Source organism: Cyprinus carpio, chromosome A8 (genome assembly GCF_018340385.1).
Source record: "Cyprinus carpio isolate SPL01 chromosome A8, ASM1834038v1, whole genome shotgun sequence".
In the NCBI taxonomy this organism is placed as follows: domain Eukaryota; kingdom Metazoa; phylum Chordata; class Actinopteri; order Cypriniformes; family Cyprinidae; genus Cyprinus; species Cyprinus carpio.
Genome location: NC_056579.1, coordinates 5,963,635 through 6,072,165, shown reverse-complemented (window position 1 = coordinate 6,072,165; position 108,531 = coordinate 5,963,635). Strand labels below are relative to the sequence as shown.

The 108,531-nt window shown below is 35.6% G+C and overlaps 6 protein-coding genes across 9 annotated transcripts; 5 read left to right on the top strand and 1 right to left on the bottom strand.

Moving 5' to 3' along the window:
- Window positions 1-11,826: 11,826 nt before the first annotated feature.
- On the bottom strand, window positions 11,827-16,743 carry LOC122134126 (frataxin, mitochondrial-like). The gene is made up of 6 exons (XM_042761782.1): window positions 16,562-16,743; window positions 16,030-16,110; window positions 15,838-15,914; window positions 15,317-15,437; window positions 13,227-13,324; window positions 11,827-12,984 (listed from the first exon to the last, which is right to left on the bottom strand). Exons 1-6 carry the CDS (start codon window positions 16,664-16,666, stop codon window positions 12,846-12,848), a joined length of 621 nt encoding a protein of 206 aa, XP_042617716.1. The 5' UTR covers window positions 16,667-16,743; the 3' UTR covers window positions 11,827-12,845.
- A 443-nt stretch (window positions 16,744-17,186) lies between these two features.
- LOC109069646 (phosphatidylinositol 4-phosphate 5-kinase type-1 beta-like) lies at window positions 17,187-52,965 on the top strand. Of its 2 annotated transcripts, XM_042761781.1 has the most exons (16): window positions 17,195-17,329; window positions 25,204-25,261; window positions 27,319-27,428; window positions 27,653-27,721; window positions 29,566-29,696; window positions 32,203-32,320; window positions 35,123-35,275; window positions 35,972-36,268; window positions 43,591-43,784; window positions 44,631-44,714; window positions 44,856-44,904; window positions 45,014-45,098; window positions 46,135-46,281; window positions 47,701-47,836; window positions 50,461-50,569; window positions 51,958-52,965. In XM_042761781.1, the coding sequence occupies exons 4-16, from the start codon at window positions 27,653-27,655 to the stop codon at window positions 51,958-51,960; spliced, it is 1,575 nt and encodes a 524-aa protein (XP_042617715.1). In that variant the 5' UTR covers window positions 17,195-17,329; window positions 25,204-25,261; window positions 27,319-27,428; the 3' UTR covers window positions 51,961-52,965. The 2 variants fall into 2 exon arrangements, with proteins under 2 accessions (XP_042617714.1, XP_042617715.1); XM_042761780.1 differs by lacking the exon at window positions 25,204-25,261 and having other exon boundaries at window positions 17,187-17,329.
- Window positions 52,966-56,022: 3,057 nt separating this feature from the next.
- LOC109069638 (protein unc-45 homolog B-like) lies at window positions 56,023-65,602 on the top strand. The gene is made up of 20 exons (XM_042761779.1): window positions 56,023-56,140; window positions 57,020-57,190; window positions 57,273-57,309; window positions 57,469-57,644; window positions 57,730-57,819; window positions 57,941-58,108; window positions 59,108-59,273; window positions 59,409-59,579; window positions 60,236-60,407; window positions 60,488-60,788; window positions 60,893-60,987; window positions 61,537-61,678; window positions 61,813-61,953; window positions 62,627-62,754; window positions 63,090-63,156; window positions 63,237-63,350; window positions 64,138-64,253; window positions 64,529-64,646; window positions 64,745-64,900; window positions 65,070-65,602. The coding sequence occupies exons 1-20, from the start codon at window positions 56,135-56,137 to the stop codon at window positions 65,331-65,333; spliced, it is 2,799 nt and encodes a 932-aa protein (XP_042617713.1). The 5' UTR covers window positions 56,023-56,134; the 3' UTR covers window positions 65,334-65,602.
- Window positions 65,603-66,479: 877 nt separating this feature from the next.
- On the top strand, window positions 66,480-87,292 carry LOC109102327. 3 transcript variants are annotated; one of them, XM_042761775.1, is made up of 22 exons: window positions 66,480-67,026; window positions 68,484-68,632; window positions 68,727-68,822; window positions 68,926-68,998; window positions 71,162-71,253; window positions 71,365-71,502; window positions 71,605-71,732; window positions 71,845-71,858; window positions 72,076-72,175; window positions 72,323-72,417; window positions 72,531-72,631; window positions 72,729-72,801; window positions 73,054-73,125; window positions 73,242-75,461; window positions 75,834-76,617; window positions 77,502-77,934; window positions 79,669-83,322; window positions 83,409-83,530; window positions 84,377-84,531; window positions 84,625-84,730; window positions 84,877-85,058; window positions 86,916-87,292. In XM_042761775.1, the coding sequence occupies exons 1-22, from the start codon at window positions 66,996-66,998 to the stop codon at window positions 87,011-87,013; spliced, it is 8,916 nt and encodes a 2,971-aa protein (XP_042617709.1). In that variant the 5' UTR covers window positions 66,480-66,995; the 3' UTR covers window positions 87,014-87,292. The 3 variants fall into 3 exon arrangements, with proteins under 3 accessions (XP_042617709.1, XP_042617710.1, XP_042617708.1); XM_042761776.1 differs by having other exon boundaries at window positions 66,480-67,035; window positions 76,269-76,617; XM_042761774.1 differs by having other exon boundaries at window positions 66,480-67,035.
- Window positions 87,293-88,510: 1,218 nt separating this feature from the next.
- On the top strand, window positions 88,511-95,347 carry LOC109102332 (pleckstrin homology domain-containing family A member 2-like). Its single transcript, XM_042761777.1, is given in 13 exon segments — window positions 88,511-88,930; window positions 90,480-90,629; window positions 90,802-90,858; window positions 90,959-91,007; window positions 91,098-91,195; window positions 91,451-91,582; window positions 91,663-91,779; window positions 92,401-92,469; window positions 92,566-92,636; window positions 93,046-93,109; window positions 93,544-93,621; window positions 94,502-94,615; window positions 94,617-95,347. Coding segments are annotated over 12 exon segments (1,173 nt in total). The 5' UTR covers window positions 88,511-88,930; window positions 90,480-90,488; the 3' UTR covers window positions 94,800-95,347.
- An 871-nt stretch (window positions 95,348-96,218) lies between these two features.
- Window positions 96,219-99,007, top strand: LOC109102328 (ankyrin repeat and SOCS box protein 13-like). Its single transcript, XM_042761771.1, has 4 exons — window positions 96,219-96,388; window positions 97,518-97,717; window positions 97,796-97,946; window positions 98,878-99,007. Exons 1-4 carry the CDS (start codon window positions 96,361-96,363, stop codon window positions 98,910-98,912), a joined length of 414 nt encoding a protein of 137 aa, XP_042617705.1. The 5' UTR covers window positions 96,219-96,360; the 3' UTR covers window positions 98,913-99,007.
- The last annotated feature ends 9,524 nt before the right edge of the window (window positions 99,008-108,531 follow it).

Sequence of the window (108,531 nt, the reverse complement as noted above, 5' to 3'; positions counted from 1 at the left end):
GCACCACTCATATTTTCTTCATATATGCAAATATCTTTTGTTTTTGCCTGCTGCTTGTCCTCCAGTCAGTGTCAGAGTGACAGGACTGAACTGCTCTGAGAGGGCTTTCCATTTGTCTCACGGGACTCTGCGTGGGTAAACTGACCCCCATGTGACATTTCCACTCAGAAAAACTTAAACAAACCCTACATTCATGTCAAATGTCACATCGCTTAAGCCTCAAGTTACATTTGCTTAACTTTTACATCTACTGAATATAGTATGGAGAAAAACAATCAGATTTGGTTAAAAATATATGAAGCCTGAAAGCAGGATCCTGAGTTGAAACCATTCACTATATGAGATGCTTTGTAAAGTAGCTGTCACGACACTCTCTGGGTGTCCTTTTCTATCTGTTGGCTTTTGTAGATGGATAAACAGATGCAGGAAAAAATATACAGATTACAATTTATTATGCAAAAAAAAAAAAAAAAAAAAAAAAAACGTTGCAATTCAGTATGTAAATATTTTTATGCTAAAGTAAAAAGTCACTAAAAAATCTACAAATAAAAATCTGTTTTCTCCAGAATTCTGAACGTCAGATAATTAAAGCTTTTTACCCTAAAATGCAGGTGGAGATGCTTGTACAGTTTCACTGTGTTATGTTGATTTTAAATACATAAGAAGGTCCATTAGGCCAGTCTGAAGTTTTTCAACTTTAATCTAAAAAATGACTTAAAAAAAATTAAAAATCACACTTATGAAAAACGAATAGCAGAATAGCAAAAAAAAACAAAAAAACAACTGAATTTGAATCCATATGTAAAGCGATGTCGAGCATCTGAATTAACTGACTATAAATAATAAATCCAATTAAAAAATGTATCTGTAGGCCTATACTGTATTTCCTTACATCTTCACGTCTTAATGAACTGCTGAATGAAGCCTTTTCAGAGACTGTGATGATGCATTTCCACAGTTGCAGTTGTAAATCTAGATAGGTTTTTTATATTTTCATTTTTCTTAATTTAATGTGCATTTTTACCATTATACTTTCGCGTTGTATGACCTTGGTTAAACTAGTAAATGCTGCTATGTGAGTGTTTCGGCTGAGGGAGTGATAGCAAATTTGACAGCTTTCTCTCTTCTGACCGACAAAATCTATTTTCTTTTGGAAAATCGTAAAAAAGTAATTTTTCTTTTGCTACTGGGGCAAATGGAAACACAAAAATGTGTAGATTCAATTCACCACTAATGAAGTTTACCCAGCTATAATGACTTCTGCTTCTGAAAACCCTGGAAATGTGAAAAAGGGTCCACGGACTTCATTCAGTAATAAATAGGCTTTGCATTTTGCATAAAACTGAATATTTTAAACATCAAAAGAAATGGAAGGCAAGAAATTCAATGAATGCTAACCAAAAATAAAATCAGCCTATAGAGTCTTATATTTTCATGACTTCATTGTTCATTTCAAATAAACTACAGCAGCCCATTAAGAAACAGAATTCCATCTTATATTAAACCAACCGCAATCTGGCGGGAAAAGAGCATTTGTCTTTCTACTCCATGGAGACTCATTTGAGCATATTATCATAAATCAGGATCGATGCTATAAATAGAGACCAAAAATAACCACATCAGCATTTCTGTGAGGTGCGACTCTCGGCAACAAGCCATCTTTTATTTTCCCTTTCTCTCACCTGCCCACTAAACACACACACAGACTAACACAAACATACACTTACTCATGAGATTTCCAGAGTCTTCGAGGGGGAGGAAGGAATTCTCGTTTGTTGAGCGGCACGATGCCAACAGCCGCTTGCATGACGGTAAAAAACTTCTTGCACTTCATCTTTGAACGGTCGTTCATGTGGTCACGAGAAACAACAACCGCGACACACTCGTCTACAACTGGGGCTCTGTGGACCTTGTCCAAACTTGTCTTTTGTCTTAAAAAAAGGAAAAAGGACATTAATTTAGAGATCTGTGTGTGGCTGTTATCCTTACATAATTCAGGAAAGACCTTTATAACATTAGACAAATGAAAACGGACTAGAGGGATAATTGTGTTACTAAGCCCATGGAGATAATGCAGACTTTCCATTCTCTTTAATCCGTAACTGCGGCTCAAAATGTCCTTACGCGCATTTAACACTGACCCTGCAAGAAAACACAATGCCTGCCTTGTTGTTCTCACTCTAATGGCATTCAAACGAACAGCTACGGACAGTACGGATAGTGATGGGCAGGATTACAAGCACATTATGAGCTCTACCAGGCCTAGTTAAACCCAAATGAGTCTAAACCACAAACACGTGTAACATGAAGTGAAAAAAGCGTAGGATGAGTAATCACTTGTCAGGGTTGTAGGCACTGAGCCAACATGAGCTTTGGAAATGAAATTACTCGATGGCGGTCTGTGTGGACGGATTATGATCGTGTTGGTTATGAGCACAAAGTGGGATTTCGCTGTCAAGAGCTCGAGGTGAGATGGGGAGAAAATTCCATGAATTAAATCTATGAATAGGTCTGTTTTGGCTGCACAGATGTATCGCAATGAGCCGTTGGCATTGAAAGGATTTGAAAGCATTTTCTCACGGCACATAAAAACCCGTAAAAGCTTATGATGTTACGGGAGTAATAGGCTATATGATTTAATAACCATAAGACATCATCCTTCATGCATGGATGACTGCATTAGGTGCTAGATGCTGTGCAGCTCTGACCAGGCAGACAACATCATTGTATTTGCTCAATATTATGAGTGATACTTGCTAAGGCAAAGCTTTACTCATATACAGTTTAATACCTATATGTATGTACTGATACTGGATTATAATTTTTTTTTTTTTCAGGAAGACTGAATTATATTTAGTTGCTTGTTCTTGTTCTGGACAGTTGGTGCAAAGGATGAATGATAGCCTAACTAGTGATCGTTCAGCCAAAAATAGGAATTCTGTAATTCTGTCATCATTTACTTACCCTGATGTCCTTCAAATCTGTATGACTGTATGTCTTTCGGGAATCAGAAAAGAAGATATTTTTGATATTTTATTTATTTATTTTTTTTAGTTGTTTAATTTACAGTGTTCTATCACAGATACTTGGTTTCTTTTGAATTGGGAGAGTAAGCACACTTGGCAACACCCTAGCAACCACCCAGATTAACCCCCTAGTGACTCTGTGGTCTAGCAATGAGAGTGTATAATTAAGAATAAAGTCAAATAAAAAAGGCCAAAAGTTATTTTTGGACCTCACTGACTTTCATTGTATACTGACAAATGCACACTGAACAACACTACATGATGATGAGAAAATGATTACAGATGTTTTTTTTTAGGTGAACTATCCTTTAACTTGAAGTTTGATGTACATATGAGCAACGCCAATAGCAGACACCACTAATGACCAAAAACACACAATGAAAACATCCATAAAAACCAACAATTCTACTGAAAAGACAGTGATGGGATGACTTCAATAGCCCAAAAAGTGTTTCCAGCTTCATTCAGATCGATAACTAAATTGCATGATATGGATATGGACAAGGTCAATCTCATACACAACACAGACAACACCAAGGAGACAATAGCAGAGATGGAAGGGGTTAGGAAGGGACAGAGAGAAGGAAAGAGAGAGAGCGTGTGTGTTTTTGTGAGTGTGTTGGTGTGGGGATCATCCTCATTTGATTACAAGTCATGATCCTCTTGCTGGGAGTCAGCTGGTCTGGAGTCAGCAGTATTATGAGAGCATGGCTGTGCATTTGGCTCAGGTCTGCTCGCACATGTGCAACTCTGCTTCTGCTAAATCAATCAATGCTGAGACACTTGGAAATATTAAGCACTTGCATTTACATGCAAATACAAAGCTTAAGCATTATGCCCTTAAGCAGATGCCCTGCTGTGTAACATTGGAGACCTTCATGCATCAGAGTCATTTCTCCACATGCACAAACTTTGATTAATGTGAACTGAAATATACAGCATGAACTCACATTAAGATTAAGAATTTGCAGGCAATTTGAATGTTTCATCTTGGTAATAAAATCTTGGTAATAAAATCCCTTTTAACATCCAGGCGTTGACCTACTGTATGCATAGCATTTCATCATATTTAAAAAAAAAAGGTATTCATAGACCTTAATCAGGGTAGACACCATACTGAATTTTACACGGATGAAAATAAGGCTGTGAAAGATTGAATTACTGTCAGTGTCATGCATTGTATAAAGGTAGATAATTCTGTAACTCAACTTTCAAAATTGTCAAAAAGTTTTCCTGGTATTCAGCTGGTCATGTGATCTTAACATGGCCGCTAACAAGAGGGGTTTTTCTTCATGTTATGGGAGTTATTTTTTAATATATTTGTCAATAGTACTATGTATTTCTTTAGGTGTAATATTTATATATTATATATAAATACACACACATACATGTATATATTTAAGAAATATTTATGATATTATATGATGAGAGCGACTGTGTGTTTCATGACAACAGTCACAGGAGTGAACTGTATCTGTTTTGGTTCAGTGCCAGTAACAGAGGTGACCCTGTCACAACACTTTGCCTCTTTAATTAGTGTGAGCACCCTGAGGACGTGCTGATTACTCCTTTCGTTACAACCGCTAAGAGCTGAATAGCAAATGGGTGACAATTATCCGCTTGCGCTGGTGTCAGGCTGTGAACTAATCACTGCTAAAATCAACTGATATAGCACCGAATGGCCAAAAATATGCAAAATATGCAAGTATCTGTCTGCAAAATGCTGAGTGTGATTTATTCAAGTGAATCATGTTCTTGAATCAACATCTCAGCTAGTCTCATAATGACATTACTATCAGCCAATCAGATTTTTAGGTTAAGTGTTAGGTTCAGAAAGTCAATTTTAGCTGGTTAGCATGGGCTAATTAGTTTCTACTGGTAAATGCAGCCAAAAACAGAACTTTTCTCCATTGACAGCAATTCAGAAATCACATTGATAATAATAAGAAATGTTTTTGAGCATCAAATCATGATTTCTGAAGGATCATGTAACACTTAAGAGTGAGTGAGTGACGTGACATACAGCCAAGTATGGTGACCCATACTCAGAATTCGTGCTCTGCATTTGACCCATCCAAAGTGCACACACACAGCAGTGAACACACATACACACACACACACACACACACCCAGAGCAGTGGGCAGCCATTTATGCTGCGGCACCCAGGGAGCAGTTGGGGGTTCAGTGCCTTGCTCAAGGGCACCTCAGTCGTGGTATTGCCAGCCCGAGACTCGAACCCACAACCTTAGGGTTAGGAGTCAAACTCTCTAACCATTAGGCCACAACTTCCCCCTTACTTAAGTAAAGTAAGACTTAAGTAAAGGCCCATTCACACCAAAACAGATAACTATAAAGATAACGATAATGATATAGTTCTAAAAATCGTTCTCAGTATTAAAGAATAGCAGAGTCCTCACCACAGCTATAACGATAAAGGCACAGAGAAACGATATCGTTGATATCATTTTTAGAACTATTTTTTTCCAGCTGATTAACAATACAAACATTGACAGCTTTAGAATTTAAAATGGCAGATGAGAGCGCAGTTGATATTGTCCGCTGGTGTGGACGCTAATATCGTTATCTTTATAGTTATAGTTATTAATGGCTTAATGGTGCTTAAAAAATTCAATGTTGCATCACAGAAGTAAATTATATTTTAAAATATATTAAAATAGAAAACAGTTATATTAAAATTGTAATAATATTTCATAATATTATGGTTTTTACTAGTGTTGTCAAAAGTAACAATCTCGGTACTAGTTGCTTCTGAAATTTTTAAAATGTGACGATTCCAGCATTTTGAGCGCTGTTGAAGAATCCGCTCAAAATGCTCGAAGGAAATGCTGCCATCATCACATTTTAAAAATTTCAGAACCGACTAGTACTGACATCATTACTTTTGACAACACTATAGTTTTTAATGTACATTTGCCTTGAAAAGCATTAAAAGACTTCTATCAAAATATTTTAAATTCTTTTTATTTTAAACGTTTAAATGGGAATGTAAATCACAAATATTTCATGATATTATAACAAATGTTAACTAGTGACTGATGTTCGAAAGTTCTTGCATCATTGCTGCTCTTGCATTATAAAAACTTGCATGAAGCCCAACAAACAATAAGTGAGCAGAGGCATCACAACAGCCAATAATGCAAAAGATGTTATTCCAGGGCCAATAAAAGCTGTTGATCCAAGTACATTGGCTACACGATCTACAGGAGCAAGGCACAAGAGTTCAGGTGGTGTAAGGCACAAACTTCAGATATGTGAACAAGACTAATACATCAGCTGGCTCCTCAGCGAGGGGGAGGAGTGTCAAGGACAAAATCTCCTGGAGGAAAATAAATAAAACTATCGCCGCAACCTTGATCTGCTGTTTTTGGTCAATTAAAGCAGTGCTTTGGCTTTACTCCACCGGCTTACTGTACACTGCTGCTGTGAGCATGAGAGCGTGGAAAGTGCATAGGGGTCATTTTGATGATGAAATATGGAATTCTTGGATTTAGGGGAATGGTTGACCTCTTATAAGTGTTATACTAGCCGGACAGCATCTCACTAGGAAGGGCACCGATCATATAAAATCAGCGTAATACAAGCTGCTTCACATGCACTTTCAGCAGAACACATATGTATGCACAGTCATGACTTTAAACAAGGGGTATGTGCTTACTAGCCAGCTGCAGAGAAGACCAGGGCTAGGTGTCACAAGGGCAAAACTTCCTTTTCAGTCAGTTGTTTTAGTAAATTACACAGTGTTCTTCTTCTAGCAGTGGTTTTGTATGTTAGATTCCTACACAGAGTTCAAAGCCCCTTTAAACCAAAATGTTGAAATATACTGAGAAAAGTTGTCACAAAATTAGTATGAAAGTATGAAAGTATGAAATAACTTATAATTATGTTTAAATACAGACATGGTGTGAAAGGTCTTTTGGTCTTTTATGATACATTATCTTGTAGACTAAAAAAATTTTTTGGAGGTAAATCAAACTAATTTAATTAAATGTGTCACTAGCCAATTCTTTGTACTTATTTGTAAAATTTACTAACAACTTCTGAGTGAAAATTGTTCCTGCACCAGATTTTCTTTGGTGCAGTTATTCTTCTCAAATCAGTGTTAATAAATTCCAGTCGTGACAACTTACCCCATATAGTGAGGCAACATGCCCCATCCATTGGGCTTTATTCATGAAACATGAGTCGAATGAATCCGTGTTAATTGTTTGTAAAACTATTCTTACATAAACTGTCACTTTCAATTCAATGCAACATTTTTTTTGTGATTGCTGCAATTTTATAATCTTATCAATTATTGTCTAAATTAATTAATTAAAAAATATATATCTTTTTAAATACAAGTGAATTTAGGCATCAAAAAATGTATGTACAGTATGAAAATTGGTTTCCATTTTAAGAGTTAATAAACATTCCATTTGTCAGTGTTATAAAAAATAGTGCCTTAAAAAACTAACTAATTTAAGAAATCTAAATGTTAAAAAAGGGGGAATTAAATATCACATATCGACTGATACTGGTACACAAAAACATCTCTCTCTAATATCCACCAATAACTGATATAGTATTGAGACATTGTAAATTTAATGAAATATTTGCAATTTATATATTGTGTAAAAAAAAAAAATAATAATAAAAAAGATAAATAAAAAATCCCAAAGCACAAGCGCTGGATAGTTTGTCTTGTCCAGTGCACCGGTCAGAGTCACCATTCACATGTGTATTAAGATAACTGAACTCTGTAGTGCGCTTTGCTCTTGTAAGATGTGACAACTCTTCCTCACCTGACTTCAGTGGAGTTGGTTCTTGTACTCAACATTATCTCACCTTTGACCTCCTGCTGCTGATAATGTCCTTCTTCGACGCACTCCACATTCTGATCATAGAGAAACACTGAACAGAAGATCATCTGTTATACAAGCACACAATAATATATTCACACATGTGATGAGTGTGTCTGGAGGAGCTGCAATATACAAATACAAGATACAACATGATAAAATATAAAGTACAGACATTAAACATATATCATTTGATTATCATTTTACTCTCTCTTTATGTCATGAAGGTGCATAATGTATTATTTTCACTAAAACATTTACACATGATTTTCCTGCAACTACAGACTAATTTCACACACTGAATTTGCGGCTCAGAAAAAGCCTTCATCTAGAACTAAGTGGAATATCTGTAGTATAGAAGTATTGCTTTATCATCACAATGAATTGACCCATTTTTAATAGGACTACAGTTTCACATATTTCAACCTCTTACATGTCTCAGCAGGTCCAGATCAATCAATGGAAATATAAAAAAGCAGGAAATGTCAGTCAACAAAGCTCAGGAAATCATGCCAGACCATGTTCTCTTGGTCATGTGTCAAATTAACAGCTTCAGGTCTAGGAAGCTCGTTCTTATTCCAGGATCCATATTGCCTTGTGGCCCTAAATAGCATCTAAAGCTAATACAGGAGTTTTTATTATTGAGAGCTGCTCCTTAAGCTTTCATAAACCACGGTCACTGCAATGCAACCTTTGATATGCTTTATGTCCTGGGGCAAAAAAGGCTGAAACTACAGAGCAGCAGTTAACATGACATATCATTTTAGAGCAATCTCTTGGGGATCCTTGAATAAAATTGCAAATCTGGACCCCAACAGGGACATTTTTTAGGCATTTAGTTAAAAAGGGGGAATGTTTTATCTCCTACTATTAACTGTATTAATCTATGTTTATGCAGAACTAATTGCATGCTCAATTGTGGTGTGACCAGAGTCCAAAATTAACAATTGCCAAAAGCCAAATGCGAGTAGAAATCTAAGTAAGCAGATAAACTCAGCTTTTGGTTCCAAAAATGGAGGTAACTCTCAGGGTATGTAAGTAGCCATAGCAACTTATTCCCTGAACATAACCTGCTCCAGAGTAGGTTATGTTTCATGGTTCGTTTACTTCAGTGCTATCAGCATGTGTGACCTTATAATAGTATTTATGATTACAATATAGTTACCAAATATACTATATATATATATATATATATATAGAGAGAGAGAGAGAGAGAGAGAGAGAGAGAGAGAGAGTTGTATGATATGTTAATTATAAAGCACTACTATAAGTAATATATAAGGTAATATTATATTATTCTAATATGATATTATATTTATCGTCATATAAAATAGTTATCAAAATATATGTAACCCTGGACCACAAAACCAGTCATAAGTGTCAATTTTTTGAAAGTGAGCTTTAGAAATCATCTGAAAGCTGAATAAATAAGCTTGGCATTGATGTATGGTTTGTTAGGATATGACAACATTTGGCTGAGATAACTATTTTAAATATATTATTAATATAATTTATTCAAAATATTAATAAGTTGTCCAAATTCTTAGCAATACATATTACTAATCAAAAATTACGTTTTGATATATTTAGCATAGGAATTTTACAAAATATCCTCATGGAAAATGATCTTTACTTAATATCCTAATGATTTCTGGCATAAAAGAAAAATTTATAATTTTGACCCATACAATGTATTTTTGGATATTGCGACAAATATACCCCAGAAACTTAAGACTGGTTTTGTGGTCCAGGGTCACATATTAATAATAAAACACTATTATAACAAGGTAATATTTATTATATTTTATCACACATCGTGGATCTGCATTTTCTATAATGTATTTCTATCATAAAAATACATGTGATATATTTCTTATTATATAATTACCACCAAACAAACAAAATAACTCTTATTCTCAGTGATTAAAAAATTAAACAAAAAAAAAAAATACTTGCACAACCATCAATTATGTGGCGATATGCACTTAGTATGTAAATGACCACCGAACATGGTTTATCCCAAGGTTTTTTGCCCCTCCATTTCTGTAACCAGTGGAGGTTTGGTTCCTTGCCACTGACACCTTTGGCTTGCTTAGCTTGGGATGCTTAATTTCGGGCAATATTGTCGATTTGATTGCACAGACACTATTGGAAGAGAGCGGAACTGAATGATGACATCACTGAATCATCAATGAACTGACTATAACTATATATATATATATATATAAAGATTTGTTATTGTCCTCTTTCATTATTGACTAATTATTTTCTTGTTAGACACTGTGAAGCTGCTTTCACAATCTGTATTGTTTATAGCGCTATATAAATAAAAGTGACTTGACTTGGCTATTTCTTATAATTTTGACAATATCTTAACTGATACTCTCAAATGCAAACTACACTACAGTTTCTATTTCGGATATTGTAGAAATCCCTTTGATAACTATGCATAATCATGGGTTGGAACAACAAAGAAATTAGCAGTCAACAAATTTTAATTAAGCAGTTTCTTTTGATGAGGAATTAATTCCAAACAGCCCACATGATCTCTATACAGTACAGTTGAGTCATCTGAAGTGCATCAGGCCTTTGGTTGAATCATGGCATTGTTGTTAACGGAGTGAAATAACATGTAAGGACAAGACTCACCTGATTTGAAGAATAGTTCCTTTTTCTTCTTTACAACACTGAATCCTCAATACAAAAAAAAAAATCATTGCATTATCAGACAAGTGTTTTGGGGCTGTTATGTTGCCTGACATAACCGGTCATACGGGTTCATTTTCCCAGGTTGCTTTGTATTTTTAGCTCAATGATTTCATGATATTCCTGAATGGTTACATTAGACGACATTCTTCTGAGAAATGCTCTGCCGAGGGTGATGTTTGATGTCCAGCAGCGGCGGCGAGATGACAGCAAAACATGCGTGAGCTCAGGGATCTTTCAGACTTCCTTTGCTTGTTTGGAGCAAAACCACTCAATTGACATCAGAGTTCAGTAATAAATCCATGTTCCCATGGAAACTTCATTCTATTTTTGGGCCTGCCAGTCGAGCTCTATAATAGGCATTTGCATATTCATGTCTGGACAAAGAGAGACAAGATGCTCGAAGCGTTTATCATCGGCCATGAGCATTGATTGAATAGCTGCTTGTATCATAATTAGGTGCCATTAGTACTGGGATTTATCTGGCATCTTTAAAGGACCCTTTAGCTCAAAGACACAGTGTGTTACAGCTTTCACAAAAATTTAAAAGCAGCTGGTGCAATTAATATGAGAAACTTATCTCAGAGTAATTGGACTTGAATCTTCATATCAAAGATTGCATTTACAACACATGCACAGATATGGAGTCAGAGAACTAGCCCTTAAAAAAAAAAAACTAAAAAAAAAAAAAAACTAAAAATCCACTTAGAGATACTAGCCTAAAACATTTTCTTGCAAAAAAAAAAAAAATATTAAAAAAAAAAAAAAATTAAAAATAAAATTGTGTGTGTGTGTGTGTGTATATATATGTATATATATATATATATATATATATATATATATATATAAAATAAATTAATATATAAAATAAATGAAAATCAAAAATAGTATAAATAAAAAATATGAAACAAATATTTATCAATAGTAGGCTACTATTAATAATAATGTAATGTTTTAATTAATATTAACAATATTATTTACCATACTAGATAAAAAGATTAACTATATTAGCATTAAATATTATTTGTAGTACTATTAATAACTATTAAGATGTATTATTTATGAATTAAGTTAGGATTTTTTATTAAGAATTATATTGTTGTTTTATGTATTATGTTGTTTTTATTAAGGATTTATAATGTTATATTATTTAATTAATTTATAATAATTTATGATTATTATTACTACTAACTGATAAAATGAACCATAAACCACAATGTGTATACAATGGAAATAAAACAACATTTTAATTTATTTCATATTATATTTACTTATGCATCAGTGGACAAATACATCAGACATCAGAACGGTGGCAGATGTGCCATTGTTTCATCATGCAACCCCAATGAATACATCAAACGTATCAGTGCAATACATCTCATATTTCAACATTCGCATGGACAGCGTGTCAAGTTAGCGTTGCGATATATGGGCTATTATGTTGAGAGGCGTCTGGGAAGTAATGATCAACTATGTTGTATCTCCAGAGTTAATGACAGCTTCGACTGGCGGATTAATGCTAAATTGGGCTGGTATCTTTAAATCATCTGAGGCTGCTGGTAAAGTTCTGAGGAATATGATCAGATGTGATGCCGTTATTCACAGATAACTCTTGAATAAAGGCTCTGGCTGGGGGCTTTTAAAGCAAAAACTTCTCCATCTGTCTGTCATAATCCCCTTCTTTTCCCACATCTAGCCAGCAGCCTCTAGTTCAAGCAGGGCCAGACGTGCAGATAAGTACAGCCTCCAAAAAACAATCTGTGTCCATTTGTCTTATTCAACTGTTTTAAGAGCCATTAAATGTGATCTCTTTAATCTGGTTTTAATCTAACCAGGTACAGGTTTACAGGGATTTGATTATGAGAGCACTTTCTGCTGTTCGGAGTGCATTTAAAGCTTAAAATTACATACAGGTTTGATGTAGACAAATAAATCATCTCTACGGTTTATTCGAGGTCTATACTTGTTTGGGGACTTGTACTTGTTTCATATAATACTTGTACTTGTTTCATAATCAAATCTGCACTTCTGGCCCTGCTTTTTGGATTTTTTTTTTTTTTTGGGTTGATTTGTAGGTCTTCATGCAAAAAGAGGCAAAAACCATTCAAATATTCATGTCTAGAAGGTCTTTTTGAATATGAGCTAGAGTTTTAAATTCTTACCCTCATTGTTTAACCCAAAAGATCACGAGAGTCACAAGAAAACTGCTTTGGAAAGGATCTATAACAGTGTCTGTTCTTCACATTGGTCTCATCATGAATGGATGAGATGTGACAAGTCTATATTTGATTTGAAGATGACGGACAACTCTTTGGAGAGCAGATTATGCAATGCCATGCCATCGTGAGCGTACACCCATCGCTCCCCTGTCCAACCGTAGCGTTTGGGCCCGCTGAGAAAGGAAACATTCAGAAATGTCTGATACAGCTGAAAACTGAATATACTTGCTCTAATTATGTTACACTGTAAATATATAACGCAAGAAATACCATTTCTAAAGTCAAATAAAAATATTGTCACTTTAAGTAAATAAAGTATATTAGTAAGAAATCTGCTGATTCAGTTCTAACTCTTTTACATAAATTTGATTAAACAGTTAAGCATAACATGAAAATTCACAAATGAGTGTCTAACCTTGTCGGCGAGGAGAGCCAAATCTGTCGGTTGGGTGTCTGTTTGTTGATAACATATGTACCGTGTTCAGAACCCACTTTCATTGTCAGCACTCCATTCTGTTAAGATAATTAACATACATGTAATCACACGATGGCTTCAGTCTGTGGCTTGAACACTAAAATGGTGCACTGACAGGAAGAACAACCTTGAATGGATAAAAGAGAATTTTAAATAATACTTATATATTTATAACTAAATATATTTATAAATCATAATTATAACTGTTAAAATTGCAATATTTTAAAATGAATAGGTCCAATTAATATTCCCCCAATTTTCTGTAAATATTTTTAGATTATATTTATAATACACTCTCTCTCTCTCTCTCACACACACACACACACACAGAGGAGATCAAAATTAGAGAACAATCTACAAATACTTGATTTTTTTCTGAAATATTGTAAGTCTTCATTGCTCAAAATTTGAAGGAAAATTAGCATTTTTTCAGCATTTCATATCTGTATGTTAAAAAAGTAAAACATTAATCTTAAAACATTATTTATGCATTTTCAATTTTACTGTGTAAATGCATTTATGGGACCTCTTATCTTCATTAAACAGTCCGAGTAAGTACATCTAAATGGCACTTTTGATGCAGTTCTGTGTTTCCTCTGCAGTGGAAAGATGGAGTTTCTTGATACTGATTTCATTTGAATGGTAACAACCATACAGTGTCTTATCATTCTAACTGAATGCATTGATGAAATTTAAAAATTTGACGTAAATGATGACGCATACATTTAACAAGGTTATAAAAATATTGCCCTTCATAAAGTTAAAAAGAATACTAGAAATCAACTTAAGGCAAATATAACAAATAAGCTGATTAAAGACCTGAAAGAGCACTGATGAGACTATTCCTATGAGACTATTTTTTTTTACTGGGAACACTGCTCAATCTGTCAACCACGCCTTGGCTCACAGTGGTCCGAATGTTTGATCTAAAGCGTCGCAGTATCATTATATCATCCTAACTGTAGCAACAGAGTCAGTGTGCAAAAAGAGAGTTTTCTGAATCCCATTTAACGGGATGGCTGCAGCTGTCTGTGTTTGCTAGTTGCTCGTGAGGCTATAGAGAGGTGTAAAAACTGGCTGCTAAGAGTAAGCAGCTGACAGGAAAATCACCACCTGACATTTATCCAGCCAGAGGAGAGCGAGGAGCGTGAATGACCAATCAATCTGTCACCAGGGCCTGCTGGCCACCCACCAGATGCTTAAATTTAACTGAAATGAGTGCATGGACTTAATCATCCACTGGGTTTGAGAAAGTTTTTTTTTTTTAAATAAATAAACAAAAATCTGTGTGTGTGTGTGTGTGTGTGAGAGAAAAGATTGAAAGTGGCATTAGTCCAGTCTTACAATAACATGTTAAAAGCTGTTTACAGCCTTCATAAATCCTGCAGGAGATGTGCATTTTCTCTGCAACAAAGGCTGCTGCACAAATAGCTTTTTTTTTTTGCTGTGAACTCTTAACAGAAGTCGTGCAGGAGCACTCAACAACAATAACACTCAAACAAACATCTCTTCCTATAAAAGAAGAAGAGAAAAGATAACATCATAAAAGTTTTAGGACTTCTTTTTCACCCTAGAGAGCAACAACTTAATTGCAATGTTTCACAAAAAGGCTGGGGATATAAATCTCGGACAAATGGGTTGCATGACAGGTGAAGTGTACAACTTTAAGCAAAGATGAGAAATGGCAACTCCAAATCATGCCAAAAATATTTTTTCAATTAAAAGAATAATTATTGCAATTTTTTTCATTTTCAAACATTTTAACTTTAGTGACGATAATAGTATATATCAACTGATCGAAGCATAATAACTATAATATCATAAATTTGAAATCAATTTACACCTCCAAATGGCTCTACTCTTCATTTGTAATTACTGAAGATCCTGGTTCATCCAAAGACATGGTTTGCAAACAGCCTAATGTAGACCAACATTGACCCCTACTGGACATCTAGGCACAACAAACTTAAGTAAAAGCACCACAGGGACATATTCTGTAGGAGTGTGAGAATATGGGCATGTGTACTTACAGAGAAGACAACGTCATAGTCCATTCCAGTGAAGCTCTCATCTGTGAGGTCTTCAAAATAGTCTGCCAATGCATCCAGTGTCTCTTCTGCTAGTCTCTCATATTCTGCCTCTGTTAGTTCTCTATTCAAAACAATCACTGTGTATGTTAAGTTTCCAATCATTGCAAAAATCAAAGTGAAAATGATGCTAATGTGTCAATAATAAATGAGAAAAATAATTGGTTTATTAATAGTTGTCTGTATTAAAAATATTTGTTTGGCTTGTATGGCATGTTTTCTGTGCTAAGAACTTTGCATCGATTATTATTTGAATGTGAGCAATAAAAAAAAAAATTATGAGGCTGACATTGCTGGGACTTTTGGTATATAAACAAATAACTTTTTTTTAACACCCTAACAAAACACAACCAAGAAAATTATAATTATTTGAACAATAATCTTACAATGAACGAACCCTGACCAACGCAATGATAAATCTTAAGACTAAACTTGACCCTGAGAATTCAGTAAACACTTTATACCTGAACTGAAGTGCTTCTTTTTCTCCAAGCGGTGTGCTTAAATGCAATTCTCTTTTCTTCAGAATCCAATCAAACCACTTGAAAATATTTAAATATCAGATAAGATGGGAAAAAGAGGTTATTTTAAACTTTGACGCATTCTGAGACTTGATTTAGAAATGTAAAAAGGCACCAAAGGTCTGTGTTTGTTACCTGTGAACGTCCTCCACATGCACTGGTCCTTGTAACTGTCTGTGGTGAAGAAATACTCCTAAACCTGCCACCACATATCAACTAAAACAAATGGGTCACAAATAAAACAGACTTTCAAATCAAGACCTAAAGATGAGATACTCTGACAACTAAAACACAAGCAGTTACACTAATTAAGGTAATCAAAATTGGACTACAACTCAGCATAAAAGATCAGAATCAAGTAATTATACTGCAAGGACTGAAACACAACCTAGGGTTTATTTAACAGGCAAAGTTTTATGTTTAATTTGCACCTAAATAGAATATATCGAGCCAGTAAAGTTGCTGTGTCATGTCTGTCCAGATCTCATATAATCATATCCAGTTCTTATATAATAGATTTATCTCCCTAGAACAAAATTTAGAGGTTTACGACAAATAAGATTCTATAATAAGAGATATGCATACATCTCATCATAACCTGCCACGGCGCAGATTAATAATTCAGTCATGCTAACCAGCCACAAACATTTGTTTACAACTCACTCACTTCAAGTCCACTTCTCACTGTTGAAAGTCTGGAGGCTTGTTGGTGACATTTCCACGTGGAGCTCAAGCTAAGCAGACGAAAATAACATTTAGTTAACCTTGACATAGCTTCTAAAAGGATGCAAGTCACCGTCTAATCAGACTGATCGCATGTGCCGCTCTGACAGACCTCGCGACATTTCAAAATACAGGTCCCGACAAAATAAAAGTCTGGTTTATTCTGAATTTCGTTCCTGTGTTGTTGTTGTTGTTGCTGTTGTTTTTATGTTATCTTAAAAGTGAAATGATTTTCTGACTTGGAAAAATGTATTAAAAACTAAATCTAGTTTTTATATTTTCTTTTTAAAAGTTAAATAAATAGAACGTTTTTTTTTTTATTTTTCATTCAGAAAAGTTTTTAAGACAGACAGACAGACAGACAGACAGACAGACAGACAGACAGACAGACAGATAGACAGACAGATAGATAGATAGATAGATAGATAGATAGATAGATAGATAGATAGATAGATAGATAGATAGATAGATAGATAGATACCACCTCGAACCACTAGGTGGCATCAAAGAGAGCGTGTTGACATTATTGGAATGAAAAGTATTTCTCTGAAGTGCAGGAGGAGGCGGAGACTCGCTGCTGTATGACTTCAGTCGCCTTCATTAACGATTAGTGAACGGAACACTACAAGTCTCGGAATATCAGTGTGTACTCAAGTTTCTCTCTCTCTCTGAAGGCAAGACAGACACCCCGCGCTGAAAGACATATATGCAGGTAAGATATTATTTAAAATGATGTTTATTGCGATGTAACCTGTCTATGGATATACACCTGTACTAGTTCAGCGGTGTGTTCTTCCGCTCTCATATTGGCCAGACGTCATATTTGACACATTCATGTGTATAATTATGGAAATTTTTATGCATACTTCTATAAGTACGCATGTATATATATATATAAAAAAAACCTTTAAAAAACATAGTAGCCAATTAAATAATAATAATAATAATAATGTAACTCAAATTTTATCATTATATTTGTTCGTTGCAAAATCATAACATAGACTGTTTTTACGTTTTAAGAGTTTAACTTTTATGCTAAGAGTGGCAAAATTACGTAATATTGCAGGGAAGTGTTTTCTCAGAAATATTACGAGGTCTTGTAGATGTGTTGACTGCTTCTGGAAATCTAGTTTGCAGTCTATACATAAAACATTTGCCGTTTTAAAACACATTTGCATGTTTTACTCTCTTTTAAACGCCCCGATTTAAAAATCCTCAACAAGCACATTAAAGTAGGGGAGAAAGGGTCTAGCTGTCACATGGTAAGCTGGCAGAAGGGTCATATCTCAGTAACTGTATTGGCACAAAAGGTTAATCTGAGTTCAGTGGATTGTATCATGTGTCTCTGAGCAACAACAGTGAAAATTTGAAATAGCTGTTTTTTCTAGAAATGCTCACTAAAAAGTGTGACATTTAGCCCAGGTCTCCCCTTCATTTGGGCATTTTTTATTTTTGCAGTATATTGTATGTATACTGTCCATATTATCTGTATGCATTTTTTTTTTTTGGGGGGGGGGGGTAATATTTCATTGTATTTTAGCAGATGTATCTGTAATGTCTCTGACTGACTAAGGATTTCTTTAAAGAAAATTGAATTTAAAATTAAAAAGTTATAATTGCATGGCACTCAGATGCGACCTGATGAGGTTGTGTTGTGGATTAATGCAAAAAGTGCTTCATGTTGTTTTTACAGACCCCTTTTCATCTGTATCCCAGTCCGTTGTCAGAATCAGATCAATAAGCAACATCATTTCATTTCATTTTTAATCTTTCTGGAGCTTTTCAAAGCTCCAGCTGAATGATGAACAGCAGTCGTGACCAGCGGTCTCACTCCCATGCACATTTTTTTTTTATTATTGCTCCCACAGTGGCATGCTACATTCCTTCCTAGTATTCAGACTGCAGACAGCCAATATACAGTGGCTGACCCAAACCCGATTTACCACCTCTTATATCAGCATAAGAAAAAAGACCATAGTTTATGTTAACTAAGCTGCTCTTAGATCAGTACAGAAGAGCTGGGATGGGATGTGACATACTCTTTTCAGCTTCATGTGTAATATATCATCTCTCTGGCTGGATTATGCCACCATAATCATTATTATATTTATACTGGGGGATTTGATGGTGACCTTTTCACTAATAGAACTACTTTTGGGACAGAAAATATTAAATAGAACACACTGATTCTTATGTGTTATTTAAGGCCCCTTTACAGAGCATGGTTAAGACTGGTATGGTCAGACTCTGTGCCTATACAAGATTCTGCACAATTATGCATCCCAGAATAAAAATCATACTAAAACATGCAGCTTTGACCTACTTCAGCTCCCCTAGTATAAGTTGCAGCTCTGATGCTGCATTGGTTCTGTGTAAAAGAAATGCAGCATCAGTGCAGCTTTAAAATTTGTTATTTTTATGAGTTTTTTTTCTTTTCTTTTTTTCATTTAGATAAATATATATATTTTTTAATTTACATTTTTATTATTTTAATGCTCATAATTTCATATTTAAAAATATCTAAAATATTTTCATTGTAATTTATTTTTAATTATTTTACAAATTATATTTAACATTATTTCTGCACTTATAATTTTTATGTAAATGTATTTATACTGCCTCTGTGCAACATACACACATTACAAATAGTGTAAATGCACTTTATTGTGGTAAATATGCCACTTCAGATGCAGCTTTTGTGCTAAGTTGGCATTAGTGGATCATTTTGCAGCAAAGCAAGTTGTGTTACTTTATTCAACAGTGAAGGTTATATTATTTAATATTGAGAGAGCTGAAAGATCATGTTTATAGGATTTCACGTTCCCTGGTCTTTCATGCAACTCTCAATGCTGAAGGTTATCAAGCCAGTGCTTTTGAATGGGAAATCAGCAGATGCAAATGAGAAATGTCTGCAAAAACACATCCACTGCATCACCGTCATCTTTCCCTCCAAGCCTGTGTAAAAGTCTCACTTAAAAAATTACATAACGAACCTGTGACGATGGCATGTCTGAGCCAAAGGTTGACGAGACAAGAACCTCTTTAGTTTGAACGACTACAGGTCAATCAGTGTCACAGTGTTCCTGAATATAAACTAAGATGATTCAGTTAATTCTGATTCTAATACTAGCTTGCATCAGTAAAAGGCAAAGGACATTTTTCCACTGACCCATAGAAAAATGTGCACTTTTCATTTGACACATTACATAACCATGTTCCCTGAGGTTGTTTCAGCCTGTAGGCTATTTAGCAGGCGGTCACGATCACTTGTGTCTTGTGACATTTGTAAAAGCATAATGAAATGCATTCTTGAATGTTGCCGACCCTGAAAATGTCTTCTTTTATTTAGAATGTGAAGAGAATAGCTTGTTTGGAAATTGTTTTATGTTTTGTTACCGCTGTTAACACTATATGTTGATACTTCCCTTACTGTAAATAATAAAATAGGTGTGCCAAATAGTTCTTGATCCACTAGTGGCAAGATCAGAGAAAAGTACTGCCTAAATCAGATAACTGTCTCTCCATTGAAAGCCATACGGTATATTTAAAACTTGCAGTCAGAATAGAATGCATTAGTGCCTGACCACTTTTCAGCTGCGTTGGTTTTCAAAAAATCGGACAAGAAGGCAAAGGCCTTTGCACTTAACAGCTTTATTGAGGGAAAGAACTACAGTTCCATGAAGCATTGCAAATGACAATCAAATGAAAAACAATGGTGGAATATAAAACAATTTTCATCATTTCCTTAAAGTTGTTGATTATATTTATAGAAACAATATGTTTTAAGTATGTAGAATCATGGGTATTGTAGTTTTTCATCTTGAATTCCACTGTCTAGCAAGATAAAAATATGGTTTGGCTTGCTGTTTGGCTATAAATCTGACATGACTTCTCGGTGGCAGCATTTTTTATTTGAACCTAAACATGGATGATATTTGGGAGTAGAAAAAATTATTAGTGAAAAACTTCAAATTTAAAGGTTTTACCTATTACATTTTTGCAATTCTGTTGAGTCATGCTAATTGCTAATTTGATGTTAATTTAGTGATGCTACATTTCCATTGTTTTTCTATGTCAACACACGTTTTGAACATTGCATTTGCGTCTTTTTGTGTCAGCATCTCATCCATGACACATTGTTCTAAAAAAGTGGTGCTCAAGTTAAAATAAGTTTGACTTTTAAAAAAATGTGAGACCATTGCCAGGGTCTTGTGTGTGTGTGTGTGTGTGTGTGTGTGAGCAATCCCTAATTCCATTTGCAAGCACCACTATGTCTCAGTTAAAAATGCAAAGCGATTACTCAGACTAGAGTGGGAGAGCAGGCCCACCCTGCCCTTGAAGGCCTGTCAATGAGCTTGTTGTAGTGATTGGCTGCTTTATGTGTAGGACTGAACCAACATTCTTACATTTAGTCTTAAATGTCAGAGAGCAGTGCATGTTAACTGTTCGGACGCATTGAGGGGGAGAGATAAACGGAACTTCAGGCAATGTTGTTGATCTCACTGGTTTCAGAACAACAATGGAATCTAGACATGCATATCCTGTTCTTTTGATTTTTCAAAAAAAAAAAAAAAAAGCATCAATCGCTTCCAATGGCAACGTGTCCCCAGCAGGCAACAACAGGCTCCTGGAAAGGCTCTTATTGTCAAATACAGTCTGAGGGAGTTATATGTCCCCTGGACAGGGCTTGGTCACGGGGCCTTTTGTTTTAGTTACCATGCTATGAGTCTTATGATCAGGTTCAAACATTTCATATGACATATGCCTTTCTATAATCAAATGTCCCCACAACAACCTGAGAGAACTTGGAAAATGTTTTCCATATGTCATATGCAATGGAAATTTTGTTTAATGTTGCTCTACATCACCAGCTGGACTATGTCTATGACCAACATTATTTACTTGAAATCCCTCCTGAGAATTTACATCATGTTGACCTTTCAGGAAATATAATGAATTTCACTACATCTTGACATTGTTTTAACAAAATACAAAACAACAATAAATGTAATCAGTTTTATTCATTATTATTTTATTATTATCAAAGTAAGTGTTCCATTTTGATTGACTGAAACGTTTATTATTGTTGTGAATATGAAAAAAAAAAAGTTCTGCTGCTTAAATTTTTTGTGGAAACCATTATTCATTTTTTTGAAGACTTTTAATTAATGGAAAATTAAGAAAAACAGTATTTATTTGAAACAGAATATTTTGTAACATTGTAATGCATTTACTGTCACTTCTCATCAGTATGTCCTTGCTGAATAAAAGTATTAATTTCTCTCAAAAGTAAAATGCTGACCCCAAAATTTTGAAAGGTGGTATACTGACTACTCCTGAAGATTTCTTTGAATAGTAATGGCTATGTGCTGATTCAACCCAAAGTATTATAGAGGTCATTTAATTCCTTGGCTACTTCACAACTTCCTGTCTGCAACATGCATTGACTTAACAGGCACAGTAAAGGGAAGTGCATAATGGTTTTCTTATCACAGGGCTGGAGCTCAGCCAAAGTGAGAGCGGAACAGCGGGTCCAACTCAATCCTGGGTACACCATTATCATAAAGCAGTGTGATAAAAGTCCATAAAGAGGCTTATTATGTGCCTGTGGTAGACATGTACCTTTCATATGTTTCAGTTACGGCTCATTGGTTTTCAAAAGTTTTTTTCAAAAATGAGGATCATTGTTATGTTTGTATTTCTGTAGAGGAATTTGATCTTTTTCTTATATATTAGTCAGAAACGGCCTACTGTATGCAAGCACATATAACACACAAGCTAATGCTTCTATATTCAAGGAGTGCCTTCAAAAATGTTAGATAAACTCAGAACACACAAGAATGCGTTGCCGCAAGTGGCGCTTTATATTTGCATAATTGTCTTTAATGGAAAGTTGTAAGCTGTGTGTATTTAATTCACCAAAAAGAATGGAATCATAAGAATCATTTGTTCTGGAATCAAAGTACACCAGATGTGATGAATGTACTGTATTTGATTCACTTAAAAGAACCAGTTCATATGATTAACTCATTCATGAGTCAGTGATGCACAGTGTTTGATTCACTAAAAACTGAAAACTAAATAGAACCGCTTGATAAGAGTTATTAGTTTTAGAATCAGACTACACTGAATACGCTGCGTGTGACTGAATCACTTAAAAGAACAGACTCATAAGATACATTTGCCCTGTGTCGGACTACACACAATGCGATTTATGTGTTTAATTCACTAAAAAGAGCCGACTCATAAGAGTAATTTGTTTTAGAAACAGACTACACCGAATACATTGCACGTGATTTATTCACTAAAAAGGACAAGGTCATAAGATTCATTCGTTGGAGAATCTGACTATACTGGTTGTGCTGTCTGTTTTTGATTCATTAGAAACAACTAGCTTTATCGGTTACTTCTCTTTATTTCCTACACTTGATACCAAGGATTTGATTAGCCCAATGGTTGGGCTGTGCCTTCTCACCGCCTGTGTCTGTACAGCAGTAATTAGTATTTACAGTTTCATTGTATTCATGTGAAGTTGTGCATATTGTCCAACAGTTCAGCTAATTCTTCTAAAATGCCTTTAATAACATCACATCCAATTACAGCTTTTAGCGGGAAACCTTCACACAGCACACTAAGCCAGTTATGTAATGACTTTCACCCTATCCAATTAGTGAACTGAAGAGAGAACCTCCAGTCAGAACAAAGCGTGCATCTGTGAGGCCTGTGCCGCGTTGGATACACTTCTAATCCTGTTCTCTAGCTTCAACCCCTCAATTAAAACGAACGAACATGGAATTTTGACCCTCTCACTCATAAATAGTTCTTTTAAAAAGTTTTCACTTCAAAATAAAATTTTAACAAAATTGGCATAACTGTCCATTGTACAACATTTGGGAGGGAAATTGAGAATAAACATACATTTAGGCTTAATTATTAGAAGTAATGTTGTAGAAATGTAGTTGTTTTCTTTTTTTCGTAATGAGTACATAGTAACTGTTTGTGAACTATTATTATTTTTCGTTTGGGTAGCATTGTTTATATATAATGTGTCAGATCTAAAAATCTGAAATAATATAGTAATTATAGTTTGAAAAGCCATTTCACTCAGATATTAATCACAATAGGGAAGAAAAAAACAAAAAACATTGTAACATCCATTTTATGCTGACTTTAAAGGAATAATTCACCCAAAAATTTATATTTACTCACCCTCAGTGCATCCAAGATGTAGATGAGTTAGATTCTTCATGGGAACAAATTTGGGGAAAATTTGCATCACTTGCTCACCAATGGATCCTCTGCAGTGAATGGGTGCCGTCAGAATGAGAGTCCAAACAGCTGATAAAAACTTTACAGTAATCCACGTGGCTGCATGTTTGTAATGAATGAATCCATCATTAAGATGTTTATAACTTCAGTGTGTTGCTTCTGGCTAAAATACAAGTCCATAATCCATAATATTGGTTTCACCATTGAAAAGTCGTCTTGTCTGAATCAGGAGAGAAATATGCACAGACAAGTTCCATTTACAACTGGAAACAAAATATATGTTGGTGGATTTTGATGTGAGAGGACAACAGGGGATGAACTTTTTCACCGGCGGAAGCATTAAAAATGCCTTGATGGATTTGTTTCTTCCAAACATGCAGCTTTTCACTTCACAAGATGTTAGCTGATTGTGTCGATTAGTTGTGGATTATTGTAATTTTTTTTCAGCTGTTTGAAATCTCATTCTGATGGCACCCATTCACTACAGAGGATCCATTGCTAAGCAAGTCATGTAATGCAAAATTTCTCCAAATCTGTTTCCATGAAGAAACAAACACATCTACATCATGGATGGCCTGAGGGTGAGTACATTTTAGGTGAACTATTGCTTTAAAGCTGATCTGGCCCAATTTTGATGGCGATTGATGGAGTGGCATCCTTGCTGTCATTTCGTTGATTGCATGAAAGCGATTTAGGTAAATGGCTCTTATGAGTATCGCCTGAATATTATTTTACCCAATAAAAAAGACTCAAGAATAAAGGGGGGAAAATTATAAGAGTATATTATAAAAGTCTCATGTTTTTTTTATGCATCATGTTTGCCATTCAGTTAAAAATCTATAAGCTAAAATATACTTGGAAATTTGAACGGGTGATGTTGAGATCCTCCCCAATTAGTATGCCAAACTAATTGGGTTTATTAATTGTACTGGTCAAACCAATTGGAATAATCAGGGGTATGTGTGCCCCTCATTGGATGCGGACACTGTTTACAAGCACTGAACCTGGGCTCATAGCAACCACAAAGTGAAGAAAGTGCGAGGAGAAGAGATAGATAGAGAGAGAGAAAGTGAAGACAGGTTTTTAAAGTGTTATGGTGATAGAAACATAAGTGTTTTTCTTTTCTCTGTTCTGGCACATGGTCACATATCTTTAATAGCTTCAAAGGGCACTTGCCTCTTCTGTGAGATCCATGTCTTTTCCACTGTCAGTGCAACATAATTTGTTGGTGCTTTTTACAGTGTGGCTATTGTTCTTAACTGGATTATAGAAGAATGTCACATGCATTATGTTAAACTTTAGGTTTTATGTTACAAGGGAATATGATGATCGGGGCCTACAGTTCTGGCAGACAACAGGCAGACAACAGTAACTTGTTTTACTATCTAAAACTGAAACTGTTTGTTTAGCCATTTCTCAGAGCATTAAATATTGACTCATGTATCAATAAATCATCTTGTATATTGACACTACTTATATAATGATTTGGATTTATGATAAAAGCAGTTATTCACGTATATTTGTAACAACGCACTACCGTTGAAAAGTTTGGGGTCAGTAGGATTCTTTTTTAAAATATTGAAATTAATACTTTTATTTAGCAAGGGCGCATTAAATAGATCAAAAATTATAGTAAAGACATTTATAATGTTACAAAAGATTTATGTTTCATATAAATGTTTATCACGCAGCATATCAGCATATTAGAAAGATTTCTGAAGGATCATGTGACACTGAAGATTTAAATAATGGCTGCTTAAAAATTCAGCTTTGCATCACAGGAATAAATGACAAGATATATTTAGATAAAAATTTGTAATTTTCAATTGCAATAATATTTCATAGTATTAATGTTTTTACCAAATTGCTTGCTTAGCAATTGTAAATAATTAAATTATTTAACTTTTTATTAAATATTGGTGACTTAGCATTTGCAACAGTTTTATAAAGTCAGAAAACCACAAGAGGCATCAAAAAGTATTTTTCCACCCCTAACTATGGTAAAATTACTCTAATGCATGGCCTCTTATGTTATATTGTGTTATTTGATCTTAATCTTCCATGATGTACTTGGCTAGCGATCAAACATATATTTTTTACACTGATCCTTGAGTGAATTTTGTGCCGTGTGATGTGCCTTTTTTCTCAGTGTAAATGTTTTATAATCTTTGTTTTGATTGTTCTTCAGTGCTTATGTATAATTAATGACAGTATTGTGGTTAATGACTTAAGAAGAAAGTTGCTAGTGGCTTGTTTTGCTCACAGTGAATTGTGTAATAGATCTGGATAGCAGGCAAACTGGCAGGTGTGAGACGCTCCTCAGACAGCAGCTGGTTATCAAGAGCAAACATCCACACTTTCTCTGTGTTATACCTCTCTGCAGGCCCACCGATATCAGTTTGCTGGCACAGAGCGAATGGCACAAACGCTTTAGTGTCACAGGCTGCTACTGACTCTGAATAAGGGCTCCGTCTTGCAGTTTGTTTATGCAGTCAGTCTGATAGGCCATTATTCCTCATTTACACAGACTGTGAGGCCCTGCACACTGTTTGCTGACTTTACAAAGCACCGTTTTTTTCAGTGCTGTGCATCTAAAATACACTTAGGTGGTCACAAGTCTCAATGAGAACACCTGAAATCAATCGTTCATTAAAGGTAAAGTTTAGTTTCTGCGCCACTAGCTTTACTAACAACATTGCAAAAAGTTTGATCTCTCTCTTGTGTCATTTGAGCTTAGTCAAAAAATATAAATAAATAAAAAATTTCCCAATAAATTAAAAAACAGTTATTGTATTCAAAAACATTTTCAATATTTGAAGATTATTTAAAATAATCTTAATATTTAAAAAAAAATATTGTATAATAAAAAGCTTGAAAATACACTACTGTTCAAAAGGCTGGAGTCTGTAAGATTCTAACATTTTTTTGTAAGAAGTCTCTTTTGCTCACCAAGGATACATTTATTTAAACAAAAAAATATAGCAAAAACAGTAATAATATACAATATTACTACAATGACTGTTACAATACAATAACACAATAACAAAAATACAATAACATAGCACAATAACAAAATAACTGTTTGAAATAATTTAAAAAAATTTCATTTTAAAATGTCATTTATTTCTTTAATAATATTAAGAAAAGTATGCATTTATATTACTTAATAAAATAACTAAAAACAAATTGAACAATCAATACAAATTAATAAAATAACTAAAAAAGTATTCAATAGTACAAAATTGTAAAAAAAAATTGTCAAAATAAAATGTATTTTTTCAGATTTTGGGCTGAAATATGACCATGACATTTTCTTGACAGGTTTTCGTGAAATTCACCCCATACATCTTGCTGTTTGCCATTAAACTGATTGGTTTTTCAGCCACTGCCACACTAACTAGGACATACTCCTTCCTATGCTCTGGTTGACAGGAAGAACATCCATTCTGACCCAGACCTCTGCTTTCCATCCAGTCCACATGACTGAGCCACGCAGCAGCGCTGAACAGCAGACCAACACCTGTGTTCTCAGTTAAAACAAGGTAAACCCTAATGACATCATATTTTATTAGCAGAGCCACACATTTTCTGCATTTACAAGCCACTCAATTACTCTGGCAGGAAATCCTGTGGTCCGTGTCGGGCTCCTTTGCAAACCTGATGGTTTACAGCTTGACAGGGCCTGAGGATGTTATTTACATATGCTCAGCTTATGGTTGTGAACTAGACTTAAACTAAACTTTTAATTCTTTATTGCTTCATGTAGATGTCATCATCCAATGAAAATGGAGTCAGCGGGTCTAGCAATAACAGTAGAGAGAAAACATACAAAAAGGTAAATTGTTTTTCATTAATATTTTCTTTATATCTACCATAGCATCATTATAAAATATGACCTTTTTGTTGTTTAAAACAGTTTTTGAGTCATCTACTGTTTCATTTGCATATTTAACATTTGATTTATATATGTAACCACATTTGCTTTTTATAATAGTATATCTAGATCTAATCCATTGCCATTAAAATGAGCAAGAACTATATATATATATACAGTACAGACCAAAAGTTTGGAAACATTACTATTTGTAATGTTTTTGAAAGAAGTTTCTTCTGCTCATCAAGCCTGCATTTATTTGATCAAAAATACAGAAAAAAATGTAATATTGTGATATATTATTACAATTTAAAATAATTGTTTTTAAATTTATTATACTTTAAATTATCATTTATTTCTGTAATGCAAAGCTGAATTTTTAGGATCATTATCACATGATCCTTTAGAAATCATTCTAATATGATGATTCATTATCAAAGTTGGAAACAGTTCTGCTGCTTAATATTTTTTCAGAACATGTGATACTTTTTTAGGATACTTTGATGAATAAAAAGTAAAAAAAAAAAAAAAAAAAAGAAGAAACTATGTTTTAAAATATAAATATTTTGTAATAACAATATACACTACTGGTCAGTAATTTGGGGTCAGTAATTTTTTTTTCTTTCTTTCTTTTTTTTAAATAAAATCAATACTTTTATTCAGCAAGGATGTGTTAAATTGATAAAAAGTGATAGTAAAGAAAATATATTATTAGAATATATATTATTAGAATTTTTTTTTTTTTTTGAATAAATGCAGTTCTTTTTAACCTTTTATTCATCAAATATATTAGGCTGGAGTAATGATGCTGAAAATTCAGCTTTGCATCACAGGAATAAATTATTTTTTTAAAGTATATTCAAATAGAAAACTATTATTTTAAGTTGTAATAATATTTCACAATATTACTGTTTTTTCTGTATTTTTTATCAAATAAATGCAGGCTTGATGAGCAGAAGAAACTTCTTTCAAAAACATTAAAAATAGTAATGTTTCCTTTTGGTCTGTACTGTATATATGTATATATATATATATATATATATATATATATATATATATATATATATATATATATATATATATATATATATATATATATATATATATATATATATATATTTTATTTATTTATTTATTTATTTTTTTTGGCTTGATATAATACAGACATGGAAATCTAGACAGTAAATAAATTAAATATACAAAAATACAAAAAAATACTAGTACAACGATAAACAAAGTATATACATGGACATACAAAAAAAAACAAAAATAAAAATACCGTGCTCACTTGTCAGTGAATTTTTCAAGGTAGGACCTCTGATACCATGACTATGTACAGCAGTTATTACATCAGTGTGTTGCTGCATGTTGATAAAACACAAAAAAACATCAGCAAATCATCTGCCAACACTTCTGTTCAGTGAAGAATGAGCTACTTTCTTCCAGTCACCTTATTTTCAGTGTCTCCTATGACGAGTGCAGTATGTTGATAATGTCCACCCTCCTAAATGTTGGTATCAACAGAGGCCTATCAATGAACTTTTCAAAATTCTAGGATTTTACTGTGTTGGAAGACATTGCACTTGTAACCTTTTCATGCTGTGACTGATCTAGTATTTCCAGTGAACCTTGCTCAAGAGTTTTGACCCACAAATGTCATTTGTTTAATCAAAGGAGATTTAGGAAGCGAGTTTATTCTTGCGCATCTAACATCTAATGACCTCAATAAACCCACATAAAAGTAAGTTTCAAAATTACTCAAGTATACTAAATTGTATTGCTTTTTATTACCGATATTGTTACAGACTACTTCATCTGCCCTAAAAGGAGCTATCCAGCTTGGCATTGGTTACACCGTGGGGAATCTGACCTCAAAACCCGACCGAGATGTGCTCATGCAGGACTTCTATGTGGTGGAGAGTGTGTTTTTACCCAGGTATGAACAGAGACAATGATGCAAACATTAGCTGCCTACGCATGTTGTTGTCAAAGTGGTCTGGAATGAGGAAATTCTTTCACAATTTATCACCCATTGCATTTAGTTTGGGTCATCTGCTCTTCATTTCTTCTCAAACAAGGAAATCTTAACATCAGGGCGTCTTGCAGTGTTTGATCACACACAAAAGACTGTATCATAAAAGCTAGAAACTTGAGCTCATTCTACATCCTGCACAGTTGGTTCTCGCACAGATGATTCCCAAAAGCTCTTTAGAGTGAGCAGAGTGTTGATACAAGATTCAAAGAGATGACACTGATCCACTAGCCTGACTTCCTTATTTATAGAGTCTGGTTCTCTCACTAGGGATTGCACTCCGGTTGCATTTGTTCGCCCTCAGTTTGAACCAATATGACAGTCTATGGTTGTGTTCGAGATGGAATACTAGTGTACTAGTTACTGTATTTTGTGTATACTTTGTGATGCTTGCTATTTAATTTTCAAAAAATCGTGCAGCAAAGCCATTATCTGTATTTACATTGGGAGTGATTATGGGAAATTATTTGTATTCGTATTTGCATTTGGCCAGAAGTGAAAGTAGGCATGACTTACTGTAAGCTGGTTAAAACTAATCAAAGAAATACATGAACTGTTTCCTTAAAGCGCATACTTCTTACCCAGTTCATACACTACCGTTCAAAAGTTTGGGGTTGGTAAGATGTTTTTTTTAATGTTTTTGAAAATCACAATTACAGTAAAACAGTACAACTGTGAATTTTCAGTACAAAACTGAATTTTCAGCATCATTACTCCAGTCTTCAGTGTCACACTATCCTTCAAAAATCATCCTGTTATGCTGATTTGATGCTTATGAAACATTTATTATTATTGTCAATGATGAAAACAGTTGTGCTGCTTTATATTTTTGTGGAAACCACAATACAGTTTTTAGGATTCTTTTTATTAATAGAAAGTTCGAAAGAACATGTAACATTATAAATGTCTTTATTGTCACTTAATGCAGTTTAATTTAATGCATTCCCTTGCTGAATAAAAGTATTAATTTCTTTAAAAAAATTTGTACTGACCCCAAATTATCAAATGGTAGTGTAACTTTAGTATAGTAAATAGTAGTAGTGATTATGCATAACAGATTCTTACATGCTTTATATGCACTTGGAATGAAAGTATAATAAAATTAAATTACAAGTGCGTGATTCACATTATACAGCAGTTATATGCCAAAAAACAACAATTTCTAGACTATTTGGCTTTTATGTATAAAACTAATTCAATTTTTCATAGAGAGTAGATAATTATTAAACAGAGGACACTCAGACTTTGACATTACTGGCTTTATAGGCATAGCATCAAATTGTCATTTTAAATATCGGTCTACACTTACTTTGAATATAAAATATCAGTCTAATTAATATTTTTTAATATTACCTCTGTTATTCGGTTTATGGTCATATTATATTTCTTTTCTAATGTGCTATTGTTTTTTCTAAAAGGTAATCAGGCATATCCTATACTACAGAAATATGCTATGCTAACATATTTACATTTATGCATTTGGTGGAATGCTTTAATCCAAAGCCACTTACATTGCTTTCAAGCTACACATTTTATCAGTTCTTGCTTTTCCCGCGAATCAAACCCATGACTTTGGAGTTGCTAGAATTGTGCTCTGTTTGAGCTTCATAAACTGCATTACCAAAAATAAGGCCATGAAAATTACGCATTCGTCTGTGAGACAGATTTGCACATGCAAAAGCCCAATTTTTCAGAGTTAGGTCTTTCGTCTGCCCCTCATCAGTCTGCTTTTGTTTTAGTTCATAAAAAAAAAAATGGATTGAGGTTTAATAGTGAGACGTAGTCTGAAACAGCTAATGGTCAGAACTAATTCAAGTGCCCTGAAAAAACAGCAACCCTCTAACCCACTTGTGAGGGATCACAGGCACTTGTTGTTGATTATGACATCATCTGGCCCTTTCAAATCACACTTTTAGGAATTATTCAAATGGGGTTAATCCAAATACTAATGCCCTGCCTCATAATAGCAAAAGGCGAAATGTGGGTTACCTGATTTTTTTTTTTTCCCAGGGCTTGCTTACATTTCATCATGTATAACTGATGTGGTCTTTAGTTTGTGTAACCGTTAATAGAGAAAGACTAGGACCTCCTTGTCCTCAGGCATTGGTTGCTGTTGTGTGTCTCTGGAAAAGATTACCTCTGGTGTTTACTGCTGGTGGGTCACATTGCAACAAGGACGCACTCAATGGGACTCAGAAAGATCAAATGTGTCTCTGCCTTAGGCATAAAGGAGCATTTAGGTTAGGTAACACATTCTTCTCACAGGATTATGTTTACAGACAGACCCCAGATTCTTCCCAGAAGCCTCTTGTGTTGGGGAATGTGATGATCATTAATGCAACACACAGTTGATTCCCTTATTTTCTTAGTTTTTTTGTGATACATTAAGCAAATACTTTCACTTTTGCAGTGAGGGGAGCAACCTGACTCCAGCGCACCATTATCCAGACTTCCGTTTCAAGACGTACGCACCACTTGCTTTTCGCTACTTCCGGGAGCTGTTCGGGATCAAGCCAGATGATTACTTGGTAAAACACACTTTTCAATTTCTATTGGTTTTAGCCACATTAAAGGACACATTAAAATGACCAAAAGTGACAATAAAGACATTTATAACGTTACAAAATAACTCTATTTCACATAAATGCTGTTCTTGATTTTTATATTCCTCAAAGAATCCTGAAAAAATGTATCACAGTTTCCAAAACAATATTAAGCAGCACAGTTGTTTTTAACTTCAGTAATAATAATAATAATAATTAATGTTTCTTAAGCACCAGACCTTTTCATTTGCATCACAGAAATAAATGACATTTTAAAATATATTAAACTAGAAAACAGTTATTTCAAATTGTAATAATATTTCACAATATTAATTGTTTTTACTGTATTTTTGATCAAATAAATGCAGCCTCGTTGAGCATAAGAGACTTCTTTCAAAACATTTAGGCCTACATGTCTTATTCTGCATGATATTTCATCAAGATATTATAACTTGTTTCGCCCTCTACACAACTTTAATTTTTGTGTGACATCATAAATCCGTTTTGCACATTGAGGTGTTGGAGGAGTATGTTTCCCAGCCATTGCAGTGCCTCTGCAGCATCTCTGCAGCTCTCGTACAGTTTGATATGCATGTTTGCGTGTGTGTGTGTGTCAGGGTGGATGATGCTGATTAAGTGTATAATCACAGTTGAGCTGTAATTGCCTTCTCTGCTCTTTGACATCTAATGGCCTTGTAATTAGCCCAGCAGTGCGGTATCACTCCCAGGTGCCTGATAGTCTGGTCTGCCTGTGTTATTTATGAACCTGCATTATATCATCCCCTGTTATGAATCTATTGTGCACCACCTTTAGCTTGCATTAGACAAAAATGTTAATTGTAGGATGTGCAATGCAACGCAGATGCTGGGTTTTGTGATTTCTCTAATGACAAGGGAATACCTGTTTACATAATACCATTCAGAAGCTAACTTTTTGCATTCTACATTTTGCATAGGTGAATGGGAGTTCCTTTTTATTTGCATTTACTAGAGACACACTTAAGTACTCCAGAAAAAATTGCATGAAGTGACTCAAGTGCACAGTAGCAGTAAATCTATTTAAGTTCAGAGTTCAAAGCAACGCTGTTAAACCGCGTAAAAAGAGATCTAAATTTAATACTGCAATCAACATTTTTTATTTAATTTTCACTTTATTTGCGACATCAGTAATAGATTTAGTTTAAATGTTCAGGGGTGTATTTCTCCAATTTGGTTAATTACCCACACATGGCCATGGAAAGTCTAAGCCTTGCCCAGTCTTACACATGCTCTGCCTATGTATGTGATACCCATAGTCTTTATACACTAGCAGTGCAAACAACATTGTGTTTTTTAAAGGAATAGTTCACCCAAAAATACTCACCCTCAGGCCACCCAAGCTGTAGATGAGTTTGTTTCTTCATGGGAACAGATTTGGAGAAATTTAATATTACCCTCTGCAGTGAATGGGTGCCGTCAAAATGAGAGTCCAAACAGATGATAAAAACATCACAATAATCCACATGACTCCAGTCTTTCAATTAAAATCTTGTGAAGTGAAAAAAGCTGTGTGTGTTTGTAATAAACAAATGCATCAAGGTGATTTTAACTTTTTAACTGATAAAGTCATCTAGTCTGAATCAGGGGAGAAATACGCGTAGATCATATAAAAAAATTTAAAACAAAAGTTCTAAACATACTGTGTTGTGGATTTTGATGTGAGAGGGCAACAGGGGATGGACTTTTTGGGGGGATGGCCTGAGGGTGAGTATATTTTCATTTTTTATTTTTTTGGTGAACTATTCCTTTAAGTCCTTTTGTACAAGGAAATGTTTTGTACTGTAACTGGACACTAAACATTCAAATGAATGTATAAAGTAGGAATGAGGTCTAAAATGCAGTAGGAAATGGTCAAGCTAAGATGAAAGAAAGTGATGTTTCATGCTCTTCTGAGTTTGTTGTGTACATTTTTATAATTATGTAGATAGGGCAGAGGAAGTGCAAGCTAATTAAAAAGCCTCACATTTGCTGGATGACACACAGTCCAAATGCAAATGTCCATGTGTTTGAGCTGGAAAGTACAACGTGACTGTTGACTTTCATTAGGCAGGCTTTGAATATGAGTGTCTGGCCTCGGTTCAACACTGTCCTTCTGCTGCCTCCTCAGGGAACCCTGCCAGAAAGGTCTGGTTGACTGCAGCCAGTCAGTTTGGTGATGTTTCATAAGTCATGTGTTATGAGTAACTCCTTTCTTTAGGGTTTACTCTTTGTTGTCAGTTTAACGTAAATATGAATAGGTGTTTAGGTGTTTTGAAGCATATATTTAAAACACACGTAAAAATAGATGACCTTTTGTAAAGGTCCCAAAGCACCTCATTATAAATTGCATACATACACTGTTTTTTTGAAGTCTTGTGCAATTCAAATGCCCTTGGCTCCCATTCATTTTCTTCATAGGGACTGGCATAATTAAACATTGACATAATTATTAATAATAAATAATAATATATAAATAGATAGATAATAGATAAATAAATAGAATCTAATAAAAAAACTGTACAATTGAATAAAAAACTACATATATATAAAAATGTAAAAAAGTAAATAAAAATAGTATATATATATATATATATATATTATTTAAAATTATTTATATACTATTCTTATTTTTTTTTTTTACATTTTTTAATTTTTAATTTTTGATTGTAATTTAATTTAATTTAACTTCATGGCCAGTACTGTTCTGCTCTATTTAAACACTCATACAATTTCATGTTCTAATGGATTGTTTTTGTTGTGATCCTGCAGTATTCCATTTGTAAAGAGCCCCTGATTGAGTTGTCTAATCCCGGCGCCAGTGGCTCCCTCTTCTACCTGACCAGCGATGATGAATTCATCATCAAAACCGTCCAGCACAAGGAGGCAGAATTCCTGCAAAAACTGCTTCCAGGATACTACATGGTAGGTCTCAGTAGAGTACAGACTCATTCATCTCTTCATTGAAGAAAGCTGAATAAAACACTGTGACTCAGTAGTTATAGACTGTTCTGTCTCATCTGTCTATTTTAGAAGGTTTTACTGGTGCAGTTAAAGCAGCATATACAGGTTTACTTTTTGTGGATGAAATGAGCTATGAATATTTCTAACAAGCCAAAAGTGTATTTTATATAATTTTCTTAAAAAAACGTGTGTGTGTGTAAGTATCTTACTGACATAAAGGACTATTCTTCATAGTCAGGTCATATATACAGTATGTCCTCTGTGTCTCTTTTTCCAACCTTTCGTGTTCAGTATTATGTGTAAACATTATTGCTAATAGTCACGAATAACTGACTACCAAACCTGATTTTTATGTTGCATAACGTATCCCTTTTGAAAAGATTGTTTACGAACAAACTCAGCAGTCTGACTTGCTGTTATAGATCAAAATTAAAGGGGAAGTACGAAACCAGAAAGGTTCCCTTGAAATGTATGTCTTTATTTGAACATTTTGGTTGCGTTATTGCATTCGGCTGGTCGGGATGTTCACACAAACAACAGTGTTTTTGATAGCGTCAAAGAGCCACAGTATGTCTACTGTAAACATTAACACTGAAGAAAGTATTTAAAGATCAAAAAATGGCATTTCCTTTAATTCAAGCTATTTCTTTTCCTCAGAACCTCAACCAGAACCCTAGGACTCTACTTCCCAAGTTCTATGGCCTGTACTGTATTCAGTCTGGAGGAATCAACATTCGTCTCGTGGTTATGAACAATGTCCTGCCTCGGTCTTTAAAGATGCACTACAAATATGACCTGAAGGGCTCCACGTACAAGAGACGGGCGTCACGAAAAGAGCGGGAAAAGGCCTGTCCCACATATAAGGACCTAGACTTTGTGGACATGCATGATGGCTTGTACTTTGACACGGAGACATATAATGCCCTGATGAAGACGCTACAGCGGGACTGCCGGGTGAGTGCTATCCTAAATTTTCAAACAAAAAATGAGTGGTGTCTGCATGTGTAAAAGTTGTGGGTGGTTTCAGAGCACTGCTGGGGTTGTTAGTGTGTTTGGAGTTTTGTGTAACATGTGTCCAATAGAATAAAAAGCAACTTGGAAGTAAAACAACAACAGAAGGCTTCTGATATTAATCACAGTGAATCATGAGCTGGATAAAACAAATGTATTTTACACATTTGACTGTTTTGGTTTCTGTGACAGCCAACCTTGATTTGATCAAACCTGATCTGGCCTGAGTGTCACCGAAGTGTTTTATTACAAGGTGTCACAAATCATGCACTTAAGTGTATCATATGGCTCATGTCTCACTAGAATAAGTTATGTTAAAAAAACAGGGCAATCAAAAATTATGCATTATCGCACACTTCTATTTTATACTTTGCATTGCCGAAAAATGACAGATTCTGCCAAGTTGCTATTACTTAAAATCTGCTATCATTTTAACAATTCTCTAAAAAGATTTACATGCAATTTTTCTCTTATTTCACAATGATTTAAAATATTATGTGCTCTATCTCATTAACATTTCAATAACTTATGTACACCACTGTCCAAAAGTTTCATTTTATATATTTATTCATTTAAAAAAATTAACACTTTGCAACAAGGGCACATTAAATTGATCAAAAGTGACAGTAAAGGCATTTGTTATGTTATAAAAAAATAAATTTAATTTAATTTAATTTAATTTAATTTAATTTAATTTAATTTAATTTAATTTAATTTAATTTAATTTAATTTAATTTTAAAAAAGAAATGTTCTTATGAACTTTCTATTCATAAAAAATCCTGATGAATAGAAAATGTATCACTGTATATTACAATGATTTCTGAAGGATCACGTGACACTGAAGACTGGAGTAATGATGCTGAAAATTCAGCTTCACATCACAGAAATAAATTACATTTTCAGTTTTATTAAAATAGAAAACAGTTCTTTTAAATTGTATTGATGAGCATATGAGCCTTCTTTCTAAAACTTATTAAATCTTACCAACCCTAGACTTTTGAACAGTAGTGTACATGGACAGCTAATTGCCCGTTGTCTTAAACTGTTGACAACATCACAAAAACACTCATTATATGAACTCATGAGATAAAAGCATGCATTAAACTCCTTAAAACGCCACAGATAGACATCAAGACTCAGTACCTGAATCACAACAAGGGTAACAATCAGCTAACTAATCTATTTGAGGATCATTCTTACATTACAAGACATTGCGTTACTAAACATGAGAAGAAAATTAACAGTATGAGTGTACTGTAAAAAGAACTGGAGAAGGTTAAGTGATACAATTATATGAAGTATGAAAGAGAATTGAACAGAACCACAAAACAACCAATGCTATTTTGAGTATAGCATGATAGAAAGGCAGCATTGTAATGTTTTTTTTTTTTTATGCATCTGTTGTCATGTTTTGTGTTTTAAAACATAAAAGTGGCTTACTAAAATGGCACTTAGATTCCCTAAGATTTAATATAAATCTCATGATAGAGTTCCAGCTCCACAGTAGCTTATTAACAGATTCAAAATGTGCTGAGTAGCACCTCTCCGTTCAGCTGGGAAACAAACTGCATAAATCCAGTTTGGCATTCCTTTCTCTTTCAGCAGATCAGGCTGTTGACATGGTCTGGTAAATATTGTTGTTTTTCACTTTTTTTTTCTGACTGATTTGTGAGCAATTATGGTATTTTCCCTCCTAGACAATTTCCATTACAGCTTGAATATTAGGGCTTTGTTGGTAATGTTTGCCCTACAGTATTTGACAACTATTGATGAGCATGATATGTTTGTTTTCCAAGGAAACCATAGGTGTTGTAGGTGGTTGTAAAAGCAATGCTGTGTAGTTGTTAAGATGTTCTGAGTGGTTTTAAGGGCATTGCTAGGTAATTGAAGAAACACCACTACTAAAATGAATGTACTGTAGATAGCATAGATCAGATACAGTACTGTTCAAAAATTTGGGGTCAGTTTTTGTTTTTAAGAAATTGATACATTTATTCAGAAAAGGTCTATAAATTGATAGTAAAGACATTTATGTTATGTAATGTTCCAAAGATTTCTATATCAAATAAATGCTCTTCTTTTAGAATGTTCTATTCATCGAAGAATCTTGAAAAAATGCATTATGGTTTCCACAAAAATATTAAGCAGCACAACTGTTTTCAACATTGATGATAATAAGAAATGTTTCTTGTGTCTGTCCAGGAAAAATGATTAATATTAAAATGATCACATTTTTCATTTTTGTTTCCTATTTGCGCACTGCAGTGTTTTTCAAGGACAAATGCCACTTTGTAGGTTCCTCCAAAATCAAGCTGCAAATAATCAGCCCAGTAACTGAATTACCCAAATGATTGTGGCATGATGTTGAAGTGTCCCAATGCTGCATTAGGTAACCGGCCCTCTGTGGTTGCCTTGTGCTTCTTGAATTCTTCAGTAGACTTGGCACTAGACCACGCTGCTTTTCTTACTGTTCATTTGTTTACCAACAAACAAGCTTCACAACGGTTTCATTGCGATGGCATTCTAGACTTGACCTGTTGTTAAAAACAATTCGAGACAGAATGTTCCCTATATATAATACTCTGAGAGTTTGCTTTTTTTGGCACCTTAAGTATACTGACTGGCCGGCCCCATGTGAGCACTGAACTAAAAGGATCAGCTGTAATGAGAGTCATAAGAGCGCCGAGGGAAATATGAGAACTCGAGTTTCACATAATAATGACCATACTTGGGGACATTCGGCCCGCTGTAGCCCTCCCCGCCATCTAACTTCAGCATTTGAGAAGAACCTAGTCTTCTATAGATTGACATTGTTGATATGAAGTTCTTAAACTGATTTTTTTTTTTTTCTGTCATCTTTTTATGGAAGAAGAAATGTTCTTGATGCAAGGAAACACAAACTGCAGTCCAAACACATTCCCATGAGTGCTGTAAGCTTTTATAGTTAGCTTTTCCTTCTGGTTATGTCCTGTGCAGAAACTGAAATGACCACTAAGCAGAAAGTTTCTCCTGAGTAAGCAACACACCCTGGGCCTCATCTGTAGAGCACAACAGAACCAAATCTATAAAATGTAACTTATGGTCCTACTAATAAATTTAAGTGCTTATAACTTATTTTGAAGAAGTTTGTTGACCTAACTAAGTAATGACAACTTTTTAGCACATAAAGTTATTCAACTCAATAGATTCAAGTAGCCTCTACTTAAAATAATGAGTATTTATGAAATTATCAAGTGGTCATGGGCAGTTCTACCTGTAGGAGGAGCCAATTTGCGATTGCAACATATTCTGAGGGGAGAAGCACATGGAAGGGTGAGTTGGTGTTTGCTTGTCAATGTTTAACATTTCTGAATTGTTTAAAGGGATAGTTTGTCCAAAAATGAATATTTGATGTTTATCTGCTTACCCCCAAGGCATCTAAGATGTAGGTGACTTTGTTTCTTCAGTAGAACACAAACAAAAAATTTTACCTGAAACCGTTGCAGTCTGTCAGTTGTATAATGTAAGTGGATGGGAATCATGGCTTTGAGAGTCAAAAAAAAACATACACAAACTAAACCAAATTAAACCCTGTGGCTTGTGACGATACATTGATGTGTAAAGACACAAAACAATCGGTCTGTGCAAGAAACTGAACAGTATTTATATCGTTTTTACCTCTTTTTCACCGCAATGTCTGAACTGTCCTGAGCACGTTCTCAACAGCCGGCACCTGATGCGTCTTCTTCTTCTTCTTACTTTATGGCGGATCGCAGACTTATAAGCAGACATAATCTCTCAAATGGACCATTGACACTCTATCTACAATCTCAATTAGGAGTGTCAAAGTTTGGAACATCATGAACATCATTCATCAAGTTTTAAAAAGCTGGTATACCTATTTTTGTTTAATGTATTTTTAAATTGCTAAATTTAAGCTAACATTTAATTTTTTTCAAAGTCAGTTTCTTGTCAAAAGAATGTCAGTTTTGAGTTATTCATCAGTCATGATTTTTTGTAATGCATATTGTTACATTAATTAAAAACTATTAGAATTTAGGAGTGCTATAGTGGCATTGTTTGGTACATTGTAGTGCCTGAAGAAAATGGATGAGTAATAAATAATGTTTTACTTAAGATATTTTGTTGCTTTTTGTCTTAACTTAGATCTTTTAGTTCAGCGTACTTGAAAATTTCATCAATCGGTTTATTTACAATCTGTTTCCTAAGATTTTCCTAGTAATTTGAACCTAATAATAGGTTAACCCAACTACTGATTTTGAGTTAACAGCACTTGACCAACAAGTTTTCTTTACAAATTTAAATAAGCATTGCCAACTAATAATTAATACACTACTTTTAAAGCAATCAGTTTCCTCACTTTATCTAAGTAAATGCAACTTAACAGTTAATCAAGAACAAGCCTTTAAATGGTTTCTATGCGACTCAGCTCCAAGCACTTACGGGATATCGATTTTACACAGAGCATGTTACTGCATTTCAGCATTATTTATATCTATATCTATATATATATATATATATATATATATATAATCATAATCTCATAACAACACGTAGAGGCAAATATAGGATTACAATCTTTAGATATACATGTTCAAACAAAATGCTGTAAAATAATAGTAAATAAATAAATAAATACTGTCAGTTTATAGGAAGATTTCTCAGAAGTCTCAAAAAATGTTTAGATTAAACGCCTATTAAATAAAGGCATCTTCAAAAAAATCAGCATTTTATAATATCAGCATTGCATGAGACATTATATAGACAATGATTGGCATGAAATTTGAAAATTAAGAACTTTTATATAACATACAATAAAATAAAAATACACTTTTATTTTTTGTATATTTTATTTGTTTCTAATGTGAAAACAGTATTTGAATAAAACCTAATAAGAAACACTTTTTGGGTCATAGAAGGTCACATACCTAATGTTTACATACAATATGAACACAAGTGACACGACAAGTGTTTAGATTTTTTTCACTCAACGCTTCACCTGATGTTAATGAATGACCAGTGACTGTGAAGAGAACTGACATTCTCATTTCAGCTGACTCGACTGATAACAGCACACCATGCTGCAAAACAGGCGGTTTTAGTGGTGTAACAGCATGTCATTGTGGACTGCTGCCCTGAAGCCCAGGATGTTTTCAGTGGAAAATACTTTACATAATTATCTCAAAACAGGAGCTTTCATGTGACACCAAACATTCCCATTTGTTTCCTTTTGTATTAGCGCATTGAACTGCTTGTCATATTCAGCTCATATTTGTTCTTGTTATATTTTGTTAAGGGGTCATGAGGAATCAAACGAGCTTGATTTAATATGAAAACATACTGCTCAAAACTTCCCTTCGAGTTCAAAAAGGCTAATACAGCTTGTTTTGAATGTCTGCAACTTTCTGATTTCAGACAAATGAAAACATTTGAGTACGTGATCATTCACAGTTACACATCAACAATGTGTATTCAGCCTAAATCCTCATGTAAATTATTCAGAATTGTTTTTTGTGTGTGTGTCTTTACAATTTAAATTTAACAAATAATTACAAAGAAAAGCAAGTAGCGTATTGAATTAAACATGAAATTTTGAAACATGAAACAGGACATTTTTAAAAGTAGAATAACTGAAATAGTATTTTCTTATAGAACGTGGTCCAAAAATCTCCAAAAAACAGCTTCATCTTAATGAGTGTCTTTCACAATGGAAATATCTAGTAAAACTAGTTTTTAAAAGTGATGCCTGCCTTTAGCCACCAACATGTTTTTGTGTTCAGTCCAATGAAGGAGATCATAAAAAAGGGGTATTAAGTCAAAAACCCTTCCTGGAGCAAATTGTTAATCTGTTACCACACCCCAAAAAAAGGTGTAAATTCTTTTCGTCACAAGTAAACCTTTGACCCAATGACTCCATGTGCCAAAATCCTCTGTTGCCTTTGTTGGGTATTACTACTGTGACCTAGTTGAGGGCCCATTTGGATGTTTTTAGACATTCATGATGGGATGCAAAACAAGGATGCTGTGGTTCCCTATTCAAATATTATTCATACCAGGGGAACAAGAGTGACATGCAAAAGTGAATTCACGTAAACCCATTATTATATTTTATACCTGATGGTTTGAGTTGTTTCATTTATAGCATACAGTAAGTAAATGATGTGTTGGCCTTGAAGTATTTCATGTAGACATATAGTATTCATATATACACTAACAGCTTGAAGTGCACATTGTTCTCTATGGTTTATTTCTTGGGTATTTTTAACAAGTTATAATTGCTGAGATCTGATGACTAATGTCTGTTTAAAATGGTTTCTTACCACTGATAAACAAATCACTTTTCTTCTGACTCATTTCTGAAGATACTGTGCAGACTTCCCCCGGTCTTACTTTCACTTTATTTATTTCTTTTTACTTATTTTGTATTGTTTTGTAAAAATTCTTAAATTAAGATACATTTAATTGAGAGGCAAATCGACTCGAAATATTAAGTCTTGTTTTCTTAAATAAAAATCCAAATTAATTGAGTTTAAGCTTAAAACGAGACAAAAAATATTTCAAAAATATTTAATTTATTTTTGATCTATTTTTCAATAAACAGGACTTATTATTTTAAGTCTTTTTGCTTCTCAAGTAAATTTATCTCAGTGTTAGTTCATTCAGGATTTAATTTTGAAGTGGCTCTGAGCTTTTTGATCTTTTTTTGTTTATCATTTAATTGCACTTTAATGCTCGCCATCAGATTTGGTGCATGACTCTCCGGATAAAACCTCAGATATCTGTGGAAACGGACAGGTGCTGGCATTTTCGCTTTATCATTGCTGTTTTTTCTGTTTTGTTACTGAAATTGTGTATTACGGTAATGTGCAATGCTGCAAAATAGAGGAGCTTAGAGCTCTGTTAGTGGGTGTGAATTTTTTTATTAAAGTTAACTAAAACCATAAAAAACATTCTTAATGTACTTAAACTGATTTTTGCCAAGGCAACATTTCTCCTTTTCATTTAGTTTAACTTGATGGAATAAAATGAATAAAAACTATATAGGCATTTGTATGGAATCCTGTAGCCACCCTACACCCTTACACAGTAACTTAGCAAACAAGAGTTTCGCAGAATGAGGGTTATCATCTTGACAAAGAGAAAAAACAGTAACTGCACAGTGGCCAAAGACAAGGTACATTCATCAGGAGGATTTTGGCAGTGGTCCTTGTCATATTGTGTGTGAGATTCAGGTGAGTTAAACGTTGTGTTGTATATCATGCAGGTGCTGGAGAGTTTCAAGATCATGGACTACAGTCTGCTGTTGGGGGTGCACGTTCTGGACCAGGGTCACAGAGAAGGAGACGTCAACATTGTGGATGGGAAGAGGACCGTGGGACAGAAAGTTCTTTACTCCACTGCTATGGAGTCTATTCAGGGAGACGGAAAGGCAGCAGAGGCTTTGACCACCGACGACACGTGAGTCCCTGACATTAAAACCAGTGTTTGTCCTGTTCGTGTATATTCCAAATGGATGTGTTGAAAATACATTTTTTAGTGAGTGTTTTAGTTAAAAATGTTTTGTGTTAAGCCAGTGAATGTCACAAAAGAGCAGTTATATTTCACCCCAAAATAAAATAAAAAATATATATAAATGATATTTTACTGAAGAAAATGTTTATTTATATGCATTATTATTTATATATCTATTATTTATGTATTAATATGTATGACGTGTATTATTTATTTATATATCTATATGTATTCTAAAATAATTTATTATTAACTGTAGTATTTGTTAAGCTGCCTTAAATTTATGATTTCATTTATAAACAAATTATATAAGAAATTCATTGTAAAGAAATTTTAATTTTATTAATATATTAATATGAATTTAACATTAACTTTAATTCATGTATTAATTATTAATTTATTTATAAATTATAGTTAATTTATATAATTTATATATCAGTTAACTATATGTGTGTGTGTGTGTGTGTGTGTGTGTGTGTGTGTGTGTGTGTGTGTGTGTGTGTGTGTGTGTGTGTGTGTGTAATTTTGTCTTTAAAAATTATTGTTTTATTTTTTTTTGAATAATAAGTAGTACAAATAAAAACATGAATATAAAATTGTTGCATTATAGCAATTAGAATTTGTCACAGTGCAAAAAATCTTATTGCCACTAAAAATAAGATTTATGTTCTTTATGGATTATTTATTTATTAAGTGGTGAAATGGCTTGTCTTGACCTTAATATGTTTTTGTGAGATTTCTCAGCCACTAGTAACTTAATATAATGTAAACACAATGTTTCTTTTTACACAGAATGGGAGGCATTCCTGCAAAAACACACAGGGATGAGAAACTACTCATTTTTCTAGGCATTATTGACATCTTGCAGTCTTACAGGTAAGCCTGGTGTCAGTTTTCAACAAACCCAAGAGCCCAAATGTCATGTTACACACCAGCTTACTGCATATTCGCTCAATGCACCGTCTTAAAATGAACTCCCTCATCCCTGACGAGATCTCTCACTCACATTTCCCACCAATTCATGAAGAAGCTGGAGCACTCCTGGAAGGCACTCGTCTATGATGGTGTAAGTCTATATAACTCTCTGCTCTCTTCGTTTATGAATAGACTTTCATATCACTGGGGGAATTAAAGACGCTTCCTGGTTTAATTGTCTTGTATTCTCTTTCTCCTAGGATACGGTGTCTGTGCACAGACCGAGTTTCTATGCAAACAGATTTCTCAAGTTCATGGGCTCCAGAGTATTCAGAAAGATTCAGCGTAAGTCAACAACACAAGCAAACTGATTCAGTATGCAAGTATAACATAATCACCATGGGTTACATTTTGAATGTTAAAGGTAATTGGTGCAACTTGCATCAGCAAAATTCATTTTTAAGAAAATGTGATAACACTGCACAAAAATGTGTTATTTGTTGTCATTTGTTAACATTAATTAATGCTTTAGTTAACAAACTATAAACAATATATTTTTACAGCACTTTGTTGATATGAAATACAGTTGTAAAAGTCTTGTAAATAATAATACAAATACAAATGTTCATTTCTTTGTTCATGTTCATAGTGCATTCATTAATTTTTAATTAGTAAATATAATAGAAATAAATAATATAGTTAACTAATGTTAACAAATGTAACCTTATTGTTAATTGTTACTGATTATTTAATAATTAAGAAATAGTTTAAGTCTGTAAATTTAATTGCAGAAAACATGCAAAGTCGCTGCCACAGTACTAGGATGTTCAGGGTGGTTGCCAGGGTGTTGCTATGCAGTTGCTAGGCGGTTTCTATGATATTCTGGCCTCTAGATTAAAAACCATCTAGCAATGGAATTAGAATTAAAAATAGAATTAATCTAATTAATAGTTGGAAAAAGATAATGATCATATTTAAAATTTCCTGTCAGTGACAATACATAAGAACAGAAGTTACATCAATGTTCTTGCTCGAGCTCAACCGTCATCCTTTTTGAACTTCAGTTTCATTACTAAGAACATTTTGAAACAACATTACATCAGTGCACACAACAGCAGAACTTCTCCTTCCTCTCTTTCTGCAGCTTTACAAGAATCACAAACTGTAATACACCCCGTTAATCTGATTTTTATAAGTCAAATTAAAATAGCAGGATGTAGATTTATTTTTATCCTTTCTAATAAAGTTAGACAGCAGACCAAGATTTCATTTCACGGTCTAATTGTCTGCTGCCAGGTTACAGTTAGGGGAGAGTTACATCATCATATTTTCAGTTCAGTTAGGACAATGTCCATAGTTAATCTCTTTGTTGCACATCCAGCAAATCGTTTCTCCCCGAGCAAGAGGGCGCGGAGCTCCATATCAGCGCTGAAATGCTCTTCTCAAGAAGTGCTGTCCTCTCAGAAGGAGGAGGAGAGGACGGAGAGACTTGGAGGAGCCCGTAGTCTTGCCAGTCTGGATGGACAAGGTGGGCGGCACTGACTATATGAAAACTGCTGATTTAAGGGCTAGAGGGCTTTTCACATGTGAAATTATGATCTGAGAGACATTTTAAACTCTGGATTGACATAATCATGGGTTATCATATTTCATATTTTATTCTGGATTAGTTTTTCAAGTTTTCACATTGTACATCTGTAAGCCTGGGGTTAAAGGGATAGTTCACCCAAACATGAAAATTCTGTCATCATTTACTCACTCTCCACGTTCCAAACCTGTATGAATTTCTCTCTTCTGTTGAATGCAAAAGAAGATATTTTGAAGAAGTTGACGGTAGCCATTGACTTCCATAGTATGGAAAAAAATACTGTGGAAGTCAATGGCTGTTTGGTCACCAGCATTCTTTAAAATATCTTCTTTTGTGTTTTGGAACAAGTGGATGGTGAGTAAATGATGACAGCACTTTCATTTTGTGGTGTTTTAATGTTCTTATTTGCCTATTTATGAGGTCACCAACATTAGCAAGGGTTAAAAAATGGCATTAGTCTGGGGTTAAACAGATACCCTGGGTTAAATGCAGTGTGAAAAGTCCTAGATTTGCATCCTATTCCATCACTAAAGACAAATGGTCACATTTGTGACCTTGGACCACAAAACCAGTCATAAGGGTCAATTTTTCGAATTAAGTTTTGATATATTTACGGTAGGGAATTTACAAAATATCTTCATGGAACATGATCTTTACTTAATATCCTAATGATTTTTGGCATAAAAGAAAAATCGATGATTTTGACCCATACAATGTTTTTTTGGCTATTGCTAAAAATATACCCCAGCAACTTAAGTTTTTTGGTCCAGGGTCACATTCACTTGCAAACATCAGTTCTTTCACCATTTGCATACACAAACAGGAAGTGTCTGCTTTTCTATTTCATGCAATATCTTTTGGAAAAACCCTGAAAACTGAGCTGCCATCTGAGACATTTTTTCCAGACAGATATGTCTTCCTCATTCAATTCATATTTACTACCTGAACACAAACCTTAGTGCTCAGCGGCAGAAGTTACCCAATGTCTTTGCATTGACTTTTTGCACTGTTGTATGCACAGTCATCTGCTCGGAGCTGCTGCTGGCTATGAATTATAATAAAAAATGTGCTATCTTACTGTTCAAAAGTTTGGGGTCAGTAGGTTTTTAAAAAGAAATTCATACTTTTATTCAGTGAGGATATATTAAATTGATCAAATGCTGGAGTAAAGACATTTACAATGTTACAAACAATTGGTGAACATAAAAGACTTCTTACAAACACATTAATATCTTGCAGACTCCAAACTTTTGAACAGTAGTTTAGTTACTTTGTCATGCACTGTACATTTACTTATCAGAAAATACATGTTTCCTCCCAGACACCTCATGTGGTTGTTATTGTCATCTCATACTACAGTGTTCTGGTCCTATAACCGTCCTGACCTGGTCCCTCAGACTCCTTATCCGTATGAAGCCTCTTCCTTGAGCCACACCCTCTCCCCGCCCTCTATTTACGTCACAGATCGCTACCGGGAGGCCAAATCAAATGAAAGGTGATACCTTTCACACACATCTCACAAACCTTCAGACCCATAAACCTGACACACACCTGTTACCTTCTCACATCTCCACTTCCGTTCCCTCCACAGAGATACTGAAAGTAGTAGTTCAACTACAGTTAAATATGAAAATTCAATCTTCAGTTACCAAACACATTTGATTTTTTTAGCCACATAGTCATGATGAATGGGGACTAAACACTATGAATTCAATGGAATGAATTCAATCCAAATGTGAAACACAAGTTGTGCATGTAAACACAGTTAAACTCAAGAACCAGATTAGTTCAATTCATCAACAAATCATTCTGAGCAGTTCAGTGAACGGAATCAATTGCTTCATTGACAAGATCTGATTCAAAAGATTCCTACACTAATCCAGTTTTGCTACTTCTCTCATTTACACACCAAGGAAAGCTAGATGTCATGATTTTTGTCATTTGACTTCAGTTTCAAGTTGTATAGACTACTTTTATGGTGCATTTGAATCCTTTTGGAGCCTAAAACCTTCATTTATTGTAACTGCATGGAAAAGAGCAACAAATAATTCTAAATCCTTTTGTGTTCAGCTGAAGAAAGAATGTGATTTGGGTTAGGAATGACATGAGGGACGGATGAGTAAATAATGACAAACCAGATCAGTTCAATTCATTAATGAATCTTTCAGAGCAACATTCAAAAGATTCAGTTCAAAAGAGTCATTCCTTCACAAATCAAAGTTATCTCATGGAGATACACACCAAGGAGAGCTAGATATTGTCATTTTTGTCATTTGATTTCAATTCCAAGTTTTATAGACTACATTTATGGTGCATTTGAGTCCTTTTTTTAAGCCTCAAAAAATTCATTTATTGTAATTGCATGGAAAAGAGCAACAAATACTTTTAAATCCTTTTGTGTTCCACTGAAGAAAGTAAAATGGGTTAGGAATAACATGACGGTTGAGTAAATAATGACAAACCAGATCAGTTCACTTCATTAATGAATCATTGAACTGAGTCTGAACTGACTCGATTGATACATTTAAAAGACTCATTCCTTCACAAATCCAACTTTGTTATATAAATACACACCAATGAGAGCTAGATATCATGATTTTTGTCATTTGATTTGAGTTTCAAGTTGTATAGACTACTTTTATCGGGCGTTTGAGTCCTTTTTGAAGCCAAAAAACATCCATTTATTGTAATAAAGAGCAACAAATACTTCAAAAAGTTTTTGTGTTACACTAAAGAAAGAGTTATGTGACAGGAGGATTGAATAAATTATGACAAATATTTTGTTTTCGTGTGAACTATTCCTTTAACTCACCAAGTCACCTTGAATATAGTCAAAAGAAGTCACAATGTAACACTTCGAGATCAGTTTTTTATATCGCGCTACAGCGTGAGCAGTTGACCAAGTGCTGTCGTGCTACACTTGTTCTGCTGCTGGATTCTTTGTGTCTGGTTTTCATTGATCTCCTCACCTTTGACACGCACCCGTTTTAAGAGGAATTCCTGTGAAAAGATCTCATAAATATTTCACCTGACAAATATAATAGAGGTATTGTTTTATGACACACAATACCACAAAAGCGGGCATTCTGTGTTCCTCGGCTTGAACAATGGTTATTGAGTTAAAAGAGCTTTGTCAGATGCTATCCTGTTGACTTAATAAACATAAAAGGTTAATTAGAGGTGGTTGCTAAGGCAAACATAACTATTGTTTTTGCTTACACTTAATGTTAGGGATTTACAATGTTTCAGATGTTACGTTTGGGCTCGCTAAGATTTTGCTAAGTTTTTATGCACACCAAGGCTGCATTTATTTGGTTAAATATACAGAAAACTGTGTAAAAAATGTGAAATATTATTACAACTGAAAATATCTGTTTTCTGTTTAAATATATTTTAAAATGTATTTATGCCTGTTATGCAATACTGAATTTTCAGCATCATTACATCTGTCTTTAATGTCACATGATCCTTCAGAAATCATTGTAATATGCTGATTTGCTGCTCAAAGAATATATTTTTTATTATCAATGTTGATATAATATTTTTTGTGGAAAATGTGATGCTTTTTTCAGGATTCTAAAGTTCAAAAGAATAGCATTTATTTGAAATAGAAATCTCAGTAACATTATAAATGCCTTTTAATGTAACTTTTGATCAATTGAATGCGTTCTTGTTGAATTAAAGTATTAATTTCTTTCAAAAAATATCTTACTGACCTAAGTAAGACTGAGTAAAAGTGTTTGATTAAGTCCAGGGTGAGCCTGTGTTAATGAACACCCTCAGCGTCAGAAATGTGTCACATGCACAATGTGCTTTATGTTCATGAGCTGAGCAAGGGTCTGGTCGCCATGGCAGCAATAACTCAAGATTATTGATTATTGCAGGCAATAAATACATAAGCACATTCCAAAGTGGATACAGATGGCCAGCGCACATCTGAAGTGTGTCACAGTAATGAAAAAAAAATATTACCACTGAAGTGCTTTCTGTTTTGGTCTCACACACAGCATCCTCTCAGATCAGTTGTGGCATTTATGAGGCCACCAGCTTTGCTCAATACTCAACTGTCATGTTTTGGGGACTCTTAATTTGTAACTTGAGCTTCTTTGTGCTGTTCAGATGTGCCTGCTCAACTTTTACATTGGAGGACAGCGCCATCTGTCTGACATCGGCGCAAAGCACCATGGACGTAGACAGAGACGATTACTCCGTGCTGGATGTCTACTTTGTGAGTTTGTGCAGTACAGTGTCAATTGCATCCCAAGGGATCTATGAATCTTAAGTCAGGGTCATATTGAAAATGAAGTTGTGAGGAACAGAAGTACAATACGTTCAGTAGGTTGTACTATCCTATGTTTTTTGCAAATATATTTTAGTGTTTTATTGACTTAATTATCAATACCAAGGTACACAGGTATAGGTATAATCCACTGTACTTTTATCCCTCACAGCCTTATTTTCACTCACATTATTTTTAATATCTGTTATTACATGGCTCTCTGGAATAAGCATTCAGGACTATAGTTAGTTATAAAACTATCTATTTTGTAATTTGCAATATCGATCAGTTAACCTTGCACTATCCCTTACTTCTTTTTGTATATAAATTCAAAAATATATCAATACTAATTTTCAGAATTTAATCTGATATTTATAAACATTTATAAATTATAATTATGTAATAAAATAATGAACATATATGTATGAATGTATGTGTGTTTGTGTGTGTGTGTGTGTGTGTGTGTGTGTGTGTGTGTGTGTGTGTGTGTGTGTGTGTGTGTTTATATATATATTTTTTATTTTTATTTTATTTTTTAATATTTTTAATATTAATGGTATTATATTTTAATTCTTATATCCTTATAATATATAAATATCAGATTACATTCCAAGTTAATATTTATATTATATTCCAAAGTTTATTAATTATTATTGTTAATAATAATAATAAATATTTTTTAATTATTATTTGTAATATTGACTGACTAACCTTATCCATGATTTTTTTTTTTTTTATAAATATCAGATTAAATATTGAAAGTTACTGTATAGGTAAGGAATAAAGCTAGTCAGTCAGTATTACAATTTATAATAAAAAATAATAATAATTTAATAATAAATAAATAAGATAATAACATTTGTAATATCAATAATAACTTTCATAATTGAATCTGATATTGTAAATATTTACAAATTATAACATAATAATTAAAATATTCATAAATATTTAGAAATATCAGATTATGACATTTTAAAATATATTGTGAAAGTTATTCTGACACTATTAACATGTAACTGCTATAAAATTTGACCATGCTGGTAATCATCTTTCCAGCATTTTTTAAATTATAAATAGTTTTTGTAATAGAATACGAAATAAATAATAAACTTAAAAATTTAATCTGATATATATATATATATATATATATATATATATATATATATATATATATATATATATATATATATATATATATATATATATATATATATATATATAAAATACCAGGTTATTATTATTATTTATATTTCATTAAAACTATTGTTCTTAAATATACTTTATATTTTATATATATTATACTGCCACTTATTACATGTTGTTGATCTCTTTTCCAGTAAGGAGCAAAATGAGATGATCTTTCATCTCTCCCCTCCCCATCACCTGCCACATGTGCAGAGAGCGCCACCTGCTGCCAAACAAAGGAAACATTCGCCAATACAACATCTACAAACAAACTGGATCTGTATCTGTACATCAGATCACAGTGCTAAATATTTCCTTGGACTGGTCAGAGGGAATATGGCTACAAGATTTCAGATTCATGGACATCCATAACCAAATGCTGATTGTGCTTTTGTAGCCCGAACATTACAGGCAGCTCTGGCATCAGACTGAAGACAGATGCCACGTCACATCATTCATTGTTTTGAAAACATGCAATAATTACACTCCTTTGATATGCAAAGATGGGTTCTAACAGCTATCTTCTTTACCTCCTGAAGGATCTAGTCTTTAGTGACCTAGAATGCAGTGTTTGGCGATTCAAACTCTAGGAAACAGAGCTGTTCAGATATTTTTAACTGTGCAATCTTCATACATTATACAAGTGTGTGTTAACGTAGTTCTCCTCACTGGAGTAATAATCCTGATGATGTTTTATTTCCAAAAAACACATTTTTTAGGAAACAACAGATGTGTGACTTTAGTTCTCAGACATCTCTTATGATCACAAATGTGTCATGTACTGTAAATGTAGGAGTGTCTTTCACTGTGTAACTTCAGTCCTGCGCAGATTTATGCTGGTACATCAGCTCCTGATAATCAAGAGTGGGATTCCAATAAGCAGTGTGCATTATTTACATATATCTAAATGCCAGAATGTTTTTATGTGCTAAAACGCAGATGAGAAGTCAGTCTTTCATTTGGGGATGGGTGAGTTTCATACACGCTTTTACATTCTCTCAGAAGATCCTTTTCCTAGAAGCATCCAAATGATTGCTTGATGATAGATGCTAGTGCGCTTCTGATTTTTAAATGCCATGTCAGAAATGTCTTTTGAATATTATTAATGCACCTTTGTTTGTTTTGAGGCCATAATTTATTAAATCATTATTATAAATTAACTTTGTGTTAATGGTGTGAATTTCATGTCAATCAGTATTTTTTGGGGTTAGATCTCTGCCACAGTTCTGCGTGCAAAAGAAGATATTTTGAGTGCATTTTGCAAGTGTGCAATCTGAGTTTTGTGGAGAAAATGTTCGTCTCGCAAAGAAAAAAGTATTTAGAGCGCACTAAAATCTAAATCAAGTTTTTGGATGTGTGCAGACCTCCTCTTTTGCGCGTGCAACGTTTCACTAGCTTTCTCCCTTGATGCCCGCCCTCAGTGCTCTCTATGCTCAACACAACCCAGCGTTACAATATGCCATAATTACAGCCAATCAGAGACAAGACTGCTAAATTCTGATTGGCTGCCTTGACAACCATTCACAACATTCCTTGCATTACCATGGCAGCAGAAGAGGAAAAATACGGTGCATACATAATTATTATGCAAGTTGATATTCTGATTATATTTTTTTTCCAAGTACGTTTTACCAATTCCAAACAACATCAATCTTAATAACTACTAATAATCTTGTATTTAATCACTTATAACAGATATATAATTGTTCATGAAGGCTGGAAGTGAAAAATGCTTTATATTCAGGTGTGCATAATTATTAATCAGGTTATCTTCTACAGATATAATCTTGAGATGGACTAAAAATTAACTTCCAAAACTTACTGCCAGATTCTGGAAGATAAATTCTTCAAACAGTGGTACAAGAGGATGTGGTGCTGGTCCTTCCAGAGTCACTCTCAACTTATCTGGTCTATATATATATATATATATATCAGTCTTCAAGTATTTTACTACACTTCAGTGTGTGATTCTTATTAAGTAGGGGTCATTTTTAGGATTCTATACTTAACCTAAGTCTCTGAGAACCTGACACCGATACTCCAGGTAGGTTGCAGTTCTGGAAAATGGTGGCGCTGGAGACTAAATGGTTCCTTGTGATTTCTAATCCTTTACCTTAATTCTTTTGCAGTAAACATGCATCTTTTCTTCTACACATGTTTTTGACTGACCCTGCTGAACCACTGAGCATTTTGCTGTCCAGTGGTTATACATTAACTTTGCTATTTCTAGTATTGCATTAGTTTGGAATATTTGTAATGGGCATTTAATAATTTTTGACTTTCAGTCTGAGTTAAATATCTTTTTTGGCTCATTTTATCTGTAAATGAAAATCTGCTTAATATCTGCTTAATATTTATGCACACCTGAACATTTTTCACTTCCAGCCTTCATGAATAATTATATATCAATTATAAATGATTAAATACTAGATTAATAGTAGTTATTAAGATTGATGTAGTTTGGAATTGGTAAAATGTGCTTGAAAAAAACAAAAAACAATATCAACTTGGATAATAATTATGCATGCACTGTATTTTTCCTCTTCTGTTGTCATTGTAATGCAAGGAATGTTGGTATTGGTTGTCAAGGCAGCAAAAATTGATTTTCGTGCGCTCAAAATACTTTCTTCTTTGCGAGACTTTCTTCTTTGCGAGACTCCGTTCGCACGTATGCAAAACGCACTTTTGCGCGCTCAAAATATGATAGTTTGCCCACAGAATTATAGCAGAGATCTAATCCCATAGTATTTGGCCATTTTGAGATTATTGCGACGTGCATTGTTTGTGAATAAATGTATTATGTACAGATGATCCCATTATGTTATCTACAGTATGAACTAATATTCAAATGTTTGGGGTCAGTAAGATTTTATATATGTTTGAAAGAAGTCTCTTGCACTCACAAAGGCTGCAATCATTTGATCAAAAAAACAGTTAAAGCAGTAATATTGTAAAATATTACAAGTTAAAATAACAGTGACAGTTTCTATTTGAATGTATTTTTAAATGTAATTAATTACGGTGATGGCAAAGCTGAATTTTCATCCTCATTACTCCAGTCTTCAGAGTCACATGATCCTTCAGAAATCAATCTAATACGTTGATTTAGTACTTTAAGAAACATTAGAAAAATAGAAATCTTTTGTATATATTATAAATGTCTTAAATGCAACTTTTGATCCATTCAATGTAATTTTTTTAAGGAAAAATATTAATTAAAAAAATAAACCTGTTACTGACCCCTAACAGTCTATATATTGATGTTATATTGCCAACTTGCTTAGATATTAGTATCAATATTGCCAGTGAAAATATCTCATCATTCATTTCCTTTTATACAGTATACATAAAATTTAGTGTTGAAACAGTTTTCACAAAGAAATTGCTTTTAATTTTCACAAAGAAATGGCAAGTAACAGATTAAATATGAATTAAACATGACATTTTTAAGTGGAAAGACTAAAATAGTATTTATTTGTAAATGAATAATCTTCAATTACAACACGGAAAAATATTTTTCAATAACAGGGTGACAACAGGGCATGCATATTGATTTTATATCAATAACTGAATAGATTAGGCAAAAAGTCTGTGGGTTTGTGTTTTTACCTTATTTTTGTCCAAAAACAAAAGCAATTTTATTTTAACATGATATTAATACTAACAGTTTTAATCATATTTAATTTATAATTGTGCATGATATATAATGTAGTGATAATAAGTAGTAGCAGTAGTGTTGTGACTCACCAGCACCTCCCAGAAGTTTGCAGGATGTTTTGTTACATTGTAACACCTTCCCCCAGTTCTTTACTACCATCTTCGAGAGTTCTTCCATTCTAGAAAGTACCAGTCAGACCTGCACCGCCCCAGCTGTTGGGACACACACCTCCTCCCCCCCTCCCATCGGTCGGCTCAGGACATTTGCTACTGATTTCTCAGCTGTCATTCTCTCTCCCTAAATAGACCATATCAGAGAGGGGCCATTTCACTGATATAAGGGGTGTCCACTTATCTGCAAACTAAAATGAATCTACCATCACAGGAATAAACAATCAGCATGACGTGGAATAACAACAAATCCTGAAAGATATAATCACAGGTTGTCATTGGTAAGATGCAAAATGCATTTGTATGAACAGGTGGGGTGGATGAAGACCTTGCCACCCCTCATAATAAAATGGATCCATCCATTATTCTGGTATGCCCCCCCCCCATGTGCAAGATATATATAAGTGACTCTTGGGGGGCTGTTACGACTGATAAACCCAAACGACAAGAAACTACACACAGGACAGACTTTCCTCATACGACGAAGCAGAATCGACTTCAATGACGGTATGTAACTATGATCACATGCAACAGTGCTTGTTTTTGAATGCATAATCTATAGAGGGGAATATATATGATGTATAGATAACAGAAGTTGCCACTGACTGTGTGCAGTATTGTGGAGGTCAGACCTCTATTTGTTGCCCAAATAAGGCATGAGGGTCAGACAGTTAAAGTCAGAGATAACATGTGCTTGACCATTTGCTTGAGAACACTGAAGGATTGGCACACAAAAAGGAAATTTGAACATGTTTTGATGTGCTACGTTTGAATGTTGCAAGAATGAACAATGTGTTAGGATTAAAAGTTTGTAATTAATGCAAGACACTACAGTCAAGAACACTGTTTTGTTGTTGTTGTTGTTGTTGTTGTTTTTTCTCCATGCACTGGTCAATTTTAGATTTTTCATAAAATGTTGTTTCAGACTAGTGGAAAGAAAACATTCAAAATATGCTTTTAAGTGTTTATTTTACACACACACACACACACACACACATACACACAAACACACACACACACACACACAAAGACACACACACTTAAATAATACAATAATAATTGTAATAATATTAATAATTACATAATTTTTAAAGAGATTAATTCTGCTACTTTAGTAAAAAAAAAAAACCATGTAATTTAAGTGGTATTTGTTGCATAATTTTTATATTTTTTAAAAAATATTTAAATAATAATTCTATTAATATTAATAATTACATGTTTTTAGAAAACAAATGCTGCTGATTTAATGTTGTGTGCAAGTATATTGTCTGAAAGCTCAATTAAAAAATATGTTTAAATGTAACACTTGAATGAATTTGACTGTAAACAGAAAAGAGTTGCATGTGAACAATATGTTACCTTTTAAATGGTTACATTCTCTGTTAGATGGGAGAAATTGCAGATCCAGTCCAGTTAAAGGAAGAGGGCAACAAGCACTTCCAAGCCGGAGAAATCGACAAAGCCATTGAGTGCTACACTAAAGCCATTAAGTCCTGTAAAGACAAGACGGCGCTTGCTGTCATCTACAGGAACAGATCAGCCTGTTTCCTGAAAAAGGTAAGAATCCTTTACACATTACAAGCCTATATAAAACACATCATATTTCTGCATGAATTTAATTCAATGTCTTGTTTTCCAGGAAAATTATAACAATGCAGTATCAGATGCCAGTAAAGGTAAAATGATTCACAAATTCATTATTCTTATATATATATATGTATATATATATATATATATATATATATATATATGTTCTGGTTTCAGGTTTCATTATACCATCAACTATTACTGTTACTATTGATCCATTAAAAAATCTGTTTCTTCTGACCAATTAGCTATCGATGTGGATGCCGCAGACATCAAGGCTCTGTACAGAAGATGTCAAGCGCTCGAGAAGCTTGGCAAACTGGACATGGCCTTCAAGGACGTCCAGAGATGTGCAACCATAGAGCCTAAAAACAAGACGTTCCTCGAGACCCTCAGAAGACTCGGAGCTGAGATCCAACAGAAGGTGATGATCATTTCTGTAAAAATGCTTTTAAGTTCACATAATGTACATCTGAGTTTCTAAAGAGCATATCTGATTCTCTCTACAGCTGAAAACAACCTTCTCAACAGACTCCAGAGTACAGAATATGTTTGACATCCTATTTTCAGATGAATCAGATAAGGAAAAGCAAGAAAAGGTTTGAACAATTTCATCTCCTGTTCCCTTTTAGCTTTCAAGAGTAAAGCAAAAGCTAAATTAGTGTTAAACGCAGTCACATGATTCTCAGTAAATCTGAACTTGTTTGTTGGGTCCACTAGGCTGCCAACAACCTGATTGTCCTGGCCAGAGAGGACGCGGGTGCAGAGAGAATATTCCAGAACAACGGTATGCCTTTACTCGTGCAGCTCATTGACACAGGAAAACCTGAGATGATTCTGGCTGCCATACGAACCCTGTCAGGAATGTGCACAGGCCACAGAGCACGGGTGAGGAACAGCAAAATAATCATTTTCTAATCTTTTTTTCTCTAAAAATATTTAAACATCCTCACAAAATTGCACCAATTAAGATAACTACGATTGTAAATAAATATGCATACAGTATAAATTAATATGAGACTTGTTTTTTAGAGAATTTATGTTAAATTAATTAGTATTATTTTTGGTTTTATTTTATATTAAAATAAGATTTCCCCTATTTTTAAGCATAAATTAAAAATGTATGTGGGGGGGGGGACTTTATTTTATTTTTTTATGAATATGCTTATTTTTGTGGGTAAGAAAATATCCCTAAATCAGCACACTCTCTGCATTTATTATTTGGAGCAAAAAACAATATATAATATGATATAATGTAATATATTTCATGCACATATTAAGATATTAAGATGCTGTATTATATATTATATATTTATTATTTTAAATGATTGATTTTTATTTTCCTGAAAAACAAGACAAAAATATTGATTAAAATATTTTTGCTAATTTATGCAATAAAGCATTGAATAAAAGAATATGGATAAATAATAAGGAATACAATTAAGGCCACAAAACAAAACTTCTGTCTCAAAATGAAGACAAAAATCCTTTAATTAACAAATCTGAATTTGTTAATTATTAAGAATAAACATTTATAATATAATATAATATAATATCAAATATTAAGATTTTGTATTTTATATATATATATATATATATATATATATATATATATATATATATATATATATATATATATATATATATATATATATATATATATATATATATATATAACAAACAACACAAATACTGACTAGAATGTTTTGCAAGTTTATGCAATATCTAATGCAATAAAAGTGATATGCTAATAAGGAATAAAGGCCACAAAACACCCATTTTAATTCCACAGGTCTTAAATAAACATTAGTCTTCTTAGTGCACATCTGTATTTGCAAACCATTTGTTTAAAAATGTTTGTGTTAATAACATCTTTGGGTTTTAAAGGCAACTGCCATCATCCACACAGTGGGAATAAGCAAACTGTGCAGCGTCATGGCTGTAGACAATGAGGAGATCGTTCTGGCCACTGCAAACCTGTTGCAGTGTGTCTATGACTCCCTGTCTGGAGGAGACAAGAGAAATTATGGAAAAGAAGAGGCCCTTGTACTCGGTAAGAGAAGACATCTGAGCAAATGTGAATTCAGAGTAACATTACTGAAGATTGTAATAATTTGACCTGATTTGCAATTGAGTTAAAACTGCAAACTCATTTCCTGCTTTCTTGCTCTTGTCTGATGACTGGCAGATTCCAGTAAGGACTTGAAGGATATTCTTCTTGCCTTGTTGGAGATGATCACAAGCAAGAAGGTGTCTGGACACGGCCGAGACCAGGCCCTGAACCTCCTGACCAAGAATGTGCCAAGGAAAGACAAGAAAAACACAGATAACACCAAAGCCCTTTTCACCATTGACCATGGTATGTTATTCAACATTACAGTATGAAGAAATAGATGGGGTTTTTTTTGTCAAAAACAATCATTGGGTCTTAATCACTAATAAATGCATGGATTATTTCATATTTGAGAAACACAGAAAATGTCAGCCTAATTCACAACACACACATACGCACTATGATTTGTACCTATTACTTAATGATAAAGCAACTGTACATAGTATTGTTCTTTTATTTATTTATTTATTTATTTATTTTTTCCCTTATCCTCCTCAATCCCTAATTTATAGTAGAAATAGATTGTGAACTTATGGCTGATTTATACTTCTGCGTCAAAACTACACCGAAGCGAGGATAGGTATTTGCTTAAAATGCGCCCAAAGCTTATCCACATAAGCGCTTTCTGCACAACCGTTCTTTCATAGCATTTTTTTCTAATATAAATGTCATCTTAACATGATTAGAAGGCTGCCCAGAGTATGTACTGTTTGCATACTGTATGTGTGGTAAATTTCATAAATTTATAATATCCTTTAGTCTGAAACTTTGGTGAATAATGATTTGTTTGTAAAAAGATTTCACAGGCAAATTGCTTAGTGCATACACATGATTTGTGCTGCTAGAAGTACAGAAAAGACATGATTTCATGTAATGTTTTTATGGAAATGTCTGAAAAACAGGTCTGAAGAAGATTCTGAAGGTCTGTGGTCAGGTTCCAGACCTTCCGGATCAGTTGCCATTGACGGAAAACACACAGCTGATTGCTAGCGTTCTTCTCAACAAGATCTATGATGACTTGCGCTGTGACCCTGAGAGAGATAACTTCAGAGATATCTGTGACGAATACATTAAGTAAGTTCCACTTTCACTTCAAAATTAGGATTTTATATAAACATACACACATATACTATGTCGCTGGTTTCTATTGACAGGAGCAAATTTGACCCCAACGACATGGACAAAAACATCCATGCCATCAATACTCTATCAGGCCTTCTACAGGGGCCTTTCGACGTGGGCAACGTCCTTGCGGGTCGTCAGGGTGTTATGGAGATGATGGTGGCCCTTTGTGGTTCAGAGCGTGAAGTGGACCAGCTGGTAGCAGTGGAGGCCCTCATTCACGCGTCCACCAAAACCAGCAAAGCCTCCTTCTTCATCAGCAATGGAGTAACTCTGCTGAAGGACATGTACAAGAAAACTAAAAATGAGAAGATCAAGATCAGAGCCCTTGTGGTGAGCAGACACTATTCAAACTGTGTTTGTTTTCATTAGTTAAACATGAGCAGTTGTTGTATTTTGCATATTTAACTAAATATAATCAATTTTTTTTTTCTCAGGGTCTGTGTAAACTGGGATCCGCTGGAGGAGATGATTACAGCATGAGACAATTTGCTGAGGGCTCCACTGAGAAACTGGCAAAGCAGTGCAGAAAGTGAGAATGCTAGAGTCATATCATTAGAAATTACATTATCTTTTTTAAGGAATATTTTAATATAGTATAAAATCCTGCACTATTTTAGGTTTAGGGTCAGTAAGATTTTTATTCAACAAGGATACATTAAATGGATTTAAAAAATAAGGACCTTTATATATAGAACTGAATATATATATATATATATAAATATAAAATATATATATAAATTGTAGAAATATTTTACAATACTACTGTTTTTACTGTATGAAACAAATGCAGCCTTTGTGAGCATAAAAGACTTCTTTCAAAAACATGTAAAAAAATTTAATAACCCCAAGCTTTTGGATATTGTGCAACTTTTAGGACTCAAAACTTCTTTCTTGGCCCAAAAAGACAATACACTGAATCTAAAATGGAAAACACTTCATTCCTACTGTCAGAAACTCATAAACATTTTATGACCACCCTGATTTACACTGTCAACAGTGCCTTATAAAGCGTTTGCTTTTGCTTCATGCAGATGGTATGGGTTTACACTGCATTTCAACTAGATTTTGTTTATTCCAGGTGGCTCTGCAACCCTACACTTGATGTGCGTACCAGGAAATGGGCCGTTGAAGGTTTGGCTTACCTTACCAATGATGCTGATGTAAAAGATGACTTTGTTGATGATGAAGCAGCCATGAGGGCCATGTTTGAACTTGCCAAGGTGTGTTGACAGATAAAAAGACTGAAATAAGTTGATCAAGTTTGCCAATTGCACAGATTTTCTCAATCCGTATGACTTAATAGAAATTTAAATATGAATTTACAAATGTGCAATGCAACATTTTTCTTTTATAGTCAAAAGATAAGACCATCCTATACGCTGTTGCCTGCACCCTGGTCAACTGCACCAACAGCTATGACAAAAAAGAGATCATCCCTGAGATGGTGCAGCTGGCCAAGTTCTCCAAGCAACATGTCCCAGAGCAGCACCCGAAGGTAACATACACAGAATCCTGTGATGTAGCAAATTAGCTTTTAAAAGTACAAATATTCCACGTAGTTTCTCAATAAATACTCATAAATGCATGGCTAATAATTATACAAGAATTACAAATGTTGTTTGAAATTAGATGGAAGTTTATGATGTCAAACTTGTCTTGCACTGCTGTCACCGCTCGATATGTTACGCCAGATGAGTTAATATATGTGACCCTGGACCACAAAACCAGTCTTAAGTGTCAATTTTTCAAAATTGAGATTTATACATCATCTGAAAGCTGAACAAATAAGCTTTCCATTGATGCATGGTTTATTTGGATCGGACAGTATTTGGCCGAGATAGAACTATTTGAAATCTGGAATCTGAGGATGCAAAAAATCAAAATACTGAGAAAATTGCCTTTGAAGTTGTCCAAATGATTTCTTAGCAATGCATATTACTAATCAAAAATTAAGTTTTGATGTATTTATGGTAGGAAATTTACAAAATATCTTCATGGAACATGATCTTTACTTAATATCTTAATGATTTTTGACAAAAGAAAAATCGATAATTTTGACCCATACAATGTTTTTTTGGCTATTGCTAAAAATATACCCCAGCAACTTAAGACTGGTTTTAAGGTCCAGGGTCACATATATATTTTAAAACATTTCTCTTGTGCTTTAGGATAAGAAAGACTTCATTGAAAGGCGAGTGAAGAAGTTACTGAAAGCTGGAGTCACATCAGCTCTCACTGTCATGGTCAAAGCAGACAGTTCTGTCCTGACTGATCAGACCAAAGAGATGCTTGCAAGGTAAGACTCAAAAATGGGTCAAAAGTCTGTTTTAATTAGGTCAGCAGCTGTGTTTGGGTTGTTTTGTGCTGTGAATTACTGACTTCATCAAATGAAACCACTGAAATTCAAGAGTCATTTAAGCACCACATTTTGTTTAATATTAATGAAAGACCATTTATTTATTTATCTTAATTTTTAAAATATATTTTTATTTATTTACTTTGGTACTACATTCAGTGTTTTTAAATCTAGACCCTGATGCTGAAACCTCCATTCTAAAATCTAATATGGCCTATGATTTTTCATCTATTATGCTGCTGAAGTTAATGCTCTTACTATTTTTGTCCACCCAGAGTGTTTCTTGCCTTGGCGGATGATATTAAAGATCGTGGCACAATTGTAGCTCAAGGTGGAGGAAAGGTAAAAGACCACAAACCCAGTAGATACTTCAGTAAATCTCTTGCTTTGGGGAATTTAAAACTGTTCACTATGTGTGGCAGGCTTTGATCCCATTAGCCCTGGAGGGAACTGACAAAGGAAAAATAAAGGCCAGCCATGCTCTGGCAAAGATCGCAGCCGTCTCCAACCCTGAAATGGCCTTCCCTGGTGAGAGGGTAAGATTACCTTTTACAAGCTTTTCACTGTGAAAGCCAAAAGAATATGCAAAATACATTGTCGGGAAAGCTGAAAGGATCATGAAATGCTCTAAAATATTTTTTTTGAGATATGTATGCATTGCACAGTATTGAAAACAATGTTATCACATGTTATTTTAAATATTAAAGGGATACTCCACCCCAAAATGAAAATTTAGTCATTACCCATTCATTCATCTTCGGAAAACAATTTAAGATATTTTGGATGAAAACCGGGAGGCCTGTGACTGTCCCATAGACTGCCAAGTAAATAACAGTGTCAAGGTCCATAAAAGGTATGAAAGTCATCGTCAGAATACTCCATCTGCCATCAGACGTGCATACGCAGCATAAGCAGCATATGGTGATTTGGAGAGACACAGAGGAGACTGCTGACAAAGGAATTGTTGAATAAAGTTGTTATTTTTGTTTTCTTTGCTTACAAAAAGTGTTCCCGTCGCTTCATATAACCCAGATTGCACGTCTGATGGCAGATGGAGTATTCTGACGACGACTTTCATACCTTTTATGGACCTTGACACTGTTATTTACTTGCCAGTCTATGGGACAGTCTCAAGCCTCCCGGTTTTCATCAAAAATATCTTAAATTGTGTTCCGAAGATGAACTAAGCTTTTACGGTTTTGAAACGACATGGGGGTAAGTGATTAATGACAAAATTTTCATTTTGGGGTGGAGTATCCCTTTAATTTTGGTAGTTAAAATAAAAATACCTCATTTTCCATATATCTATTCTTTCCATAACAGATATATGAAGTTGTGCGACCGCTGGTTTCCTTGCTAAACACAGAACGAGATGGTCTGGAAAACTTTGAAGCTCTGCTGGGTCTCACAAATCTGGCTGCCTTGAATGACAAACTTCGGTAAGTATCACAGAATGTCATCTGGTGATGATCTACAAACATTTAAGCTAGCCATTCATTCTAAAGCCCCAATGTTAAATATTAAATGCAAATAATTTAGGAAAGGCAGAATTCAGAGAATTCAGAAGGAGGAACTGCAAACATTTCATTTACACAGAACCAGTTTCTTTAAATTAAAACTTTGAATTATTCATTTGATTCCTTACAAGGTCTTGAGCTTCCTTCTGGAAAAGCAAATCTTTATCTGTGCAATTCTTTATTTTTTATTTCCACAGAGTGAAAATTCTTAAAGAAAAAGCTCTCCCAGAGATTGAGAACTACATGTTTGAGGAACATGATCAAATCAGACAAGCTGCCACAGAGTGCATGTGCAATCTGGTTTGCTGCAAAGAGGTTTGAAATTACCATTGAGAACACATTCTTCTAACCAAATATTGCATTTTTTTGTAGGTTTGGATGGAAATATTGACCAAATTCCTTTATTTCAACAGGTTCAAGACAGATACCTGGAAGATGGCAATGATAAACTCAAGCTTCTTGTCCTGCTCTGCGGTGAAGATGATGTGCAGCTTCAGAGGGCGGCTGCTGGTGCACTGGCTATGCTCACGGCCGCACAGAAGAAACTGGCTGTTAAGATTACTAAAGTGGTACGTATCAATAAAAACAGCTGTCTTGTCCATTTGATTCATTTGTCCCACTCTAATCTTCCACTTACCTTAGTATTGTGGCAGTACCATGGTACACATGGTACAATGTTTCTATCAGATACTCATACCAAAGTTGATTGACTCTACTATTATGTGCCATCATCTACAGACTGGGCAGTGGCTTGAGATCATACAGAGATTGTGTATCCATGACAACCCTGAAATTCAGCACAGAGGTCTTGTGACGGTGTTTAATATGCTGGACGCTGATGAACAACTAGCCAAGAAGCTCATTGAAAGTGAATTGCTGGAGATCCTGACATTTGTGGCAAAACTAGAGGACAACCCCAAGAAGCAGGATGCTATTAATGCTGCTCGCACCTGCCTGTCCAGAGCCATGGATACTGGACTTATCAAACCCTTTTCAAATTAAACAGAAAAAAAAATTAATTGTGACGTGTCATTAGGCGAGTACAGAATGGTCTGCTTTCTGGGAAAGTGGAAAGACTGCAAACCATTTGCAATGTTTTATTTTTTAAATTTCTACTGCTGAGCATAGTTCTTTTTGTTAGATTATATGTTTGTGTGGCTGTTTGTTTGATCAGTGGAATTTGGTATTTATTGAACATGCTCATTTCATATTTCATGTATTTGCACTTGTGAAGTTTTGATTCACAGATTAAAATCATTTTTTGAAGAAAAGATGAATCGAATCCATTTCTTTATATTGATATTATCAAAATCACCCTTTTGAGTGCATCTGTGCAAATAAACCACAAATAAACACACATTTACATTAGAACAGTTTATTGAACCTTATAAAATACTAAAAATACCCCAAAACGCTCTTTTTTTGTAATTGTAATTTAATTCATATGGCCAAAAAGTAAAATGAAATTTTGAAATCGTGTAATGTAAATCAATACGATTTGTAGAACAGTACAGACTACTTACATAAAATGCATATAAATATCAGTGATCATTCTATATTTCTGAATGATATAAATAATATTTAAATGCTTAGTTTTATGATCAAATCTTTGTAGTTTTCATTGTGAGAGCAAACGTATAATCCAATGACTGAGAGATGAACGTTCCTCAAAAACCTGTTGTGTCATATTTGATACATTTTAACATGATTGTTCTAAAAAATGATGTATGTAAAGTTGCTCCAGCATAGAAATAATATGTATTATTTATTCACATATACGTTTTTTATTATCCTTCATTGATATATCAAATTCTACTTTAAAATGATTCACATTCAGCATTTTAAACATGTATTGCTGTTTTGTCTGCATTCCTATCTTATTCACGCAGTGAACATTTCGTCCAGAACTGAATGTTCTTTTAGGCGTTCAAAAATCTAGAAAACTGAATTGCGCCACCTAGAGGCCGGAAGAGTAAATGAGCATTTTTCAGAGCAACGATGGATCTTTGTTAAATTAAAGCTATTGGTGTTTACTCTTTATTGATGTATAACCATATACAACTTCCCTTTGAATTACTAAATCGACAGTCAGAGATAAATCAGCGTATCATTTGCCTCGAACGGCGTCGTTTCAATATGCCTGGGCTGCGACTCCTAGCGACGCAAAACGGAACTGCACGCGGGACGCAAGATGGACGCAAACTTCTAACTTTCTGTTTCTTTTTCGTTTCGCTTATGCTCGCGCGAGCTACTCTGTTATAGACAGCGCGGCGTCCCTCGAGTAGACGGCACGCGCTGTCGAATGAATTCGAATCCCGGTCAGAATTCGAAATCCGTTAAAAAAAACAGTCCTTCAGATCGAATTGCTGGCAGCCGTTCGTTTTCACAGCCCAACCTTTGCTGTCTTTATGTGGATTCGCTTCCTGGTTGCAACACACAGTCACACAGTACATTTCAAGTCCTTCAAAACGCAGTTCAGCTTCAGAGACCAGTCGTCAAGCATAATAATTGTACTTACAGCTTTAAATAAACGTTTCATGACTATTTTACGGGAAAGGCGGCATCTTTTTAGTCGTTTAAGTGGAATGTCGTGAGCCGTCGAAGATTCGAAATATCTAATATCTCGAGTGCAAAGCGAAATCCTGGGATCTATGCCTCGTCTTCATGGAGAATGAGACTACTCGATCAACAGAAGGTGACTGGGGTTAGTGGCCTCGCTGGCACGTTTAGCTTCTGTTTTTAATTTCAATAGCGTTTGTATAATCCGTTTTGTTTTGAAATATCGATGTGAATATATATATATAATTAAATATATATATATATATATATATGTTCAGAAATTCTATTCATAGTATTTTTGTGCTCTTTTTGTTTGTGTTGACAGCTAACGAAACTGGTTAATAAGGTTATGGGTATTTCAATATAATCACACTTTTGCAGCTTAGTGTATGAACGACTATCCTATTTTGGTTGAAAGAAGACACGAGTACTGGTTTGGTTGCTTGCTCTTCACCAGTTCAACACTTGAGTCAGCGTGGGCCTGGTAAATCTCCACGTGATAGTCATACCTTTGCTCCAAGCTTTTGTATTAATTTGAATAAGGGTTGATTACAGTGAGTCACGTTTATAATGTTGTACAATGTCCTCTCTTGTAGCTACTTGGGTCCATCCGTTTTTTATAGATCTTTCTGCATAATCTATAATATGAATCGTCTTAAATAAGTCTTTATTCACAGTGTTTTGAGATTTCTAAATGTAAATTATGGTCAGTATGGTTTGGGTTTTGTCAGTAATGTTGATGTATTTACAGTTTTGTTATATGAAGCTTCATTCCATCTTATGTACATAAATGTTGAGTTTTTAAGATTGAGTCACAATTAACATATTGCAGTATAATTTTTTATTATTTATTATATTATATTATAAATGTGCTGACTTTTTTAGCTGGTCTGAGATGATCATTAGCTGATTCTAGCTTGGTTGACAGATGTTTCAAAAACCAGCTTGACCACTTTAAACTGGTATGACCTGCTGAAAGCTGGCTTGTTGGTGGTCTAAGATTATCTGGCCACTAGAACCAGCAACAAACCAGCAACAAACTAGAAAAGTTGGAAGTTCAAACTCCTCTGTGTGCAGAAGACAATAGGCTGCACTTTACATTTCTGTTTAGTTGGATGAGTTAATGATGAACAAAGTTATTTTTTTAATATTTGACATTCTGGTTATAATATATCCTACATTTGGAAGATAAGTCTGGAACCACTAACATCAGTGTTGCACAATAGTATTTCACATAAAGAGCAGTGGGTTTTTTTCAGCATAAGAATTGCGCAATCACGCTTTTTTAATACTACTACGGAATACTTTTTTGTTTCTTTTAAAGGAGTTGTGTAGCCAGTTCATGAAACTGTTGGTTCTTTTACTGACCAAGTTGTTCACAAAATGGCTCTCTACCAAAGTTATTGCTTTTACTGACCATTTACCTCAGAATGTCCTTGAGGTGACTTTTAAAACATGCTCTCTGGGAACAATTCCAGAGTGACAGAAAGTGACCTAGAAAACCATCCATTTTGTTTGTTACTGGAAAGAAGGAATGTTTTGGAAGACTGTGAAGCCGTTAGTATAACTCAAACATGTGTCCTGTCTTTCCAGGTCTTCTGGTGCTTGTACATCCAGGCTCAGCAACCTTTAAAGAGAGTATTCTAGCTCCACTTTGTAACAACTATTTGTATGAGGAATCAAAAGAATGTTTCACGTACAACTCTGCCCATTTGATCAACAATGGCGCTTTACAAAAGCGGGTTAGTTTTATCTAAACGTTCTCCATACTGCACTTAATTTTGAGAGATTTAGTTAGATTTGTGCCATGTTATAATTATTGTCTTCTTTCAACAGTATGCAGCATTTCGTTCCGAAAAATGGGAAAAGGGATATTCTGAACAGGAACTTGAAGAGTCATTTGGCTTCCTGTTGCTTGATGATGCAAACAGGGTACAGTAATACAACACTAATTGAGCTTATTGAATCAGCCTGATTTCAAAACGGTTCTGTCTGAAACTTCAAACCCATTACAGCATCATTTGTTTTCCAACAGGCAAGGAAAATTGGCGAAACAGGGTTGTTAGTTGGACAAGCAAAATGCACCACTCTTGGAGACTCCTTGAAAGGTAAAGAAAGCTAGCCATTGCATTATTTGGTGATCATTTGAGCAGAACAGCCTGTATTTACATGCATGCACAAGATAATATTTCAAATGTGACTGCAAGAAAATCAGCCAAGAGGAGGTTCTGAAGCCTTCATACTTGTCTGACAGGACTTGTGCTGTTTGTCAGCGACGGTTACTGGCATGAATCCCAGCTTTGTTTCTTTTTATGTATAGTGCAACAGAATTGCAACTTAGTTGTACTGCAGCTAAATAAATCTACCTCAAACCATCAAAATAAATAGGCCTAGCATAGACTAACAAAAATAGTATATAACAGATTACTAAAATGATGCCTTTTATAATAATAGTGTTCACAGGGTTTGGTCAGGAGAAATGCATATTTCCAAGTCCATCGTAGGTTCTCCTACATATGAAAAGGAAAAGTGGAAGTATGCTACGTAAGAGATGCATTCAATCTTTAGAAAGAGAAAGTGAAGGTCTTCCTTTATACTGGTCTTCTCACTAGTTTATGAGATCAAATAGCCTAGAGACAGAAGTATTTACTGCAAAGTGTTCAATGCCTCTCTCAAATTTGCTAGAGACTACGGGGCTGTTAGAAACTTCTGGTGGAAGGCTATCATAATGTGGAGAAATGAGACCCATTGCAAGTATCATTAGTCACATGGTGGGACAATCATGGCTTGAGGATGAGCAGATAATTATTAAGTAGTTTGTAATGAATTTTGTATCGTGCAAATAGATTTAAAAGAAACTTCTGGGTGTTTGGTGGACAGTAAAATTTGAATATGGGACATGCAGCACTGCTCCTACTAATAAACAATCTCATAATGAAAAAATTAAATTTGATTACTTCAGGAGGGTTTGTGAAAGGGCCATTTGTATAACCATATGGTCAAATTCAGCACATATTCTTAGTCAAATTATTTCAGGCCTTCAGGTGATAATATGTTTCCATATTTCATTTCATTACTGTTTTTAAGTATGATGTAACTGGTAAGTTATGCATAGTTTGTGTGGTTTGAGCCACTTCTGTTTCCTGTGAGGGGAAAGACTTGATAATACACGCACCTTCGTGAGTTTAAAACCAAAGTCTCTCTTTACAAAGGTTGCACAACCAAGAGTAAACTTCATGTGACATTGACTGTAAGCTGCTATCATATCAATGTTCTTTTCTTTTCATCTCAAAATATTTTCAGATGCAGTGAATAATCTGTAGGAGAATAAGATAAAGTTTGTATTTCAAAGTGTGAAATACTTTTGATTTGTTTAGTTTTTTAAAGAATTTTGTGAACTTCAGAAATGTCGGTGCATTGTTAAGGTTTGTTTAGTCTCAACTCTGAATATCACTGACAGTGCACACATTCTGTTCTCTGACCATATGAGGTAAAGCAAAGTATCAAGAACTGGGCACAAGGGCATACACGTTTTTTTTTTGTTTTTTTGGTCAACCAGCCTGGACAAGATACTACAGTATTTGTTAAAGAAGTCTTTGCTGGAATTGCTTAGTTTGGATGGGAAAGGGACTTTTTTTTTGCTTGAGACATTTAAGTAGCAAGTTATCTAGCTATTAGTTAGTAGGACTGTATATTCTACTTTGTTTTCTAAGTGACAGTATATTATATGAATTATTATTAACTGCAATCTGGACCAGATTTTATGTTTTCTATTAAAAGCCTGGCAGTGCGAGACTAAGACTTGTTGACTAAAGATTAAACTTGTTGGCTGCAGTTTAACATGTTGGGGCAAACAGACCTTCCTGAGAACTCCTTGTGCACCTTTTTTCTCATACACAAAAATGCTGAAGAACTAGTTCTTCTGGTTATTTGATGGTCCGTTAATTGCCGGTGTTGTGTATGAAAACATTTCTCCGAATTTTGGAGTTAACACCTTCCACTGAAGCACATGTTGTTTGCTTTTATGTTCAGACAGTAGTTTTTGTAACGCTAAGACTTCTTTGAGGGCAAATTTTTCACAGTTTGTATGTTGAACACGATCAAAGCTCTTTGGACCTGATCTGTTTTTGGCTTGTGATTATCTGAAATGTTAAATACAGCTTTATACAGCTTTCTGTTGTGCAGTGACTTAAATGTTATGAAGTTGTTTTCTGTTATTGGTTGAGGTGATTATTTTCACATTATATTTCTGATATTTATCCTTAAATTAGGTGTCTATATCTCAAAATACTCAGACTGCCTTGACCTGAAGCGCTGGTATGATGGCAAGACCGGCTACATAGTCCTTTTGAAGCTGACCAAGGTATGCAAGTTGGTGGAAAATTGTATTCTTCCACCCACATTCTGTTAATTTGTGCCGATTGTTCCTATTGCACCACATGCAAACATGTTTTCTTCTTTATTTAAACATCAGGGGAGAGTGAAAGAGGTTACAGACAACTACACCCAGAATTTCACTCCTCCGACAGCTGGCTACGACTGCCACATATCAGATCAGCTTGGTGCTGTGTCTTCAACTACTAGTTCTTTCTTGGCCTATGAGCGAACACAGGTGATGCAGCTCTCAAAAGAAACAGTTCCCTTCCTTCCTTCCTTCCTTCCTTCCTTCCTTAGTTTCAAACTGTATATCTAACAAGGTTGGTTTGTCTTACAGTACTACATGTATGAACTCTGTGATGGAAGCAATGACATAGAAACATGTCCAAGACATGCTTATCCGTTTGCTATTGTGGCATTCTCATATGGGAAGATGAGCACCATGCCAGAGTTGGAGCAAAAAAGGTTTAGCAGTTTTTATATTCTTTCGATCTTCTTAAGAGAAACATTAAGTTTTACGTATGATAATGGTGATTTTGACAACTAATGATTTTTTTCTTTATTGTTTCATTTCAAGCCAAGACAAAACAGGTAAGAATTATAGATTATTTAGCATGTTTTTCCTGTTTTTGTGGTGAAATTGCAAATAGGGTTAATAGTGAAGATTCACAGTCTTGTCTGTTGTCTTTCTTTCATTTATTGTAAAATGTTTTGAACTCATTTTGAATAATATTCAGTGTATTTTAAATGCTCCTTTGAGAGTATGTAATTACCAACATGGTGTTTTAAGCTAAATTGTGTGTTGTAGTGTTTCATTACCAACCATGGATTGGTCAGTTCAAGATTGAATCTGCTATCTATGATGTTGGTCTTCAGTCTTCGAGTGGAGCCTGGTTCCCAGCAAAGCTGTAGGTTTTATTAAAGGACATGTTTCTTTTCAATGCTATAAACCAGATTTGATAATGTACCAAAAAGCTGCCCAATAATCAAGGGTAGATTATTCAGATATACTATATATCTACGGTATTGGACTGAAATGCAAACTGTATTTTTAGCCCAAAGACAGTTCAAGTTGAACGTGCAATTGGTGTGTCTGAACTGAAGAGGACCTTGCCACGTGAAATCTTTGAAACTTGCATTGTGGGTGAAGGTGTGTTTAAGATTTTATTTTGGTAACTGACAGTATCACCCATATTGGTGCTAAAACTGTAAACGAGTGTGTGGGCGATGTATTGTAATTTTTTTACCTCTATCTCCACACAGTTTGCATAGATGGCAGATGTTTCAACTTGTATGACATTGTCTCCTCTAAGGCGAAAAATGACCTGGCTCAGATAGCCCAAGAGCTGAAGCAAAAAGACATGGTAAATATGGAGAAGAGAGAAGCATTTATAATAAGTGGACAAAACCACTGAATAAAATTCTAAACAAATCTTGTCTTATAATGGTTTCATTCAACAGGCTCTTGTTATCCCACTGGAAGATTCTGGGTTCCTTATACTGTTACATTCTTCACACCTCTTCTCTTATGAAGGTAAGATGTTGCCCAATAGACTCCAATCCCACTCATTTTCTTAATAGAGTAATTGATTTTTGACACCAATGTGTAAACCTTTAAAAAACAGACCTACCATGAGCACAGAGGTTGTTAATTAGTGATGTATGCTTTTGTTAATGTCGTCAGTGTGTGTCTATTCCTGGTGAAGAACTACAGTGTGTTATTAAAAATCCCAAATGTATATTTGTTATTATTATAATAATAATAATACATTTCTTTTTTTTCTAGATGCAAAGTCGGGTAAGGCAGCAGCACTTCAAGGCATGTTTATTTTCCCAGACTCAAGAACTGTGCCAAGAGGTAACAAAGAGAATAATTTGATTTATTATATTTTTACATCTGTGTACTTCATGCAGCTTTTATTTACAAGTCTTTCACATCTTATGAACATATGTTTTGTATCGTTTTATGTTTAGATGCCAAGTCTGACCTGCAAAATTCTAAGGTATCAACAGAAATAATGCAAGTAATCCCAGCACTCAACTATGCAGAAATGGAGATGGAAAAATGTCCTCCAAACCAGCAGGGGCGCTCTCAGATGTCTTTAGAGAAGCATTTGCAAGACTATGGGAATCTTTTTCACCCAGGGCTATTGGACATTCCCACCAGGGAAGCCAGTATGTTTCCAGATCAATATGATGTGCCTGGTGGTTTTACCCTAATATCGCCTAAATGGTCACAAGAGGCTGGTACTCAATTAAAATCCTATTTTGATGAGCCTTGTGGCTTTACGATTCCAGTAGGGAGGGCATTGGAGTTACTCACTGCCGGTCGACAACAGCGTGGAGATGAACACGATGATGATGTCTATTACTATATATCATCACCTGAGGAGGTGCCACAGACTGATGCCCCTATTGAAATGGAGGTGACAAAGCAATCTGAGGCCATTAGTGATGCCTCTGACAGGACAGCTGAAACAGTTGAGAGACAAAAAGATGAACAAATGTATTTGTCCACAGAGCAGTCTCAACCTGCTTTGCCAGAGGGGCGTGGAAAGCTGGGAACAGCTGTAGTTACAGTAGCTGACAGTGTTTTAGAATATCCAACTTCCACAGTCTCACCCAAATTGGGTGATGTCCCTGCAGAGAATTGTGTAAGTATTGAGACTAATGTTGAGAGAAAATCTCAAGGTAGTAATAAAGCAGATGCTGATGGAGTCGTTGTAGATTTATCTACAAAAGAGACTCCCATCCAAACTAGCAATACACCATTAATCAGATCAGTAGAAGAAGGTGCTACTGCTGTTAGTGGGGGGATGGAGGATAATACACATCCTGAGAAAACAATGCCTGATCCTGATAAGAAAGTAAATCGGAGGTCCTTTTCAAGGCGTAGAGGTAGGAAGCGCAGAACTCATTGGAAAAAGATTGCTTTACCAACTTCAAGTTTGCCTGTCGTTTCGCCAGTGAATTCTCCCGATGACCCTACGAAAGAGCAGATTAAGACTGAAACCGTGCATGATGATGACATCAATCAAAGACCCCATTTAACTCGTAGGGGCAAGGAATGCAGGCGAAATCTGAGTGAAGCCAGACAAGCACAAGACCCTTTATTAAGTGTGACAGCTAAAACTATAGATGATCAAAGTATAGAAAATGAGACAAGTCCTTCAAAAAGAAATTGGCGGTCTCTTCCAAGGCGTAAAAGATTGTGGAATACAGATGCCAGTCTGAAACGTTCTTTGAGATCAGATGCTGTAAAGAACTATGAGGAAACTACAGTGAATGTACAGCACAATGAAACAAAACAAAGTTTGTCTAGCTCACACAAGAGGAAGATGGAGGGATTTAATTTAAAGGAACGATATGGTTTAAAGACCATAATCACAAACTGTGGTAGAGTCTTTGTTCCGCATGGTTCAGATGTTGACGTAGAGTCTGCAAAAAAGGAGAAAATGCATGTTGAGATGAGCATTGACACAAATACAGAAATGGTTTCTCCTGTGGAGAAAGAAGTAGTGGAAAGTAAGGGAGAATCTCCCTCGATGGGTAAAGAAGAATTGCCCTCAAAAGATCCACTGGTCAATGACAATGAAGACTCAGACAGCCCTTCCGAAGACATGCCAAGTGCTCTCCTGTCAGCACTAAGGATATTGAGAAAGCTTAACAAAACCCATCCATCAGAAAGTGACAAAAGTCAGGATTTATGTCCAGAAAAGTCCATGAATGCGACATCAATCATGGCTGTAGGAGTCCAACAAAATAACAAAGATCATCCTGCTGCTGTTCAAGCAGATGCAACTTCCAGTATTCCCAGAGTTTCGGACCAGTTCACGCATTCAGACCAAAAAGTATCATCTCCTGATAAAATCAAAAAGAAAGCAAAACATGGTGTGTACAGTGCAATATCTATAAGCAAATTAAAGACAGTTCTCAGAAGAGGAAAGAGGATGAAATCTCCTTCCCCTGGTGGAAGTGCAAAATCTGAACCAGATAACACAGAGCCAGAGTCAAAAAAAGGAAAGTTGGGTGCCATCATGAATCTGAAGTGTGATACTGCCAAAAATGAGTTGAAAGACAAAGGATTACAATCCATGAATGATGACGCACAGCATACGCCAATGAAAAGTGTTGAGTCAACAAAACAACATGTGTCTTGGAGAGGTCTTATTCACAAGGCACCAAAAGAAAACGGTAAGAAAATTATTAGTTTACACGTTCCATCATTGAACAAATGTTCACATACAAAGAGCGGCAAAATGTCCAGAAAGTGTTCTGTGTATATTTGCAACCAGTTTTAAACTTCAATCCTTTGTGATTGTGTTTCATTCTCTGTAGTAGTCACTTAATTAGCCTGGCTTGATATTAAGGCATGATTATGCTGGTGTTTTAAAATTGGCCCCACGTTTTCCCTCTCCATCTGGCTGTCTTCTGTGTGCATGTTCTTCTGCTTCTTAAGGCCACTGTCATACTCCACTTCCTCTTATTCTTTTGTATGTCTGCGCGATTATGCACTTTACTACTGCTATTTTATGCTTTGTCTTTGTTTTTGTCTATTTCTTACAGGGTCCCTCAATTTTGACACATCAGCACCTTTTGAAATAGCTAAGCACACTGACCAGCAGCTCATATCTTCGCTTATTGGGGATAGGGTGGGAAGGAGAAGAATTAGCACTGATGGCAAAGCCAATACAGAGAGACTGAGCACGGGTGCGTCTCTGCCCCCAGATGCTTTGAGTTTACTGGCTGACTTGGCCCTTGGTGCAAGTAATGATAAAATGTTAACAAACATAGAAGCCAAGGCAGGCCAGGAGGCCCTTTATGGAGTGAATGCTAGCGGCTCCCCGGAGTCAGTCCTTCATGCACTTCTTCGTTATCCATCAACCAGATTTAAATTACCCCCTCGGTCTCCTTTCCCAGAAGGTCTTTTAGTGACTGGGGAACTGATTTTGGAAATATCAAAAGAGCATTCTTACTCACAGACCACCTCTCCGCTGTCAGGTTTGTCAGGTCCATCTCCCAAGGTTTCTTTTCCATCTGGAAGTGTAGAATCACCTCTGTCATTGAAAACTGGGCTTCATCTGAACCTACCCAAAGACGCTGTGGCCTCATGTCATCAAGAGGACGGGGGCAAAGCCGAATGGAAGCATTTGATTTCTCCAAATAAGCCATTGCCGGAGATCCTAAAGACGAAACCGCGGAGATCCAGAATTTTACGCAACAGAAGCATAATCGAAAAGGAGGGAATGATTCAAGTGACGAGGATTTGGAAAGAGCCGTATGATTTTAAATTTGACAGCAAGTTCACCAATGAAAGTAAAGACAAAACTGTCACACGAGCACTTCATGGGTAAGTAGTGCTCGTTGCTCCTAAATCTTGATTAAGATTTAATTATGATTATTGTGGTGAATATTTAATATTGTTTTTATGTTGATTTGTGGCCAACAAGCTATTCACACAAGACAAATATCAAAACATTATGGCTTAGTTATTTATTTTTCTGATTAGTGACAATATAGTGACAATATAAAGGAATAGTTCACCAAAAACTCAAAAATACAGGGTTTTTTTTCATCTGCTGGTACAGTCATGCCATTTCCATTTTTTTACTTGCCTTTCCAATATTTTCATTTGGCCTACTAAAAAAAAAAAAAAAAACATTTTTAAGCTATGAATTTGTTTTATTTTCCATAAATATTTCTATTATTTTTTATTAAATGTTGCATTTTCTTTTAATTTTACTTTTTTATTTTCTAATTTAATTTTTAACAAAATGAAAACATTGCAACAAGCTAGAAATTTAACAGCTATTATGTAACACTATAAATTTAAACTTTTGCTGGAAAATGATGACATAATGCAAACAATTACTGTTTGGTTTGTAGTTTTTAACATATTCTTACTGATTTTATCAAGACTATTACAAGTCTTTACAATTACAGTTTCTCTAATTTAGCCAGATAACATTTTTATCCAGGTGGTGACAAATCAGTGGAATTTGCAACACCAATGTAGAATATTACAGAACAACAAATGTCTTGAGTTTGCGAGGTACAAAAGTGCTACATACTTAAAATATGTCAAAGATGTGGTTTGCACCCTCTGTAACAGTTTTTGTGGTGAGAATGTGAGTTTAACATCATTTAACGTTTTTTGTGGTAATCTTTTCAGTCATCATAACCCATAAATAGACATTCCAGAAAGGCTCTGAACTTTTTTCTTAATGCTGACAGGAAATGGAGCTTCAACATTGAAGACACCTATGAGGATGTCCATCTCATTTTTCACATGTGGATTGGTCTTTTCTATAGTAAAACCTCCTCCAGGTTATTTCACCTTGAAAATAGTGCCGCACTTTCAAAGGAGAAGGAGGTTGAAATTGTTCATTTGGACATAAATGCTATTCAGAATGCCGTGTCATTGCTCAATGTTGATTTGAGCCAGAAAGCGGACTCGTCCAAGCCTGTGCATGTTCCATCAGAGATTTTGGATCTCTCTGTGAAAAATGATGAGCCTGTGAATCTTCGTTCAGTCTCAAATCAGTGCAAAAGCATAGACACTGCATCACAACCTGGTGAAATGTCATCTCCGAAGCATGAAATGGCACCAAGGCGTTCACCTTCTGGGACAAGTCTTTCTTCCAGTCCGAAAGTTACAGCATTGATGGTAAAAGATCATATCTTACACCATTAAAATTGTACAGTATTTAGGTGATGTAAACAACGTATGTCTTTTTTTCCCTTGATGAGATATTGTATATTTTTATAGAATTTAAAAATGTTCTATGACAACAGAAATCAGTCATTTGTTAACACTTCAATTACTTGGCTGATAATTCTAAAATGTCTAGTTTTTTTGTTATTACAAACAAATTCTTATATTTTAAATAAAATACTTTTGTAATGGTTATAGGTATTTTTATAGAATCTTTACTTTTTGTGAGATAACAATTTGTTAGCTTTTAGTCTAGTTTCATGTCATCTTTATACATAAAGAACTGTGCAAAAGTCTTAGGCCATTAGTATTTCCACCAAAAGGGGGGAGGGGGGGGGTTAATCCAGTTAAAGTGGTCATATGATGCGATTTCAATTTTTCTTTTCTCTTTGGAGTGTTACAAGCTCTTGGTGCATGAAGAAGATCTGTAAAGTTGCAAAGAGTGGGGGCATAGAGGACTTACAATAATGTACAGTATTTGAAAAATAATGTGTTTTTTGAACATTAAAGCATGTAAACATATTGTTATACCAGATACATAAAATAATGACCTTAAAAAAAAGCATCATATGACCCCTTTAATTCTATCTTTTGCTGTAGTGTATCAGTAGAAAATATGAGTTTACATTTCCAAACATTTATTTTGCCATTAAATGTAATTGAGATTTTTGAATTCACAAGGAGTCTGACAACAACCAGTGCTCCACACAGAGATCTGATCTCACCGTCATCCAGTCCGTCTGGGATTACAAAAAAAACAGAAAAAGATGAGATAGACTAAAACCAGAAGAACTGTGGCAAAGTCTCCAAGATACTTGAAGAAACCTTCCTGCTAAGTTACAGAACTGTGAAAAGTTTTAGGCGCTTGTGTAAAAATGCTGTTAGCTGTGAGGATGCATTTAAAAATAATGTCATAAATAGATTTATTTATTTATTAACTTCTATTTACTAAATCTAATCAACATTCAGTGTGACCACCCTTTGCGTTTAAAACGTTGCGTTTTTGTCCTTGGTACACTAGCACAGTTTTTCAGGGGGAAGGTTTTTCTTTGTGGGAAGGTTTCTCAAAGTGTCTTGGAGACATTGCCACAGTTCTGGATTTAGTCTGTATCAGTTTTTTTCTGTTTCTTCATGTAATCCTAGATGGACTGGATGATGGTGAGATAATATGTCTGTGTGGAGCATACTGTCTGTTAATAGCAAAAGGAATGCTTGGAAGGAAGTGAAAACTGATATTTCCTACTTACAAGACAGAAATAACTGACTTAAAACAGACTATAGACTACCCAAGATGTGTCACTCGAATAGTTTTGAATGGGGGAAAAATGCAACAGCCAATATGGCTGCTCTATCGAAGGAAGCCCCGCCTTCTGAGTAAAATAGCCAATCGCTAATTGGTAAAGTCCTCGCATCACTGCCGCTTGCTATAGAAACAGTCAGCATTCTGGAGACGTGCGCTTGGGACTGCGTATGTGCATTGGCTGGTCTGGCCTGAAAAATATGCCCGAGAGGTGTTTCAAAGATGGCTGCAGAGTGAAATGACTTGCCTTAAAGGGACTTTGCTTATAACCTTGAAAATACTAATGACCTAAGACTTTTGCACAGTACTGTGTGTTTATATGTATATATTCTTGTACAGAGGATTTAATATTGATTTATATGCATATTTTCATTTCTCTGTTACAGAATTATAGATCTGCTGTGGATGTACCAGTGGAAAGTTCAGTGCCTGACAGTGACAATGGCACTGATGATGAAAATGACATCACCACTGACTGCTCATATTCACAGCACTTGGAAAAAAACACTGCGTACAACTATTTGTGTGAGCAAGCATCAAATATGAGAATAGGTGTTCGGATACTTCAACCAAAGGTCAAAAATGTTGCAAATAATAAAGCATCCACCAGCGTGACCACTTCTGGTCCCCCCAAAATTGGTGTTTTCCATCAAATACTAAGTCCCATAAAACCATCAGCATTCTCAAAACCACACCGTCTGATTTTGGGTAGGAAAAGTTTTGATCTGGGTTTAAAGAATGAGACTGGGCATGTGCCGCATGTAATATTCCAAAAGGCGAATATGCCTGACAGTAAAGAGGTTTTTGACGCAAAGAAAGAAATAAAGAAAGATGAGTGCCCAGAAGCTGTGGTTGATGAAAATGTTGACAAGACTTTAGAACTTAAAACTGGAGCATCTGTTTTGGTGGAGGAAGAGAGTGTATCTTTAGCTGAAGAGAGTAAAGTTCTCTCAAATGAAGATAGCCGGCGTGGATGTCTGACAATTATGGAAAATGGAAGTGTTGAAGAAAACATAACTACCGAAATGCCTAGCCAAGATCAGTCTAGTATTGTAGAGCATAAAGAGACTGCTCATGCAAAGGAAAATCTTAAACCTTTACTAGATCTGAAAGATCATGCAAACATGGTTGATGAGCTGAGAGATACTGCATCACATGAGACTGTTGAGGAGCATAATGAGATGTCAAATGCAATGGATGAACGGAAACCTTTACTAGATGACACAAATCTAGTTGACCATGTTGATGAGCTAAGTGATACTTCATCAGATGAGAGGAGAGTTGAAGACCATAACGAGACTTCTAATGCAGATGAAGAACTTAACTCTGTGCATGATCTGAAAGATCATGCAAATATGGCTGATGAGCTGAAAGATGCTTTGTCAGAAGAGACTAACATTGAAGAGTGTAATGAGGTTTCTAATGCAAAAGATCAGTCAAATGAGACTGAAGGTAATGACACTAAAGAGCTGGTGGAAGAGAAAGAAGGTCATACAGGTGAGGAAATGATGCAAGAAATAAAGATTAAGTCAAAGGAAGAGGCAAACCTGGGTGCCAGTGATACTGAACATGAGACATCCACAACAATGGAGGCACATCTAGGTGAGCTTGCTTTGGGTCTGCAGGATGATCTAAACTGTATTAATATGGAATTCAGTGACGAGGATTCTGAAACCCAGGTACCGATGGAAGTTTATGTTCAGAACAGCTCCACTGACAAATCATCTGCCTTCATCGATGATGACCATGAAATGAAGATGCAAAAGAGTGAAAAACAATCTCAGACACTAGAGGAGGCAAAGCTTGAAGATGCCCTTGAAGAATTTAGCAAAGATTCATGCCAGGTTGAAGATCAGCTCATGTCTGTTCAAGAGAAACACACCCCAGCTGCTAATAATGATACTCCTGAAGTAATGCATGATGAAAGTGAAACCAAGAGCATTGAGCAGAGTATAGTGGTCCAACAAGAAGCTCTTGACGTTTGTCAGGATGAGTCAAAACCAACAAGTACTGCTGAACCCACCAAAATAGATATGAGTCATTCAGAAAAAGATGACGAAAGAGATTTAGGCCAACAAGATGCATCTGAGGTCACTGGTGAGGTTGACACACTCGTTGTTGAGAATGAAACACAAAGTCAAGGTTCTTGTGAAGATCAGATCATAGAAACATACCAAGAATGCCTGTCCCCCAAAATTTGTGCATTACCCCCCAATACCACAACTGACTCTCGTAATGAAACAGTTGCTCGTCAAGCTTTGACAATCAACAAACTGTCAGAAGCGGAGGTAAACAGTATGTGCTCTACTCCCACTCAAGATGAAATCCCATGTTATCCAGAAGTAAACAAAGGATTCAGGGAAGAGGATATGAATAGGGACCTGTACTATCCAGACAACACTGATCACTCTGATATGTTGCCACCTAAAAGTCCTGTAAGCCCTCACCCCCATGTTTCTACCATAACACCAGTATCTGACTTTACAGGACATTATGAAGAAATCCACAATGACAACCTAAGGTGGAAGAGAAGTAAATACCCTGGCACAATGGATTTTAAAGATAAATATGCATTAACTACTGAGTATTTACCCAGTGAGGACCCTTTTAAGTTAAGGCACAAACTCTATCCCACCTCTCAACAAAAAGATGATGAGACCGGTGACTTCATAGAGGGTGCATCTCAAAATAATTCTGAACTCTATTACAGAGATGATTTGCATGGATATTACCACAGATCTGATGAAGATATACCGTGGCAGGAATACCAAACAGAGGAATCCATTGATCACCAGTCGTACCCATGCGAGAATGACTCTGGTGGAGACAATGATCCACCCAGTTGTTCTAAGTATATCCCATCTGAACGTGAGTATTCCTACAAGCACAAAAAGCGTGCAAAAAAAGTGGCCGATGACTATTGTTGGGAAGAAGACAATTATAAATCGGACCCTCTATCTTTCAAATGGCCAATAAAGGTTACTTGTACTGCAGACTATGAGACGAAAATAGACAGAAGTTCAAAAAAGAAGTCTAGAAAAAGCAAATTCCCAGGTGCCCTCCATCAAAATACTGAGTGGAATGACAAAGACTATTCCAACAGCATCCAAGAAAGGTCATCCTTTGAAACGTATCAAACAAAGCCAACTAGGTCGGTCACAGTTAGTTCCCTTCCACATGTTGAGCCAAGCAAGCAGCAGTTTGACTGGCGCAGGTATTTTAGAAGGGAGGCGACTTGGAGTCAGCTATTAGATGCGAGTGAGAGGGATAACAAATTTGACATTCCACTCTCATCCATTGTCACCATTTTGGACAGGAAAGGAAACCGTGTTATATTCAGTAACTCTCCCACCATGAAACCATCTTTTGGTGGAAGTAATTTGACTGAAGAACTTGAAGATTCTTTTAATGACTGGCAAGAACAACAAAGTAAGGCTAACGTGACCCGGTCTGCACTTGATCTCGAGTACCTCATCTTCTCTGAAAATATTGATCGGGTTCTCAAAGAAACTAAGAGCTCTGCCAGTACCACATCAAGCTGTAGGTCAAATCCTGACCTGGCTACATGTCCCATGACTGTTCGGTTTTCAAATCTCAGTGAAGTAGAGAATTCTGCTGAACTTTGTGAAGCACAGCCATCACTAACCAATTTTAAGATTAAAGTGGACATGTCCGACAGGAAAGAGACGAGGGAAAAAGTGAGAAATCTTAAACATCTCCAAAGACCTTTCTGTGAAAAAGGCAATGATGTTAAGTTCTCTGGGATATCAGAAATAACAGAGCAATGCACTGTTGCGTACAAGTCCATGATAAATGATGTCTGCAGCGGGAAGACTCCCCCTCGTGCTGCTGAGACAAAAAAGAGGAAGTTTGATCAAGAGAGTGTTAGCCATTATCCTAGATTCTGTGGGCGCATCAAGAAAGACGTTTTTGACAATCCTCATGACAATCTGAAGTCTACTGTGAGGCAAGCATCTAAGATTAAGTACAGGTTCTATATCCTTGTCACATCAACAGATACCTTCTTTGAAGAAACCAAGGTAAGAAAGTTAATGCATTAGAAGAATCTTATAAAGTGGTCCAAAACATTGAAAAGATTTTCATGTGAATTTCTATGATTTCGTAGAACCTTTTGGAGATTGAGGGCCACATACCAGTTGAGCCAGATGAGTTTGACCTCAATGGTGACGATCAGTCCCCTCTGCTCATTATACTGAGGAATGAGGACATTGCAGAGCACATATGTGAGGTAAGTGAATGAGTGAAGCACAAAATTATGTTAAAGCACTAGTGTTAATTCCTCAGTAACAAATGTGTTACTGAAAAAGCTGAAAATGTGTAAATCATACTTTACGCGGTTAATTTTACCTAGAGACAAAAAGGCAGCTTGAAAAATTTTATTGGCTCTTTTAGTTAAAAAAAGGCATGATTAAATGCTGTGAATAAAACAGAACTTTAAGATTGACAGAAAATCAGCAAATTATGCTAAGGATGCACTTTTAATGTATTTGTAGATTGGTTGATATTGCATATGATATTTAATTATGAATGCTTATTTCCAATATTTTAACATTTAGTTTGCCTTTGCCATTATCGAACAGTAAAAGTTATTCTAAATTAAAAATTAAGGGGGAAAAGTAATTTTTTCAAAACACTAATAATTTAATAACACTACTTAATATAATCTTTAACAAATCTCAAATGTAATATTGCTTAATTCATACTTTATTGTGATGCTTTAATTCTAAATAAATTTTTAATAGTATAATTGTAATATTTTAATATTAACATTTATCAGTTACATATCATTATCTAAAAATGTTAATATCAATACATTCCTAGAAGAAGAGAAGAAAAGCTATGCTATACTAAATGCAAGCCAGTTTGAATGGAGCTTCAGATCTGATGAGCACATATATCTTTTTTTGGGTTGAATTAGTATGAAGGAAATGTCTGTTCATTTTCCATTTTGTAATTTGGTCAAACAGAAATAATAAAGGTTGAGGGGAAAAAATAAGCAGTTGTTTCAAAAATAGTTTCTCTGTGAACTACTTGTTTGTTTGAGGTTGGCTTCTAAAAGTTTTTCTATTTAACGGTACCTTATTTGCTGGAATTGAAGAAGTTGCCCAGTGTCCTGTTTGCTGGCATTGACCGACCCGATGACGTGGTGAACCTCACTCACCAAGAGCTTTTTGCTAAGGGAGGCTTTATAGTATGTGATGAATTGGCTCTCGACACACTTACTCTAGGTACTGATCAAGTTGCTACACAAATTATGCATGTTGTTTTACTGCTACATTATGGCATTTTCATTTGACTTATTTTGTCAAATTTATTTGAAGACGACATGAAAAAAGTTGTTGGAATCCTGGAGGAGTTAGACAAGCAAGGGAAATGGAAATGGTTTCTGCACTACAGAGACAGTCGCAGACTTCGGGAAAATGCAAGGTATCAAAAATCATTTCCCACCACTGGATGTGAGGGCCTTCAACAGGACTGTTCCCTGCTGTGTTTATACAAAAGCTGCAATTAGTTAGTATTTGCTTACTTAGTTGTTGGCATAGAGTCTCACTTTCCTCTGATCTCCCTGACAGATCCAGTCCTGAGGGAAGTAGGAAGCAGCAGTTTATTGATAGCTGTCAGAAAGCTGGCACAGTCGAGGTCTTGCCATATCATGACTGTGATGTCATGTCACGGGACCGACCTGACTACCTTTTCTGTTTGACTCGACTCCAGATCCAAAACGCCTCTGTTCGGTTTCCTGTGTTTATTACAGGTAAGAGTTTGGATTTTTGTGAAAAGTCCACAGTTGAAGTACTATGAATAACATTTATGAATAACATTTAAATTAATCATTTAAAAATTACAATAACCTAATATATTTTTTAACATCCATAAAAATACTTATATTTAAATGTATAAAATATATAAATTTTACCCATTTTCTGTGTTTATTATGAGAGTGTACATTTTTGTGAAAACTTCACAGGGCCAGTTTACATCAGTGAAAGTACATCAGCCTATTGAATTGAATACTTCAATAATTAAAAAAGAGCCAAAACCCAATACATTTAGCAAAAAATTGGTATATTTAAATGTATAAAATATATTAATTTTTTCTCCTTACATGAACATTGAGTATGTGGTGGACCTGTTTGTGATGTTACTCATACAGTTACTCAAGTGCTTGGAATTCTTTGTCCCCATAATCTTCACACCCACCACAAAATGATCAAATCATACAGTTTACCTATATTCTGCTCAGACATGTTCACTAAAGTCCAAGTCAAGTCTCCAGTCTCTTGAGGTGGAGTCCAATCAAGTCTTAAAGTGCCCCATTATGCCATTTTAAAGGTTCCTAATATTGATTTGGGAGTCTCCTACAATAGGTACATGCATGTAAAGTCAAAAAATGCATCACTCGTGTATGTAAAAATGTTGGCTTGGTGTGTTTACAAATGAATTGTTATGATCTTTGATGCAGCAGTGCATATAATGAATGAATGAGAGCATAATCAGACAGACTGATCTTTAGCTCTAGACCAGGTTGTAGGTTTGGTCTGAAGACACTACAGGCAAAAACATGCATCTTTCTTCATGCATCAGTCAATTTTGGGCTTTTTAGTTGTTGTTTTTTTTTTTTTTTTTTTTTTTACAGACTAGTTTAAAGAAAACATTCAAAATACACTTTTAAGTGTTTGTTTTAGAGCACTTTATCTATATGCATCTGTAGATTAAAGTACATACCTTTAAATGCTGTTTTCTCAAAGTGTTTTTTTTTTCCTGCACTGAGGCAAAAATGTACACTTGAGCAGCATTTACAGTACATACACCAAAACTTATGTTTTTTTTTTATTTTTATTCTTATCTGTATTCTGAAGGTTTTTACAGAGGGTTTGTTCATATATAATTTGCCTGATTTTATACAACATTTTATTCCTAGAAAATGTATTTGTTTCAGTCTGTTGACAGTATTTTCTGATTTATGGAGTGATAAAAAGAGATATCCAAAATCCCCTTGATTCTAATATGTCAACAGAATGAAACAAGATTTTTGAACCTTGCTTCACCCAATGTTCAGATTTTTGTTCTAGAAATGTATACAATTTAGCACATATTTAATTAAAAAATGCCTCATTTGTATATTTAAACATAACATTTCAGAAAACTTGTAATACAAAAAATGTTTGCAATTCTTAATCAGCTGGGGATGTAGTCTATTCACCTGGAGAGTCTCGTCTGAATTCAGTTTGGTAATATTGAGAATATGGCATTATCTGTCCCACTGTATAAAATATGACAACTGGCTTATCGTGCTGCTGATATCTGAGGTTATTTCACTTGACTTTCACTAATTATCTTGCACTTACTAATTGTACGAAAAGCCTCACTGTTGTCAGCAGAAGACATTTTTCCTTCTTTAAATTAAACATTTTAAATTACTTTTAACAATTATTTATTTTCTAAAATTATCAGCAAGAAATATTGCTCACTGTTATTATTATTATTATTTTATTATTAGTATTTATTTATTTATTTTTTGTGAACAATGCATAACATGACCAGATTTAGGGAATATGAGAATATGTTGTGATTGATTGAAAATCATTTTTTTGTTGTTGTTGTGTTGCAGATATGCCAACTGAATCTTTTGGAACAAATGGAATTTTAACAATGAACATTAACACATTCTCACGGATTCTTTCAAATGATACTTGTTCTGTCTCATAAATGTTTTTTTTTTTTCAAAATCCAATATCTTACCATTGGTAAGTAAAGCTTTGTTCATAGAAATAATTTATTGTTTATCACAAATGTTAAAGCATATATCTTTGTTACTCATATGTAAGTGTTTACAATTGATCAAAGTTTTCTGCTGAGAACTTTACGGTTTATAATACAATGAAAATGTACAAATGTAGGTCATGAAAATGTTTTAGTATGTTTTAACCTGATGTTGTTTTTTATAGATGAAATTTGATTGAAACTCTAATAAATGAGCTGATTTAGTATGGTTGTCATGATTTAGCTTTGTCTATTTAAAACGTATTGTATTATGATTTATATGCAGCATATTTTATTTATATATACACACTGTGTGTGTGTGTGTGTGTGTGTATATATATATATATATATATATATATATATATAATTTTTTTTTTTTCTATTGTGGGTGTTAAGATGTAGACCTAGAATAAATCAAGCAATATTTATTTGTATAGTGTTTTTTACAATACATAAATTGGTTGTGAAATTTAAAAATGTTGGAACAAACTTTGATTATAGTATATGTTTAGCTACTAACAGATGTGCCTATGATTTCTGTATGATTAGCCTACTAGATTTTTGTCTCTAAAAACTGAACAAACAGATGATAGCTCATCATTTGTTATAATTATAATTATAGGTTGTGATTACCCGTTTTGTGTTTATTTGTTGGTCTGGTAGTTCTCCTTTCTAAGAGTCTAAATGTATTCCAAACTTGTTTAATATATTCTGAGAAGAAGAAAAAAAAAAAAGGAATCACCTGAGGGGAAAAAGTCAAGGTAAGATAGTTCCTTACAGATTCTGGTTTGTGTTATACTTTACATTTTTATTTTTACTACAATTAGACCTGTTTCTATACAACATATTTCACCCTATATCTAATGCATTAACATTGTGATTAAGAAATAGTAACTTTTTCATTTAACTTCATTTAAATCACTATTTTGGCTAAGCACACCGGTCCAGGTATCTGGTTATTATTGCTGTGCCAAAGGCAAAAACAAACAAACAAACATGCAAAATTTAACAACTTTACCTTCTGGAGGACAGGTATAAGGTTTCAGTTTTTCGTCTGTGGTGTTTTTAGTTTCGTTTAGAATTTTCCTTTTAATTTTATGGGGTATTTTAAAAATACGACTAGAGGCATGTTTATTTAAATGCGGGAATTATCTTATTAAATATCTTGTTAAACTTATTGACGAAAGACAAGGACATGTTATTTTATTTAGGGGTTTATGCATCGTTATAAAATGCAAGTTGTGCATATTTTACCATTTCACACAATTGAAAATATAGTTGCGATTGGTAGTGTGTATATCAAATATTTTCCACAATCTGACTGTTTTAAACAAATCTTGCATTTTTTTTAAACAATGAATTTAAAGAATTTTAAAATGAATGATATATTAATTATTTTCATAATTTTGAAAGTGATGGAGCAGCGAACTGTTGCTATGGATACCAGTCAGATGATTCTCTGTCTGACCAAACTGTAATCTAACTTTATAATTACTAAAACGTTTGTAAAATGCTTAAATGCCCTTTTAAAAGTGTTGAAACTTAAAAGTAAAAACAACATGATTCGCAGCCCTCGCCCCATGCGTCGTTTCTGACACGGCATCTACTGGGTTCCGCTTTCCGCATGTGAAAAAAATAAAACATAAAGATCCACTACCGGATGCGTTTAGTTTTGGTTTTAACTCAACTTGCTGTCAACCCGGAAAGAGGCTGCGCTCGAGGCACAGGGCTCGGCTATCCGCGCGGAGCTTTCATCTGTTTTGGCGGATAAATGAGCGTTTATTGTGTTCTGAGAGCGCGCAGAACAGAACACACGCAGCGGAACGCGGATGAGTCACGAGCCTTTGGGATTTTGGAAGTGAAGTAAGTTGATGTTAGGTGTGGCAGTTGTGCGCAATACCGACTTCCTCTCATACCCTGTAATGCAGTTTTCCATGGGAGTTCATGAAAACCTGGTCCAGGTGAACCACACCTGAATCCACCTGTCATGGACACTCTGAAAGCTTGCTTTTGTTTCCCTTATGCTGGATTTACAGGATTCCCACGCTTATTGTAACTTTTATTTTAAACTTTTGTAGTCATTGATTTTTCAAGCTGTGCTCAGCTCTACTATTTTATATCTGCTAGAAATTACTCTAAGTGTAGCCTCTGTGAAATACATTTGAGATATTATCTAATCACGAATTGATGAATTCATTTTTCATAAGGTGTGGGAACCCTGGATTTACCATTGACAGAGTAGAGACAAAAATTACCATATGGCCTATAATGAGTACTGATAGATACTGATTTATTATAAGGCTATTTTTGATGTTGAATTTTGTGTAAATATATTAAACATGTTTGTGTGTGTGTGTGTGTGTGTGTGTGTGTGTGTGTGTGTGTATATATATATATATATATATATATATATATATATATATATATATATATATATATATATATATATATATATATATATATATATATAGAGTCCAAAAAATATTCAGACACCAGATATAATATATAATTTTTGATATTTTTTATTTTACTAGTGGGTGCAGGACACTATAGTTCATGTATGTAAGTGAGGATAGCAAAATAAAGTAAACTGTGGCATATTATACCCAAAAATTCTTCATACAGTGGACCACCAGTAAAACTGATAACAATTTGGGACCAAAAAATTATTCAGACACTTTGACGTGAACATGTTTTGCAAGTATCTGACATTTTCACATTAAGTGACATTATGACATTAAGTATCTGACATAATCAAGATGATTTTTTTTTTCTGACACGGTTTAACTCTGTGTTCTTGTCATAATTTTTTATAAGCTGTGATAAAGTGTGAATTGTTGAACATAATAAATATATGTGACCCTGGACCACAAAACCAGTCATAAGGTTATTTTTTATTTTATTCAAGTTATACCTAATCTGAAATCTGAATAAATAAGCTTTCCATTGATGTATGGTTTGTTAGGATCGGACAATATTTGGCTGAGATACAACTATTTGAAAATCTGGAATCTGAGGGTGCGAAAGAATCTAAATATTGAGAAAATTGCCTTTAGAGTTGTCTAAATGAAGTTCTTAGCGATGCATATTACCAATTAAAAATTAAGTTTTAATATATTTACAGTAGGAAATTTACAAAATATCTTCATGGAACATGATTTTTACTTATCCTAATGATTTTTGGCATAAAAGAAAAATCAATAATTTTGACCCATAAAATTTATTTTTGGCTATAGCTACAAATATACCCCAGTGACTTAAGACTGGTTTTGTGGTCTAGGGTCCAGTCTTAAGTGGCTGGGGTATTCCAGTCTTATATATATATAAAATTATAGTGAGGTTTGTTTCTAAATCAGTTTCCTTTTATTTTACATAGTTACGTAGATTTGTTTGGTTTGGTTTGGTTTTATAGATCTGGGACATGCCTTACCTGGACAGACAAAATCGGACCTGTGGATTCCTGGATATTGAGGAAAATGAGAACAGTGATAAGTTTTACCGGCGTTATTTTATCTTGGATACACATGAGAATTTTCTCCTATGGTATATGGACAATCCACAGGTAATGCTCTTTGTGTGCAAATGCATTCCAGTAGCTTTAAACAGAATTTGCAGTATAGCTTTACAGAGGATTTTCTTATTTACCTACACTCAAAACCTCAACTTTGCATTCAAAAAAAATTTAATTCTGTATTTTTGCATAATTATTTTTGGCTGTTTCCTTAAAAAAACAGAACTTGCCTCCGGGAACAGTGTCTGTTGGAAGTTTGCGACTCAGTTACATTTCAAAGGTATCATATTCTCCCATAATAAAAAAAAAATAAATACAGTGATTTTTTTAAAATAATGACTTATTTAGCTTAAGAAAATTTGATTGAACTTTGTTTGTAGGTTAATGAAGCATCAGTAAAGCAGAAACCAAAAGCAGAATTCTGCTTTGGTAAGTATATAAAGTGGGTATGTTTTGTTGTTGTTGTTTTTTCACAGTATCAATAGCTTACGTTTATTTATTCATTTATTTATCTTCCAGTAATAAATGCATTGTCCAGACGGTACTTTCTGCAGGCCAATGATGCTATGGACTTGAAGGAATGGGTCATTGCTCTGAATAATGCTACCAAAATTACAGTATGTGGAGCCTTTTGCATACATACTGTTGTTATTTTTGTGGTTTTCTTTGTCATATCTCATCCATATGCTAATAAAAATGATAAACCTGGACTTAATCCACAAAGAAGCATTCTTAGTTAGGAGATGAAAGATGAGATTATACCTTGATTAATGCAAAGTCTGTACTTTTTAGTTTAGTTTGGCCACTTGTATTTGAATAAACTAATGAAACTTTATGCATATACTGTATATCAATCAGTACATATCTTTTTGGTTCCAAAAGCCTCACCAGTGGCCCAAAGCTCTGATGCCACAAATGTTTCAAACCCAAGTCAGTCAACATCTCGACAGGCGTATAAAACCGCAATTGTCGGAGGTGTGGTTGTGCACACGCCAGTCCAGCAGGTGACAGATTTGTATGTGTTCTTTTATTCATCTTTTTAATTTAGGAAAATATGAATATGAATCCGTTGTGTTTTCCTCAGAGCGAAAATGAGGACGTCTTCACAAGTGAACCAGGATCACACGTCACTTTAAGGAGATGCCAGAGTGTGCATCCAAATGTCGTGAGGTCTGGCTACTGTGTCAAGCAAGGAAATGTGGTAAGACCAGTGTCTTCTGATATCAGTTGAGTATAAAGAAATAGTTCACCCAAAAATAAAAAAATTGCTGAAAATGTACTCACCCTCAGGCCATCCAAGATGTAGATGAGTTTAATTTAGCATCACATTACATTCTCACAAATTTATCATCAAAACACAATCTCACCAATCAAAACTAAGCACAAAAAGCATACAAAAAAAATGAAATTCCAAACATCAGATAAAAAACATCACAATAATCCACAAGTAATTCACACAATTCCAGTCTATCAATTAATGTTGTGAAGTAAAAAAAAAAAAAAAAAAAAAAAAAGGTTGTTAGCAATCGGTTCAGATGAAGAAACAAATTCATCTACGTCTTGGATAACCTGATGCTGAATGCATTTACAGCACATTTTTATTTTTGGGCAAACTATTCCTTTAATTTTGCATATTGTTGGGCCTATGGAGTTCTTAGTAGTATTACATGATTTCTGATAAATATAATTTCTTATAATATGTAATTGGATCCCCACTTGACGCCCAGTGTAAAATCTGGGTGCTGCAAAACTAGAAACACTGCTATAAAAACATGTTAAAAGAATTTTGTCATCACCACAATTAAATCACATATTTTTTCAGAGGAAAAGCTGGAAGAGGAGGTTTTTTACTCTAGATGATCAAACTGTGAGCTACTATAAATCTGAAATGGTGAGATGCTGGAATGGTAAACTCTTTAAAAGAATGCAAACAATTTATATTTATATAATGAACAGATATGTAAACCAGTACTCTGTGTGTGTTTAGGATAAGGAACCATTGCGAAGTATTAGACTGCGGGATGTGCAGAAAGTTAACGAGTGTCTTGTGAAATCAGGGTGAGAGCATTGGTTTCTTTTTTGTCTGTTCACAATGTTTTGGTCACAAAAAATGGAGCTTTCAAACTTTAATATATATATATATAGTTTGGTGTCAGTAAGATTTTTATAATGTTTTTGAAAGAAGTCTCTTATGCTTACAAGGTTGCATTATTTGATTAAAAATACAGTAAAAACAGTAATATTGTGAAATATTATTACAATTAAAAATATGTTTTCTTTTTGAATATGTTTTCAAATGTAATTTATTCTTGTGATGCAAAGCTGAATTTTCATCATCATTACTCCAGTCTTCAGTGTCACATGATCCTTCAGAAATCATTCTAATATGCTGATGTAGTGCTCAAGAAACATTTATTATATATATATATATATATTATATATATATTAACTGTGTTGTTTGTTGTAGGGATCTGCTGTCTCGTGATAACCTTTTTGAAATCATCACCAGTACCAGAACCTTCTACATCCAGGTAACTCTGGACTAAATTCATTTATAATAGTCCAGGTGTCAGTGATAAAGGTAACACATTTATAAATAAATCATGTTTGTGAAGTTCATCTCATTGACTAGCATCCAAATCTGCAGCTGTGTGTCAGTGTATATAAAGATCAACTGTTTTCTGAATCATCCTTGCATAAATGCTCTGTCACTCAAGCGAAACGTAAATAACTCATTATAAATGCTTTTCAAGTGTTAATGTGACAGGTGTTTATATGGCTACTGTTTATGCATGTTGTAAATGCAAATGAGGCTTACAGAAAATTTTAATCCTATATTATAGGATTAAAATCATATAGCACAACTAAACAACTTGATGTCAGTTTAACCTGCTTGTGTGTGTGTGTGTGTGTGTGTGTGTGTGTGTGTGTGTGTGTGTGTGTGTGTGTGTGTGTGTGTGTGCAGACAGACACCCCAGAAGACATGAAGGGCTGGATCAAGGATATTGCTTCAAAAATTCAAGACTTTCGAGGGCCATCTAAGGTTAATATTCTTAAACTGTTTAAAAAAAATCATTCGATTACAGAGATCATTGATAGCTAGCTGTCAAAAAGATGAATTATTATTTGTTTAGTTGTTTATTGTATTCAATGTTATTTCTCATATTTTTCAGATATTGTTTCCTAATATGTTTTAATGTAAATTTTTTTTAATTGTTCAGACAGGCAGCTTTCATTCCAATTGACTTTATGAATATAACAAGCAATTATAATAATTCTAATTAAATATAAATACTAGGTTTGCATACTTCTAGGTTTTGCAAGACATCTAGGTTTGCAAGACATCATCTTCTACAAAATTAACAACAATCCTAGCTTTTTGTTATAAATAATTTTTCAGTTCTCTCTAAAAAATTGTATATTAGGACACATTTGTACCTGGTTTCTTTTTCCTTTATTTTTTTTTTTTTTTTGAGAACCAAACATATGGTACAAATAAGAGTACATATTACTGTACATTTAAGAGTTATTCTATACATTTTAAGAGTATATATATATATATATATATAAATCCCTATATATATATATAATATATATATATATATATAATATATATATAAAAAACATTCATAGTTGCAAGTGTACATTTGTTGTTAATTTTAAATTGTTCACACATAGGCAGTTTTTAATTTCACTCGACTTTATGAATATAATAATGAGCAATTATAATAATTAAATCAAATATAAATGCTACATTTTTATCACCATGCAACACAAAATGCAATAACATCACATCAGCTTCTACAGAATAAACAACAATTGTAACTTCATTTTATAAATGTTTTTTTTTTTTTTTTTTTTTTAGTTAAAATAACAAAATAATAAATGAGCATTCCTGACAGTTATCTTCTCTTGATTGACAGTGGCGCTGTTCCGGCAAAGTCTTCTCTGGGCAGAGGAAGCCTCAGCTTGTGAAGTCCTGCTCCATTGCAGATTCGTGGCAGCCAACCACCCCGCCCAACAATCAGAAGAATCATAAGGAAGAAAGACAGACAGAAAGAACGGCAGTACAGCTCTCTTCCCTCACTCTCACACATGGGCCACGTCCTTCAGTCAACGACTCTACAAAGTCGACAACGGCACCATTCCCAGCCTCAACCCGCTCCCAGCGACACAGACTTACCTGACAGTCTTGACAATCTCCGCTCCACTGATGTTTAGTTGCTTTAATGGAGACTGCTGGCCAGCAGATGGATAGTGTTATGATTTTAGCCCTTTGATTGTTGCTTTTCTTGTTCAGTGGTGTGCACACAAGTGCTTCAGTCATTGCAATGCTGCTCACTTACTCTAAAGGAATAGCTCCAGAATTAGTTCCCAAATAGTACCCACAAAAAAATTATGTCATTTTTTACTTACCCATCATCTGTCAAACTCCAACAAGCAATGTATGGCAAGAATTATGTACCAATTCTTCAAGCAATCGTACTTTTGTGTTCTACAATTGGTTTGGAATAGTATGTGGAAGAGAATTATTATTTGGGGTGAACTGTTCCTTTAAAAGAATGTGTCATTTTATATATGTAGGAATGTAAAATGAGGAAGGATCATCTGGTGAAAATATATTTTATGTGTTTTATTTCTTTAGCGAATATCCTAAGACATACAGTGGGGTCTGAAAGTGTGAGACAACTTGTGAAATGCTTTTATTTTGTATTATGTAATATATGTGTATGACGATATTTTCAGCACAAAAATATGAGTGAAAAGTTTAAAAAAAAATTTTTTTTTTTTTTTAGTATTTGGTTGCTCCATCTTTTGCTTTAATGACAGCAATACTTGAGCTGACATGAACGGATGAATATGTGATCCAGGATGATTTAAGATTAGTGCACTGCAATGGACACATGCATATTTTTCTTTGTTTTAAATATGAAATATTTACATTTCCAGATTCAAACTTTGATTTTCAATGTGGTCTCAAATTTTTGGACCCACTTGTACACTTGAAAAGTATTGTTGGTTCGTGTGGTAGACTTAAGTCAAGGCATCGGGACGTATTTTGAAGACATTTTGTTTTCAACATCACTAATGAAGGATTAGGAAAACTTTGACTAGACGTTCAGTGATGATCTTCGTCACTGAAAACATTTTTAATACTGATTACTTTAAAATGTCTGAAAATGTTCATAGAATTCTTTCTTTTGTTGTTGTGAATGGTACCAAATGTTGACAAGGTCATTTTTCTGTTGCTCAAACTACTTGTTATATATATATATATATATATATATATATATATATATATATATATATATATATATATATATATATATATATATATATGCGTAATTGCTAGATATGCATCGTCGCTTTGCACATGAAATAAACCAGTTCTTTAAGGACAAAAAAACAAAATGAAAGGCTGTGTTAAGTCTTTGCTGCTCCAGTCCAAATAGCTTAGTCGCTAATAATGTTAGTTTACTTATTTAAAACTGACTAATGGTGCGGCTTAACATATATATATATCAGATACCTATATTTTAAATGAACTTTTTTAAACTAACACGAAAAACACCCTCAGATTTGATGCTAAACGAGAAATCTGAGCCACAATGCGCCCCCTGCATGACTTAATGTCTCTATTACAACTACACCATCATTCGCCACTAAACTGAAATCAGGTCATGTTTGTAAACTATGGCTGGGACTCATGCTGTTTAGATATGTGACGCACATATACCTCTTTTATTTTTCTTATAAATAGGAGTAAATGATGGAATTTTAAATGCCGCGCACAAGGCCTTCGCTTTTTGGTGAGATTGGTAAATTAACCTGCAGACTGTCTGAGCTGTTATGAGACTAGTTACACTGCAAGTAACCAGCAGTCTGATAATCATTTGACTCTGCAGGACAGAGTTCACTGTAACTGTATTTATTTAACATTTATATAGCTGCCCAGGGCAAGGCTCGATGACAGATATTGTTGCCAGAACTGTAGTGCGATCACATGCCATTTGGCCTTGAATCAGTCACCAGTGACACTCAGCAGGTCTCTAACGCCCTGGCTCAGTCAGTTTTTACTGTCCTGTTCGTGTCCTTTGGAAATGTTCCTTTACTGTGCAATGAAATAAGAAGATAATTTAGTCACCAGACAGACAGGTATATATATATATATATATATATATATATATATATATATATATGTATATACATAACTTTTTTTGGATTGGAGACAGGACTAAAATTATTATTATTATTATTATATATTGGTATTATTATATGATAATAAAATACATGTAGCTCTTCCAGTCTGAATCGGTACAACAATAGTTCATATACCAAAAAATATTGCCAGGCATATTTAATAATAACAAGAATTGATAACATTAAAAGACTCTATTTAAAGATCACAGTGTAGCCCCCCAAAAACATTTGAATTTGATTTTAAATCTTTTTTTTAAAAAAAATTTCATCTTTGTCGTTGCCACTATCCTTCAAACCACTAGATTTCACCCATTTGTCAGCAAGATTTTTAGTCATTTAAAATATAATAACATTTAGTATGATCACTTTTTCTTTCATATTATATTTCATTCAGTAGAGGTCAGTATAAGTATGTCATTTAATATTTAAGTGAATGTATCTTTTACGCTGAATGACAGTGGAACATTATTTTAACCAATACTTTGAAAAAGTTATTTGAAACATTAAAGTAGACATTTTACTTGCTTTTAATATGTGTTCTATGTAGATAAAATCACTTGTGTAAATTTAATTTGATGTTGACACCAAAATGGGATTTTCGTCTTTGACTATATATATGTATGTTTGTATAAATATGATGTATAAATTGCACTTTACGTAACTGTTGCATCATTTGGAAATCATTTATATCTACAATAACAGGTATCTATCCATTTCCATTCTCCATTCTACCCTCAGCACATGGTCTGGGGTTCTGGACCGATCGTTCAGCAGTGCATGAGGCCGCGGCTCAGGGCAGAGCTGTGCAGCTCCAAAAACTGATTGAGAACGGAGCATCTGTCAACGTTGTGGCCGTGGACTCAATTACACCCCTCCATGAGGCCTGTATTCAGGGCCAAACACAGTGTGTGAAGCTGCTTCTGGATGCTGGAGCTCATGTAAGGCTGTTCTCCACACTGCAGGCCTCATGAATCTGTCAGCGCATCGGTTGTTAATGCTGCTGTCATTGTTAACAGGTTGATGCTCGTAACATTGACGGCAGCACTCCGTTGTGTGACGCCTGTGCTGCTGGTAGTCTGGAGTGTGTGAAGTTGCTGTTAGATCATGGAGCAATGGTGAATCCTCCCCTCTTCACCTTCTCACCCCTGCATGAGGCCTGCATGGGCGGTAACTAAGTGACCTGATGCTTGATGTAACATGGAGTCGATTATGTATGTTTATTAGAGCTGTAGATTGAAGAAATTATTATATTAATATATAACATTATATATAAAATGTTATCTATTGTCATTTATTTATGTTTATTACGGCTGTCAACTGATTAAAATGAATAATAATAATATAATGTTTATAATAATTTGTAATAGTATATAATATTATATCTAAAATGTAATGTATAGTCATTAATGTATATTTATTAGGGCTGTCAACTCATTAAAAAGAAATCGAAATTTGTATTATTATTATTATTATTATTATTATTATTATTATATCTTAAATTTAACCTAGGCTCATTTATGTATGTTTATTAGGGCTGTCAATTAATTAAGATAAATAATAATAAATACTATAATTATTTTATTTTTATTTTATATTTTCTTATTATATTAATATGTAATATTAGGTCTAAAATTAAGGCTATTTTATTAGGGTACTGTCAACTGATTAAAATAAATTATTATATAATATAATATATTAATATATAATAATTATTATACAAAATCTATTATTATTTATACAATTTAACCTAGGGTCATTTATGTATGTTTATTAAAGCTGTCAACTGATTAAAAGAAATAATAATAATTAATATATAATAATTTGTAATGATATATAATGTTATATTACTTTTAATATATTAAAATATATTAATTATCGCCAACAATTGATTACAGAACTGATTATTATTATTATTAGTAGTAGTAGTAGTATTAACATTATATTATTATAGTAATATATGATTATATTATATAAAAAATACATATATGCATTATGATTACATTAATCGTGCACTAATTAAGTGTTTAAATTAATTACAAATAACTGCATATAGCAATTTTTGATAGGAGAAAAACATCTAATGTGTTTTGTCTGGCAGGTAACTCTAAATGTGTTCAGCTCATGATTGATTAAGGTGCGTTTATGGAAGCTCATGACTTTCACTTCGGCACTCCTCTGCATGTGGCGTGTGCAAGACAACATCTCCACTGCATCAAAGTTCTGCTCAGCGCAGGACAGTTTCTGCATTTACATTTTTTGTGTGTTTTATTTTTACTTGCAGTTTGTTTAATGCACTAGCTAAGTAAGGGATAATGTACATCCAGCCGGTTGGGTTGTTATCTCAGAATAAACCCCGACAAGTTGATCAGGTCTTGTATCAGCCTGAACCGGTTATTCAATTTGGCGGATGTTATCTGGGAATAACATACTGCTGGATGGCACGATTGACCAATCAGAATCAAGTATTCCACTGAGCCGTGTAATAACATGATTTAACAATGAGCAATATATTTGTTATTGTTCATGGTAGTTCACAGTGCATTAACTAATGGTAACAGATACAATATTGGATTCTAAAATGTGTTAATAAATGTTATAGTAAACTGCAATAAATGCTGCAGTACTGTTCATTGTTAGTTCATGCTAACTAATGTAGTTAGGGTTAGTCTAACCCTAACCCTAACTAATGTTAACAAAATAGTTACTGCAAATCTTACTATTTTAAAATAAACATCCATAAATCTCTTGTTGTTTCATTGTAGCAGATATTAAAAAAAACAAACTTCTGTGCACAGTTTCTTATGATGTCTGTGTATTCTTTGATTCATTTAGTTTCGTTCTTTTCTTGTTTTTAGGTGCGAATTTAAATGCTGCTAAACTTCACAAGACCGCACTGCATCATGCTGCCAAAGTGAAAAATCTGGAACTAATTGAGCTTCTGGTTGGATTTGGGGGAAATATTTTCTGCAGAGACAACCTTGGAAAAAAGCCCATTTAGTACACCAGACCCCGCTCAGCGGCTGCACTCTGCCTAGAGTTTTATGAATGTAAGTTGAAGTGCTTAGTTTATCAATTTTGATTTGGTGTAATGATAGATGATGTTTTTCAAGGGGTCATATCATGCAATATCCATTTTTCCTTGTTTCTTTGAGATAAAAGGGCTTATTGTGAATGTTAAAGGGATACTCCACCCCAAAATGAAAAATTTGTCATTAAATTTTTCTGGATGAAAACCAAAATATTAAGATATTTTGGATGAAAACCGGGAGGCCTGTGACTGTCCCATAGACTGCCAAGTAAATAACAGTGTCAAGGTCCATAAAAGTATGAAAGTCGTCGTCAGAATACTCCATCTGCCATCAGACTTGTAATCTGGGTTATATGAAGCGACGTGAACACTTTTTGTAAGTGAAGAAAACAAAAATAACGACTTTATTCAACAATTCCTTTGTCAACAGTCTCTTCTGTGTCTCTCCATATCACCGTATGCTGCGTATTCTCTTCTGTATCATCCGCGCCACAAGGATGCGCTGTTTCTGTGTGTATTTAGCTTTGATTTGAAAAAAAAAACAGTGCGTCCTTGTGGCATCCTTTTATGGACCTTGACACTGTTATTTACTTGGCAGTCTATGGGACCTAGTCACAGGCCTCCCGGTTTTCATCCAAAATATCTTTAATTGTGTTCCAAAGACGAACAAAGCTTTTACGGGTTTAAAACGACATGGGGATAAGTGATTAATGACAAAATTTTCATTTTGGGGTGGAGTATCCCTTTGAGCATACTGTAACATTCAAAACTCCCTCTTAAGTCCAACCAGACTTTTTACTGAAACTAAACCATTAAAAAGAATGGAAGCACAGCATCAAAAATGGGCTGTTTTATTTTAAAGGTCAGAGAACTATAAAATTAATACTAATCTTAATATTGTGGCGAGGTGAGGAACTACACGACAACCGATAGACAGAGAAAATCCCCGAAGGGTGGATTTATTGAAAACGTTGTGCTCTGAGTGAAGACGGTGCTCTCCGTAGTGCTCCAACTCCCTCGTGCTCTCTGTGCCTTGAGTGGTGGATCCCGTGCTGTGCTCTCCTGGTTGGGGCTGACGGTCACACGCTGCTCTCTACAACAGAGGTGGAAAGAGTTAGTGTCTGCGTCGGGAGACATTGCTCACCACACTGCTTTCCTTCCCGGCTTAAGTAGACGCCGCTTAACGAGCTGCAGGTGCGGCCGCTCAGCCCGTGACGAGCTAGTGCCAGTGATTCCACTGTGTTGCCAGGGCGACGCTGACGAGCGCTCGGGACACACGTCACACTCCCCCCCCCTAAGCGTCGACCTGCGCCTGCGGAACAATGGGGAGATATGGGGAGGGTGGGGAGTGGAGCCTGACAGACCTGCGAAAGCTGCCCCTATCCTGGAGAGGCCGTCCGCGTTGGCGTTGGCTGTCCCCGCCCGGTGTTGTACGGTGAAGTGGAAGTCCTGGAGCCCAAGGAACCACCGGGTCACCCTGGGATTGGTGTCCTTTGCGCGGGCCATCCACTGCAGTGGCGCATGATCTGTCAGCAGGGTGAACCGGCGGCCGAGGAGGTAATAGCGAAGCTCCAGGACTGCCCACTTGACAGCCAAACGCTTCCTTCTCCACGGCGGCATACCGTTGTTCGGTCGGGGTCAGCTTCCGGCTAATATAGATCACCGGGTGTTCCTCGCCGTCCTGGACCTGGGAGAGAACGGCTCCCAACCCGGTGTCTGAGGCGTCGGTTTGCACCAGGAAGGGGCAGTTGAAATCGGGGGCTCGCAGGACTGGCTCCGTGGTGAGGGCTGACTTCACCTGCTGGAATGCCTCTTCCGCTTCTGGACTCCAGGCTACCTTCTCGGGTTGCCCCTTCCTGGTCAGATCTGTCAGGGAAGAGGCCAAGGAGGAGAAGTTAGGGATAAAACAACGGTAGTATCCCGCCAACCCCAAAAAGGCTCGTACCTGGGTCTTGGTAGTGGGCCGCGGTGCCGAGAGGATAGCTGTCACCTTCTTTTCCTGGGGGCGGATGAAGCCGCGACCCACGCAGAAGCCCAGGTACTTGGCTTCGGAGAGAGCCAGGTGACATTTCCGGGGGTTGGCGGTGAGCTCCGCTCGGCGGAGTTCCAGCAGCACGCCACACAGAGACTCTCCAAAAACCCCCACCAAGTCCTGGAATGGATGACCACGTCGTCGATGTAGGCCGCGGCGTGTGCCATATGGGGCCTCAGCAGGACATCCATGAGCCTCTGGAAGGTGGCGGGTGCCCCGTGCAGGCCGAAGGGAAGGACCCGGTATTGCCAGTGGCCACTGGGGGTTGAGAAGGCTGTCTTGGGCTTGGCATCCTTAGACAGAGGGACTTGCAAATAACCTTTGGTGAGGTCGAGAGTCGATATGAACCGGGCCCTTCCCAGTCGATCCAGGAGCTCATCGACCCGGGGCATGGGGTAGCCATCAAATTCAGAGACCTCATTTAGGCGGCGGAAGTCGTTGCAGAACCGGAGGGTGCCATCGGGCTTCGGGACCATTACGATGGGGCTGGACCAGGGACTCCGCGAGGGCTCAATTACCCCCAACTTCAACATCTCCTGTACCTCTGTCTCGATTGCGTGTCGCCGAGCCTCCGGGACACGATAGGGCCGCTGCCGGACGATAACTCCTGGTGGTGTTCGGACTTCGTGCTGGATGACGGTCGTCCGCCCTGGCAGGGGGGAGAACACATCCAAGAACTGACCGACCAGGTGCTGCAGTTCCGTCTTCTGGGCCGCGGAGAGATTGGGATCCATGTCTACCACCACGGGAGAGGTGGTGGCGAGGGCCGAGAGCTGGGGTCCGGTCCCCACCCAGCGCTTCAACAGATTTATATGATAGAGCTGCTCCTCTTTTCGGCGACCTGGTTGGCGCACTTTATAGGTGACGGGTCCTACCCGTTCGGTGACCGTGTATGGGCCCTGCCAGCGTTCCAGGAATTTACAGGCGGAGGTGGGGACCAGAACCATGACGTAGTCTCCCGGCTGGAACTCCCGTGGTTGGGCGGCCCGATTGAAGAGGCGCTGCTGGTCTTGCTGGGCCTTGGAAAGGTGCTCCCGGACCAATGGCATGACCCTGTCGATCCGCTCCCTCATGGCCTTGATGTGCTCGAGGGTGGTCCGACATACCGCAGGCTGTTGTTCCCAGGCTTCCCGGGCGACATCTAGAAGCCCTCGGGGTTGGCGGCCGAAGAGGAGCTCAAAGGGCGTGAAGCCGGTGGAAGCCTGGGGCACCTCCCGGATCCCGAACAGCACATACGGGATAATTTGGTCCCAGTCGCGTTGGTCCTCGGCCACGACTCGTCGCAGCATCTGCTTAAGGGTCTTGTTAAAACGTTCCACGAGCCCATCAGTTTGTGGATGGTACACGCTGGTCCGGATCTGCCGGACTTTGAGGAGCTTGCAGAGGTCAGCCATGATCCGGGACATGAAAGGGGTGCCCTGGTCGGTCAAGATCTCCGCTGGTAGGCCAACCCGACTACTCAGTAGGAAGAGCTCCTGTGCGATGTTCTTTGCGGTGGCCTTGCGGAGGGGAATGGCCTCTGGGTAGCGGGTGGCATAATCCACGATAACTAGGATGTGTTCATGCCCCCGGGCGGACTTCGGCAGCGGCCCCACCAGGTCCATCCCGATGTGCTCGAAGGGCACCTCTATGATAGGCAGCGGGATCAGCGGGCTGGGGGGAGGAGTATGTGGCGACGTCCGTTGGCACGTCGGGCAAGCTTGGCAGTACCGCTTGACATCCCCCTCCAGTCCTGGCCAGTGGAAGCGATCCCGGATCCGTTGCGCGGTGTTTTGAGCGCCGAGGTGGCCAGCCATCGGGTGGGCATGGGCGAGTTCCAACACCGTCTGGATTTTGCTTCGCGGGTACCACCAGCAACGTCTTTTCCTCCCCCCTTCGCTGCGCGACACAGTAAAGCAGGCCGTTTTGGATGACGAAATGGGGGGTGGGGTGGGGAGCCAGTTGTAGATCCTCTCCTTCCGCCACTCGCACTTGAGACCAGCAATGCTTGAGGCGTTCGTCCCCCCGCTGCTCTTTGGCGAGCGTTCCCCCTCCCGCTATCTGCTGGAAGACATCAAAGAACAGGTTAGAGTTTTGGGAGGGGGACTCACCTCCTCGAGGGCTGTCCGACGTCAGCAGCGCGGGGCGTCGTCGAGGGCGCCTTGCTGATCTCCGGCGTCGGCGGTCCCCGGCCAGGCTAGCAGGCTGTGTGCTGGAGGTGAGGAGCTGATCGAACCCCGGCCAATCCCGGCCGAGGAGAACGGGTACCGGTAGGTCCTTTAAGATTCCCACTTCGACGGGCCAGGAACCAGGTGTCGCGGTAATGGTCACTCGCCGTGCCGGTACATGTCTGGTATCCCCGTGCACGCACGTTATCGCCAGCCCGGCTCTGCAACCTGTTTGGGGCGGCAGGACAGTTGGTTGTATCAGGCTTACCCCGCTGCCCGAGTCGAGGAGGGCGATGAACGGCCGGCCATTGATGTGCACCTCGGCTCGCGGTGCCTCCGGCGGCGGATTGTGAACTGAACAGCCTGCTAGCCACGTCCGTCCTGGGGAGCGCGGCGGCTCGGTGGGCATCGGTTCGTCCTGGGGGCCAACCTCCCGGTGTTTGCTCACGGGTTGCTGTGTGACCTCCGGCGAGCGTCGCTCCTGGACCACCCTTCGGGGAAAAGGCGGCGCTCGCTCCCCTACCTCCCGGTGTTGGGCGGCCTCCGCCAGCTCAATGGCCTCCACGAGCTCGTCGAGATCGGTGGGATTCCTCATGCCAGCCGCCTGCCTCAACGCGCGGGGGAGGGCGCGGAGGAGTCGGTCGATCACCACACACTCAGCTACCTTGTGTGCGGAGGGACCCCCTGTCAATAGCCAATGTTGGGCCAACCGGGTTAGTTTCTGCCGCTTGGGCGCGAGCGGGCTGTCGAGCTCGATATTCCCAGTCATGGAACTGCTGCGCCGCACAGATTGGGGAGAGGCCTACTCGGCTCAGGATTTCCTTTTTCACCTCTCCATAGTCCCGGCTTCTCTCCGCCGTCATGGTGAAATACACCCGCTGCGCTTCCCCGGTCAGCAGCGGCGCGAGAAGTCTGGCCCACTCGTCCTCCGGCCACGCCTCCCGGATCGCGGTGGCCTCAAACAGTTGAATATACATCTCCACATCGTCGTGCACCGTCATTCGCGGCATCAGCTGTACGGCTTGGACACGGGGGTCAGGCAGCGGCGTGCGGTGGGCGGCGGTGCGGAGGGCGGCGAGCTCGCGTTCGGCGTCTCCTTGACGTGAGGCCATGTGCTCCATTATTTGCTGCTGGCGGATGCTCACCTCGGTGAGGTGTTTAAGCAGCTCTTCCATGCCGGGGGAGGAGCGGCCGCCTGTGGAAACAGAGCAGAGGGAAAAGAAAACCAATAAATAAAAACAAAAAATGGGTGACGGTGACTTTAACGATCTCTTCGGGGGTCGGTTGTCGGTGTCCACCTCACACTATTGCCCGCATTCTCCACCAGTGTGGCGAGGTGAGGAACTACACGACAACCGATAGACAGAGAAAATCCCCGAAGGGTGGATTTATTGATAACTTTGTGCTCTGAGGTGAAGACGGTGCTCTCCGTAGTGCTCCAACTCCCTCGTGCTCTCTGTGCCTTGAGTGGTGGATCCCGTGCTGTGCTCTCCTGGTTGGGGCTGACGGTCACACGCTGCTCTCTACAACAGAGGTGGAAAGAGTTAGTGTCTGCGTCGGGAGACATTGCTCACCACACTTCTTCTTCTTCTTCTTCTTTTGTTTTTTATGGCGGTTGGCAAACCAACTTAACGGTGCATTACCGCCACCGACTGGGCTGGAGTGTGAATCAGGAGATATTGAATCTTTTAAAAAAAAATAAAACAAAAAAAAAAAAAATTTTTTTAAATCCTACAGGCTAAGCCTGTGTCTCTAAGAAACTTAATAACAAATTGATGAATGTTTACTGGATGCTTTCCCTAATAAACCTTGCATTGTAAAATTATTCTGATTGACACTTCTGAGAGACTGAAAAAAGCTGGTTTCTTTCTTGGTTGTACTTTGTGCACGGAAATAAAATATGCTCTACAGTTTCTAAATGACTGCAATATTGGCAGTTCCCTGTTGGATGTTTCCCTATTATCTTCAATGAAGAATTGAGCCCAGTATGTCCTATTCTTAACCGTGTAATTATACTTTCTTCTCTTCTACTCCTACACTCTGTCCTTCCTATACCCACTTCTGGTTGTATATTATATAAATGCCTCCCTTTATCTTGATCCACCCAATACTCCTGCCATTTTTGATCTTGCATATGCTTTAATGAATGTTTTAGCTTCAGATTTACTATATGGAACTTGCAATATTCTATTGTGTTTCAGTGTTTGTTTTGCAAGTTTATCAACCTCCTCATTCCCTTTCACTCCAACATGTGCAGGTACCCAGAGAAACATGATTTTTAAATCCTTTGCATTTAACTTATGCAAAAACCATACAAATTTTATGAATTATATCATTTCTTATAGATTTCCCAGTTTTTATGCTTTCTAAAGCTGAATAACTATCAGATATAATCACTGAGTTATTTAACTCATTTCCCTCTACCCATTCCAAGGCCAACAAAATTGCAACCAGCTCTGTTGTGTATACTGATAAATTATCTGTTATTCTTTCCTGACATATTACCCCATTCTTTGGAATATATACTGCTGACCCCAGCGTGTCCTGTCTTTGGATCCTTAGAACCATCTGTAAATATGAATGTATAGTCAGAGAAATGCATATCCAAATAATATTTAACAATATCCCTCACTGCTACTTCCTTTGACTTACTTTTTATTTCCTTATGAATGCCTAAATCTACATCTGGTATAGGGGAAAAACCATGGTGGAATAGGAGGGACTGAAACCGTTGAACAGTACTGTAATTTATGTAACCCAATATTCTCAGCTTTTGCATCGCCAATCCACCCAAAACTTTTGTAATTGGACTTTCCATGTTCCCAGCAATCTTTTAAGATAGCTTTAGCTGGATGGCTATCAACTTGTCCCTTCACATTAATCCAGTATGCTAACATCAGTTGTACCCTTCTGATCCTCAAAGGCATCTCACCCATTTCCACTTGCATAGAAGATACCGGGGATGTTTTAAAAAGATCCACTACATATCCTTAGAGCCTGAGCTTGCATGACATCCAATGTTTTGATATTAGACTCTGCTGATGACATATATGCTATACACCCATAATCAAAGACAGACCTCATTAGTGCCCAATATATATTTTTTAAAGATGCCCTGCTTGCTCCCCATGCTTGTCCTGATAAACAGCGTAGGATATTAACAATCTTTTTACATTTATTAACCATTTTTTCCAAATGAATCTTCCATGTCAGTTTTTCATCAAACCACACATCCCAAGAAACCTAATAATCTTCATTTGCTCAAGAGGCTGACTGTACAAATTTAAGGATACAGGTGGGATCTTATGCTTTTTTGGAAAAACATATGACTTGTGTTTTTGACACTGATAATCTAAATCCCATTTATTTGTCCATTTTTCCACTTCCTTAATTGCCTCTTGCATTTTTGCTTTAACATAAGATTCATTACGGCCTCTAAACCATAATGCTCCATCATCAGCATACAGGGATTTTCCAATTTTCTGGTCAATATTTGAGAATATATCGTTAATCATAATATTGAATAATAATGGGCTACATACACTACCTTGTGGAGTTCCGTTCTCTACTGTATATACCTCAGAAAAATTCTGCACCTACTCTTACCTGAATATTCCTATTAAACAAAAAAATCCAAAATCCAATTGTATACTCTACCACCAATTCCTAATCGTTGTAATTTAATTAATAACCCTTCTTTCCAAAGCATATCATATGCTTTCTCTACATCAAAGAAAAAACTGCTATTACCACCTCCCTATTAGTCTGTGCTTTCCTAATATCGGATTCTAAACATAATAATGAATCCATTGTACTTCGCCCCTTACGAAACCCACTCTGATATGGGGAAAAAAAGGTCATTACTTTCTAAATAATGGGTCAATCTATCTGTAATTAATCTTTCCATTATTTTACACAACTGCGATGTTAAGGCAATTGGTCTATAACTAGACGGGTCAGACGGGTTTTTCCCTGGCTTTAAAATAGGTACTATAATTGCATGTTTCCACACTGATGGAAGCTGACCCATGCTCACCACACTGCTTTCCTTCCCGGCTTAAGTAGACGCCGCTTAACGAGCTGCAGGTGCGGCCGCTCAGCCCGTGACGAGCTAGTGCCGGTGATTCCACTGTGTTGCCAGGGCGACGCTGACGAGCGCTCGGGACACACGTCACAATATGAAATAAAAAAAAAAATTGTAAAATGACTCCTTTAAAAAAGTAAATTGTAAGAATTAAATATGCTTTTTATTTGTTTGGCTAAAGCAGAAAATTAATTTACATCGTCCTATTGTCAACATTTTGTTTGATATCTTTCAGCCACGCCTCTCAGTCTTCAGCAGTTGTGCAGAATTGCTTTCAGAAATGCCCTCAGGAAACAGGCGCTGGGGGTGTTGACTCAGCTGGGCCTCCCAAATCGAATCATCTGTTTTCTGTCTTATTTACCAGCTCCTCCCCTGGAGCTCTTCCAGTCCTGATGATCTGTTCTACTACACTGTTTCAGTCCAGGTCATGAATAATGGCCACGACAATGACTCTGTTTAAG

Coding starts and splice junctions, on each gene's coding strand:
- LOC122134126 (XM_042761782.1), bottom strand. CDS start 16,666: ATGTCAAGGTTAACTAAATGTTATTTTCGTCTGCTTAGCTTGAGCTCC. Junction 16,111..16,561: donor CAGTGAGAAGTGGACTTGAA/GTGAGTGAGTTG, acceptor CATTTGTTTTAG/TTGATATGTGGTGGCAGGTT. Junction 12,985..13,226: donor TGGCTCTCCTCGCCGACAAG/GTTAGACACTCA, acceptor TTCCTTTCTCAG/CGGGCCCAAACGCTACGGTT.
- LOC109069646 (XM_042761780.1), top strand. CDS start 27,653: ATGTCATCATCCAATGAAAATGGAGTCAGCGGGTCTAGCAATAACAGT. Junction 44,715..44,855: donor GACATCTTGCAGTCTTACAG/GTAAGCCTGGTG, acceptor CATTTCCCACCA/ATTCATGAAGAAGCTGGAGC. Junction 44,905..45,013: donor AGGCACTCGTCTATGATGGT/GTAAGTCTATAT, acceptor TCTTTCTCCTAG/GATACGGTGTCTGTGCACAG.
- LOC109069638 (XM_042761779.1), top strand. Junction 59,580..60,235: donor CCTTTTCACCATTGACCATG/GTATGTTATTCA, acceptor TCTGAAAAACAG/GTCTGAAGAAGATTCTGAAG. Junction 60,408..60,487: donor ATCTGTGACGAATACATTAA/GTAAGTTCCACT, acceptor TTCTATTGACAG/GAGCAAATTTGACCCCAACG.
- LOC109102327 (XM_042761774.1), top strand. CDS start 66,996: ATGGAGAATGAGACTACTCGATCAACAGAAGGTGACTGGG. Junction 77,935..79,668: donor CGAAAGTTACAGCATTGATG/GTAAAAGATCAT, acceptor TCTCTGTTACAG/AATTATAGATCTGCTGTGGA. Junction 85,059..86,915: donor GTTTCCTGTGTTTATTACAG/GTAAGAGTTTGG, acceptor GTTGTGTTGCAG/ATATGCCAACTGAATCTTTT.
- LOC109102328 (XM_042761771.1), top strand. CDS start 96,361: ATGCCGCGCACAAGGCCTTCGCTTTTTG. Junction 96,389..97,517: donor CACAAGGCCTTCGCTTTTTG/GTGAGATTGGTA, acceptor TTCTACCCTCAG/CACATGGTCTGGGGTTCTGG. Junction 97,947..98,877: donor GCATGAGGCCTGCATGGGCG/GTAACTAAGTGA, acceptor TTTGTCTGGCAG/GTAACTCTAAATGTGTTCAG.